Source organism: Manihot esculenta, chromosome 2, assembly GCF_001659605.2.
Source record: "Manihot esculenta cultivar AM560-2 chromosome 2, M.esculenta_v8, whole genome shotgun sequence".
Taxonomy (NCBI): domain Eukaryota; kingdom Viridiplantae; phylum Streptophyta; class Magnoliopsida; order Malpighiales; family Euphorbiaceae; genus Manihot; species Manihot esculenta.
In genome coordinates, this window is record NC_035162.2 from 17733817 (window position 1) to 17877995 (window position 144179).

The window sequence follows — 144179 nt, forward strand, 5'->3', positions numbered from 1 at the left end:
CTTCTAAATTCTGAACAACATAGGAGATATGGATACTCCTGATTCCTTTGTCTACAAGTCAAATGTTCTGAAACCAAAAATAGACAATGCAAAGTGAACATGCAAAGACATTTCAAGTTAATAAATAAATTACCAAGCATCCATGTGTACTTTCTTATGAGATTAAGGTGTGGAAAAATTATATAAGAGTTAGATATTAATTATTGGTTACACAACTTATATAATAGTATATATATAGTATCGTACCGTTAATAAATAGCGATAACTTTTAAATGTTGTTTGGTAATTTTTAGATTCTATTAGAGATGTTCATATGAAAATTATATCAAGATATACTAATTTAATATAAATAGAACTATAAATTTTGAAATAAAAATGAGTAAAATTACCTTTTTAATTATAATTATATTTTAATTGTCACGTAAATATTTTTTGGCAGTATTAGAAAATTACCTCTGTTTACTAATGGTGCGATACCACAATAACATTTCTTGACGGTTTAGAAAATTATTGTTATTTACTTATGGTATGACACTACATGTATTATTTTACTATAAATTAAACTATAAACTCTAAAATGAAAATGAGTGATTATAAAATATTTTTTTTATATTTTTTTTAAAATTTATTATAAAAAATTTAATTTTCTACTATATATAATATTTATATTTAATAAAATTATAATTTTAATCACATATTTTATTTATTATAAAAAAATAAGTAAATTATTATTTTATATTTTGTTATAAAAATAAATATAATAAATTTTAAACTATTGTTTTTTTTTTTAAAATGAAAGAAATATCATTAACTCAAAGCGATTAAAGAAATTATATGAGCAGGAGGGATATAAACCCAAACTCCTTGATCTAACTCAGAATGAGCCAATGTTGCTAGAACATGAGCGACATCATTCACATAGACCTGTGAATAAAACCACATCTTACTCCTTGACCTAACTCAGAATGAGCCAATGTTGCTAGAACATCATTCACAGAGATCTGTGAATAAAACCACACTTCTTCGTAACTGAATATAAGCGATTTATAATTTTGAACTAAAAGACCAAAAGGTGATAGATCATCTAACGAAGCATTGTTAATGGACAACAAGAATCTGAGTATCCGATTCGAAAAGAATATATGAGCGGATGATATACGATGTTTACTTTAAAACTCATTTTTGCATATAATCCATTGTTATAGTAAAATAATTTGGTAAAATTTTTAAAAAGAGACAGAAAGAAACAGAAAATACTAAGAGCCTACGTATAGCATATTCAACCGAGATGCAAACCAGACCACAAATCAATTGCAACTAGACCAGCAATATACCATTATTCTATACCAAGTTCTGACACATGAGGAAGAACATGAACACGTTCAATCGCGACTCTATAAAGACATCGAAGGATGTCTAGGATGGCTTGGGTCTTCAGGCGGTGACTGGAATTTTTGGTTTGCGTTTTCGACAATGAATAATGAAGGTGGTTGTGGCTTATTATCTAATTGCGGATAGTATGAACCGATTTGTTTTTGATGGGGAGCAGCCAGAAGTTTCAACTTTGCTTCTCCAGGTCTGTTTTCTTCTTACTGAATTTCAAGCGCTTCATCAACATGACAGTCTAGTAGCTCCTCCATCAGCTTTGCCAGCACCTGCATACTTGTCAACTCCAACTGTTGGCTCTATAAAACTTTTGATGTCAGTATGTCCTCGACCTCTGGTTGTATGAGTTATGAAGTTGTTTTTGTGATCATGTTGGTGACATCCTTGCGACTGCCATGAAGAGTATTCAATGTACTTGGGATTTGGTGGCTCTTAAGGCTCAAGCAATGTCTTTCAGTCTCCTTACTCGGTTGACCCGTCCATAAAAAAACGACGTCGTTGCAACTTCCTCCTGCTCTTAGTAAAATGACATTCTTTCTTCTCTTCCTTTTCTTTTCGCTTGCTTTTGCTCCATTTGCCAAAAACGACAGCATCCCTTTTCCTTCCTTCCTTTCATCTACCTACTACTGTAAGAGTTTATTAAAAGGCAATAGTGAGAAAAATAATTGGGAAACCTTTAATTACAGTACCTGAATACACAGTTTTAAATATATAGATAGAAAGAATAAATTATGATTAATTAATTAAATTATTTAAATCATATAGTTAAAAAAATTTAATAACTAATTAGATTATATGGTTATTTTATAATATTTTTAATAACTATTAAATAGTTAATAGAGAGAGTCATATTTAAATTATATGAATAATTTAATTTAAAAAGGCAGTTAGATAGTATTAAATATAAAAATAATTAAAGAGAGTATATACACAAATAAAAACTAAACTTTTATGAAATTTGAAATAACTCTCAAATAATCATTTTATTTATACTTTACTTATTTATAATTTTTTATTATATATTATTTAACAATTAATAAAATTTAAATTTAAATTCATTAAATACAATCTATAATTTTAATAATATAAATTATAATAAGATTATTGAAAATATATAAGATATAAAATATATTACTCAAATTATATAACATAACTATAATATCCTTAAAATTATTTGAAAAGCATATATATAATATCAGTTCGGTATGGTTCTGGTTTGATTCGGTTTTGATACGATTTTGATACGATTCTCAATAAGAAACCAAAATTAAATAGCTAAATAAATTCAGTTTGGTTCCTGTAACATCAATTTTTTTTTTAATCTAGTACGATTCGGTATAATTTTTTGATTCGGTTAGAAATCCCCAAAAACTGTGTACAGCCCTATTATGAACAGTTTTAGATTTTTTCTATTTCTAAACGGTATGCTTTTAGATATTTTGAGAGATCGGTCTACCTCTGTATTGGTCATTTCTTATTTTATATCTTTCTTTTATAGAGAATGATATACAGAACAATGAATATGAATAGATATTTTTGCCCCCTTTAATCAATATTATAATCTTATTTATATGTTAGTACTTTCTTCATTTTTCATCCAGTGTACTTTTTCCTCATGTAATTTCCTTTCTTTTTTTCTTCATTTTTCTTTAGGCCCTATTTCTCCCATTGTTATGGAGACTCTTGCTTTAATAAGTATCACATTTATTCCATGTCTCACCTATTTATTCAATTCAATGCTCTCATTATATCATTTGCTTTCTCTTGAAATTGTGTATCATTTTTCTAGAACTTTTAGCCATTTTGCAGACTTTACTTTTTTGTTTTTTTACTCTTTTTATAGTTTATTTCTATGCATTATTGTCCTAAGATAATTATTCTTCTGCTTTCCTTTTTCTTATTTTTGTTATTTCATATGTGTAACGACCCAGAAACCGGACCGTTACCGGCGCTAGGATCCAGATCGACTTAAGGTCGCCGGGACCCGAAGCAAGCCTACTATACATGTTGTACACCTGATAAAATCTCATACATGATCATACATTTTCACAAAAACTTTAAACTTTTACATATACCAAACTTGACCTGTGCATGCACCATACTGTAAACATAAAACCCCATATTAGAGCTCTCATCAAATGCTCTAGTGGGTCAACATATTATACATCAAGCTTGGTTCAACATTTCTTATCATTAAAACATTTCATATAGATCATGTACAAAAAGGGATTAACCATAAACATTAGGGCCAGGTACAATACTAATCCTCAATACATTTCTTTACATTACATTACATCATTCTTACACTTCATGTCCACTACTAGACTATTACATAGACTATACCATAATTCTGCTAACTTTCCCATAGCTACATGTGCTCCTGCAAACCTGGGGGTTAGGGGAGAGGGGTGAGCTACAAAAGCCCAGTGAGCAGAACTATAAAAATATTATAATAAACATATGCTCTCATAAATGCGTCACAGCACAAACAATTCACATCACGGATGGACTAACCCAAAAATCCCTCTACTCTGTGCCTAGCCCTCGGTGGAGCTCCTCAGGACTTCTACTACATACATAAGCTCTGTGCCCCGCCCTCGGTGGGGCTCCTCAGAACTTCTGTTACATAACATAATATCTAGAGGGCTAATGGGTCGTCTTGTTGTCCATCCACACCCACAATGAATAATGCAATGTGGCATATTCGTGGATTCTAATGCAAACAACCTATTACATATCATGATGTATGAACATGCTTAAAACATTTGATTTCTTGAAATAAAAGATTAGTTTAGTTCCACTCACCTCTGGCTGACTCTGGACTAACTCTGAAGCAGCTGTCTAACTGCTAATCATCTCGGATCCTCAGGTCCGATCCTACACAGGTGGACTCAAATGAGGGTCCAAACATACTCTATCATGACTCTAAACATCTCCTCAAAAACCCCCTAAAACATCATAAAACATGCATTGAGAACATGCAAAGGAAGGCTGGACAGGGCACTTTCGGCTGCAGGTTCGGCGGCCGAAAGTCCCTCTAGAGCCGAAAGTCAGGCACTTTAGAGGGCAGGGTTCGACGGCCGAAAGTCCTTCCGTGGCCGAAAGTCCTTCCAGAGCCGAAAGTCACCCACTTTCGGGGGCAGGTTCGGCGGTCGAAACTCCCCTCTAGAGCCGAAAGTCCAAACTTTCGGGGGCGAGTTTAGGCAGCCTAAAGTTGCCTCCAGGCAGGTTCGGCGGCAGAAACTGGCTTCGGCGGCCGAACCTGGGCTCTCCCAAAGGGCAGAACCCGAGCCTCACATGCACATCCAGCCACCCCAAAACCTTCCAACTCACATCAACATACACAAAAGCATGCATAAACATATTTTCAAGCATATAGGGGCATAAAACTAGCCTAAACCCCAACAAACATCAACATAGCATACATTTGAGCATAAAACTAACATAAACCCTAATATTTACATCTACTCTAAAGCATGCATCAAAACCCTTAACCCCTTTTTAAAACTTATTTAAAACATGAAAGAAGAGAAGGATCTACACTTACCTCTTGAAGATCAAGAGGAGATGTGATCCCAAACTTGGAGATGTGGAGGAACGAGCTCCGGGGGTCTCCAAGCTTCAAAACTTGATTTTGAGCTCAAAAATCTTCAAAACCAAGTAAAAACTCATTAAAACTTGAAGGGATTGAAGGAAAACAACAAATTGACCATAAAAGGGCGAAATCTCACCTATGTCCGAAAATAGAGAGAGAAAACTCGCCCATTTTCGGACAAGGGGCCTTTTATAGGTGGCTGGCCAGACCACCTTCGGGGGCCAAAGGTGCTTCCGCAAACTCCCCATGTTCGGCGGCCGAACCTGGGTTTTCTTCCTTGGTCTTTTCTTTCAAACTCAATTTCTTTCTTCGTAAAACCCATAAAACATGTAAAAACATTTTAGAAAACATTTATTTTACCCTTCTAGAAGGCTCCGACATCCGATGAATTTCGAATTCCAACGGAGATTTCGCCGAAAGGTAGGAATTTCCGTGCCGGGATCTAGTCGGGTATTACAATGTGGGAACAATTTTAAAGTCTTATGTGTAGTGGTTTAGTTTTACATGAGAAATATGATTGTTCAATCTATCAAAAAGTATTAAAAGGTTAAAAGGACCCCTAAAAAAATTTTGATTATATATATATATATATATATATATATACATGGGATCTTCAATAGTGAAAAATCATATTAGAAAACAGAATGGATATTGTTATTTTTAAGAAGTTAGGACTGCTAAGTTTGAATATTTGAAAAAAATTACAGAGCGGATGGTATTGGCTCATATAAAAATGAATATGATGTTGAGGAAATAAAAAAGATTATACATGAAAACACCATCATTGAGATCCTTTATTATAAGGAAAATTGAAATTTTAAAATGCACACTTTGTGTTTAAAATAAAGGTTTTCTAAAAATTGAAATTTTAAAAGATTATACACTGTGTTTTTTGGTCTGAATTTGCTCCACTTTATGTTTCCTACCTAACTTTTATATATGGACGTTTTATATCAATTATAGTTTTATGATGATATCATTTTCCTAATTTGTAGCATTGCATTTGTGGTTTTTTTGTTTATGGGAGAGTATTGTAGTTTCATTTCTTAATTTTGATGTATTTATATACTTTGGGAAAAAGAACAATAGGACATTTATCCTATAGCTATTTCTACACCATTAAGATAACAATCTGAATGAACTGTTACTTAAATATCTATTTAACTTTTGTCAATAGATACAATGCTTAAAAAAAGATTGAATATTCTATACAACAATTATGCATAAATTAAGTATTAATTTCAATAGCAAATACCGGTAGTCATGCACACATGCCGTATAATTGAGTAAACTTTTTTATAAATGACTAATTAGACTCCGTTAAGAATTTTAACCAATATCATTTGGCTAAGACGATATAAGAGAAAAAATAGGTCGAAAAATAAACAGTCTTATTGAAATTCTTCAAAGATTGAAAAAGTGAGTTTCTAATAGTAAGTGAGACTATTTATAATAGAAACAAAACCCTGATATGTAAAATTATAAAAATATCCAAAATATCCAAAAAAATAATTAAAATGCAAAATTGACCCCCTAAACGATAGAATTTTTATATCAAACTTTTGAAAGTCATGCGTCTCGAAATTTCCTTTCCATATCTATCAGACGTCGGCAGCAAAAGTTAGATCCGGTCCAAATCTGCTATAAAATCCAAGACTAATTGCTCCATGTCACTTTTTTCATTTCAATTAGTAGGAATAATTTTCTTGTATAGCTGAAATCTTTGATATGCAAGTATTAATTCAGATGGATGGTGAGTATCATTAGTAATCCATTGATTAGAAACATGTAAAAATGGGAAAGATTTAGCATCATTGAACACATGTAATAAAAGGTAGATTTCACAAGGTGTAGTAAAGCATGCAATTCATTGTGTTAGGAAAGAAATTAAAATAATACTCATCTTTTCTGAGCAAGCAAGATCAAATTTACAGATTTAGAAAAACTCAATGTGCTCTGATTTCCTGCTCATGCAATTTAACAATCCGAATAAACATAGATATGTAGGAATTTACTTTTGGCTTTACTAATTCATTAGAATTTTAAGCTAGGTTCAAGTTTAGATTTCGATGGGTGCTTTGTGGAGATAATTGTAAAAGAAGATAGTCTTTGATTTACATGCAATTGGAGAAAATATAGAGAAAATAGACACTTATCTTTTTGGTTATGAGACCTTGTGAATTGCAATCAAAGGATTCTTTTCAGCGAATCGATTGTCTAATTTAGAAATAGCCGATTGAGGAGGAAGTAAATAATCGGAAAGGTTAAATTTAAAATTATCATTGCATGTACGTTTAGGAATGAAGATGTATGCGCCGAGGGACACACCAGAGAATAGACGTACTATCACAGAGAAATCGATGTGTTTATTATGATAGAGGCATAGAAAAGGAAACGAAAGCTGAGTGTATTAGGCTAGGAGAATTGGAAGACATGTCTTCAATTAGAATTTTGAGATTAAAAAAATACAAATATATTAATTACCAGCAAAATATGAAATTGGTGGAGGAAAGGAATTACAGGATTTATAAACAATTTTTTTCAGCATTAAATCTTACACTTAAAGATATATTTATGTATATAACATTTAATTTTACTTTACATTTACAGATTACAGTGGACTTGATATTTGTTGACGTTTATAAAAATAAAGGGTTATTAATTTTTTAAATTAAATAATAATTTTATTGTATTTTAAAAATTTAAATTCTATAATTACTAACATTTTTATATTCAATTACTTAAATATACTTTTTAAATATATAATTACACTTATTTTTAATAATTTCGTTTTTTCACATGAATAAAAATTTTTAATATAAATATATTCCTTAAATATATAACTACATTTGTATATGGTAATTAAATTTTATTATTTTTTATTTCCATGAAGTAAATATTGCAAATATAGTATAATTAAATTAAATAATAATTTCATTTTAGTTAAAAAAAATTCTAGAATTACATATACTTTTATATTCAATTATTTAAATATATTTCTTAAAATATAAAGCACATTGAAAAAAAAGCTAGCTATTATAAATATTTTAATACTTACAAAACTCACTTAATTAAAAGGAAAAAATATTTTCAATAGTATTATTATAAATATTTTAATACTTTTTACAAACTTGTTTAATTAAAAAAAAAAAGATATTATTTTCTATAAAATTGTTATAGTTTTAATCGGTTAAAGCTATTTTGTGAAAGATTTTGAATTTATAATAAAAAAAATTATAAGAATTTACACAAAAAAAAATTAAGAATTTTGAAATTTACTTAAACTCTATAAATTAATTTAATTAAAAATTTTAAATTAAATTAGTTTAAATTTTTTTAAAAAATTTTGAATTATTTATCTAATAAATTATTATTTTTTATTAATTTGAATCCACATAGAATTTTAGATAAAATTATTTATTAAAACAATCTCATTAATAAAAATATAAAAATATTTAAGTAAGATGATATAATAATTACTTTAGATATTTTGTTTAATTTTTCAAATATTTAGATAATATTAAAATAAAGATAATTTTTAAAATTAAAATTTCTTTTGGATAATTTTTTATGAGAACATATTGGGTAGAACTATTTTTTAAAATTTTTTTATTTATAATAAAAATAATTATAAAATTTTAAACAGAAAAAATATTAAGAATTTGAAATTTATATAAAACCTATAATTAATTTAATTAATAAAATCTAAACTAAATTAGTTTAAGTTTTTTTTTAAAATTTGAATTATCTTATTTTTTATTAATTATAATTTATATAGAATTTTTAGCTAAAATTATCTATTGAAATAATCTCATTAATAAAAATTACAAAAATATTTAAATAAGATGATATAATAATTATTCAAGTATTTAAATAATATTAAAATTAGGATTTTTTTTAAAATTAAAATAATTCTTTTCAGATATTATTTTAAACTCACCCATGAAATTAAAATAATTCTATCAATAAAACTAAGGTATTCCTCCCTTCACACGGATTATATATATAAATAATTAATTTTTTTTCTAAAAAATGTGTTCAATTCTCTAAAATTCAAATACATTTACATTTTTTTATGAAAAGTATTTTTATTTTTTTGTTTAAAAATTTTAAAAAATTAATCATTAAAAAATATTTTTATAATAAAAAAATAAATTATTTTAAAAAAATAACTTGCTCTTTTCAAAAAATAAAATTATTTATTTTTTATATTTTAAAAATTTTATTAATAGCTCTACATATAAATTTATTAATATATTGTATTTTTTAAATTAAAATTAAATAACAAAAATAAAATAATTTTTTAAATAATATGTTATATGAAAAAAAAAGTTATTTAAATTATTTTTTACAAATAAATAAATAGAAATTTAATCAGATGATAAATATCTAATATGTGAAATTATCTAATATAATAATTGAAGGTCAACTCTACCAAAGCTATGGAGAGAGGCTTAAGGAAGCCAAATAAATTGACTCTTTCAAACCAAGGAATCCACCAAAATCTTTGTTGTGAGTAATTTACACGCCCCAGCAGATGATGCCTACCACCAGTACAATTTGAGGGTATACTATAAACACGCCTTGCTTAGCAGCAAAGCAAATGTTTTTTAATTTCAAGTAAGCCTATAAACAAGCCTAAACTTATGCGATATAATATTTATAATAATAGAAAAATTCTATTACACATTAAAAAACATAACACGTAATTAGGGGTGAGCATTCGGTCGGTTCGGTTTTGAATCAAACCGAACCGAATAAACTGAAAATCAAAATTTTAGTGTTTATGAAAACCGAACCGAACCGATTTTGGTCAGAAACCGAATCGAACCGAACCGGTTTGATTTGGTTCGATTCGGTTCGATTTGATCGATTTCGATTTTAATAATTTTTTTCTTTTTTACACTTTATTTTAAGTATTTTAAAATTTAATTAAAATATTTTAATCTTAATATAATTTAATTTCTCTATATTATTGGAAAAATATATTATTATCACTAATCGGTTCGGTTTGATTTTTTCGATTTTTTTCAGATCAAAATCGAACTGAACCAAAATTTCTGAAATTAAAAATCAAACCGAACCGAAATATATAAAAAAACTGAACTAAATTTTCAATTCGATTCGGTTCGATCGATTTTTTTTATTTGAACCGAATACTGCTCACCCATAGACGTAATTTAAAATTAAAAGAAAATTATCTAAAATATGGTAAAATTTATATACTATAAATAATAATACGATCATATTCGATCGTTAATTGATTGATTAAAAATTAATGACATTGGATTATCTTAATTTCCATGGCCGAGTCAAGTGGGGGGCAATGATCCTGAAAATTTTTAAATTATTTAAGTAATTTTATATAAAATAAAAAAATAACTATTAAGTCCTTGTATATTTAAAAAATTTATTAGTAAGTCCTTATTTCAAAATTATTTAATTAAAATATTTTGTACTTTATAAAATCAAAATCTTTAATCTTTCTAAGTGATTTTTAATAATTATACTATTTAATTCATGTAATTTTAACTATACATGTTATACTATTTAGTCCCTCCTATTTTCTTTTTTTTTAATCTAAAAAAAAATTACTTTTTATCTTTAAGATTTTAACTCTAAGTTATAAAATTTTTCTTAAGTTATACACTTATTGTTTAATTTAATTTCATATACTATTTTTCTTATCAAAAAGTGATATTTTTTTGTTTATAATTTTTTTATCTCACTTAATTGTAAATCTATTTATGTGATTGAAATTATATTTAAACTACCAAAATTTATAGAAATAAATTTTAAATTTTTTTTAAAAAAAAAGTTTTATGAGTAATGTTATATTATTTAATGGATTTCATAAACTATTTAAATTTATAAAAATAAAATTTAAATCTAGAAAATGTAAGTTAAGATAATTTAAATATAAAAATTTTAAATATAATAGATATTATTTTTATGTTAATAGATTAGTGATGCGTCCAGAGAGGGTAATAATTTTTAATAATATGAAATGCATTGAAGTTGTTATAATAAAAAAGTATTCAATCCACAAAGTTCTAAATTATAATAAATTAAGTTGCTATCAATTAATTTAAGATTTATGAAATAAGAACTGTATTTGAAAAGTATGAGATAATAAGAAAATAAGCTACGGTCTCTTGTCATAATAAGAAAGTATTCAATCCGCAAAACTCCAAATTATGATAAATTAAGTTATTATCGATTAATTTAAGACTTATGAGATGAGAACTATATTTGAAAAGTATGGAATAATAAGAAAATAAGCTACAGTCTCTTCAACACATGTGGACGTGCTACAAAATCTCAGATCACATAATGTATGTATGACCGAATTATACTTAATTTTATTTTAATATTTTAGTATTTTAGTATTTTATTGGATTTGTTTTAAATTAATTTGGCTTAATTTAGAAGTTAAATTTGTGTAGCCTTATTAAGAAAAAGATTTCTCCAACACAGTTTATAAAAAAAATCTTTAATGTAATCTAGATTTATATTAGGTACTCTTCCTTTATTATAATTAAACCTTTTTACACTAGAATTAGGATTTTGATACTATAAAAACACCCTTAAAATTATTCCCACAAATTAGATAATGATGTTATGAATAATATTTTGGTTTTTCTAATACAAATATGAGTCTTCTTTGTGTACCTTCATATTTAGCAAACTTATTAAGGGTTTCCTTATGACATTTTTAACTGATTTATCGCTCTATAATCTTCGTTTCTATCACATTGGTTGATTATGGATATAGTAGAATAATTTTTTAAAGATATCTCTGTCTCGTTATTTGTCAAAGTTGTGTCATGAGCATTTTGATCAAGAGTTGATCCCAGATTTCTCATCAATTGGTATCAGAGTTCGGTAGTAGATAAATTTATCAGAGTTCGATAGTAGATAAATTTCTATTTATCTAGGTTTCTTGTTTTATTATTTACTTTTAGTTTTGTTACTTTTATTTTAACTATTCAATTCATTGTTCAGTTGTAGTTGTTTCAGTTTTTATCTTATTTGTTTCAAAAAAGTTTCAATTTTAGTTGTGAGGTTTGTTTTAAAAAGAAAGGGGAAAAAATGGAGAAATGTCAAAGTTAATTGCATCATACAAGAAATTTTAGGTTGAATTCAATGATTTCATGGAAATCTTAAAAAAGGTCATCTATGAAAAGGATGTAAGAGCCACCAATAGTGATCCCATTCAATATGATCATCATGGGCAAGAAATTGAATTTGAATTAAGTTTAGAAGATTGTTCTATTGAAGAAATCCAAGAAGATGAGATTCTAATTGTCTTTAAAATTCTTGCACAAGACAATCTGTGTGGGGATGATCTAATGTATATCGATCATTTTCTTACCATTATGATTATTGATTCAAGGATGAATCATCTTGAGGGAGGAATTGATACGTGCATAAGGGGCTAATAATTTTCAATAATTTGAAGTACATTGGAGCTGTCATTAGTAAGAAAGTATTTAATTTGCAAAGTTTTAAATTATGACAAATCAAATTACTATCGATTAATTCAAGGTATAGAGATGAGAACTATATGTGGGAAGTATCGAATAATGAGAAAACAAGCCATAGTGTCTTCAACACATGTGGACGTACAATACAATTTCAGATCGTGTAATGCATATATAGCCGAATGGCCAATTTTATTATTTTAATAGTTTAGTATTTTATTAGACTTGTTTTAAAGTAATTTGGCCTAATTTAAAAGCCAAATATGTACAACCCCATTAGGAAGAAGATTTCTCCGATATAATTTAGAAAAAGAATATTTAATGTAATCTAAATTTGATTATTTGACTAAATACCTTTCTATATTATAATTAAACCTTCCTATACTAGAATTAGGGTTTTGAAACTATAAAAATACCTTTAAAGTGATAGCCACGAATTAGAGAATGATGTTATGAATAATATTTTGGTTTTCCTAATACAAAAATAAGTTTTCCTTGTGTGCCTTCATATCTAGCAAACTTATCGAGGTTTTCTTTGTGGCATTTCTAACTAGTTTAATACTCCATAATCTTTGTTTCTAATTATATTAGTTAGTTAGGGGTGTGGTAGAGTAATCTCTAAAAATTATCTAAGTCTCATTCGTTGTGTGTTCGGAGTTATTGATCACAAGTTGATTTTGGATTCCGTACCAATTAGACTATTCAAATTTAGGGAATAAAATGAAAATGTTGTTTTTATAAGTAATGTGTTAGAATATTTAAATTAAAAAAATTAATTTAATAGTAAGCAATATGTTAAATTATTATATTATTTCACTAATCCTTTTTTATGGATTTGGACATTGCAACCACAGGAAAGAGTTTTTCTTACAATAAATATTATTAAAAATTGACTCCATAATAGAATGGGAGAAGAGCTACTGAATGATTAATTAGTACAACTTATTTTTAAAGATATATTTATAAGCATTAATAATGAAATTATTATGAATATATTTCAATCAATGAAAAATAGATAAGAACTATTATAATTTAATTATAATATTTTATGAACTTCTTATAAAGTAAAATTCTCTTCTACATATGTATTTATTTTTATGTGTTTTATTTTCTCATATTACTTATTTAAATTGGATCCCTAAGTTAAATTTATGCATCAACCTCTAACATATATGAACCAACTGTCTCCTTCTCCAACTTTCTTCTTTTATCTTGTTAAACTCTATGTCATATAAGTTAGCAAATTTTTTACTGATTTTTCCAATAATAAGGCTTTGATGATAACATTGAAGCTCAAATACACAAATGCATCCTCTGTACTAATTTCAATAACTTTAACATTGACAATAATGAAAATAATACTCGCTCTCCCTTCTCTAAAGTTGATAAGATTCATTCGCAGAAGATTATGTCAAATTATACAAAAACATATAAATCATTCATCAATTGGGATTGATTCTAAGAGATTCTATAAATTATTCCATTAGATTTTAGATAATCCCTTAAGTTCAAACTACCTCGAAATCATTACATTATAAGAAATTATATCTTTGGATCATTTTAGCAAAGAATACATGTGTTAAGCCAACACAACTCCTAAAAAACACGAAAGGAAGTATATATGAGACCTTATATAATCCCACGACATCGTATCATACAGAATATAAAGCCTCAAAAAGAAAAAGTTTTGCTTTTTCATACCCACCAATCTCAGTTCAACCCCTAACATGCTGTTGGAGCATGTTCTCAGTATTGGTAAGATTCAGAAAAAACTTTGGTACCAATTTGTTGGTTTTTTTAGGAGAGTAGACCTGAAAGAAATGATGAAATTAGATATTTAAATAAACACTAAGCATAAATTAAATAATATATTAGATAGATATAGCTAATAGAAACTAGTAATATAGATTTGGAAACTGAACATTTTATTAAGAGATTACAAACTATCTTCAATAAAAACTTATGACTGAGCCTTTAAATAGGCACTATAAAGACTAGCAAAATATAAGTAATAGAAATGGAAAAATAAAGCTACTACATTAGATATACTTTGACTCAATAACAATCAAAGAAATAGAACCTAAAAAATCTGAACAGAAATTAACTAACTAAAACCAAATTAAACTAACATTAATCTTCAAAAATTTTAAATTTATCTTCGACATTCTCCCTTAATTCAAAATTTCCAGAAAATTCAAACTCCATGGAGCACTTCTCTCCAAATTTCAAATTTGTGAGAAATTATGTTGAGATATTAAAAGAAGTTTTGGAGATTAAGGATAGAGATTATTGAAGTATTATTTATTATTCACCGGTAGAATTAAGTCTATACTACAGTGGAGATTCGATCGAATTTTTGAATAAAAAAATACTATAAATTATATTTATAATCATTAAAAGAAAATAAAAGAAATACCATAGAATGTTGATTTTTTGCTCAATTAATTAAATAATTAGGTGGGAGGTATTACAGATGTATTCGACTATACACATCTTTTTAAATTACATAAATAATTTTCGATATGCAAGTTATTTTATAATAGTTTCTAATCGAGATTGAACCACCACAGTTTTTAATATAAAAAATAAAAATGGAATAGTTTTTAGACACAATATCTTGCAACACATGAATTGTACATGAGCTCCTAAGCCTACAACAATTCTAGCATGATGTATTAATGTCGATAAGTAGGCCTGTTCTATAGTTCCTACCTCTAGCAAAGTGGGCATTTGAGTTGACAGTATTAGTAGCATTATGAAGTCATTTCAAAGAACTCATAAATAATTCATCATTAGTATGAAATGCCGAAGTAGTTGTACCAAGTTGAAAATTATTGTTATTTATTTATTTTAAAATTATTTTTAGATTGAATTTTTATATATTATTCATTAAATATTTTTATCGTTTGTATTTATATCATTTCAAAGTTGAAACTTAAAATTATTTTTTCAAATATGAAGTTGATGCATAATTTTAATTATCTCATACGGATAACTTCATGAAGAAAATATTATATTTAAAATTAATATAATTTAATATTGGATTTAATAATATCTTAGAAAGATTTCTATTCTTAAACTTTTTATGCTTAAAATGTGTATGAATGTTTATTTATCTAGTTATATAATAGGAGAAAGTAGAAAGAATACCTTATGGTTTCATCAGTTTTCATTTCAGGGCCAATGATTCAATTTATGTTAAAATAGTATTGTGTGATATCGAGTCTTTAGCAAATAATGACAATTTTCATACACCGTCAGAAAATGATGACTACATACCTTAAATTGAAAATAAGTTGAACTACATTGTACTTTTTGTATTTTTTTCTTAAAAATATTAAAAAAATATTAATTAATAATTATATTTTACTTGTCATATCAGCATGAGCATTAGGAAATTGTCGCTATTTATTAACATTAGGAAATTTTCGCTATTTATTAACATTGCGATAGCATGAGGTACTATATTAACACAAATTGAACCATATACTCTAAAGTGAAAATGAGTAATACCATATGATACATTTTTTTTTTACTTTTTCAAAACAATAATTATATTTTTTGAAAGTATTTTAAGCGACTATCTTGGAGAGCTTTCAACTTCTATATAGTCTTCTGGACCTGATCCCTCTTTGTTGTGGAGGATGCGCCATTTCCTAATCTTGTAACAGTCTTCATGCCACCTTATAACTACATTTTACTAAATATACCTCAAAAGATGAATAATGCCATATGTAAGTGTCACTCCGAAACACGACACTAAAAAGAATAGAATGAATCATCTTAATATATATTGGAGGAAAAGAAATTGAGAAATCAAGTCTCATCTCCAAACTTAGATTCTCATTATTGATAAGTTGAGACATTGTATAAAATTATCGTTCAATATATTAATAGTCAAGATAATTGAAAAAAGCAAAAATAAATGGATCCATTTGTCATTCTCACTACATGAAAAGAAAAGTAAAATACAATAATGAAATTTATCGAGCAAATTATGAAAAAAAATTTGATAAAGTAAATTATTAACCATTTACTGATAAAATTCTATAACTATTTTTTTCTTCACTTTTCTTGTGTATCTAAATTCTCACATCACAACCATTCCTAATTTGCCATCCAAGCCGTCCAAGCTATTAATAATATGCTCTACAGCCAATTTGTTGCTGTTGACTAAGATAAAAAGGTTCATAATTAGGAGGATTCAAAATTTTGGAATCCTAATTAGTCTTGATTATAGAGATTTTATTCTTATTGTAAATACTCTTAAGTTAGATTGATTTTTTGTATATAAATACTCAAATCTTGTAAAGATCAATTCAATTGGAATAAAATAAAAAATTTCTACCAAAATTTTTCATGGTATCAGAGCCTTACCACTTTAATTGGCATAGGTTTTAAATCTGTCACAAAAAGTTATGGTTAACTAATAGGTCAAGCTTTTAGGCAACTATATTAAGAAAGTTATTCGACACCACTTGTACCGAAGGAAAGCCCATCAAATTTATAGCCGATCCTCGATGACGCGACCCTGCTCCGAGCACGCACGTGTCCTCATGCACTGCGACAACTTTTATGTCTCCTCCCATACGCCAATGCGTGAGCCTTCCTTCAGCGTCCTTTTCCATCGACGCTCCTTTCCGGCCCTCTTTTCGGCATGTCGTGCCTCTGTTCTGTGATCAGATTCTCCTTTGGATTTTTCAAGGTGTTTTAACAGTAACTTGGTCGTTTCTGCCTCTTAGTGTTATTGGCCCCTTTTTATCTTTAAAATGTCATATAAGAAAGGCACTAATGGAGGTGATGTACATATTTTTGATACTGTTACATGGACTATTGATTTTGGTGCAAATAGACACATGACATATTTCTTTAAAAGCTTTCTTAATTACCTTCTATGTCTACAAAAAGACACAATTAGAATAGCCGATGGCTTTTTTATTCCTGTCTTTAGAACCGAATCGATTGTTTGTACTTTATATATTAAGCTATCATCTATTCTCCATGTTCCTCATTTTCCTGTTAATCTTTTATTTGTCAGTGCTCTTACCAAAGTCTTTAACTGTAAAATTGAGTTTTTTTCCTAATTATTGTGTTATTTAGGACCTTCAAATTGGGAAGAGGATTAACTATGGTAGATTGCATGATAACTTATATTTATTGAAAGGGAATTTGAGTTTGAATTCATCTCAGACTCTTTTTGAAAGAAATCAGGATGTCAACTAGGAAATCATATAGTGGCATCGACTGTAATACCCGGCTAGATTTTGGCATCGGAATCCCTACCTTCCGGCGGAATCTCCGTTGGAATCTGTAATTCTGAAGATGCCAGAGGCTTCTAGAAGGGTAAAATGTATTTTCTAAAATGTTTTTACTGATTTCATGGTTTTAAACAAAAAAGAATTGAGTTTTGAAAAGAAAAGACCAAGGAGGCATTTGCCAGGTTCGACCGCCGAAAGTCAAGTTCGGCCGCCGAACATGGGAAGGTTTTGGGAGCGCTTTTGGCCTCCGAAAGCTTTGTTTAAACGAGCCAAGGTTCGGCCGCCGAACCTCAAGTTCGGCCGCCGAACATGCATGAGTTTAGGGGGCACGTTAGGCTGCCGAAGGTCTTCGACCAGGCCACCTATAAAGAGCCATCAGATCGGAAATGGGCGAGTTTTCTCCCCATTCTCGAGCTCAGGTGAGTTTTTGTCCTCCTTTGGTCATTTTCATGTTTTTCTTCATCTCCTTCATATTTTTTATGAGTTCCATGGTTGTTTTGAAGAGTTTTCAAGTTTAGATCTAAGTTTTGGAAGCTTGGAGACCCAAGGTGTAGTTTCCTGCCATCTCCAAGTTAGGGATCACACCAACCCTCGATCTTCAAGAGGTAAGTGTAGATCTTTGCTTTCCTTTATGTTTTAATGAAGTTTTAAGAGGTTTTAATGGTTAAGTATGGGTAGATATGCATGTTTAGGTTTATGTGGATTTTATGCCCAATGTATGCTTATGCTTGTTTATGTATGTTTATGTGATGGTATGTTGGAAGTTTAAGCTAGTCTATGCATGTGAGAGTGAGTATGCATGATGGGGAGAGAGTATATGAGGAGATGAGTTGTTTGGAGTGTGTTTGGCACCTCATTCGAGTCTACCTGTGTAGGATTGGACCTGAGGGACCGAGGAGGCCATCAGTGTTAGCAGTTGCAGAGTCAGTCCAGCGTCTGCCAGAGGTGAGTAGAACTAAACTTAATCTTTTATTTTACAGAATTCAAATGCCTAAAGCATGTTCATGCATCATGTTTATATGTAATAGGTTGATTGCACTAGTTACACGAATATGACGCATTGCATTATTTACTGTTGATGTGGATGGACCAAGGCGACCCCAATAGCCCTAGCTATGTTATGTTAATAAAGTCCTGAGAAGCCCCTTGAGGGCCGGGCATAATGAAGTCCTGAGGAGCCCGAAGGGCCGGGCACCATGTTATGTTACAGATAGAGGGAGTTTTGGTGGTCATGTCCAATCTGTGATGTGAATTGTTTGTGCTGTGGTGCATTTCATGAAAGCATGTAATTAATGAACTGTTTTTTTGTTTCTACTCACTGGGCTTTTTAGCTCACCCCTCTCCCCTAACCCCAGTTTTGCAGGTCAGAGGTAGGCCAGAAGTCTCAAGAGTTAAGGTTGTGCTTATGTAATAGATTAGAGTTGTGTGGACATGTAATGTAAATTGAGATAATGTATTGTAAGATAATGTGATGTAATGTAAAGTAAAGTAGAGTTATGTTTATGGATTAGTGTTGTGCTTGACCCTAAGACTTGGTTAGTCCCTTTTTAGTACATGATGTATGTTATGGTTTAGTGTTGAGTTGTACTTGAACTAAACTTATGGCATGTGTTGTTTACCACGCTAGTTTTTTATGAGAACCCTAGTGGAGGTCTTATGTTTGTGGTTTGATGCATGCACAGGTTAGGTTCTAGTTCTTTGGATGTGACTCCAGCTTGATGTATGTTATGTTGACCCAGCTAAATTTTTTGAGGACTCTAGTAGGGGGTTCTTTATGTTTCTAGTTATGTTGCATACAGGTCAAGCTCGGTATTTACATCAGATGTTTCAGTTTTTATGTTTAAGTTTTGATCATGTATGGGATTTGACCAGGTGATAGGATGTATGTTTGGCTTGCTACGGCTTCCGGCGGCCTTAAGCCGATCTGGATCCTAGCGCCGGTAGCGGTTCGGGCCGTTACAGAGGGGTATCGGTTTCCGAGTCGTTACATCGACGGTTAGGACACCTATTCTTCTTTGTTTTAGAGAAATTTTATCCTTATTTATTTTCCAAAGCTCAATGTGGTTCTTTAGTTTGTGATACTTGTGAGTATGCTAAGCATACAAGAAGCTCTTATCTCTCCAGTAATAATAAGAGTACGATCCTTTTGTGACCATCCATTCTGATGTTTAGGGGCCAACTCCAACGGTCTCATTATCTGGTAATTATTGGTTTGTTACTTTTATTGATTGTTGCACTCGTATAACTTGAGTTTATTTGATAAAGGCAAAGAGTGATGTATTTTCTTGTTTTCAATCTTTTCACAAGATATTTTGTACTCAATTTGATACTAAAATAAAAGTTTTGAGAACTGATAATTGCAAAGAGTACATAGATGGACGTTTTTTTGCTTATCTAGAGTCTAATGGGATACTACATCAAATGAGTTGTCCTTACACTAATACCCAAAATGGTGTTGATGAAAGAAAAAATAGGCACCTGTTGAAAGTAGCCCCATCTCTCCTTTTCACCGTGAACCTTCCAAAAACTTATTGGAGAAATGCAGTCTTAGCAGCAGTTTATCTCATTAATAGAATGTCTCTCAAAACTCTTGCCTTTAAAAGCCCTTTAGAGGTGCTACAAGAGAAAAATGCTTATTCTATTCCACCAAAGGTATTTGGAAGCACGTGTTTTGTTCATACTAGGATAAGTGAAAAGCTCAATTCGAGGGCTCTTAAATGTGTGTTTGTTGATACTCTCCTACACAAAAGAGTTACAAGTGTTACCACCCGCTATTTCAAAAATATTTTTTGAGTATAGATATTACGTTTAGAGAGACTGAACCTTACTTCAGTACTACTCCTTCACCTCTTCAGTAGAAGAATAATAAGAGAAGAAAGGTGATTTGTAGTCCTATAACTCTAGAGCATTTTACTTTGGAGGAGACTACTATATAGGGAGAGATTAATGGTGATCAGGAAAAGATAATAATTGGGCGTTTGGATAAATCAAATTTAAGGAGATACTCAAAAAGAGACACAATAAAAGCAGAAAAAGCCATTATGCAGCCTACTTAGTGTCATGAATCTTCCTTTTCTCCATCTAGTGAGCCATCCCTAAACCTTAAGCCCATTGATGATCTAGATAAACCTATTGCTCAAAGAAAAGGAATTAAGTCTTGCATAAAACACTCTATTTTTAACTTTCTCTTTTATGATTCTTTCTCTCGATCCTATAGAGACTTTACTTTATCTATTTCCTCTGTATCTATCCTACAATATTAGAAGAAAGCTCTCAAAGATTCTAATTGGAAGAAAGTAATGATTGAAGAAATGAAAGTCTTAATTAAAATTAAGACCTGAGAGTTGATGTCTCTTTCACCTGAAAAAAAACCAGTTGGCTGTAAATGGGAGTTCACTGTGAAACACAAAGCAGATGGATCAATTGAAAGATTCAAGACCAAACTAATTGCCAAGGGATACTCTCAAGCCTATAGACTGGATTATCAAGAGTCATTTGCTCCTGTTGCCAAAATGAACTTAATCAGAGTATTGTTGTCTTGCGCTGCTAATCTTAACTGGGACCTACAACAATTTGATGTAAAAAATATATTCTTCCATGTAGACTTAGAGGAGGAAGTGTATATGGAAATCCCTCTTGGATTTGCTAATGAAAAAACACAAGAAAATGTGTGTAGGCTAAAGAAGGCTTTGTATAGCTAGGTTGAAGTAGTCACCCAGAGTTTGATTTGATCGATTCAGCAGAGCTATGATTTTCTTTGGCTATAAACAGAGCAATGTTGACCCTACTTTATTTATCAGACATCACAAGAGTAAAATTGCTCTTCTCATAGTCTATGTTGATGACATAATAGTGACAGGAAATGATACTAAAGAGATAACTTGACTGAAAAACTTTTCGTTAGGAGTTTAAAATTAAAGATTTAGGAAAACTTCAATATTTTCTGGGAATCGAGGTTGCTAGATCAAAGAAAGTAATCTTTATTTCCTAGAGAAAATACATTCTGGATCTTTTGAAAAAAACTTGTATGTTAGGCTGTAAACCAGTAAAAACTCCCATTAAGAACAATCACAAGCTACAATTCGTTTAGGAGTTCGAAATTAAAGATTTAGGAAAACTTCAATATTTTATGGGAATCAAGGTTGCTAGATCAAAGAAGGAAACTTTATTTCTCAGAGAAAATACATTCTAGATCTTTTGAAAGAAACTTGTACATTAGGCTGTAAACCAGCAAAAACTCCCATTGAGAGCAATCACAAGCTACAAATAGGGATTGACAAATCGATGGATATTGGCAAATATCAGAGGTTGGTAGGCAAACTGATTTATCTTTCGCATACTCGACCAGACATAGTATATGCAGTTAGCTTAGTTAGTCAGTTTATGCATGATTCTCATGAATCTTACATGCAAGCTGTTTATCGCATTTTGCAATACTTGAAGTCTGCTCCTAGGAAAGGTCTCCTATTTTCTAAACATTGTTATCTCGACATACATACATTCACAAATGCAAATTGGGCTGAATGCCTTGATGATAGAAGGTCGACTAGTAGGAGAAGTTAATAAATAGTAACTTGAGATTAGATTATGTGACTTTCGATGAACAGCTAGCTAATGTATTTACCAAAGGGCTCCGCAACAAGATCTATCATACCTTGATTTGCAAGTTGGGTATGTGTGATATCTGTGCACCAATTTAAGAGGGTGTGTTGACCAATATAAAAAGTTCCTAATTAGGAGGATTCAGATATTTGGGATCCTAATTAGGCTTAATTATAAGGCTTGATTATAGGAATTTTATTTTTATTGTAAATACTGCTAATTTAGGTTGATTTTTTATGTATAAATACTCAAACCTTGTAAAGATCAATTCAATTAGAATAGAATAAAAAATTTCTCCCAAAAATCTTCAGTTGGTTGTAGTTGGATATTATTTTTCTAGTATTTTAAGTATTTAAATACCTTATATAAAGACTATTATTTATCTTTAGTGTTAATTGAACCTTGAGTAAAGATAAAGTTCGTGATACTATATTACTGTGTAAAAGAAATTATAATATGGTTATAATTGTAAAATTTCTATTGCATTTAAATAATATTTTCAAATGTTTCTCGTCGATATTATTATTATTATTGGGCAATGATTAGAGCTGTTGAGACTGATACATATATGTCCTTTCCTTTTGGAGAAAGCAACTGATCTCATAGGTTGAGATATGTGAGATATTTAGAACTAATATGTAAGTGCTTATTTTATAAATAAGTGTACTGAACTGACCCACCTGAGAAATTTATATGGAAAATCACATTTGTCTATAGATTACTCAAGTGATGGTTGTGTAAGTGATCCTTTGACTTGAATCAATATCATTTGACTTGAATCAATAAATAATCTTATATAGAGACTTTTATATTTTAATTCATCTTACACGTTATTTAGTTCATCGGTAACAAATAGAGGTGAATTTGATATATTAGAAACTGTACAAAGGTGTTTATGTAATTGAAATAAGATTTATCAGTCTAGGTTAAATTAGAAAATGTCCTATTTGTTTTTTACTAACATTAATCATGAAATTCTTGCACAAGGTGAAATGAAATTAGCAAATGAGATTTAAAATTTCATTTAATCGGTCAATAACTGATAGATGAGATCTAATATTTTAATATTGTAGATACGTTCTATGTATTAAATGTTAAATCGAGATATTTGTGATAAAGAAATATTAATTACACTGAGAAACTATGCATTGAAAGGTTAAATCAAACCACTTTTGACATTATGATATTTGGGTAGTCTTGACATATTACTAGATAATGTTTTTGACATTCAAATTAATTAACTAGTTAATTATATTTGTTGCCAATATATTTAAAATTTAATGGGTCACACACATAAAGAATTATATTAGAAAATAAAACGAGAAGTTAAATAAAATAGAACTTAATTGCATATAAATTGACATTGAGATAAAATTATAATTTGAAAGAATTAAGATTTTGATTTAATAAATTAAGTAGGGACTTAATTAAAATTATCAAATATTTTATATGGGTTGTCTATTAAAGTTCCATATCATAATTATAATTTATTTATTTAATTAGTTAAATAAATAAATAAATATTATTATACTGAAACCCTAGGGTTTTAGGTTTTAGTATAGAAGGACATCTTACGAGAGTGTGTGACTCTTTGGCAGAAATCTTTTGAAAGCCTTCAGAATTTATAGGAAAGCAAGAGAGCTCGCACTAAAAAATCTCTTAGTTCTTAAATCCTTAGAACGGTTTTAAGGTTTTTCAATTGTCATTCTCTATGGATATCATTAGAGACCAGACACTTGAACTATTTGTGATTTGCGACAACCAAACTAAGAAGAACAATTTCGTATTTTTCTGCTTATCTTCAATATTATTATTTTTTTGTTTAAACATTGATGACAAATTTTATTTTTCTATTTCTTCCACTGCGTTTAATTTAATTAAAACCCAATACAAGCACTACTCATTCAACCAATGTATCCTATCAAGTGTAATTCTGGGATGAACCAACATTAGCTTAACACAATTATCTTTGCTTTGAAAACTCTACCCAATGACGAAAAAAGTTCTTGTAAAAATCTTCAACTCTGCCTAGCTAAAAGAGTAAGGTTACAACTTTAAAATTTCCGAAACCTCAATCACCCATATCCTTTAGATAACATATCTATTCGAGATGTAGAAATGTACTTGACTATCTACACCCTTTTAGCATCACTCTAGAAAACTTTTTGATTTATTTGCAACACTTTATAAAAGTTATAGATCTAATCAATATTTTTCTTCATTCAAAGTTAAAAGATAATGATATCAACAAATTTCTTATTTCAAAAGAAAAAATAATTTTTATTTTTGTAAAATTCAATTTTTTTTTCAATTCAATTAAACACCTAAAAACAGTTTTAAGATTTTTTTAAATTATTAAAATAAAATTAAATAATATGTTTTCTTCTTTCTATCTATACTATATATAAAAGTGGAAAGAGCGAAAATATTCTTAAGCTACCCTATTATATTTTATTAATTATAAATTTATTGTTAGTTAAAATTTTTTTAATTTAATTATTTAATTATATTAATATTTTATTTAAATTCAAATTGATTAAAGAAATATGTAACATTTAAATTATAGTTAATTAAATTTTATCAGGGAAGAATTCTCTTAATATTTAAATTATTCGTATTCAAATTTTATGATTTTTGGATTTGAAGCATATAAAGTTAAACTATATTCTCTTAAAATTTTATGAGCTTTGTTATATATTAAAAAAATTATAAATTTAATTTTTATTAATATACTATTTATTAATTAATTTATAGTGCGATATTATAATCTCTATCTATTTATATTATATCTTGAATTTCATAATAATGTGTTATATTTTATTTTAATTTAATAAAAAATAATGTAAGAATAATATAGTTTTACTGAAATTAGAATTTATTGTATCTTCATATATTTATTATATCATAATATATCATATAATTATAATAAAATTTCTTTTATTAATATATATAAATTACTTTTTTATCTATTAAATTTTTTTATTTTAAATAAAGTTAGATTTATTTTTTAAAAATTATAATTTTTTTAATTAAATAAAATATAATTTAAATATTTTTACAGAAAACTAATAAATTTGTAATAATATTATAATATATAAAAATATTTTAAAAATAAATTAAATATTTTAATGGAAATAAAAACATGGAATGAACGTTAAATAAAGCTAATAATTTTAAAGTTGAGAAGAAATTTTGTGAGACATGGAATGCATTTTTAAAGTAATAAGTATATTACTTAAAGAGCTGAGCCGTATTCAGTTCAAATCAAAAAAATCGATCGAATCGAATTAATTTTAAAATTCGATTGAGTTTTTTATTCAATTCAGCTTAGTTCGATTTTTAATTTTAAAAATTTCGGTTATTTTAGTTCGGTTTGATTTTAATCATAAAAAATTGAAAAAACCGAATCGAATCGATTAGTGATAATAATATATTATTTTCAATAATATAGATATTATATTAAGATTAAAATATTTTAATTAAATTTTAAAATATTAAAAATAAAGTGTAAAAAATAAAAAATTTATTAAAAATCGAAATCGATCAAATCGAACCGAATTAGACTGGTTCGATTTGATTCGATTTCTGATTAAAATCGATCGGTTCAATTTTTATAAATACTAAAATTTCAGTTTTCGCTTTATTCAATTCGGTTCGATTTTGAACCGAACCGACCAAATGCTCACCCCTAATATTACTCACCTTCTTAAAAGTAAAATCCTAAAAGAAAACACTAATTATTTTTTAAGGCTTCACGACTTTCAAAACTCACATTTGTTTCAATATATCGTATTTGTAAATATTTTAATAGTTTATCTTATATTATCTAATTGGAATGATGGTAAAAAAAAAAAATCTCTAAACTATTCATATTCTAATAAATATATTTTTAAATTATAAAAATTAATTAATATATTCTAAATTAATTATATAAATTTATTTATATCTATTAAATTTTAAAAAAATATCACATTATCGTTCCGTTAATATTAAAAATTAATATTTTTATATATTTAATAATTTTTGAAAAAATTTTAAATTTTATTAATTTCAATAATTATATCTTAATTTTTTTAATAAAAATACTCAAATTAATATTTTAATTTTATTTAATTTTTAATTTATTTATATATTTTAAGATTCTATAACTATTTTTTAATTCTTTTTATCGATAAGTTTAATTTTTTATATAATTATAAATCATAAATATTGTAATAATATTAACTCTACTAAATTAAAAATCACGATTCTCTCATTTTAAAAAATTAATTATATTTATTATATTTACTTTAATTAAATTAAAAGTAAATAATTAGTTTAATAAATTAAAATGAATAAATTTATTATATAATATATAAAATATAGTTATAAATTAAATTTATTTTTTTATTTTCGATTAATCTTAACTTTTACTTTTATAAAAATAAAGATAATAAATTTTCAAATTACGAGAATTATGATTTTTAATTTAATAATAGTATTATTAAAACAATACTTATAACGGATAACTACATAAAAAATTATATTTATCGATATAAAAAAATTTTAAAAAATGAGTTACCAACTTTTAAAAATATATCATTTAAAATTATAAGTAATTCGAATCAAAATTAAAAATTAAACAAATTAAAAATTAATTTGGGAATATTTATTAAAAAGAATTAAGAGTATAATTATTAAAATTGATAAGTTTAAAATTATTTTTGATAATTATATATTTGAATTATATTAAAATATTAATTTTTAGTATCGATTAAAATGATAGCATAATATTTCCTATAATATTTCCTTTAAATTTAATAGTCAAACTTAATTATAGAATATAACTAAATAAATTTAGATGTTTAATTTAGAAAATATTAATTAACTTTTATAGTTTGAAATATTGTTAAAATATGAATAATTTGCTTTATTTTTATACTAATATTTCTGTTAAAATATTAGTTTAGGAATTTTTTAGCCATTATTTTTATATAATTTGCTTTATTTTTAAAAACCAATTAAATAAAGAATTAAAACATTTTTATTAATTAATAATTATATTCAAATGTTTTTATTTTAGACTACATATTTCAAGTTTTAAAATTTGTACCATTAACCATTCACAATTTAGTTTAGTGATAAGTGTATCCGAATAAAATTAAAAGTTCTTAAATTCTATTCCCTCAATTTCCATACCTATTTAAAAAAAAAATTTATATGGTGCGGAAATAAGTTTTGTTATTTGTAATAATATATGTTTTCTAAATTTTTTAACAAAAGTTCAAATGTTCTTGGTTTTGAATTTTGGTTTAATTTCTCCGAATGTGAGATCAGAATATTCAAATACAATTACAAAGTAACAAAAACATTTATTTTTCGCTTGGAATAATAGAAGCTACAATATTAATTTTAAGAAAATCTAATTTATAAATAGGAAGAGATGAATAAATAGAAAGCGATAAATCATAGTTATAAAGGGTTGAATTTCAATTGTAATAGTAAGGCTACTCTAAAAAATTTAATTTATAAAATTTATTTTTTATAATCATTGTAGCTACTAATACTAAATTTATTTTTGATATTTATTAAGAGATTTAGATTATACTCATTTTAATTATTAAACTCGAAAAGTTCGGTATTATTATTTATTTTTATTATTGTTTTGTTAAAATTAAATAATATTTATAATTAAAATTATAAAAATTAAATGATATAAATAGTTAATATGATTAATGATTTTTTAACACTAAAATATAAAATATTTTAATGCAATGATTATAAAATACAGATAAATTAATAATTTTTTAAAAACTCATGGGCTTATAATAATTCACCCATATTAAAATGAAATTGGAAAACAATTAAAATTTAAATTACAGAGCCAAAGAGAAAACTTCCCTCAGAAAACAACAGTAAAGTAAAGAGAGTGAAAAGAAAGAAGATTCAAAATAAGGGAAGAGAATTGAAAACACAATTCAAAAGACAAGACCATTTCCTCTCTAAATAGACCCACCTCATCTATCCTCCCTCTTTCTTCTCCCCCTCTGTTTTCAAATCGTTGAAATTTATATGTCCGATCTCTCTCGACTCCATCAGATCTCCTCCAATTCTAGGGTTTTTCCATTACTTGGATCTCTTTCCCTTTTGCTCAGAACATTTCTTTGCTCGTTTCCTTCTTTTAGATCTTTGGATCTTGTTATTTTTGTTAATTTCAATTGAAATGGAGGCGATCGAAGAGTTGGGGCAACTCTCAGAGTCCATGAGGCAAGCGGCGGCTTTGCTTGCTGACGAAGATGTTGACGAAAACCCGAGCTCCACTTCTAGACGGAGTTCTACTTTTCTTAATGTTGTTGCCCTTGGCAATGTTGTAAGTTCCTATCTTTCGTATTTGTGCGCGCCTCCTTGTGTCTGCTGATTGGATTTAGTGGATTGAAGTTGGATTCAACTCTTTAAGAGTTTGAATGAGGTCTAAGTTTCTGGTGTTGGTGTGTTTGAAGTGATAGATCCTTGTATCGGCTATTATTTTTTATTTTTTTATGGCTTTATATGCTTCAAGTGACAGTACTTGGATTGTTTTCTAGTGTGGAGTGGCTGGTTGATGCATCCAAGTAAATGTGTGCTTGCTTATAGTAATGGAGTTCTGGTAAATGATGCAAAAATAACTCAAAAGCAAAAGGAACTGAATTTTGTCAGTACTAATAGTTCAGTTGAATTTAACTGGCCTTATTCCCAATCTAATTAGTGTCAGCTATATGGATCACTTTTTTCACAATTCTGCCCCGTTAGTCCCACAGTGTAGGTCAGTGATATTCCGCCCCATATAATTATGCATATTTAGGGGTGACATTGTGGTGACTGCCATTGATGATCATCAGAAGATGAACTCATTAGTTTGAAATTGATTCCTAGTACTGTGGACATCATTTAGATGAAACTCTCTCTTATAGCAGTTTTTAAATCAGCCATTGTGGGATTTACATATGTGATTTTGCTTGAAATGCGCGCCCTCTGTATGTTCATTAAAGGAACTACTGGAGTTGATTAAGTTTATTCTAGTAACATTTCTGTTTTGAAGTAATTTGTCTTGTGGCTATGAGGCATGGGAAGCAGCTGAAGTGACTTAACTGCTAGTTAATAAAATCAGGCCTTTTTCATTTTATGGTTACCATTTTCTACGCTTTGCTAAGCAATTTAATGTTTTATGATCCTTTTCCCTTCCTCTCTTTTCCTGTTTGTGGACAATCTGTTTAGGGTGCTGGTAAATCTGCAGTTCTGAACAGCTTAATTGGACATCCTGTTCTGGTAAGTTAATCTAAAAAAAAAATCCTGCACATTCTTTTGCTTGGTACTTTCCTTTGTATTCAGACCTAATAAATCCTTCTCTATTCAATTTTCAGCCAACTGGTGAAAATGGTGCTACCCGTGCCCCTATAAGCATTGATTTACAGAACGATGGCTCTTTGAACAGCAAATCAATTATTTTGCAAATTGACAATAAATCCCAGCAAGTTTCTGCAAGTTAGTAGCTTCAATCGACTGGTTTCTATTAAGTTATTCATGTTTTATTGTGCTTTTGCCCTCTCTCATGTCCTCTCCGCTTTTTTTTTTTTTTTTTTTTTTTTTTTTTTTTTTCTGCTTAGTATGGGTTCAAATGAGTTTTTAAAAAATAGATCTTTTCTGTTGATATCTTTATGAGTGCCTTCATGGTGTATGGTACTCGCCTGAAAAATCTATCCTATGTACTTGATAGGCATTGTTGTTAACTTGGCTGGAATCATGAACGTGCTTAGTAATAAATATACAATTTATTTATGTGGACCTTATTTGATTATAAGACAAGAGAAAGCAGTTAATGTTGATGGTAGGACTCTTCATGTCAACTAAAGCATTGACAGTTTGACGCGTTTGTGCATGTATAGTTCCTTTCAGACAGCTTGAAGTGTACAAATTGTTACTGATACTGGTGTTCTGCAGGTGCTTTACGACATTCTTTGCAGGAAAGGCTGAGCAAGGGGTCCTCAGGCAAGAGTCGGGATGAAATATATTTGAGACTGCGAACAAGTACAGGTTGGTTCATGGGTTATAGTTGTGACTTTGTCTTAATTTATACAGTAAGATTCTATGAGGCAATATATATCTATTTGTGTATTCTGGAAGACTTACTAGTGTACAAAATTAAACATCTGCTTGACATTGTTGCTGTTGTAATGGTATCAAATGGTGTTTATCGAAGCACCAATTGGCATGATGACATGGAAAAAATGTTCATTTCAAATAATCAATAGCTAGTTATGTAAAAAATACCTATTTTCCAGAGATGTTGAGATATCAATGACGATCTAAGGGTAGGCACTTAGGTGAGTGATGTGGACATCAATGACTATCCAATCTCTAATACCAAATTGATGTAGAACAAAAAGAAAGCAAAGGATCAAGAGGAACAAATTCTCTAGAGCAGCTAATTCTCCATTTCTTTTAATTCTCAAGAATAATCATCATATAATCTCCTAATGAAATTCCTAGAAGACAATTTTTATAGTTTATCAAGTTGGTTCTAATTATAACTATTTAGGAATGCTAAACCTAAAGAAATTAGGAAATTAAATAAACTCCAGCTAGGAAAATAATAATATAACTGATGCTGTTCTGGGTGAAATCTTTGGGTCACTGGATAACCTGCAAAAGAGAATTAAAGGCCACAGATGGGTTGGTTGCCACAACTACTCCGATGCTCAAGTTAGAAAAAGCATTGAGGGTAAAAATAGCAGAGTTTTAGGGTTGCAAACCTTCAATCATTATACTTGGTACCTGTGGCAGGCCTTTTATACCTCATGAGAGTATGGATCACAATGGGACTTCTAAATAGACCATGATTAGGACTCCTCTCGAATTGTGACGCTTATCCTGTAGGAGTTGTAATTTCAGTGGGAGTCTACTACTGTTTCCTGTTCCCTAGTATGGGTTTGTTATATAGGTTGTCCACATAACCGAATCTCCGAGTTTTAGGGATGCCTTATACAATTGAGTTCTCAAGGTTTACCTCTCGGTCCATAGGTAACTCCATGCTAGGCAATTTGGATCTTCTGACCCAAAGTCCGAACCTGGGTCCAAAAACGCTTCATGTAGCATCAATAACTAATAGAACTCTTAGATAATAATAAAAATCCAAACTTCCTCATTAAATAGAATCCTAAATTGAATCTTCTTGGACTTTGTTGATTGTATCAGTTGAGGCACTTCTTAATCTGCTCTTTACCCTAGTTGCTTTAAATCTGTTTATTCATAAATACTTGAGTTTGATAATCTATTTAAAATCTTATAGAAGACGGGTTTTATAGCAAACTCTTGTCGTGATGATAAATAGAGTGTTGGGATCTTTCTGTTTTTGGACTCTAAAGCCTCTCTTGGATAAAATTTTTGAAAGAAAGAGAGTAAGGCATAACTCACTCATCTTACCGTTTTCACTACTTTCTCCCATTATGCTAATTTCTCTTTAATTTTTCTTGGAAGTTGGATGTTTACACCTCTTTTACCTGAGTAATCTCTCATGCACATGTTGCAAGAACCTGATTCTAGTTTAAGAAATATGATGGGAAAAGAAACAAAAGAGTGGAGACTCAACTCTGAAAAGTATAGCAGAAATAATAAAAGATCATCCTTACATTGGGTGGGGACTTTTATTTCCATGGGGAAATGAATGTCTATTTTTGCAACTTTGTAAGAGCATTAGTTTTGTTCTTATTATTGATAAACAAATTCTTATACAACAGAATCAAGTTTTTCATTGTTTTCTTCCTTTCAATTATTGAAAGGAAATTCATTGGTTGATCATACAATTCTTCATTTTCCTCATTATTCTCATTTCGAAATAAACCCACACATAATTTATTCAACTGATATTTTCAAAGAGTTTCCAATGTTCCTAATCAATCATATCTCAAGGTTCTGACCTATAGAAAAGCCAAAGCAACTACAAGTTTGTGACTAATTTATGGAAATGTACTAATTAGCAGCTTAGCTGCCCAAATAGGTGCAATACCACTTGGGTCTAGTAGAACATCAATAGAAAGGATATAGAAGAATGAGCACATTGTTTTACGAACTCCAAAGTCTATGTTAATTCCTCCTATGAGATTTTCCCAGCATAAGAAGTGATTAGTATGTAGCTAAGAGGTTAGAAGTTAGAAACTGCTTGATTGGATGGTACAATTTGCTGGCCTTGGCATAAAGTGAAGCTAGTGTTTTTTTAATTGTCATAATTTCTTGAAGAATTTTTGGCTGTGTGTTGTTATGAACAACCAGAATAACTTAGGCTATCACCCTTGGTAATTAGGATCAAGGTTTTATTTATCATCTGTAGTCAGGATCAAGGTTCTTATAGGATTTTTACAGTGTTACTTGACTACTTTTAACTATGGGCTTGTGCTAGATGCCCAAGTGAATAAATATTGTACATGTTTAAATAGTTAAAGGTGATCAATTCATATGTCAGTATTTTACTGAATTAACTTGTGAGTGATTTTTTTATAGCTTTAATTTGCATATTCAAGGGTGGTAGCGTGAATTCACCTGCTTTTGGATGCTACAATCTTCTATTACAACAATACCAAAGCTTGTGTGATCTGCGAATGAAAAATGAAATGTTTATTTTAACAGAAATGGATGTTCATGTTAGGACATGAAATATTCAGTTTTCTGATTCATTTTAATTTCCTGCTATTGTGCTTATCTTCAGATCAATTTAATTCTTTTCTACTGCACCTTACAATTGTTTTGAATGATTTTTTTCTCAGCACCTCCTCTGAAATTGATAGACTTACCTGGCCTAGATCAACGTGTCATGGATGAGTCTATGGTAAGAGTTATATAATGGTTCTTGAATTCATTTAATTTAAGGATTTGTATGTGCTACTGTTCATTGTCTGGTTTATCACTACTAGTTCTTGGTGTGCTAATGAAAATCAGCGTTTTGTTACTTAATCATTTATTCTGTTTATGACTGTTACTTCAGTATCGCAGTTGAAACAGTATATATGTGTTTTGAAATGGCCTTTGCTTAGGTTAGTGAATATGGTGAGCACAATGATGCCATCTTGCTAGTTATCATTCCTGCGGCCCAAGCACCCGAAATTGCTTCCTCTCGGGCCCTTAGGATTGCCAAGGAATATGATGGAGAAGGTACATGACTAATAGCATTGGCTTTCTTTTTATAAAAATATTTTTGCTGATTTTAATTGTTTGAAGATCTCCACAGGGTCTAATCTTGGTCAAGTTTGACCTATATATTATCCTATATTATGCATCTCCCTTATCATGTGTCACATCTTTCCCTTCCCTTCTTCTGGCTCCTTAGCCGTTCTTTTCATTCTTCCTTTCTTTCTTTCTTTTTCTTTTTTCATGCATAATTTTTAAGTGAACAGATAAGATGTCTTTTCGTGTTGGTGTTAGGTACCAGAACTGTTGGTGTAATTAGTAAAATAGATCAAGCTGCTTCAGATAAGAAAACTCTTGCAGCTGTTCAGGCTCTTCTGTTGAACCAGGGTCCAACAAAAACTGTTGATATTCCATGGGTTGCTTTAATTGGGCAATCAGTTTCAATAGCTTCTGCACAGTCAGGATCTGAGAGCTCATTGGAAACTGCATGGAGGGCAGAGAGTGAAAGTCTTAAATCTATACTTAGTGGAGCCCCTCAAAGCAAGCTAGGCAGAATAGCTTTGGTGGATGCTCTGGCACATCAGATTCGCAAGCGTATGAAAGTTCGGCTACCGAACCTCATTTCTGGGTAATTGTTTTCTATCTGCTGCATGGCCTTTTATGCGCCTTATTGAATGATAACGTGTCTTCAAATGTTGCTTCTGCTACACATGGCTTCTAATTGCATTGAGAGCGATAAATGCACAAATGAGACTATCACACAGACCCATGCTTGTCAGTATACATATACTAGCCATTTTGTTATGTGTATTGCATGTGGTGCTTAATCATTTATAATGCTTGAATAGTTGTGTTAGTTCTAAAATACATTCCATGAAGCTAAACAATGAGCTAATTGAATTGTTGATTGAGCCTTCTCTTTAATTCTAGTTAAGAAAGTTTATGTTTTCTTGTTGGGAGTTAAGCTTAGAGTAGCGTCCAATTAAATATTTTGACAAAATAAATCAGAATTTCTTAGAAGTTTAAATTGGAAAACAATGTATCATAAAGATTAAAGAAAATAGACAAAATTGCAGTAATAAAAAACTTGATTCTTTTGTGTGTTTTATCTTCTTTTTGTTGAATGTGCTAGGGGGCCAAATGAAAGAGAAGAGTGAATGTAATGTTTGTACCAACCGACTGCCCAAAAACGAAAAAGAAAGAAACCAAATACACATTACAAAAGAGGTTGCAACCAAAACAAAATAGCTTTCTCTCTCTCTCTCTCTCTCTTTTCTTTTCACGAGAACATTTGAAATTGCAACATGAAGAACAAGTTTTAAGGAAAAAGGCATGCAATTCAACCATAACAGAGAGAATAAGGGCTATAAAAAGAGCCCCTTTTTTATAACTTTTTTCCCGGATTTCATTCATTGATAGAGTTTCACTATGTGTTGAGGAATATATAGGTCAATTAGTAATATAAAACATTTATCCTCATCTGTTTGTACTGGAAATTTGACTTACACGTTTTATCCATTTAAGACCTGTTTGTCATCATTCCATTTTTGCACTTTTTGTTTTCATTGTCCAATTAGCAAAGAAAATTATATTGCTACAGATGCATTTTTTAATACTTTTAAATAGAAAAACAGGTTTTTTGAACTCAGGAAATCCATAAATTTCCTAGTTTCATCAACTTTTTTATTTCAGTTTTTGAAGAAGTAATTTGGAAGTTGGATCCAAAAAGGAAAAAGGAAAATGCAATTGATACCAAACAACCCCGTAAAACTTCCTCTCATCTGTGTATTTATTTAGTAGCCCTCTTGTCCATAGTACTGTAAACTTGTACTTTATTTGTCCATTCTAGGGTTATACACCACCATCAAAGAGAGACTTATGATCCCTAACCTTTTCTTTTAACAAGCTTATGATTTGTGGCTTAACTGCTTAATTGTGTTCTTCAGTTTTTTTGCTGAAACTTTTGCATTTATGCAGGCTACAAGGGAAATCTCAAATAGTTCAGGATGAATTAGTAAGGCTTGGAGAGCAGATGGTTGAAAGTTCTGAGGGCACAAGAGCTATTGCATTGGAACTTTGCCGTGAGTTTGAGGATAAATTTCTCCAACACATTACAACTGGTGAGGTGGGTGTGTTCACTTCTAGTGCATGTTCTTTTTCGTGCAAATATATATGTTGGGCATATTGTTTTGGTCATTCCTTCTGATGTTAATTTTCTTTTGGGTCAAAATGAAAGCTATATGTGTAGAAATGATTTTTGAATAATTGGAGAAATTAGTCGTTAGCATAGTGACCTAACTTATAGATTTTTTCAGCTTTTGCTTTTGCTTTTGCTGTGCAGAGCTTGATGATGTGTTTCCATCAGTTCTGCACTGCAACTTTGCGAGCCCATTTATAGCCTGTTTTGTAGGTTAAATTGTTAGTTCTTAAATCTGGAGGCTTATTATGCACAGATGTTATTTTTGTGAAGCAAGTGGTCCTAAAAGATATTTGACACTTTGACTTAATGCTTATTGTTTTCTTGGTTGTCTTTGCTTCTTCCCTTTTTTTCTATAAGTGTTCACGGGATAACTATGGTTTCTTGCTCTCTCTTTTATTATATTATTTTTTCCTATCTGGTGTCTGCACATTTTTTTTAGTATTCTGCTTATATGTTCAATACGATATATTATTGTTCTTGGAGTAGTTCAAACAGCCAAGTGATGTGCTAAATTAATTTCCTCTAATATGCGTAATAACTGCTGAGGTCCTGGTGAAGTTTATTGATCAAATACTTAACCTGCTCAATAAAATTTTAACTGCAGGGTGCTGGTTGGAAAATTGTTGCAAGTTTTGAGGGAAATTTCCCTAATAGGATCAAGCAGCTTCCTTTGGACAGACATTTTGATATCAACAATGTCAAGAGGGTAATTTGCTGCCTTTTGCCAGTTCTCTTCTTTGGTATTTATCATGTATTGCTTTCAGGAGTTGTATTCTGTAACTTTTTTCTATACATGCTCTATTAGATTGTATTAGAAGCGGATGGTTATCAACCTTATCTCATATCTCCAGAAAAGGGTTTGAGATCCTTAATAAAAGGAGTTCTTGAGCTTGCTAAAGAGCCATCACGTCTTTGTGTTGATGAGGTACATTTTTCCCCAATCCTTCCCTTTTAATATCGAAAATTTTGTTGTACGTTTTAGTTAAGAGTTTCAACTTTTGATCTGTTTACTAGTGCTTTGTTGTCTTGGGTCAATGGCATGCTTTGTACTGAAAGCATGGTGGAGAAGTGAAATATGTTTTTATTTTTCATTAGATCTTTTGTGCTAGCAAGTCTTACCATGTTATTAATGCTAATAGAAGTTTTTTAACAATTAAAATATTGTATCTAACCTGAAAAATGGACATAGGATTGTTTCTTCATTTATTTTTCCTTTACCCCCCACGCGTGCGTGTGCATGCCTATGCCTCTTTTAAAGAGAGTATTATTACAACAACAAGTATTTCACCTCATTGAACTTTGAAGTCTGATTACTGCCCCACTCTGTTATGTGCTTTAATGGAGTTTATGCCTTTATGTGAGCAGGTACATCGTGTTCTGGTAGAAATAGTTTCTGCTTCCGCTAATGCTACATCAGGACTAGGAAGATACCCTCCTTTCAAGAGAGAGGTATAGCATGATGATTTATTTTACCTACTGTACGCTTATGCCAGCATTTGCCATAGTTTAAGTACTCATTTTTATTTTTTTGATGTTAATTATATTGCTACTTGCTGGTATTTCCCATAGTTTAAGTCCTCATTTTTACTTTTGGTAATGTTAATTGTATTCAATCTTGTAAAGGTCATTGCTATTGCTACTACTGCTCTTGAGGGGTTCAAGAATGAAGCAAAAAAGATGGTTGTTGCACTAGTGGATATGGAGCGGGCATTTGTGCCTCCCCAGCACTTCATCCGTTTGGTGCAAAGGAGGTATTTGGACACGTTTGGCTAGTATTTTACTTATTCATTATAGTCTTCCAGTAAATTTCCAAAATCTGGTGGCAATACAAGGAAGCAAAAGGTTTTTGTCATAGCATTTTCATGTTGTTTATGACACTAAGGACAATACTGGGAAAAACATTGTTATCCTATGCATCTTTCTAGACTTTTAAGTTGTCTTGGTGTTTTCTCCCTCCGTCAATATTATTTTTCTGTGGCTACGTGGGTTGTGTTCATAGCATTTCACCTCCGAGGATTTTCATAGTGTTCCAGTAGATGTTTATTCTTTGATATTTCCAAATATGTACAGTTCAGTTGATATCTATTCAATTTGATCTACTTAGGATGGAAAGACAGCGCCGAGAGGAGGAGCTTAAGAACCGATCTTCTAAAAAAGGGCATGATGCTGAGCAAGCAATTCTAAATAGGGTAGCTTGTTTATTTCTCTGAACTTATGTACACTCTGAGTACATAAATGCTGTAACTTTTTATTTCTATACTATTCATTGCTCAATTGTTTTACATTCTCTTTTAGGCAACTAGTCCTCAAACAGGTGGTCAGCAAACAGGGGGAAGTTTGAAATCAATGAAAGAGAAAACCAATCAGACAGAAAAAGAAGTGCAGGAGGCTTCTGGTTTAAAGACTGCCGGTCCTGAAGGAGAAATAACTGCAGGTTTAACTAATCACTTGCAGTCTCTTGTCTTGACATTTTCATATCAGTGTTGTGCCCTTGTATTATAGTTCAGTTCATTTTGCTGTTTTGATGTTGATGACTTTTGAAATATATGCCATGTTTCTTGCCTTTTGAAAGTTAACGGTTTCTTCCGTTTATTCTGTTTTACTCTTGTACATAGGAACTGAGTCTCAATTTTTTTTACTGCAAATTAAGAAGTTGTTTTCTTTCACTCATATAACTATCCAATTTGACCACCTAGGTCCTGGAGATTTGGAATTGCATTGAAGTTGAATAGTAGGGAGTAGGGAAACATTCAGTGATTTCTTTGTACACTAGTTCCTTTCTGTATGGCATATCCATCAACTTAACATTAAGAACTTAATTTCCCCTATATTGGCATTGGATTCCATGTTACAGAATACAGAATTATTAATGGGATGAACAGTCTCTAAATTGTGAGAAACTTATTGCATAAGGGCAAATGAGTTTTCTTTTCTAAGATTCCTTTCAGCCATAAAATCTCTAGTGCTTAAAATTCGGATTGTGGATTGGCATATGAAGTACTGATTTGCGAACAGAACGTAACAAAGTCAGCAGACAGAATTAAACTATCTGGTTACACATTTTTGGAAAGGAAATCTAAATTATTTTAATTTTGCCGCAGACAAGGCTCTGATGAACAATCTGTGGACAAAACAATGAATGATTACTGAATTTGGTGTATGTTTTTAAAATTTAGTAGATACTGTTGAATCTTGCATTTACTATCCATTGTGTGTGGACAATTTCTTGATGATGAAATTTGTAGTTCTTCCATCTTTGCGCCTAGTATAGGAATGAGTATTCGGTCGGTTTGGTTCTGAACAGAACTGAATTTGGAAAACCAAATCACTGAAATTTCTGAACTGAACCAAACTGATACAATGAAATAACTGAATCAAACCAAACCGATATTCATTGGTTTCGTTCAATGGAAACCAAAAATAACAGAGGCCAAAAAGTCCATGTTACAGTCTCAGACTCTCGGTCTCAAACCTGTTCAAATCACAAACCCCATATTTCAATGAATACTTCTCCCAAATACAGCCCAAATGCTGAAAATTAATAAAGAAATACATTAAATTTCATTTCACAAACCCTAAATGCATCAGTTTCATCAAACACAACCCTCCAAACACAAAATGTTAATCAAGGATCGAACAGCTGCACAGATCAAACATCATTCATAAATGTCTTTCAAAAAAAAGATTTAAACCAAAAACAGATCTCAAACACAAATTGAAAAAATACAAAAAGATACACCAAAGAAATTACATAAAATTTCCCACATTTGTATATCCAGACATGCATTTAATCTTATATAAAATCAACCCAACATACAAATACCCACAACTGTATACTCATTATAAGAACCCATCCATGGGTGAATGTATGTGAGCGAAGGGTGAGCTCTATCAAGTGAATGTCCTGAGCGTCTCGGTTCTGCATGCTTTGGGGTCCTAGGATTTTCCATCTGGATCTTTGTGAAGATGTGGGTCTTTTTGCAGCAAAACTCTTCTATTCTAGGCCTTCCATGGAGGGTTCAATGAGCGGATCCATAAATCATGGAATAAGAAGAAGGAGGTGGGTGTTTTGGGTATGGTTTGAATGGTATGTGAACTGCAAAGGATTGAATATGAGATAGTAAGAAGAAAATAGTGCTGTCTAAGTTTTGGATATGCTCTCACCAACAATGAAGAAGAAGGGACAAAAGCTATTGAAGGATAGAGAGGGAGAATGACTGAATGAAAGGACAGTGAGGGAGAAGAAGAGGTGGGCGGACAAAAGCTATTAAAGGATAGAGAGGGAGAATGACTGAATGAAAGGACAGTGAGGGAGAAGAAGAGGTGGGGCGGCTGGAAGGTGTAGGGTTCTTTTAAGAATATATATATATATATATATATATATATGGTCGGTTGGTTCAGTTTCTTTCTCTGATTTCGGTTAATAAACTGAACCAAAAACTGAAATATTCTAAAAGTACAACTGAACTAAACCTAATAGACCAAATGACTGAACTGAAAATTTCGGTTTGGTTGTTCGGTTTAAACCGAAAACTGCTCTCCTCTAACTATATATGTTAAATTTCAACTTTGTGCCCACCATATTTGTAGTTCTTCCAACTTTGTGCCTACCATATATGTTATAGTTCCTAACTTTGAATCCTTGCAGGTTTTTTGTCAAAGAAAAGTGCAAAAAATGATGGATGGAGCAAGCGATGGTTTGTTTTGAATGAGAAGACGGGGAAGGTTTATAACACATTGCTCTAATATGTGCCTTTGTCACTTTTCTTGAATCAGGCTACATTTGTGCTCATTGTGCATTTTTCTTATTATTTTGTTTAATGGTTGTAGGGAGGAATAATTCTATTTGTTGTTTGTGCATTGGTTAGGAGATTTAGCTTAGGATTTATTCTATCCCTAATGGCTACAAAATTCCAAACTTTTGCATGTTTTTGCTATTTTATCTTAAAATTTTAATTTTTGAAATTTGTCCAATTTGGTCAAAATGCCAAAATTAAAAGATCTGGACTTATTGCAAAGATTTTTTGGCCATTAAACATTTATTTTATGATATCCATATAGATATTCTCATTGCTCTTCCTCTTTTACATTAAGGTGCTTTTAGATGATTGACTTTTTATTTTAAATTGCAGAATGCCATTTCTTTCTTTCCTTTTGTATTTTTATTATTTTTGTAATGATACTACATTGTAAGGTATTGGAAGCAAGTCTTTTTTCACCCTTTTACATTGAATAAATGCAATATAAGAATTGAAAATCCAGTAGGCAAAGTGCAATTAATTTTACTGTACACATGATTGTTTGATTGCAATCTTATTTGTGATGGATTCTGTAATATATGTGATTGATAGGATTCATAGGGTTGAATCTTACATATGTCTTCTTTCACAGCTTGGGTACACAAAAAAGCAAGAGGAGAGACATTTTCGTGGGGTCATCACATTGGAGGTATGGGAACCATCGCTTCGTAATTTGAGATATCTCACAATTATGCTGTTGGATATTCAGGAACCTTTCCAATATATTTAGATTTTATTACCTTCACACTGTATAGGATGCACAAGTCCAGAAGATAAGATTTTGTGTGCCTCGACGAGAGGGAAGACACAACCCACTCCTTAAATTCAATTTCATTCTGTTTTGATAGTTGAGATATTATTATATAGAGTTGGAGCTTTCTAAAGTTTTGGGTCATTTAAGATTAAGTAGAGGTAATAGGTGAGGCTGCAAATGAATCAAGTATTAGCAAACTCCGGCTTAGCTCATTTATAGAAGAAATATTAAATTTATGCTTAGGCTCAGCATAGTTATTAATGACTCAAGGTAAGCTTGTCTTGTACTTGTTTGTTAAATGAGCCAAACTCATGCCGAAGTTTTCATTATTAGGATTAAGTTGTAAATAAATCATAGGGAATAAAATGTTCTTTATGGTAAAAAGTTGGCGGCGAAGTGTTCATTATTGTAAAACTAAGGGATGAAATAAGAATTTATCTTGTGGGAATTAAAGTATTTTTCACTCCTCATTAATAACAAGAATAAAATGTCCGGAGGGACAATCATATGACCTGATCAAAATTTAGGGATGTTTTTCATCTATTTTCTAAAATATAGGGATCCCATTGTTAATTATTGCATAAGATAGGGATGGAAAAGTAATTTACCAATAGATAATTCACAATATTTATTAAAAAAAGTGATATAATTTTACTCTTTAAGTATTATAATGTAATTATATGAACTTCTTAAAATATATGTTATATATGATTTTCTTCATGACGAACCTTTAAAGTAACTTTTAACCAGCTCAAATTTGATTAGTTTATTTGATGAATCTTAAAACAAGGCCTGATCTTAACACATTAACCTTAAGAAATGAATCTAATGGAAATTTTGTCAAGCTAAGCATTTAGTAGCTCAACCCAGTTTGGTTCATTTTTAGGCCTGAATCCTATCCTTTCCTTGGTTCAGTTTTTATTTTTGTAGTGTTATCAACCTAATTATCACAGCTTCAGGCATTATAGCATATTGATGTTGTATGTTTCTCTAACCATGTGAGATGTCAGATGTCAATTGTTTGGGCATAGTTGTGACACGATGAATATATCTAAACTCTAGAAGTCCTTTGCCATTAACAAAAGAAAAAAGAATTTGAGTCCGGACTCCAGAGACTTGCAATATTCTGTAATTTTAATACAAATCTTGCTTTGCTTGAAGTACAGCTTCTGTGGAGAACCTCTCTCATCTTTTTCTCCCATTATTTTAAAAAATAGAAATGCCATTTTCTCAATGCAGGAGACATGTAAGATGTTTCACAATTTAAGCCTCATTTTAGGAAAATGGCGATTTAAAGGAATACCACACTTGCAACTTTTGATCAGTCCTTAATTAAGAGATAGTGAGCCCTTTGCTGAATGCCTTGAATGTGTATCAAATTTTAATTGTGCTATCAACATAAATGCAAAATCTTGATTTTGGCTGAAGCCCTAATTTCATTGGTTCAAGAAAAGTGGTGATATGTCATCTTTTTGATGGCACCCTTCTCTTTTACATACGGTGTTAAAGTTTCACCATCTTTGCTAATGCATTCCTTGTCCCGTTGACTGCTGAAACAAATTTCGGAAAATCTGATTATTTGTTAATGGGTATGCATTTCCTGATCTGTTTCTAAATCTAATAGGAAGAATCTCTTTCTTGTATGTAGCTTGTCTCCTTTTATTTGTAAAAATCTACCTTTATCGCGATTTAGCCATCTATTATATATTGTCAATGCAGTTGAATTTTTCAAATGTTGAAGTGCAAATCTCTTTCATCCTTTTCAATGACATAGCTAGATGCTGGAATTGGTTCAAACTCTGAGGTTCTTTCTGAAATTTTAGACATTGTGGACCCCATATTTCTGTTGGTTACTTAACAATTCAGCGATACAGATTTTCAGCAAGGATACTTCTAAAGAATTATGATTTTGATGTAATGTTAATCATAATTTTGTAGCCACGTTGACATTTTGGCTTTCATCTTCAAGCTTTAGAATCTAGTGAGATGAGATGCTAGGGATATTGTTAGCATGGTTTCACCCAGGAACTATCGTTTTTTTTTATTTTTTTTTTTTTTTGGGGGGGGGGGGGGGGGTAAGGGAATGCTATTGCTAAGAGCTGTTTTGTTTTTGTTGTATTTGCTGTCTCTAGTGCACCTCATTTCCACAAGTTTCAATTGTGTCCATTACCTGCTTAAGCTTGTTAGTACAATACAAAACTTTCTTAACCTCTGATTTGTTGATCGCTTATAAAATGACCAACTATGCTGCATCCCCCCTGTGATGGCATCTCCATAGATGTATGTGTGCAGTGTGCTAGTGGAATCCTTTATCATTTAATATGACATTGCATATTAATAGTTTTCTCATCCCACGGGCAGGAATGCAATATTGAAGAGGTTCCAGACGAAGAACCTCCCTCAAAGAGTTCAAAGGATAAGAAGGCCAATGGACCAGATTCTAAAACACCCAGCCTTTTGTTTAAAATAACTAGCAAAGTCCCCTATAAAACCGTATTGAAAGGTACTGGGCTTCTTTTTGGTCATCAAACTTCACTTGGGTTAGAGCACCAACTCTTGACTTAACTTGCTTTTCTCTTGCAGCCCACAGTGCTGTTGTTTTAAAGGCTGAGACTTTGGCTGATAAGGTTGAATGGATAAACAAGATAACAAAAATTGCAGAACCTTCTAGAGGACAAATGAGGAATGCTTCTCCTGAAGGTGGTTCTACCTTGCGACAGAGTCGTTCTGATGGTTCTCTAGTATGTTACTGACTTAACTATCTGCTCCGTTTTATTTTCTAAGAATCTGTTTATTAGCTTTGCTGAGATCAGTCCTTAGATTGAATTCCGTGATGCTTACAATAATGAGTTGTTGTACTTTGTGGTTTGTGTACTTGTTCACTTCTCCATTATTTAGTAGCACTTTAATTGTAATTGGCAAATTGTCAGTGGCAATTTTTTACAACCTGCTAAGCTTTATGTTCTGAGAAAATATCCACTAATTTTTGGACACTTGTGGATAGTGTTTCAAAATTCTTAAAAAAAAAGGTAAAATTGGTTTATGGTCTGTGCAGGATACAATGGCTCGAAGGCCTGCAGACCCTGAAGAAGAGCTTCGGTGGATGTCTCAGGAAGTGCGTGGTTATGTTGAAGCAGTCTTGAATAGCTTGGCTGCTAATGTTCCCAAAGTAGGCTGGCTTCTTTAATTTGTCTTTCTTATTTGTTATATTTTGGACTTATGAAAACCTAAATTAACGCAGTCATTTATTATTCAGGCCGTTGTTCTTTGCCAAGTTGAGAAGGCGAAGGAAGATATGCTAAATCAGTTGTATAGCTCCATCAGGTTTGATGAATTATCATTTTGCTGCTATCTATTTTTGCACTACCACAAGTTCGTTTCATGGCTACGTACATGTTTCTCCTTGTTGGCTCCCTTCATGCAAATTTTTCTTTATTATGTTTGCGGTTCTCATAGATTTCTTGTCATGTTCTTCATGATTATTATACATGTTCAGAGATGGTTCTTATTCAAACTCCTTCTATTTGATTGTGGCTAGTGCTCAAAGCAATGTGAGGATTGAAGAGTTGCTTCAAGAGGATCAGAATGTAAAGCGCAGGAGAGAGCGTTATGTAAAGCAGTCCTCTCTTCTTTCCAAGTTGACACGCCAACTCAGCATTCATGACAACCGGGCAGCTGCTGCTTCCAGTTGGTCTAATGGTAGTGCAGGTTAGTTGTTGACATTGTGTTTGTTTCTGAAGTATGAAAAGCTCAAATAATGTTAAAAGTCCACATACTTCCTCTTTTTGTTGTCTTATCTAATCCATTAAGTTTAAACTTCAAACTAAATGGGAGCATAATCTTCTTTCTGCAGAGTTTCTGTAATTACTTTTCAGAAATCTTGGGTGGTTACTTTACCTGACCCATTAAATTTGCTTGATTTTGACCTCTCAACTCTTTGAACTATTGGTTCAATATGGTGGTTTGGCCTTGAACCAAATTCCTTCCGTCGTTGCCAAAAGATCACATATAGAAGGTCTTTTCATTACAAGATTTCCCTTGTGATAACTGATATTTTGGGTGGTTATCTTGTTAAATAATCTCAATCTTTTATGTTTCTCTTCTGGCTGTACATTTTCAATTTTGGAAACAAAATATGCATCATATATGGATGGAATGGAAATTCTATGGTTTTGAATTTTGAAAGTAGCTCTTGCTGTTCGTCTTCAAGATGGTTTGATGTGGATCTGCACATTTTTTGATTTGGATAATAATTTGACGATGATGTTTTTATAAACTTCTTGCATTATCTAATTTCAGAAAGCAGCCCCAAGACGAATGGACCATCAGGTGATGACTGGAGATCTGCATTTGATGCAGCCGCCAATGGTTCCGTGGACTATGGTTCATCTAGATCTTCATCTAACGGTCACAGTCGACATTACAATGACTCGGCTCAGAATGGTGATCTAAGCAACAGTTCAAACTCGGGCAGCCGTCGTACTCCTAATCGGTTGCCGCCTGCACCCCCCCAGTCTGGATCCTCGGGTTACAAATATTAGCAGCAGATGGCAGGTCGACAGTTCATATTTTCACAGCATTTTTGGTGGGTGGGATTTAATAAAAGCTCACATCATGTTGATATTATCAACGGGTCATTCCATATTCTATTTGAGAATCGGTCGCAGAGAAGAGAGGGTGGTTTTGCTTTGTGTACATAAGACTACAGTTCCTCCGTCAGGTTTTTACCTCATGCCCTAATTAGATCAATGGATTCAAGGTGTTCTTGAAATCCATTTCTTATATTTTATATACGCTATATTCTTTTTCTTTTTTCGTTCGAGTTTTCATTTGTTTTTCGTTTTCTTTATTCTTGCCTCATTTTTTGGACACTTAGAGATATATTCTGCTTTGTAATTTCTGAGCATTATATATAGTCTGGGGTGCATTGTAAGGGATCAATACTCTTGAAGTTGGGTGTTATAGTAAAACTTTCCATTGAAATTTGTTTCTGCTTCATTCTGAATATGTCTACCTGATGGTTTTTATTCTGAGTTGCCAAATGTGATTAGTTGATTCTAGTTTAATATGTTTCTTCATATCTATTTTTCTCTACTTTAAATTTTACCTAAAGTATGGTTAAATTGTCATATGCCAAGGTCCATTCAGAAAGCTAAGCATAGAAGTGTATTTTTAACTACTGTTATGTTTAGGGATGGCAACGGATCGGGTATTTTCGGATACCCGATCCGATCGAACTCTAATAAAACGGATTTGGGTAGTTATAATCAGGTTTGGAACGGGTTCGGATTTTAAAAATAATACCCGTTGCAGGTTCGGATCGGATTCGGGTTTTATATACAGGGTATCCACTATTCGAACCCGTTTATATAAATAATTAATTTAATATAAAAAATATATTTTACAATAATATTTATAAATTTTTTATATATATTTTTATTTAAAAATTTAAATTTAAATATTTTTTAAAAATATTAGATTTTTTATATAAATTATTAATTAAAATATATGAGATTAAACGGGTTCGGATTTTATTCGGATAATAATAATTAGGTTTGGGATGGATTCAGATAATTTAAATTAATTTTTAATCGGGTTCGGAACAGGTTCGGATATTACTAATATAAATCGGGTTCGGATTTGGGTAGTTTAATTTTTGCGGGTACCCTACTCGTTTACATCCCTAGTTATGTTCAAGTAGGTATAACAGTATTTAGTTTAAATTGAAAAAATTAATTAAATTAATATAAAAATTCGGTTCGATTTTTTATTTATTTTAATTCGATTTAATTTTTAATTTCAAAAATTTTGATTATTTTAATTTGATTTTTATTTGAAAAAATTGAATTAAACTGTGATAATAGTATATTATTTTTAATAATATAGAGATTAAATTATATTTAAAATATTCTAATTAAATTTTAAAAGTGTAGAAAATAAAAAATTTATTAAAAATTCAAATAGGTTAAATCGAATGAAATCAAATTGAATTAAATTGGTTTAATTCGATTTGATTTTTGATCAAAATTGGTTTGATTTAATTTTTATAAATATTAAAATTTTATTTTTTGGTTTATCCAATTCAGTTTCAATTTTAAATCGAATTAATCGAATGGTCACGCTATCTTCTAAGGATATTAATATCGTTTTTGTTTAGGAAGTGTATTTAGAATGAAAAATTTACTATTTTATTTGTATGTTATAAAAAAATTTATTAATTGATTTTTTAATTTTAAAAAATATATTAAAATATTTTTAATATTTTAAAAAAAAATTATTAATTAATTAATTTTGATCATTAAATATTATAAAATAAATTTAAAATATTTTTAATATAAAGAAATTAATTAACAGAAATATTTTTAAAAATATAAAAATATTTAACGTCTAAAATTCTTGAATGGTCAATTAATAAAATTTTTTAAAAAATATATTTATGTATTTTTTAAATATATTTTTTTTAAATTAAAAGAGCAAGCAATAAGTTTTCTTATAATATAATAATTGCATAATAAATTTCCCATTTTAGAAGGGTTGCCACTCGTGTTTTTCGGAGCTTTTCATTTTATGTATACGTGCATTGAGACTTTATGCCTTTTTAAGGTATGGCTATGTAGTTTTGATTTTTGACAATTTTCTCAACCTCTCAATTTTGCAATTATTTTAGGCTGTGTTCGGATGTACGGATATGGATTTTTGAATTTAGATTTTAAATATTAAATTCAAAACTTAAAGTTTGAAATCTGTATATGTATAAATCTCTATTTGGTTAGTTAAAAAATTCAGATCTTTATTTTCAAATTTGTTGTTTGACTGTTTATTAATAATATATTTAATTTATTACATTTTAAAATTAATTATTTTGAAGAAATTATATTTTTAAAATTACATGTAATTTTAATTAATTAAACTTTTTATCCTAAAACTTCGCTTTTGTATGGTTTTTGATAACTTGCATTTCAATTAATAATAATAATAATAAATATATGCTGTATTAAAATTTTTATATTAGATACACTCCTAAGCAGGGGCGGAGGGAATATACGGTAAGGAGCAAGTGCCGTACCGGCTATCAAAAAATGCTTTCAAGGGGATGAAGGTGCGGCAGCGGCGCAGCCGGTGTCCTACCAAAGGAAGGCTCCTGGCTCCGCCGCCACTGCTGGTAAGGATCAACTTATCAAGCTACAAAGAATAAGAAAGATAAAATAAAAGTTAATAGTTCGTCAGTTAGTTGATTATTCTGTAACAGATAGTAAATTAAGGTAATTAGCTAAATGGATGAGCGGGAAATGCAAGCTCGTGAACTTTCTTATATAAATTTCTGGTAATTCTTTAATGAGAAATATCCTTTCTCTCTTTTATTTTTATTCTGTAACATGGTATCAGAACTAAAAAAATTAACAAACAACCTTCTCCCATGACTTCATCTGGAACCACAGCTGTGATAGAACCAAATGCTCCCGAGAGCAATTCCGATCCCTTGGAAGATGCCTCTTCACCATTTTTTCTTTATCATAGTTTGGTTCTTATTATTCCGGAACTTATTCTTGACAATTTTCCTTTCTGGAGGAGATGGTTCATGCTTGCCATTTCCATAAGAAACAAGCAAGGGTTTCTTGATGGTTCCATTCCCAAACCTTCACCAGAGAATCCTCTCTATCTTCCATGGATCAGATGCAACAATCTCATTGTGGTTTGGTTATTGAGATCAATTTCTTCTTCAATTGCTTCCACAGTCTTTTATTTGGAGGATGCCATACAGATTTGGGACAAGCTGCACCAAAGATTCTCTCAACCAGATGATTATAGGATTTGTCACCTTCAACACCTTCTTTGCAATACCACACAAGGTACTAAGTTTGTTGATGCATATTTCACCAAATTGAATGGGATTTGGGAACAATTAAGAGTTTATCATCCGTTGCCTCATTGCTCCTATGGCAAATGTAATTCAGATTGCTTTCAAAAATTCACTGAGATCATTCAGAAAGATCATGTATTCCAATTCCTTAATGGTCTTAATGAGTCATATTAAGGTGTAAGATCACAGATCATAGTGATGAAACCTTTTTTTTTCTCTAGATCAAGATTAAAATATGATTCTCAGAGAAGAAACATAGAAATCTTTAATGTTGCAAGCACAATCACTCATAGAAAGTGCTACCATGGCTGTCAAAAGATCAAAAAAATGATATTGTGTGTTATCATGGTGGAAAAGCTTGTCATGTCAAGGATCAGTGTTACGGGATCATTGGCTTTCTCCTAGACTTCAAGTTTACTGAGTCTAAGACTGTTGGATTTAAGCAATCTTTTGTTCAACAAGTGTCTGGTTCTATTTCACCAACACAGGCTCCTCCAATTGATAGTCTTTCTCAACTGAATCTTTCCAAGAAGCAAGTGACCAAACTCATGTCTCTTCTTAATGAATCAAAGAACTCATCTATCAATACCTTTAATACTGCCTTTCCATCACAAATCAATACATGTATAAGTATTATAACTGCTTCCTAAATTATTGATACAGGTGCTACTGATCACATTATTTGTGATTCCTCTTTATTCATTGTTTCAAAGCCTGTGAACAAGGCTTCTGTTTCTCTACCAAATGGTCAAAAGTCCTGAGTCTATGCCATTGGATATGTGCAGCTCAATGATTCTCTCATGCTCCATGATGTTCTATGCATTCCTAAGTTCAATTTCAATCTGCTCTCTGTTAGTAGGTTGACTCATAATCATTAAGCATGCTTTGTTTTTTTATTTGATATTTTTTTCATTGAGGACCTTTTCTCTTGGAAGACGATTAGGTAGGCTAAGTAGACAAGTGGATTGTTTTACTTACAACAACAATCTTAGGCTTTCTCAATAGTATGTTCTACTGCATCTTCCTCAAATATTTCCTTTGATTTATAGCATCATCGTTTGGGTCATCCTTCTGATGATAGGTTAGAAGTTTTACAATCTCAACTAAGTTTCCTTTAAATAATAAGACTTACCTCTGCTACACTTGTCCTAGAGTTAAGCAAAGAAGAGGATCTTTTCCTCAGCATATTTCTAGCATCTCTATTGCTTTTGAACTTGTGCACATGGATGTATGGGCCCCTATTCACAATAAGACATTAATAAGAATCACTATTTCCGTACTATAGTAGATGATTTTACCAAGTGTGCATGGACTTTCCTTATGAAATCCAAGATAAAAGTCTACTTTCTAGTCCTTTAATTTTTGCATTATGTTCAAACTCAATTCAAGACTACTATATAGCATATTATAACTGACAATGGATCTGAATTCTTCATGAATTCATTCTTTGAATCACATGGCATCATTCATCAGACTAGTTGTGCCTACACACCTCAACAAAATAGGTTGGTTGAAAGAAAGCATCAACACCTTCTAAATATTTCTAGAGCCTTATTGTTTCATGTTGGAATGCCTGTTCAATTATGGGGAAGTGAAGTCTTAGTTGTCACTTATGTTATCAATAGAATTTCAATAGCTAAATGTGGTAATAAAACCCCTTTTGAAATGTTGTTTCACAAGGCTCCTTCATATCAACACATGAGATCTTTTGGCTACCTTTGTTTTGCATCAAATTTGGTTGCCCATAGAACTAAATTTGAGTCAAGATCAAGGAGGTGTCTTTTTTAGATATCCTGTTGGAGTTAAAGTATACAAACCATATGATCTTGATACTAGATCTTGTTTCATTTCCAGGGATGTCATTTTTCATGAAAGTATTTTCCCTTTTCACACTCTTTCTTCTATATCTATTGATGTCACATATGTCCTACAATTGGTTTTGCCAACTGTTCCAAGTTTTGATTCTACTAACAAGTTCCATAGCTATCACAATCCAATACACGGACTTCAAATGTATCTAGTCCTGTAGCTCAAAATTCTCCAAACAATACTGATTCTTTTAAGATTAATGAATCTAGTTTTCTTGACTCTATTGATTCTGCATCTCCTTCATAATATAGAACACTTGTTCCAGGCATACTGCAAATAATATGATTATTCCTGAGTTAAGGAGAGGTTCTAGGCCTTCCAAATTGGCTGCATATTTACAAGAATATCATCTTCAGCTTACAAAACGATCTGTTTAGCCTTCCTCTTCTTCTTGTGTATTTTCCTATTCAAGATTATCTCTTGTATGGCAGTATATCTCCCTCTTATAGATCCTATATTCTCAACATAAGTTCCATCTATGAGCCTTCCATATTTTAGTAAGCAATTCATTTTGATCACTAGAATCAAGCTATGCAAGAAGAATTGAATGCTCTAGAAGCAAATCACACTTGGCAAATTACTAATCTTCTTACAGGTGCCAAACCAGTAGGTTGTAAGTGGGTTTAGAAAGTTAAATTCAAGGCTGATGGCACCATTGAGGGATACAAGGCCAGACTTGTAGCTAAAGGCTATACACAAAGAGAAGGTTTTGATTTCACTGAAGCTTTTAGTCCTCTAGCCAAGCACACCACTGTGAGAACTCTTTGAGCACTTGCAACAATCAAATAATAGTTTATTTTTCAATTGGACATTAATAATGCATTTCTTATTAGAGACGTGAATGAAGAAATATATATGGACATCCCTCAAGGCTACCAATTGAAGGGGGAGTATGCTACTAGACCTAAATCTAAATCCAAATTGGTATGTAAACTTCAAAATTCATTGTATGATTTAAAACAAGCTTCAAGGCAATTGAATGCTAAATTCACAGAATGTTTAATCAAGGAAGGATTTGTTTAATCAAAGTCAGATTACTCATTGTTTACAAGGCACAATAATGAGAGTTTCATTGCATTTCTTATATATGTGGATGACATTATTACTGGCAGTAATGATAGAGCTTTTGTTGAGAAATTCAAAGGCTGCTTAAGTTCTCATTTTCGATTGAAAGATTTAGGTGACTTAAAGTTCTTTCTTGGTCTTGAAATTGCCAGATCTAAGGAAGGCATTATGGTAACTCAAAGGAAGTTCATTCTTGAGCTGCTAGAAGAATATGGCATGCTTGGAGCAAAACCAAGTGCGATTCCCATTGATGTTAATACAAAGCTAGTTCATGTACAAGAAGGCTTATTAATGATCCTACTGTTTACAGACAAATTATAGGAAAACTCATGTATGTTACATTGATAAGGCCTGACTTATCATATGTTGTACACATTCTATCTCAATTGGTGGATAAACCTGCACAAATACATCTAGATGCAACCTTTAAAGTACTTAGATACCTTAAAGGTGCCCTTGGTCTAGGATAGTTTCTGTCTGATCAATCAGAACTCAAGTTAACAGCTTATTCAAACAGTGATTGGGCCAACTGTTCTGAGACAAGAAGATTTTTTATAGGTTCTTGTATATTTCAGAGAAATTTTCTAATCACCTAGAAGTTTAAGAAATAATCAACTGTGTCCAAAAGCTCTACAGAGGAAAAATACAGATCCATGGCTGCTACTGTGTCTAAAGTTCTTTAGCTGGTTTCACTTTTGAAGGATTTGAATATCATTATCCCTCAACATGTACAATTGTTGTGTGGTAGTATGTCAGCTATTGATATTGCTAAAAGTCCATTCATGCATGAAAGAACAAAATATATAGAAATTAATTGCCATTTTGTCAGAGAAAATGTGTTACTTGGGATAATTAAGCCTGAATACCGAAGAACAGCCTGCAGACATATTCACCAAAGTCTTCATCCTGCATAATTCAAGCACCTCTCAAGCAAGTTGAACATTGAAAGTATGTATGTTCAACTTGAGGGAGGATTATCAAGCTATAAAGAATAAGAAAGATAAAGTAAAAGTTATTAGTTTTGTTAGTTAGTTGGTTATTCTGTAACAGATAGTAAGTTAAGGTAGTTAGCTAAAAGGATGAGCTAGAAATGCATGTGAAGCTCGTGAACCTTCATGTATAAATATCCTATAATTCTTCAATGAGAAATATCTTTTTTCTCACCCATTTTCATTATGTAACACAACTCACTCTGACATATAGCATCTATTAATACTATTCCATTAGTCTTTTTTAGAAAAAGAAAAAAATACTACCATCTAGAGAAATGCTACGGTCAGTCGCTTTTCAAGTGACTATCCAACACCCTTTATTCTATTGGTTGAAAAAACATATAATTAATGATGAATTAAAAATTAAATAATAATTAATATGATAAATACTTTTCAACCAATAGGTTGTTGATATCATTTCTCTTACCATCTATAACTTGTCATGGATACAAATAGATAATTTGAACTTGTTATGGATACAAAGTAGATAATTTTAATTTGAAATAAGAACTTAACAATATTTATTTTAAATTCTTAGTTTTAAGCTATAATAAATACATAGGATTTGTGCTGAATCTAAATCTATTTTCCTTTAAAACTTTCAGACAAGGGCTTTGACTCAAATGTCAATCCATGCGGTTAAATTCTTCCATCCAAAGATAAAATTGGAATAATTTATATAAATATATATACCACCCAACTAATTTGGATGTGAATTCACATCGGATAAATCCATTAAGGAGGTAATATGCTCCATCCCCAGTTTTAAAGTTGCATAGTTAGGAGAGTTCAAACTCGAAACATTTGGTTAATGGAGAAATGACTCATGTTATTTCATCTCACGTTTTGGATAGGGGAGAGCATTTCTCGGTCTAAACCGAAAAATCGAATCGAACCGGTTGATTTCGGTTTATCGGTTCAGTTAGTCGGGAAGGTCGGTTTGGTTCGGTTAATATATTTAAAATTATTCGGTTTTCGGTTCGGTTCGGTTCAAACATGTTAAATAACCGATCAAACCGAAATAACCGATTTAGTGGCTAGGTCCAACCCAAGTCCAAGCCCAAGCCCTCCCCCTCTCTTACTTAACCCAGCACCCAAGCTCTCCATCCCTTTCGACCCCAGGCATTCTCCTTCCCATTCTCCTCCCCATTCCTGATTCCCCCAGCCCGAAACCCTATTCACGCACAGTCTAAATTAAAATTAAATTCCCTAACGATGAATCATGGAATCCCATTCCCATTAATCTCTCTCTCTTTCCCGTCGAACGTCAACCTCTTCCCGTCGATCTGCTGAACGAGGTCACGAACCGGTCGCTCTCTATCGATCTCTTTCCCTCCCTCCCTATTGATTTGCTGAGTGTCGCCGCCCGTCGATCTGCTGAACGAAGTCACGAACCGCTCGCTCCCCATCGATCTCTTTCCCTCCCTCCCTATTGATTTACTGAGTGTCGCCGCCCGTCGATCTGCTGAATAAAGTCACGAACTGCGCGCTCCCCATCTATCTCTTTTCCTCTCTCCCTATTGATTTGCCGATCGTCGACTGTCTGTCCTCTTTTATTGAGGTATAATTTTTATTTTATTGCTAAACAATGAATCTGCTTATTGGGTTCTTGCATTGTATTTTGTATAGCATTTACTGTGGAGCTTTTCTCTAGTTAGGTTTTGTTTGTTGTATGAGATCAATTGTCTATGGATTTTGAATCTTGTTGAAGAATTGGATTTATTTATTGATTTTGAATCTTGTTGAAGAATTGAGTTTATTTATTGATAAATTTATGTGAACTATGTATTGAATTATTTGTTGAAATTAGAAATAGAAAATTAAAAAAAATTGCAGATTTCGATTTGAACCGAACCAAACCGATTTTTATCGGTTCAGTTATATATTCATAATCGGTTTTTTCGATTTTTAAAATTTTAACACTTCGATTTTCGGTTTTTTCGGTTCGGTTTGGTTCGGAACCGAACCGACCGATTGCACAGCCCTAGTTTTGGATATAAGATAATTTATATGAAACAGTCCGGCCCAAACTGACTCAAATAATTTTTGGATTCACTTTCCACTTGACCCAAAATGATTAACTCAAATTATTTAGTAGTTTCGTGCTACCTATTATATACAATTTGAAATACGGCATTTGAAATTGCCGTATTCCGCAGACAGTAGTTTCGTACTAGTTAGTATATACAATTCCGATTTTCTATAATTTCCTGATGTGGGACGGCTTCCGCAGCGGAAGCAGGCAGCTGACCGTTACACTCGATCCCGCTAAATTTTGCGACGTTCTCGTCGCAACTGAATCGAATACAATTGCTAAACCAGGACCGGACCCTCGGGTAGCTAGTACCTCGGGCGGCTCCATCTTGTCTCTCACGGGTAGCCCTTTCTTTGCAGGCCTACTAGCTCTGCACAATTTGTCTGACTCAGAGTGGCTCTGATACCAATTGAAACAGCCCGGGCCCAAATAACTTTTGGACCCACTTTCCACCTGATCCAAAATAATTAACCCAAGTTATTTAGTAGTTTCATGCTAGCTATTATATAAATTTGGAATTACTGTATTCTGCAGGAAGTAGTTTCGTACTAGCTATTAAATATAATTCTGATTTTCTATAATCTTTCGATGTGGGACGGCTTCCGCAGCGGAAGCAGATAGCTGATCATTACATTATAGTTAAGTTCCTAAGATTTAGCAAAATTCATATATTAGTCTTTATTTTAAGTTGGGATAACAATTTTGTATTCAAATTTAAATTTTGTTAACAATTTGATCATTCTCTTGAAATTAGAGCTAACAATAAAGTGGAATTATACCAAACTCAAGATTGAACGCTTTAGATTTAAGATTTATACATCACCTGCTACATGTATAATACACCAAATCATACTCTTACTGAAATAATTCGGCCCAAATTGACCCAAATAACTTTTGGATTCACTTTTCACTCGGTCTAAAATGGTTAACTCAAATTATTTAATAGTTTCGTGCTAATTATTATATACAATTAAATTTTTTTTAAATTTACCGATGTGGGACGGAACAGCTACTGCTCTTATTTGCTTTTTTATGTTTGTAATTAAAACACATTTTTATAGGATTTAAGAATAATTTCTCATGTTTTTTATTTAAAACTTGTATTTCATCAATAATAAGTTGTTTATGTTTTTACTTATTTTGATATTCCTTGGGGCTTTTTGCAAAATTAGGGGTGGGATAAAACTTATTTGTGAATTTAGGGTTGGAGATAAATTATTTGCGGATTTGGGGTTGGACTGCCACGTGGCAGTCAAAAAGAAAACTTGCCGCCTGTTTAACAGGCGCCAGGGCCTGGCGCCATTTAAAATGGCGCCAGGCATTATTTTTTTTTTTTTTAAGAATGGCCTGGCGCCACTTAGAGTGGCGCCAGGCCATTCTTTTCTTTTTTTTTTATTTTTTTTTTATAAAATTATAAAATAATATTATTATATAATTAAAAATTACTCATATTATTTAAAAATAATATTATATATTATTTAAAATATTATAATTATATTAATTAATTAATATATGAGTGTATAAATATTTAAAATTATAAAAATTAAATTTATTTTTATTAGACTGCTATTATGCAGTCGTACAGAATAATATTAATATCCTAATATTTTAGAGAATTATGAAATATACCATTCTAAGTGGCGCCAGGCCATTATTTATTTTATTTATTTTTTATTTATTAAAATATTATAATTATATTAATTAATTAATATATGAGTGTATAAATATTTAAAATTATAAAAATTAAATTTATTTTTATTGAATTGCTATTATCCAGTCGTACATAATAATATTAATGTCCTAATATTTTAGAGAGTTATGAAATATATTATTATATAATTTGATAACTGCCGGACTTTTCTCACTCTAAGGGAAATTAAACCCGAAAAAGTGAAATAGGTCTAAGGTCTCAGAAACCCACTTTATTTAGCCGGTCCAGCATATTCGGTCCTGATCCAGACACGGGACAGATCGAGTTGCCTGCGAGTCTGGATCCAGCACGAGGAGTCTAGCCTTGTGATGTGACTTGAAGAAGGACAGCAAACCCAGTCAATTCGCAGCTCTGCTCGCATGCTCGCTGAAGAAATTAAATAACCGTCTGACGTGAAAAGAGTGTTGATATTTCCGTACTAACGATCTAAGTAGTTTCGGATGTAATTAAATAATATTAGATATTTTTATAATAATAATTTTTTTTATAATTTTAATATATTAATATTGAATAAATTTTATTATTAATTTTTAAATAAAAAATTACTGTAATTTATAAATTCATAATTATAAAATTAATATTATACTGCGATTAGATATATAAAAACAATTCGATTGTGATTAGATATATAAAAATAATTTAATAATGTTATATATATTTATTTAATGATAAAATTTTTTATTATTTTAATAAATTAATACAATAATATTATTATTAAATAATATCAGTAATTTTTTAATTATATAATAATATTATTTTATAATTTTATAAAAAATAAAAAAAAAATAAAAAAATAAAGAATGGCCTGGCGCCACTCTAAGTGGCGCCAGGCCATTCTTAAAAAAAAAAACATAATGCCTGGCGCCATTTAAAATGGCGCCAGGTCCTGGCGCCGGTTAAATAAGCGGCAAGTTTTATTTTCGGCTGCCATCTGGCAGTCCAACCCCAAATCCGCAAATAATTTATCTTCAACCCTAAATCCACAAATAAATTTTCTCCCGCCCCTAATTTTGCAAAAAGCCCTATTCCTTGGTTCTTTTCACCTTGATGACTACCATGCATGGATTCGAGATGCTTGCGGTCTCAGCAGTCGGCCTCACCCTCAACTTTCCTCAATGATACTTCGTTTTTTTTAGTATTTCAACTCATGCTTGCAAAGGATGGGTGAACTTAGACAGGGAATGCATATATTAATTGCTCTATTCTTCCAAGATGGGTATTTTGTTAATTTGTATATCTGCACTCATAAATTTTATTAAAAACATCCCACGATATGCATGAACTATTTAAAAATGGAATTGAGATAACCTCGAAATTCCAATAAGTTAGTGTGGATCTTCTACAACATTTGATGTGGAATTGAGATAACCTCGAAATTCCATAAATAAAATGCATGAAAAATTTTTGGATTTTTAAATCAAAGACCGGCCTCCACTATGCAAGCCATATGAGCAACTATTTTGCGAGATTTTCCATTTTGTTTTTTGAAAAAAACAATACTTGCAAGAAAATAATTTTCATCCAATTATTTTATTTTTTATATAATTTTTATTTACTTTAAAATGAATCGTTTTTAGATAAAATAATTTTTTAAATTATTAAATTTTTAAACACAAACATTAATTAAAAAGAAAGTAAATTGAATTAAATTATTGTAAAAAAAAATTCAAATAAGTAGTAAATAAATTAGGAAAGTAATTTGATTTAATAATGTGAAAAAGGCTATAATTTCATAAGCAAAAATAGGAGGTTCATTAATGTATTTCTAATTTCATATTAATATATAAAAATGAAAAATACAATTTTATGAAAATAAAATAATATCACAAAGTAAGTTAATTAAACAATTTATTATTAAAAAGTGAAAATTTTAAATAATTATGTCTTGATTAAAATATTTATAAATAATTGATAACCGATTCATATATTTATTAATAAATAATTATATATATAAATTTTATACGTACTGTGTTTACATTTAAACCAGTGAGAATTCGATAGTTTTAATATATTTAAAATTAATTTTAAAAATTAAGAAAGCTTTCCTCTTCAAGCATTCAAGTCACTAACCCTAAATGTCTCTTTCTTTTTTTTTTATTCATTTTAAGATAATATACTGAAATAAATTATTTTATAATATTAATTTTCTGTTTTCAGATCTTAGAGGTCAAGTTGTCCTTAATTTTCTGTTTTTAACCTTTGACACAGAGATCAAGTTGCAATTTAAATTTCTGTTTTATACGTTTTTGAATCTCAAAATTTATGTCTTTTAAAATTCTGCAATTTAAATTTTGGACTCTGAAATTCATGCTTTTAAATTCTTGCATTTACTTTTGGCCCTGCAATTTACTTCTCCAATCCAAAAGTGCATGTCTTTTAAAATTCTTGCAAAATACTTTTGAACTTCAAAATCTTTGCTATTTATTTTTCGGACCTCAAAGTTAATTTCTTTTAAATTTCTACATTTTATTTTTCTCGGATTTTTTTAATCCTAATTTCCATTTTATTTTTAATTGCATATTCAAACAAAAAAAAAAGAAAAAAAAAAGAAGAGAAAAAGAAAATACAAAAAGCTTGTAGTTTACAAATTCAGCAATTTATTTAAATTTTGTTTCCTCCTTCTGTCTTAATTTTTAGATTTTTTCAAATTTATTTTATCTTTTCGCCTGTTTAAAATATAAGTATATGTTTTTACATATTTTCTATTAATAGAAAGTTGAAAAACTTCCTTTGTCATCTCCTTTAATAGAAAACATATAAAAAAGGCAGCTGTGTAAATATTATATTTTGTTCGAATAATTTAATAAAATTAAAAAAATTAAAAATTAAAATTTGTGATTTTAAAATTTACATTCAAATCAATTTTTAATTAATTAGTTAATTTTTTTTTTGCAAAATATTAATTTTCATTAAATTTCAATTCAGTCTAAATTTCATTCACTTTTATTTTTAATGGTTTTTTTATTTTAATTAAATTAACATTTCAATTTCAATTTAAGAAAAAAGTGGAGAAGACAAAAAATTAAAATTAAAATTTTTATTTATTTAATTTTTTAGCACTTCAATTCCTAACCTTTAATTTATTTTTACACTTTTAATTTTCTAGCTCTTAGATAAAAATTTGTTCAAAATGTACATCTAAATCCTCAGCCTTCTTTTCTCTCTTTAATTTTTTAGCTAATTAGATTTAGGGTTTGTTGATCGAATATATACATTTCATTACTAGTATTAATTAATGAGAGGCCATTAGAAATTGGTCTATTGGATAAAAAAATTTCAAAAATTTACGTCTTTCCATAATTATATAAAGTCAATTCTTTTAAAATTTGTCTCAATTGTAGCCAATTGCCTAAATTAATTTTGACCAATTTTTGTTTTAATACACATGGAATCCTAGGTGGATTAATCTTAATATCTCTTAGGAAAAATTACTTTTTAGCTCCTGAGATATAGCATAATTAATGAATTTGTCCCTATAGAATCCAACACTTTCGTCCTTGAGGTTTAATTCCGTCAAAATTTAATATTCTTCCGTCAAAATTTAATATCTTTTCGTCAAAAATTTTTGTTAAGTCAATGATTTTCACTTGATCAAAGGAAAGAGAATAAATATAATTTCAAAAATACCTTTATCAATAATAGAATAAAAAATTACTATTTAGTCTCTATAATATGAAAAAACCCACTACTTAGTCCCTCAATTTTGAAAAATAAATTAAAATGTCCCTGAAATTTTAAAAAGTCTACTAGTTAGTTTCTCTATTAATTTTATCACTAAATATTTTACTATTTAGTTCCTATAGTTTAGAAAAAAAATTATTAGTTGGTCCCTCAAATTATTAAAAAATTTACTAATTAGTCTCTCCATATCAGGAGTATTTTAGATTTTTTATAATATTTATCGACTAAAATTAACGGAAAGACTAATTAGTAGACTTTTTAAAATATCAAAGACGTTTTAATGAATTTTTTAAATGGCGAGCAGTGATCGACAGCAAACGGCATTACAAAAGCAATTTCTATTGAATTTTAACTTTTTATTTTCAATAATTTAAATTTTATATATTCTGATTTTTATTATCTTTGCTGAATTTGAATATCAAATTTATTGAAATTTTTATTTGTTTATAGAGATTGAGTTTGAGATTTTCTTTCTTTAATTTTGACGAAATTAAATTTCAGGGACTAAAATGTTGAATTCGAAAAATAGATGGACAAATTTGTTAATTATGTACTATCTTAGGGACGAAAACATATTTTTTCCTTCAATTCTTTGAGTGAAGGACCTATAAATTTGTAGAAATTAAATTTCAGAGACTAAAGTATTCAGTTCTAGAAAGGGTAGTTCGGTCATTTTTCCTATCACTAACGACATTTTTGATGGAGAGACCTCTAATTTTGACGGAATTAAATCTCAGAGACAAAAGTGTTGGGTTTTAAAAATAGAGGGATGAATCTGTTAATTATGCTATACCTCAGGGACTTAAAAGTAATTTTTCCTATCTCTTAATATACACCTAAGTAAATTGTAAACCAAATTTAACCCATAGCTAATCTCATTAAAATCCCTAGATTGAAGCTCTATCCCAATTGAAATAAATCTCTAATTCTATAAATCTCAAACACGACAGTAACTGAAATGGGGCATCTAAAAGAAAATTAAATTCTTTCCAAGCGCAATCAATTTGCGGTGTCCTTCTTCACATCCAGGACTTTTTCTTTCCAGCGCATCAAAGATGGCATCTAATGCAGACCTTCTTCATTAAGTACAACAGATGGTAGTTGTGTAATCTGTTTGTACACAATGTTCATGTCCATTTCCTTACTTCATATACAAGGAGAAATTCAGGGAGAAGATATTACTCTTGCCTTTTAATGAAGGTAATACGTTCTAACTTAGTGTATTTTGCTACTAAAATTTTTTGCCACATAGGTAAAATCAATATTATTGATTCAAATGCTATTTGATATGCAGGTAAGCACTTTAAGTTTTTTGTTTGATTTGATGATGAAATGCAATAAGAATCTAGGGAGAGGGTTGTATTTAATGTGATATTTGATAAAATGGAAGCCTTGGAAGATAGCATTGCATTCAAAGAAGATAACAAGGGCTCAATGGAGACTAAATTGAAGTTTGTAGAAGAGAAGTTGCTAGAAAGAGAAAGGAAATTTATGTATTAAATGGAGAAAAAAGACAAGCTAATTCAAAGAATTCAACATATACAAGTTGAGTTATATAAGAAAAAATTGGTTAAGAAATTGATATTAATGAGTGTACTAGTTTGCTAGTATATATAGTTTTGTACAGTGAAGGGAAATAGTTACCCAACTTTATATCTAAATTGATTTGTAAATAAAAGGAAATGAATTAGTTGTTAGTTTATTTTCTAGTGAATTTAGTGTGAGTTAATTCAAAGTTATTATGCTATGGATGATTGACTTGTATGAGAATATGAAGTTTGAGCTATCGGTCTTTGTGAATGTGTTGAATGGAGCAATTTGTTATAATGAATTCTGTTGTGTGGTTTTTGATTTGGGGGAAGCCTTTGCCTTGTTATTGCATAAAGGACGTAATGGCTATGAAATCATAATTATTGCAATTGGTTAGCTACAAAATACCCATATAAGCATCACAATTTTACAATGCTGTAGAATTTGAAAATTTGAGTTGATTTTTATTATTTTGCTTGTGTAATTAGTTGATTGGTTCTTGGGATACTTGCTGTATAAGGAATGTGTACTCTTCGCAAAGCACTGATCTTATAAAGTGAAGATGATACATTATCAATTGGCAATAAAGTCTTTTATTGATAAAAAAAAGCTGTATATTTATTTTCTTTGTTAATTGACCATAAGCAAAATGAACATATTCTTTCTTAATTGTAATTGAAACTATGATTGTAGTCAAGTTATTTTGAATTAACATTCAAGCATGCAACATCTAGAATTAAAACTATAACAAACCTTAATTATAAGTAATCATAACAAAACTTAATCATGGCAGATATAATATCGTCCAAAACCATGTCCTTCATTGACCATCAAATTGAATAACTGTAAAAAGTCATTTATCCAAATCTATAATAGCTACTTGAGAACCTGTCCATAACCATAGGGTGCAAACCAATGTCCATAATCATAACATGTGCAATATTATCCAAAATCTAAATAAAATTACTATACTATCCAAAATCATTGCAACTGCAATATTGAATTCACAACTAACCATCATAGCTGCAATAAAGAAAAATACTCTCTAAGACTACATATATAAGGCCCAGGCCCAGGCCTATTAATTTTAATAAAAAAAAAAAAAAAAGGGAAAATTGAGCATTAAAGCACTGGTTTCGGGAATGTCCCGAAACATTCCCGAAACCAGAAACCCGTCTTCCTCCTCCAGCAAAAGAGCAAAAGCTCTGCAAAAATATAAAAAAAAAAAAAAAAATTCCTCTTTTAAATCCAAATCTCCTCATTCTCAACCCAATCAACCCAGATCCTGTTTTAAACCTATATTCTGCTTAAAAATTCAATAATTTCTGCCAGAGGCTCCAAAATTTGGGTAGGTGAGTTTTATCCCTTTTATTCAATTTTACGATATAAGTTATTTTCTTTACCTTTTAATAGTGATTTTTGTGATTTGAGAATAAAAATGGGTTATGTTTTAGTTAGATCCAATCAATGGGGTTTTATATTTATTTGTGGACTTAATGATTTTTATAGGTTGATTTAAATAATATTTACAGCTTATTGAGTATTTTTGTTGAGTTTGGGTATTTTTGGGAGGACTAACTATGCCGAAATACTGCCGAAATTGTTTTAAAATATATTTAAAATTCGTATTTTACGTTTTATATTATTGTTCTAGAGCATTTTTTTTTATTATTTGATATATTATTTTATGTTCTTTTTAATTCTAGGAGAGGATCCAGCTTCCAGGATAGATACTAGGGGTCCTCCTGCGGGGCTTTTTGCAAAATTAGGGGCGGGAGAAAATTTATTTGTGGATTTAGGGTTGAAGATAAATTATTTGCGGATTTGGGGTTGGACTGCCAGATGGCAGCCGAAAATAAAACTTGCCGCTTATTTAACCGGCGCCAGGACCTGGCGCCATTTTAAATGGCGCCAGGCATTATGTTTTTTTTTTTAAGAATGGCCTGGCGCCACTTAGAGTGGCGCCAGGCCATTCTTTATTTTTTTATTTTTTTTTTATTTTTTATAAAATTATAAAATAATATTATTATATAATTAAAAAATTACTGATATTATTTAATAATAATATTATTGTATTAATTTATTAAAATAATAAAAAATTTTATCATTAAATAAATATATATAACATTATTAAATTATTTTTATATATCTAATCACAATCGAATTGTTTTTATATATCTAATCGCAGTATAATATTAATTTTATAATTATGAATTTATAAATTACAGTAATTTTTTATTTAAAAATTAATAATAAAATTTATTCAATATTAATATATTAAAATTATAAAAAAAATTATTATTATAAAAATATCTAATATTATTTAATTACATCCGAAACTACTTAGATCGTTAGTACGGAAATATCAACACTCTTTTCACGTCAGACGGTTATTTAATTTCTTCAGCGAGCATGCGAGCAGAGCTGCGAATTGACTGGGTTTGCTGTCCTTCTTCAAGTCACATCACAAGGCTAGACTCCTCGTGCTGGATCCAGACTCGCAGGCAACTCGATCTGTCCCGTGTCTGGATCAGGACCGAATATGCTGGACCGGCTAAATAAAGTGGGTTTCTGAGACCTTAGACCTATTTCACTTTTTCGGGTTTAATTTCCCTTAGAGTGAGAAAAGTCCGGCAGTTATCAAATTATATAATAATATATTTCATAACTCTCTAAAATATTAGGACATTAATATTATTATGTACGACTGGATAATAGCAATTCAATAAAAATAAATTTAATTTTTATAATTTTAAATATTTATACACTCATATATTAATTAATTAATATAATTATAATATTTTAATAAATAAAAAATAAATAAAATAAATAATGGCCTGGCGCCACTTAGAATGGTATATTTCATAATTCTCTAAAATATTAGGATATTAATATTATTCTGTACGACTGCATAATAGCAGTCTAATAAAAATAAATTTAATTTTTATAATTTTAAATATTTATACACTCATATATTAATTAATTAATATAATTATAATATTTTAAATAATATATAATATTATTTTTAAATAATATGAGTAATTTTTAATTATATAATAATATTATTTTATAATTTTATAAAAAAAAATAAAAAAAAAAGAAAAGAATGGCCTGGCGCCACTCTAAGTGGCGCCAGGCCATTCTTAAAAAAAAAAAAAATAATGCCTGGCGCCATTTTAAATGGCGCCAGGCCCTGGCGCCTGTTAAACAGGCGGCAAGTTTTCTTTTTGACTGCCACGTGGCAGTCCAACCCCAAATCCGCAAATAATTTATCTCCAACCCTAAATTCACAAATAAGTTTTATCCCACCCCTAATTTTGCAAAAAGCCCCCTCCTGCGACCTAAGTCTTTTGTCCTAAGTATTCTGGTGAGTGGATCAATAATATAACATTGATATTTTTCTTAAATGTATTTATATGTGTATAGGTTATTTTGTTTATTTAAAATGGGAAAGGATAAAGTTATTTTATATTTCTTGAATCAATGACAATTTAATTTAAAGCACAGCTGAATAAATAGCCGATTACACTCTGTATATGCACCGAACAGATAACACCTTGATGATAGGTGATTTATTTCCAGCATGATATATATTTATACTGTCTTTGGGACAGCGCTTGATATACAAATAGCCTTTGGGGCGTATGTCAGGTGGTCACCCTTTGGGGGTAGCTCTGCACATGTGTATGACCAGTATTTTATTTGCTCTTAGGCCAAACTTGTCATTATAGAGCCTAAGATGCCAGCATTGCTCTCAGGCTGTTATTATGTTATTACACCTGAGATGCCAGCATTATCTGCAGGGCACATATTATGAGTGTATGCGGATTCTATTTTTCACAGTTTATTTTATGTTGATGGAATTAAATTGTATTTATTCAGCTGACTTATTTTAGCTAAATATTTGGTACTCTTAAGTACCTAAACTTATCTTTTCTCCTTTGTTATTTATTTATCCGCTCACTGAGTATGTTGTACAGTTCGATAGGGGTTGTTTTGAATGTGGTTCTTCGGGCCATTTTAAGAGAGATTGTCCATTGCTGATAGCCAGAGACAGTGGTTCTCAGCAAGGATCAGTGGCGCCTCAGAATCTAAGGTATGGTGTGACACCAACACAGGGTGTACCTACAGCACAAGTTGGGCCTAACACAAGCAGAGCCAGTGGAGCTACTTCATCTTCTCAGTCTAGACCAATGATGCAGCCTGGTAGACCTCGCACTCAAGCCAGAGTTTTTGCTATGACACAGCAGGAGGCACGAGCATCTCCAGAGGTGGTGACTGGTATGTTAACTATTTTCGATAAAGATGCACACATTCTTATAGATCCTGGTTCCACTCACTCTTTCGTATCTCAATCCTTCTCTAAGCATGCTGATAGAGAATTAAAACCTTTAGATTGTGGATTAGCTGTGAGTACTCCAGTTGGGGATTCTGTAGTATGTGAACATGTGTATAGGGATTGTGTTGTTAAGTTGGGCGACCATGAGTTGTTAGTGGATCTGATTCCTTTGTGTTTACAAGATTTGGATGTCATCCTAGGTATGGACTGGTTATCTCGTCATCATGCCACAATAGATTGCTTTGAGAAATCAGTGGTATTTAATAGTCCAGAAGGGTCCAAGTTTACTTTCCTTGGGGAGAGGCGTTTACTTCCTTCCTATGTGATTTCTGCCATGACTACTAGGAAGTTGCTTCGGAAGGGTTGTCAAGCATACTTAGCCTATGTAATGGACAGTAGTCGGGAAGGACCTAAATTGGAAGATATACCAGTAGTAAGCGAGTTTCCTGATGTATTCCCTGAAGAGCTTCCTGGGTTGCCTCCGGATAGAGAGATTAAATTCTCTATTGATTTAAATCCAGGTACAGCTCCTATTTCTATGGCACCATACAGAATGGCCCCAGCAGAATTGAAGGAGTTAAAAGCACAATTGCAGGAGCTACTTGATAAAGGTTTTATAAGACCCAGTGTTTCACCTTGGGGAGCCCCTGTGCTATTTGTGAAGAAGAAGGATGGTTCCTTAAGGTTGTGTATTGACTACAGACAATTGAATCGAGTCACAGTGCGAAATAAGTACCCTTTACCCCGCATTGATGATCTTTTTGATCAGCTTCAAGGTGCTAAAGTATTCTCTAAGATTGATTTGCGGTCTGGGTATCACCAATTGAAGATCAAGGAGTCTGAAATACCTAAGACAGCCTTCAGAACTCGTTATGGGCATTATGAGTTCCTCGTTATGCCTTTCGGGTTAACTAATGCACCCGCTGCTTTTATGGATCTCATGAATAGGGTGTTCAAGCCCTACTTGGATAGCTTTGTTATTGTGTTTATTGATGACATCTTAGTATATTCCCGTAGCAAGGAAGAGCATGAGAAGCATTTACGGATAGTACTGCAGATTTTGAGAGATAAACAACTATATGCTAAATTGAGCAAATGTGAGTTTTGGCTTGATCGGGTGGTTTTCTTGGGACATGTTATCTCAGCAGATGGAGTTTTGGTTGATCCTAAAAAGATTGAAGCAGTAGTCAATTGGGATCCTCCGACTAATGTTACAGAGGTTAGAAGTTTTCTGGGTTTAGCAGGGTATTATCGTCGCTTTGTTCAGGATTTCTCCATCATTGCAGCACCATTGACTAAACTCCTTCGAAAGAATGCAAAGTTTGAATGGACAGATGAATGTCAAGAGAGTTTTGAGAAGCTTAAAACATGTCTCACATCAGCTCCAGTTCTTACCTTACCCTCAGGTACAGATGGATTTGTGGTGTATAGTGATGCTTCTCACAAGGGTTTAGGCTGTGTACTCATGCAACATGGGAAGGTGATAGCTTATGCTTCTAGACAGCTTAGACCACATGAAGTAAATTATCCCACCCATGATCTGGAATTAGCTGCAGTTGTGTTTGCATTAAAGACATGGAGGCATTATCTTTATGGCGTGACTTGCCAGATTTTTACAGATCACAAGAGTTTGAAGTATCTTCTCACACAGAAGGAGTTGAATTTAAGGCAGAGACGGTGGATTGAGTTACTTAAGGACTACGACTGTACCATTGAATATCATCCAGGTAAAGCTAATGTGGTAGCTGATGCCCTTAGTCGCAAGTCCTTTAGTAATTTGGCTTATCTCAAAACAGTTTGGCTTCCTTTGTTACTAGAGATCAGATCCTTAAGGGTAGAACTAGCAGTGGATGATGCAGGAGCATTGTTAGCAACTCTCAAAGTTCGACCAGTTTTGATAGAAAGAGTCAGAGAAGCCCAAAATCAGGATGAGCAGTTGAGTAAGATCCGGAATGAAGTAAGAGATGGCACTCGTACCGACTTTTCTCTAAGGGAGGATGGAACTTTAGTGTTTGGTGATAGACTATGTGTACCCAGAGTGGAAAGCTTGAAGAGAGAAATTATGGAGGAAGCCCATTGTTCTGCTTACTCTATGCATCCAGGCAGTACAAAAATGTATAGAGATCTTAAGGAAAATTACTGGTGGCCAGGTATGAAGAAAGAAATAGCTGACTTTGTGTACACATGCTTAGTTTGCCAACAGATTAAAGCAGAACATCAACATCCAATAGGAAAGCTGCAACCGCTCCCTATTCCGGAATGGAAGTGGGAACACATTACTATGGATTTTGTTTCTGGGCTACCTCGTACTTCGCGTGGACATAATGCAGTATGGGTGATAGTTGATAGGTTAACCAAGTCAGCACACTTTTTGCCTGTCAGGATGGATTACTCTTTAGACAAGTTAGCAGAGATCTATGTCAGTGAGATTGTAAGACTTCATGGTGCTCCAATTTCTATTGTTTCAGATAGAGATCCAAGATTCACTTCTCGTTTTTGGCCTAGCTTGCAAAATGCTTTAGGCACCAAGTTGAAGTTTAGTACTTCCTTTCACCCTCAGACTGATGGTCAATCAGAAAGAACGATTCAGACCTTGGAGGATATGCTGAGAGCTTGTGTGATGGAGTTTAAAGGAAGTTGGGATAGGTATGTGCATTTAATGGAGTTCTCTTATAACAATAGTTATCATTCGAGTATCGGCATGGCTCCTTACAAAGCTTTGTATGGGAGAAGATGCAGAACGCCATTGTGTTGGACTGAGGTAGGGGAAAGACAATTAGAAGGTCCAGAACTCGTACAACACACTACAGATAAAATTCAGCTGATCAAAAGTAGATTAAAAATAGCACAAGACAGACAGAAGAGTTATGCAGATCTGAAGAGAAGGGATATTGAATATAATGTTGGCGATAAGGTATTTCTAAAGATCTCTCCTTGGAAAGGGGTTGTACGTTTTGGCAAACGTGGAAAATTGAGTCCGCGATTCATAGGACCGTATGAGATTTTAGAGAGAATTGGACCAGTTGCTTATCGTTTAGCACTACCTCCAGAGCTATCTCAGATTCATGATGTCTTCCATGTATCTATGTTAAGGAGATACAGAAGTGATCCTTCCCACATCCTCCAGAAACAGCCTATCGAGTTGAGGGAAGATTTAACATATGAAGAAGAGCCAGTAGAGATCATTGCCAGAGAAGAGAAGGTTTTAAGGAGCAAGATAATACCCTTAGTTAAAGTTCGATGGAGTAATCATTCTGCTAAAGAAGCTACCTGGGAAAAAGAAGAGAATATGCGAATTCAATTCCCACATTTATTCCCTTCACCAGGTATGTAAAATTTCGAGGACGAAATTTCTTTTAGGAGGAGAGAATTATAAGGCCCAGGCCCAGGCCTATTAATTTTAATAAAAAAAAAAAAGGGAAAATTGAGCATTAAAGCACTGGTTTCGGGAATGTCCCGAAACATTCCCGAAACCAGAAACCCGTCTTCCTCCTCCAGCAAAAGAGCAAAAGCTCTGCAAAAATAAAAAAAAAAAAAAAATTCCTCTTTTAAATCCAAATCTCCTCATTCTCAACCCAATCAACCCAGATCCTGTTTTAAACCTATATTCTGCTTAAAAATTCAATAATTTCTGCCAGAGGCTCCAAAATTTGGGTAGGTGAGTTTTATCCCTTTTATTCAATTTTACGATATAATTTATTTTCTTTACCTTTTAATAGTGATTTTTGTGATTTGAGAATAAAAATGGGTTATGTTTTAGTTAGATCCAATCAATGGGGTTTTATATTTATTTTTGGACTTAATGATTTTTATAGGTTGATTTAAATAATATTTACAGCTTATTGAGTATTTTTGTTGAGTTTGGGTATTTTTGGGAGGACTAACTATGCCGAAATACTGCCGAAATTGTTTTAAAATATATATAAAATTTTGTATTTTACGTTTTATATTATTGTTCTAGAGCATTTTTTTTTATTATTTGATATATTATTTTATGTTCTTTTTAATTCTAGGAGAGGATCCAGCTTCCAGGATAGATACTAGGGGTCCTCCTGCGACCTAAGTCTTTTGTCCTAAGTATTCTGGTGAGTGGATCAATAATATAACATTGATATTTTTCTTAAATGTATTTATATGTGTATAGGTTATTTTGTTTATTTAAAATGGGAAAGGATAAAGTTATTTTATATTTCTTGAATCAATGACAATTTAATTTAAAGCACAGCTGAATAAATAGCCGATTACACTCTGTATATGCACCGAACAGATAACACCTTGATGACAGGTGATTTATTTCCAGCATGATATATATTTATACTGTCTTTGGGACAGCGCTTGATATACAAATAGCCTTTGGGGCGTATGTCAGGTGGTCACCCTTTGGGGGTAGCTCTGCACATGTGTATGACCAGTATTTTATTTGCTCTTGGGCCAAACTTGTCATTATAGAGCCTAAGATACCAGCATTGCTCTCAGGCTGTTATTATGTTATTACACCTGAGATGCCAGCATTATCTGCAGGGCACATATTATGAGTGTATGCGGATTCTATTTTTCACAGTTTATTTTATGTTGATGGAATTAAATTGTATTTATTCAGCTGACTTATTTTAGCTAAATATTTGGTACTCTTAAGTACCTAAACTTATCTTTTCCCCTTTGTTATTTATTTATCCGCTCACTGAGTATGTTGTACTCACTCTTATTTCTTTTAATATTTCAGTTCCTTTTTGGTGATCTACTCAGCAGTCTTCATCTCCTAGTTTATCCTTCCTTCCACATCGTCCACTCAGAGTCTAGAGGAGGTCGGACCAATCCTAGGTCTTTTGTTATTTCTGTTTGTAATTTTGTTAGATCCTGTATTGAATGTACAGCCCCAATGAAGAAGGTTTTGGGTTGTTGTAAATATTTTATGAATTGACAGGTCCAACTATCAGTTTTTCTCTTTTATGCTTAATGTTTTGGAATTATAGCAGGTTACCTGTTTTTATATTATAAATATCAGGGGAGGTTCTGTCAGTTTTCCTGGTCATATCCATCTTTACAGTTTTGGGTTTGGGTATGACAACATATCCATAGCCATATGTCATTCATTCCATAACCCAAAATAGTCTAACAAAAGTTACTAACTTGAATAGTAAATGAAACTAAAAAATTGTGTAAAATAGCATAATAAGAGTTGTTCACTGTATAGTAATCACAATGATCTATCATTCATTTTCCAAAATAGCCTAAAAAAAAGCTTAACAACTATCTGTAATTGATTGTTATCAATTGTTGTTTCTTTTAATTGGTAACTTTCTCTTATTCATGGAAGATTAAGGTGGTGGTTCTAAACTTACTAATTGCGATTCTTGAATTTATGAGTTAGGTGGCTCTGAGCCAATAGATTGTGAAGATTGACATTCTATTCTTGTTTGCATCCTTCTAGCTATTGCAGCAACAGAAGATAGGCTATATACTACATTGACATAATTCTCTCTTGACATCTGTCATTTAAACAACAAAACTTCTTAATTTTTTTAAAAAATAAATTTCTTAATTAAAATTATTAAAATATATTGAATTAAATTGATTTTTACTCTTGCATAAATATTTTCAGTGCTCTTAGAAATTAGTATCCCATAGTCTTGTCTTACCTATTATAACACAACAATTAATGGAATTTGTACTAAAATTATGTAGTTATAATTTTTATAGAAAAGAAAAGGCCATTACCATTCTCCTTTCTCTTGCAATTACACTCCTTGCTTCAACATTTATTGTTGGCTGCATAGTGACGAGTGTTGAATCCGTCAATTTAAAATTTTCTTTCTTTTTCTTGATTGATAGGAATTTGTAGATAGGATAAGTGAGTATCGATTCCACAGAGACCTTAATTCTGTTTAATTTAGATGACCAATTTAAAATAAAAGAGTAGTTTAATATAAAAAGTGAGAAGAAAATTTTTTTTTGATGAAAGTGGTTTTGCCTTGGACAAGCCAAGAAAAATAAACTTAAAAGAAAAATAATAAATAATGCAATTAAAATTTGAGAAACAAATAAGTAATTAAAACTTTCAGCTGAAGGTAATCAAATTGAGATGTTTTGCAGTTGATCATTAGTTAAAAAAATAATTCATGTTATTTTCTATTGTTTGGTTATAATGGTCAAACACACGAATCCCACCAATTATTTTTTATGAATAAATTAATCTGTTTCGTGCTTAAATTAATTTCTAGTTAACTAACAACCCCCGACACACATATAGATTTAATTAGTCAACTGCATTAAGAGAGAATAACTCAAACTTGATCAATAAAAATACGCGATTTATTTAAATCAAATCTATTAATTTTTCAACATAAATTAATATGTTAATTGCTACTTGTTATTAACCTAAATAAACAATTACAGATTTAATTAAATTAATTAGTTGTATGTTGTCTTCCCAAGAGATTCAATGGACCCCTTGAATTCTCAAGAAAATAACAATGGAGGTGGTGTTCCTCAAATTCAGAAATTAATAGAAAATAGAAATAAGATAAAAAGAATTAAAGTACGTAACCTCACAACTTGAATAAAACCTTAATTTAATTTAACCTTCAACTGAATATAATTGTTTAGCCTCTAAAAGTTATAATAAAATTGCAACAACTAAAGAAAAGAAGAAGATGGAGAAGAAGATGGGGGGCAGCAGTAAGAGAGGAAAGGAGGAAAAATATGATGCTCTAGGTTTAATTATAGGAGCATTTATATAGGCACAAAAAAATAAAATTTAATAGTCTAAAATAAACTCTACTACTCCTATCTTGAAGTTGATTTTATTCTTGCTTAGGTGGCAAAATCTATTGAGGTGGCGCTTTCTGAAGCTTCCCATTGTCTTGGGCTACAGATTTGGCCAATGTTGCAATCTTCCAGTCCAAGAATTCTTCAATTCAGCATCTTTTCATTCCTTTTTTCAACTTTCGCTCAAAAAACCTGTCCAAAATTAAATTCCAAATAAACATTAAAATTTATATCAAAATCATAGCAAAATTATGGGATTAAATAAGAAAAAAGTTGTGAGTTTTTCAACTCATCACATAACATTTCTTTTCATAGTTGACTGTACTTGAGTTATGCTTGAGGATGACATAGATTTTTTCAATCCACCTCTCTTACTCTATTGATATTAAATATCATAAGTAGAATAACAATAAAAGATTAACTATTAACAAAAAACTTTCAACATAGAAGTTTAGCATTGACATTCTCTTTTATTATGGCCAGGCTGCAGACAATGTTGACAGTTCATAATCAAGCCCTTTTTGCTCATGGTTCCTAATGTATTCTTGGGTTCTTCATTCACATCTCTCTTTTTCTTTTTTTAAGTTTTCCTGGCATTTTTTTTTTTAATTATGGAGACAATATAAGTGGACCATTTGGATTTGGCCACATGTCAAATCCATTCACAAGCTTCAAATTTCATTCTCTTTATGAATAAGACTTTCTAAGGATGCTCACACCATTTGACACTTGAAACATGTTCCCAACAACAGGCTTCACTTTCCAGAACCTAGTTTCCAACTTAGAATCTTTAATTTTTTTTTCTAATCTTTGGGCAAATAGAATCACAACAAGCCGTTATGCTTTGCAATTTTGTATACATTCTCTTCATTAGACTTGATCTGATCTCCTTCAACATTGAGATTAATAGCATTGTTCTTGCATTGCATATGTAGGAATTAAAGTCTCTACAAGGTTTAAAGTCACAATATTACACTTAGGCCAAGTATTAATAAAAGCCTTGCAAAATACATTTGGATCCTGCTTTATGAAATCATCATATATGCCTTTGGATCAATCTCCTTTACTCCATTAACATGCATCTTGAACTCAACCTCATATGTAGCATATACAACCTTCCAAAATAGACTCTTGTATTCTTCTCGCTTGTGCATTTTGTTTCGGTTAGTGTATATATATATGCACAATTGTGATATTCTACATGAGGTACTAGTTCATGAATAGCTTTAGTTAAGCCATGTCATGTAACATTAAATTATCAAATGAATATAGAATTAATATTAAGATAAAATACAAAAATATATTGTAATATATAAGTAATAAAAGTACCTTTTGGTGGTCACTAATAACTATCAAACCCAATCCATCAATGATGTTCAAATATGTAAAAAGATTCAAGTACCATTTCTAATTGTCTTTATTTTCACATTCCACAACACGCCAGGAGATAGAAAACATATCAGTCTTTAAGAAACAACTATCTAAGCAAATGCATGGTCTGCATCCCTCAACATATCCTTTTCTTAGACTAATCCAATATAAAATCTATTAAACTCTCTTTCTCTATTAGCTTCATTTGATATTTTGAGAAGTTCAAATTTACCTTCTTTGTCTACTTTCTCTAATTTTACCTTGTAAGAACCCAACTTGGCGTAGTAAGCTTCTAAACTACCTCTTATAATATTGAGTGCATTTTTCTTTGCTTTATAACACAACCATTTATTAACAATTAAGGAATATTTCTCTTGCATTAGGTTTACCATTTCATTAATTCTATAATTAGGATTCATCCTAAACTTCTATAAAAATTCCTTTACTAATCATTCAGAAGTTGCCAACCTGTTTGTTAAAGACCTATAATAAAAGTGGGATCCTTTGTTTACCTGAACTGTTCTTGTACTTTTGGTAGAAATATAGATATATCATGGACAATTTCCATGTCATTTTATTGTAATTCTAAGCTCATTAATTCTTGTCCATTTAATTTGATAACCATTACTCAAAGAATACTCTACTACACATTGTCTAAATTGTTGGCAATTCTCAAATATCGTGGCAGTTCTCAAATATCGTACTAACTTCAAACTCAAAGGTGCTATGGTTACACTTGGAATTATAAACTAGTTATCTTTTTTTTCTTATTTATTGAAGACTTAATATCATTCTCATCACTACTTTATGGTGTATGAAAACCATCATCATTTGAATTGTATTCACTTTTATTGTCTTTATTGTTCCTTGCTTTCTCTCCATTATTATCATTTTTCAGCATCTATATATAAACCATCAACACCCAATCCATTCACATTGTCCACATTTAATCCATTATCAAAATCAAATTTTTTCTGCATTACTTCTGAGGACTCTTCATCATCTGTTTCATAATTAGGAGCAAAACTCTCATTATCTATTTGTTCTTCAATATGTTGCTCATTGGGTATATGCACACCATCACTATCTTCATAGTTATCTTCATTCATTTGCACCTCAATTTCAGTTTCAGGACATTCATATTGGTCAGGAGATTCACTTATTAGTACATCAATGACATTTTCTTCTCCAACATCATTAATACTATAATCCCTTTCATCAATTCCTATAACAACATATTCATTCTTTGGACCTCTCCCTTCTATCTCAGTATCACTGCTTTTCAATTCAATAAAAAGCTTTAAAAAGCCAAACTTAGTAACCTCTTCCCACATCTGCTTTACAATTGATGTCATCATACACAAGTGATTGGCATGCCAATTACCCTTAGGTTTGTAATAGCCTATTCTAAACACTTCATCGAAGCCTAAGTCTTTGTATTTTGCCCCAATATCACTATATTTAAGTTCTTCACAATTTAACCAACGATCTAGTAAGCTTTTCCCTCAAGAATACTTTATTAATAATGGTTCACTAAAGACACCATCAATAAAAACTTCTACAAGAAAATTGTTACATATTACTGACAAAATATAATTGTTAGTTCATTTCAAACGCATGATAATAAATCAATTAGAATAGAATTATACAAATGCAACGACACATAAATTAATTTTTTACTACATCCTCAACCACAAGCTGTATAATATAAAGTTTCTAGTTCATGCAAAATACTCATATAACTTCTGCCTCTTTTTAATTAAATATACATAGACTCAACCCATTCACTTATATTTGACTCTGTTTGAATAAATAAAAAAGAGTACCTCGTTTACTTTTGTCTCAAATATTTCTCCTATGTTGTCCTCTTGCCTGTCATTGTGGACCCAATGTTACGTGACTCTTTATCAAACTCTCTATACGTAATCAAGAAGCGATTTTGTTCATGCACTCTCACTCTCTCTATGGACCACATATTCACTTTCTATCGTAGTCGAAGAAGCTTCAAACTAAGTTGCTGTTGAATTGTATTTATTTATTACGATAAGATGGGTTATTTTTGGAGTTAATAAGTAAACCTTTAGTTAGGGTTATTTAAGTTCAGATAGAAAAATTAACTATTGGTTAAACTTGATTTATAATTTACTTAGGTATAAATTAAGAGATATTAAGATTAATCCACCTAAGATGCAATGTGTATTAAAAAAAATTTGATCAAAATCTATTTAGGTAATTGGCTAGAATTGAGTTAATTTGAAAAAAAATTTAAATTTAAGATATAATCTTAAAAAGTCGTAAACCTTTTTTTTTTTTTTTTTTCCAATACAGAACGTTGGAGAAGAAATTTGGGGCATCACTCTGAAATTAACCAAACCAGCCCTCCCCAAAACACAGCCCCTCTTGCCGTTTTAGCGAAACAGAGACACACCCTTGCATTCTCCACCATCATCGCCAGTCCCTCTCGTTGGCCTCCAAGCTTCCCAAATCACAGCTGCTGCTCCTCCATAATCTGACGCAACAAGCAACCCAGGCGCCCAAATGCAAGCACAGGAAACCCAACTGCCTCGTTCTCACTCTTCAAAAAACTCCACCATATCTGCTGATTTAGAACGGGATAGCACCTGAACTTCTCAATCGGTGCCCACTAGTCTCCCTCTATTACTCATTAGCCATACTCCTCCATCACCATCTCTCTTTGCCTTCGAACAGACGTATACAGCCGTGGCGGTGAGGCGATTTCCTCTAGCGGGCGGCACCAGCAACACCACATCAATCAGCGCAGCTCCACAGTGTAGTTACAGGAGACATTGACACTTTCCTCCCGTGGGGACAGAGCAAAGAATTTGGGTATTCTTGAATTTTATTATTAGCTGCATTTGGTCATTTTCGGTTCTATTTTCATGATTCAGCGCAATAATTACTCCTTATTTTGCTCTTGAATATTCTTAAGACTTATTTTGATGTTGAAATCCCCTGTGTCCAAGATTTTTAGCCGAAATCTTATCTCTAGTTGTTGGAGTCATGAAGCTCAGAAAGTGAGATGTTGAGGCTGCCATTTCATGGGTATTGATAGAATCGGGTATTTCTGCTATGAATAGGCATGGGGAACATTTGGATGCAACTGATTTTGGTTTTATTTGTTGTATTTAGTAGCATGGTTGGGTTCTTGATTGTGGATTACTGGTGTTGTATTCGTTTTACTGGGTATGTTTTTGATTGATTAATTTTTGCTCGAGCTTTCATCCTTTACCTTGCGACATTGACCTTGTGATGTTTAAAGAACTCAAATAAATGCTTCAGATAGAATGTACACCCCTTGTTAGCCATATATTCAACAAGTACTTGGTTTTTATATGAACTGGATGGGTCTTACTGCATGTTGGATGAGTGAGGTGAGATGTTATTAGGTTTATACTGAATATACTATCATGGTCGTTGTTATTTGGTTTGTACTGAATATCTCTGTTATGGGTATCACGGAATATGTATTTGTAAAAAAAAAAAAGAAGAAAAAAAAATTGAACTGTTTTTGCTGGCTTTGTATATAATCTGTGCTTTATGCTACTAGAGAGAAAGGAATGGTTAACTTTTATAGGTCGTGCTTCCTTCTTTTGTTAGAGTTCTGTTTTTCCAAGTCTTGGTTAATAATGATAAAACATGACTTTAATATTTCAAAAGGAAATACTCTTTAGATTGTTTGGCTTATGAATGAGCAACGTTGGTATTAGAGGGAATAATAATAACAGTTATGGGTACCCCAAGTAGTTTAATAGGGTTATGCTTATAATTTTAATTTAATTTAGGTGAGTAAACAGATTCAATAGGCGATTTCCTTTGAATCTTATTGCTCCAACCTAATTTAATTTAATTTAATTTAAAGGTATAAAATTAAAACTTGTGAATTAATGATCTAATAGTCGTTTTTCTTTAGGTCATCTTATTTCAATTCAATTAAAATTTTAATATAATAATAAAGGTAAACACTCAAAAGTGAGTATGAAATCCAATAGGTGTTTTCCTTTGGACCATCGTGCTTTAATTCAATTGAAATTAAAATAATAAAAGTAAAATAAGAAATCTTATATTTTGTGTGAATTTCTGTTTTTTTCCTTTTAGTTGGGGCTATTTGTTAATTGGGTTTGGGTAGTGTCGGATAGTAAATTGGTAATGGTAAATGGATTTGGGACGAATATGGATGGTGAAATTTAATTTTTAAATCGGTTTGGTATGGGTTTGGATAGTATATTATAAACAGATTTGGATATGGGTATTTAAAATTTTGCAGGTACTCTACTTGGTACCATTCCTACCTAAGGTTTTTAGTATTTCTTCTCATCACTTGTCTTCTTCTTCTTTTTCTCTAGCTTTAGAGTGAGAGGGACAACAAAAATGGAAGAAACAGCCGAGATCGAAAGGCCGAGGCCTATTTTTAGAGATATTAGACGTTATTTCTGTGATTATTGTGGAATTTGCAGATCTAAGAAGTCTCTTATCACTTCTCACATTCAAAAGCACCACAAGGTTTTTCATCTATCTCTTATCTTTGGGTTTGTGGGTCTGTTCAATTATTATATTAAGCATCACTTTAGTAAATTGGCTTCTTGGGTCCTTAGATCATGTGACTTTTGCATTGTAGTGTCTGCTTTCGTTGTAACCAAACTGCTATTATTTGGTTTTTGATAGTTTTGTTAGTATCTTATTTGTTTCTGCATTTTTTGTGTTTCTTATTGTATAGGAAGAGATGGACAAGGAAAAAGCTCATGGAGACGAAAAAATTGAGGGGGTGAGGTCTAATACTTGCCAAGAATGTGGTGCTAGTTTCAAGAAGCCTGCATATCTGAAACAACATATGCAAAGTCATTCTCTTATGGTATTGATATGGCTCCAAAATTATTTATATTGTTTATTTGCTTGTTTTGGTGTCTATTCTTCTTGGGATGAGTATATTACTGCTGGTTTGCTTATGGCCAAATTTTTTTGGGCTTGTTGTAAACTCAAGGATAAGTGTTGAAAATTGAAATGGATGAAGACATTACCTTTTTTGTATAATCACGCACTATTTGCTCATTGTGATAGATTTGTATTTTTTTGTCAGAGTTGGAAGATTTGAAGAAGTTAGGTTCTTTTTTTAAAGATCTCAATTGATAGGGACTCAAATGATAATTATGTCTTGAGTTATTGATACTGTGTAGCTGCTCATGGAAAGTTTAGTTCTGAAATAATCACTTGTCACTTGTGTAGAAAATTAGAAATATACTTATGTATAATTTCTTCAACATATTTTAAGTTAGAATGATTTTTTCTGCTTTCACATCAACATTGCTGGAGACACCTTTTTCTTATTTGAATTGTAAATTGTATTCTGTTTATTGTTATTATATTATTAATTGCACTTTTCCAGCCTATGCATCTATTGAAAATTAATAATCTTTCAGGAGAGCTTTATTTTTTTTTTTCTAATATGAAAACACCATTTGTGGTGGCGTGAAGCATTGGATCCCACACACAGAACTCCAAAATGCAAGAGGCTGAAAGTTTTGGCTTGGTGGACCAGTATCAGGTTGGGTGACCTCCTGAGAAGCTCCATCAAGTGGGCCTCAATCACGCATTGGTTGAATGAGGTTTGAAGGCTTCCTTACTAGTGTAATCAATTATGTTTAACTATACATGTAATTGTTGCTTCTAATGTGTGTTGCATCTGATTTTGCAGAGACCATACGTGTGTTCAGCTGATGATTGCCATGCCAGCTACAGAAGGAAGGACCACTTGACTCGCCACCTTCTTACGCACGTGGGAAAGCTCTTCAGGTGTCCTATTGAGAATTGCAGCCTTGAATTTGTTTTCCAAGGCAATGTTAAAAGGCATGTTAAAGAACTCCATAATGAGAATTGCCCTTCCACTAATGTTGGTCAGAAGCAGTATGTTTGCCATGAAACTGGTTGTGGGAAGGTGTTTAAATATCCTTCAAAGTTGCAAAAGCACGAGGATTCTCATGTCAAATTAGAATCAGTGGAGGCATTCTGTGCAGAACCAGGCTGCATGAAACATTTTTCCAATGCTCAGTGCCTCAAGGCCCACATCTATTCATGTCACAGATACATGAGTTGTGAGATTTGTGGGACAAAACAGCTGAAAAAGAACTTGAAGAGACATCTCCGCACCCATGAAGCAGGAGGTCAGTCAATGGAGAAAATTGAATGCCATTTTGAGGGTTGTTGCCACGTATTTTCTAGTAAAACAAATCTTAATCTGCATATTAAGGCTGTGCACCTTGAAGGTAGACCTTTCACCTGTGGAGTTCCAGGTTGTGATATGAGATTTGCGTACAAGCATGTCAGAGATAAACATGAGAAATCTGGGTGCCATATCTATACTCCCGGTGATTTTGTGGAGTCTGACGAGCAATTCAGGTCAAGGCCACGAGGTGGGAGGAAGAGGAAATGCCCAACTGTAGAAATGCTTATTCGCAAAAGGGTTAATGCACCAATTGATTTGGATGGGTGCCATGCTTTTTTTCAGTCAATGGAATCATGAGCATTGAGTAGTCATGAGTTCCCCTTTTAGGCTGTTGAACGTAGCTATGTATGCGAAGTGGATGGTTGCTCTGGCGTCTTACTTTGTTACTCTTAAAGAAATAGAGGCTACGGATTGTTGAACTCTGTTGTGTTTTAACCTATTACATATATTGGTTCGGTTCTGAATTAAAATAAAAAATTCGAACTGAATTATTGATTACGAGAAACGTCTAAAAAGCGTCATTGAATTTTCCATCTAGCCTTTACTGCTCTAGTTCCAATTCTAAGTCTCAAGAATCTAAGATACCACAACAATAATTATCTCAAATAAATCAATAACAGTAAATAAGCTATTTTCATGAATTTGCAATAAGCTAACAGCAAATTTCAGAAAAAAAAAAAAAAATCTATAGCAGTGGTTCTTTATCTCAGAACCCAATTTTCCAACAACCTATTTACATGAATTTAATTTAAAAGAAAAAAATTTACGAGAAATTCACAATAAAAAAATTTCGGTCAACAATAATTTCCCACATCAATACTTAAATTTACAACAAGCTATTTGCATGAATAGATTCAGTAAAAAATGAATTTACAAGAAATTCACAAGTCAGAGAAGTCTCTCCTTCTCTCCTTCAATGTAAACAATTTCTTACACAATTTCTTCATACATGCAAGTTCGTGGGATGCGTTAAAGAAAAGGGAGATTTACAATTTAATCCATAGGTATTGCCATTATTAACAAGTCAGTCCCTGTATTTTTAAAAACCTATTAAAACGTCCTTATGTTTTATTTCCGTCAACGAAATAGTCCTTCCGTACTCTTTTCCGATAAAATTAGATAAAAGAGAAGAGAGAAAATTTTTAAAATCCAATTTTACCCCCAAATAAAATCATTTATTTAGTCCTTAAATATTGTTATTATTAACAAGTTAGTCCTTACATTTTCAAAAATCTATTCAAACGTTTTTATCTTTTTTCATATCTATTAAAACGTCCTTATCGTTTCTTTCCGTCAATAAAATAGTCCATATCTTTTCTTATATATATCAAAACGTCCTTATCATTTCTTTCCGTCAACGAAATAGTCATTCCTCATCGTTTCTTTCCTTCAACGAAATCCTCCCTCCCTATGTTTTTAGAAATCTATTAAAACGTCTTTATCGTTTCTTTTTGTCAACAAAATAGTCCCTATCTTTTCTCACATCTATTAAAACGTCCTTATCGTTTCTTTTTGTCAACGAAATAGTCCTTATCTTTTCTTTCCTCCTCCTCCTCCTCCTCCTAAAAAGAAGAAAAAGAAGAAGAAGAAGAATAAGAAGAATAAGAAGAAGGAGAAGAAGAAGAAGAAGAGAAAGAAGAAAAAGAAGAAACAAAAAAGAAGAAAAAGAAGAAGAAGAAGAAGAAGGAGAATAAGGAGAAGAAGAAGAAGAAGAGAAAGAAGAAAAAGAAGAAAAAAAAAAAGCAGAAAAAGAAGAAGAAGAAGAAGGAGAAGAAAAAGAAGAAGAAAAAGAAGCAAAAGAAGAAGGAGGAGAAGAAGCAGAAGAAGAAGAAGAAGTAGAAGCAGAAGAAGAAGCAGAAGCAGGAGGAAGAATTGATGAAGAAGAAAAGGAAGGAGGAGGAGGAGGAGAAAAATAATGGAGGGTAATTTAGTTTTTTACTGTATTTTTAATGGCAAAAATAGACGGAAGGACTATTTTGTTGACAGAGAGAAAAGATAAGGACGTTTTAATAGATTTCTAAAAATATAAGAACTGACTTGTTAATAATGGCAATATTCAGGGACTAAATTGTAAATCTCCCTAAAGAAAAAGAAGAAAGTTAGATTTGAGGAGGAAGAGATTCACAACAAAAGGATCATGTAGACTTTTGAAATTTGGAATTTTGAGGCTCCAATTTGAGATTAGAGGTTTGCAATTTAAAGAAGATAAAAAAGATAAAAAAGAAGCAGCATGTGGAGAAGATGAACCAGATGTAGCAGAGTCTTAGACACACTGAAAGATTTGAGAGAGAGAAGGTTAAAGGATTTTGAGATTTGAGATATGAAAGAAGAGAAAAATTAAGGCTGGCTATATCATGTTCTTTGAAAATGATACTCAACGTGGCATAAACGAAAATATATATAAGCGAGATAAAATCAGTCGGGTGTAATTTATTTTTGATTTCTTATTTAATTAATGGATTCGAATTGAAAACTAAAAATATTTTAAAAATAGTATTAAACTGCACTAATTAAATAAAAAAAATAAATCGATCAAATTGAATTGATTAATTCAATTTGATATTTTAGTTTTAACCCATCTATTCTGCCCTAATCACATGGCACAGTAAATTTTATTTTAATTCTTTTAAATGCAAGAAAAAGAGTTGATTTTTTTCATTGTACTGAAACATGTTAAAATTTATCTTAGGCCATAGAAGTAGCCATCTTTTCAATAATTAAGATATGAAAAGAGAGTTGAAAACATAAATATAATTATCATGTGTTTTTTTAAAGGGTAAAAATGTTATACATCATAAAGGCAAAAAAGGGTGGGAAATTTTGAAAAACTAAAAGGAAAAAAAAAAAAAAACCAAAGCTTGTGTGATCAGCTAATGAAAAATAAAATGTTTATTTTAACAGAAGTTAATTTATGTTAGGACATGAGATCATTCAGTCGGCTAATTCATTTTAATTTCTTGCTATTGTGCCTATCTTCAGATCAATTTAATTCTTTTTTACTGCATCTTACTATTGAGAGCTTTGATCTTGATAATATTGATAATACTGTGATGGATCAAAGTTGAAGAATAAACTCATACCAAATTGATTACAAGGATTGGATTGGATTTGGGAGAATAATTGCTATGATGAAAACAAATCAGAATATGATGGAGGCTGATATTGATATGGATATGGATATAGATATGGATTTGAGTATTCCATTGAGAATATCCTCCATATCTATCATCACTAGTAGATGTTACTTCCATTGAAGATTCACTTGTACCATAAGTACCATATCCATGATTATCTACATCCAAAAAATACTCTCAATATACAATACATTTTCCCTCATCACCACTACCACCAGAACCACATTATCTATGATATATATGTTGTAAAGATGGAGTTGGAGTAGGAGCTGGAGATACACCAAGTCTCTGATATAAAGAGGAATCATTATGTGATTGTAATCAACTAGTAGCTCCATGACTTTCACCTCTTCCATCTTGACCATTATCACTATCATTATCACCACTGGAACTAGATAATTAAAAGAATCTTCAAGTTCAATATCACCACCGCCTTCAATGTTTTGCGCATGAGTTGGAGAATTAGTTTGTTGTGATTGTGATGGAGTATTATCATCATCCTCTAGCGAAAGATTTTCTTCACCATTAAGCACAAGATTTTCCTTTCCTCTAATTAAAAATTTAGTGGATCATGTTCCTCGAAAATGTAATATAAGTTAATTGGATTACAACTCTTTTCTAGCTCATGTTGATTATTTCTGCTCAAATTCCTCAACTTCAGCTATATATTATAGTGAACAAAGATGAGCGGATATAATTTTTGATATCATATTTTGTTCTTCGTATTTATATATATGAGTGAAAAAAAAATGCTCCAATTTCTTTCACAATTAGATGCAGAAGTGGTTTGACTCAACATTCTTACCACAATTCTTTATAGGTTAGGAGCACTTTCACCATAATGTATCCACCATTCAGCTACATTAAAATATATAGTAATATTAATAGTATATTTATTTTCTAAAATATTTGATTTGTATAAGCTAGAACTATAGAAATATAATATAGTCAAAATATTCTTTCTGCTCAAATATTTGATTTGGATTTTCGTATCTCATTGAGAATGTCCTTCATATCCATAATCATCAGTAGAGATTACTTCCAATGAAGATTCACTTGTACCGTAAGTTTCATATCTATAATTATCTACATCCAAAGAACACTTTCAATATAGAACACCTTTTCCCTTATCACCACTACCACCAGAACCACATGATCTATGATATGTATGTTGCAAAGTTGGAGTTAGAGTAGGAGCTGGAGATGGACTAAGTCTCTGATATAAAGAGACTTAGTCCCATCATGTGATTGTAATGAACTAGTAGCTCCATGACCTTCACCTCTTTCATCTTGACCACTATCACCATCATCATTACCATCACTACTGGAACTAGATAATATAAAAAAATGTTTAGGTTCAACATCACCATCGCCTTCAATATTCTGCCCATGAGTTGGAGAATTAGCTTGTTGTGATTGTGATGGAGTATTATCATGATCCTCTAGCGAAAGATTTTCATCACCATCAAGCACAAGATTTTTCTTTTCCTCCAACTAAGAATTTAGTGGATCATCTTCCTCGAAAATGTAATCTAAGTCAATTGGATTACAACTCTTTTTTAGCTCGTGTTGATTTTTCTGCTCAAATTTCTCAACTTTAGCCACATATTGTAGTGAACAAAGATGAGTGTACATAATTTTTGATACCGTAATTTGTTCCTCGTCTTTGTGTATATGAGTGAAAAAAATGCTCCAATTTCTTTCACAATTAGATGCAAAAGTGGTTTAACTCAACATTCTTATCACAATTCCTTGTAGGTCAGGAGCACTTTCACCATAATGTATCCACCATTCAGCTACATTAAAATATATAATAATATTAATAGTATATTTATTTTCTAAAATATTTAATTTGTATAAGCTAGAACTCTAGAAATATAACATAATGTGTAAATCTTATAGTTTTAGCTAATATAGTGAATTTAATGTATTTTCTGCTAAAATAGATCCAAAACTCTCTATTTTATACTTATAAAGTTGTCTAAATTAGAAAATTTATTTGCTTTATTATACATACAAATGCTAAAATTGTTTATTAAAATTACTCAATTAGGTACACTACAAAAATTTATCGGAATAGTAACGGAAAATTTCTGTTACTGATTGGTAACGGATTAATAACGGATATCATATAAAGAACAACAATAGTAACAGATTAGATAATCTGTTATTAATCCGTTACTAAATTCTGTAACGGATATGGATTCGTTACAGAATTGGTTCAATTGGCTCAAAATTAGTAACGGATGAACACATCTGTTACTAAATTGTTTTCTATTCAGTTATTTAGTAACGGATATACTATCCGTTACAGAAGTTAAATTTAGTAATAGATGTGTTCGTTACTAAATTTAAAATCCCTAATATATGAAATCCTAAATTTCTCTTTCTCAATTACACGAATTGACTTCTCCTTTCCCGGAATTTGGATAAAATTTTCCAAAACCTCTCCCGCTGTCAACGTTGTTGCTGCATCCACTGGTGGTGGCTGCTTCTTCTCTTTCCGCCACTGCTCCCTCTGGTCATCATCGTTGCATCCTCCGGTCTAGTCCTTCTGCCGTTCGGTGCTGCGCCTCGTCCTCAGTCACGCCGCTGCTGCGTTCGCTGGTCGTGGTTGCTTCTTCTCTTTCCTTCGCCGCTCCCTTTGGTGATCGTTGCTGCATCATCTAATTCTCATCGCTGCATCTGCTGGTCCGTCCTTCTGCTGTCCCGTGCTGCTCCTCGTCCTCAATCACGCCTCTGCTGCTTTTCTCCTCTATAGTCAACGTCCTCAGTCACTGCAGGTTTGAATTAATTTTGAGATTGTGATTTCAAATGCTGTCTTTTTTGTGTAAATTATTGAAATGGATTGTTGAATTTTATTGATATGTTAATGTGACATTATTGAAATGGGTTGTTGAATTTTTTTGTGTGATTATAATGTGCTATTTTCTTGCTGTTTTCATTGTTCCTCGTTGTGCATTCTTGCTAAGAGGGGAGCTAATTATAATATATATTAGAAATTTTAACCATTAGGAGATCTCAGGATGATATTGAATAATTTTGCTCAGCAACTATTCGGCAACATCATTCTTAGAATCTTCCTAGCTCTACTACCTCCTTTATCTGGTTTTCTTAAAATAAATGTGAAATTCAAGAGGAGAGCTGATTGAAGGATGTACAACTCATTTCTTTTGGTCTTCTACTATAGTTGCTAAAGGAGTGGGTCTTAGAGTAGCAATTCAATTTGCTGGAAATAGGAACATGAGTTTTTGTTCTGTTGAAGCAGATTCATTGCTTTTAAAGCATAAGATGACGATTCTCAATCTATTATCCCTTAGGATTTGACAAACAGTAGTTCAAGACATTAAAGAATTGTTATCGGTTCTTCCTATGATGTCCAACCAAATTGACCTCTCAGTGACCTCTCAGAATGCACCAAGGAAAAATACTTTTGCCTGTGAACTAGTTTTCTTATCCCCTAAGAGATTTTGTATTTTGTTAGAAAAAGACATAATGGCATTGGTTGAAAATTCTATTTAGATTAAAAGAAAATATTACACCATGAAATATTAAAGGTAATTAAAATATGTAAACCTCAATGAAAAAGAAATAAAAAATTTTCATCAAGTGAAATATATCTAGAAAGAAAAATAAAAAGGCGCATATTTTCATATAGCAAAAGAAACCCAAAATTATAATTAAAAATAAAAAAAGAAACTAATGTCTAGGCTTCTAAATAACCCAATTAAATCAATCCTACAAACTTCTTGCTATATATGTGAACTTTGCTCAAAGTTCAAAATGTTCAAGCTGGATATCCTTAGCCATCAAAGGAACATATTCTCCTAGAAAATATATTATTAGTTGAACCTAAAATCATAACTAGGAATATGTTCCGGCATTTGCAGGAACCTAAAATCATAACTAGGAAAATAAATAAATAAAAAATACCGTTATATCAGGACCAGGGTCAGGCCCATAAAAAAAAATTAATTAAAGATTAAAACATTAGAAGGCTCTGGTTTCTTCCCGAAACCAGAGCATTTGTCTTCGTGAAGGAAAGCGGAAGCAGTAGCAGAGCAAAATGCTCTGTTCTTTTTTTTTTTTTTTTAAATGTCCTCTTTTAAATCCAAATCTCCTCCCTCTCAATCCAATCAACCCATAAACTTCTGAAATCCTCAGCTAGATCCTATTTTAAATCTTTATCCTGCTCAGAAATTCAATATTTTCTTCCAGAGGTTCCAAAATTGGGTAGGTGAGTTTTATCCCTTTTATTCGATTTATTGCGATATAGTTTATTTTCTCTAACTTTTAATAGTGATTTTTGTGATTTGAGGATAAAAATGGGTTATGTTTTAGTTAGCGCCAATGGGGTTTTATATTTCTTTTTGGGATTAATGATTTTCTTAGGTTGATCTAAATAATATTTATAGGTTATTGAGTATTTTTGTTGAGTTTGTGTATTTTTGGAAGGTCTAACTATGCCGAAATACTGCCGAAATTTTCTTTAAAATATATATAAAAAAATATATTTAAAATTTCGTATTTTACATTTTATATTATTATCCTAGTATATTTATTTATTATTTGATATATTATTTTCTTTTTAATTCTAGGAGAGGATCCAGCTTTTGGGATAGGTAATAGGAGTGCTCCTGCGACTTAGGTTATTCTATCCTCAGTACTGGTGAGTGGATAAATATATAACATTGATACTTGTCTTAAATATATATATATTCATATATGTTATTTTGTTTATTTAAGTTGGGAAAGGATAACGATAATTTATATTTCTTGAATGAATGAAAATTGAATTTAAAGCACAGCTGAATAAATAGCCGATTACACTCTGTATATGCACCGAATAGATAACACCTTGATGATAGGTGATTTATTTTCAGCATAATATATATTTATATTGTCTTTGGGACAGCGCTTGATATACAGATAGCCTTTGGGGCGTATGTCAGGTGGTCACCCTTTGGGGGTAGCTCTGCACATGTGTATGACCAGCATTTCTTAGCTCTTGGGCCAAATTTGTCATCATAGAGCCTAAGATGCCAGCATTGCTCTCAGGCTGTTATTATTTTATCACACCTGAGATGCCAGCATTATCTGCAGGGAATATATTATGAGTGTATGCGGATTCTATTATTCATAGTTATTTTATATTGATTGAATTAAATTGTATTTGTTCAGCTGACTTATTTTAGCTAAATATTTGGTAGTATTAAGTACCTAAACTTTATCTTTTCCCCTTTGTTATTTATTTATCCGCTCACTGAGTATTTTGTACTCACCTTTATACTTTTATTATTTCAGTTTCTTTTCGGTGATCCGCTCAGTAGACCTCATCTCCTAGTTTGTCATTCCTTCCACATCGTCCACTCAGAGTCTAGAGGAGGTCGGACCAATCCTAGGTCTTTTGTCTTTTCTTTTTGTAATTTTGGTAGATCATGTATAGATTGTACAGCCCAGTGAAGAATGTATTTTGTTTAGTGTAAATATATTATGGATTGACTAATCCAGCTATCAATCCTCTCCTATATGTTTTATAATTTGAAATTATAGCAGGTTAAATGTGTTCATATGTATAAATATTAGGGGGAACTCTGTCAGATTTTCTGGTCATATCCGTCTCTACAGATTAGAGAATGGGTGTGACAATTTTTGGTATTAGAGCTTAGGTTATAGATTCTGTAGATTTTTCTTGAGTTAGGATTCTTTGCTGATAATTCTTCTCGTATTTTCATTTGTAGGACAATGCCGCCCAGAGTAGGTAATAGAAATCGGGGCCGTGGTGTTCGTACAGCTAGATTAGCTGATATTGGTCGACCTCATAGGGATCCTACAGTTGCACCTCCACCTCTAGAAGGGGTGGCAGATCATGAGTTATCTGAGACCAGAGAAGGATATGGAGATTCTGTTTCTCATGGTGTTGAATCAAGAACATATCCGACTGCACCATCATTTCCTTCAGCACCTGCAGTTGCACCTCCTGTCGCACTTGCAGCTCCACCTTTTGTTCCACCTGTAGCACCAGCCCATCCTTTTCAAATAAATGCCGACCTGGGTGCTTTTGTGGCACAAGTAGTTACAGCAGCTGTTACAGCCAAACCTAGAGATCCGTGGGAGATAGTGGATCGTGCTAGACATTTGGGAGCTTATGATTTTGAGGGTTCTTCTGATGCTGACATTGCAGATAAATGGTTAAAGAAAGTGGTAAAAGTTTTTGAATTAATGAAGCTGACTGATGCAGATAAGGTAGATAATGTACATGGTTTGCTTCAGGGTAAGGCGGATGGTTGGTTTGATGGCCTTCGTCGCAGACATGGAGTCAGACTGACTTGGGATCAATTTGTATATGAATTTCACCAGGAGTATTTGTCAGAAAGTTACAGGAAAGGGAAACAAGATGCCTTTTTTCCGGTTGTTTCAAGGAAGCCTCTCAATAAGAGAGTATGTTGACAAGTTTGAAGATCTTTATTGCTTTGTGTCAGATATACTGCCTTCTGAGGAAGCTAAATGTGATAGATTTAGACAGGGTCTACATGTTAATATTAGATCATCTATGACCTGGTTCAGAGGTAATAATTTCAGAGAGTTGGTGGAAGCAGCTTTGAATGTTGAGAAAGTTAAGCAAGAAGAGAAAGAGTATGAGCAGAGGATGAGTAGAAAACATATGCAGGGTTCACAGGGGTTTAGAGAAAGACTAGTTAAGAGAGGGAGCAGTTCATTTCAGTCCCAAGCTGGATACAGAGGTAGTGGTAGAGGTTCTTTTGTTAACATAGAGCAGCAGGTTGCTCGACCACAATCTAGTTAGAGTTCAGTAGCACAGCCAGTGGGTAGTTCCTTTGGGGCACAGACACATGGGCAAGGATATAATTCTGGGTTTGAGCAAAGGAAGAGACATTTTCCTCAATGTGCCACCTGTGGTAAATATCATGTTGGGGAGTGCAGAAAATTTGATAGGGGTTGTTTTGAATGTGGTTCTTCGGGGCATTTTAAGATAGATTGTCCATTGCTGATAGCCAGAGACAGTGGTTCTCAGCAAGGGTCAGTGGCACCTCAGAATCTAAAGTATGGTATGACACCATCACAGGGAGTACCTACGGCACAAGTTGGACCAAGCACAAGCAGAGCCAGTGGAGCTACTTCATCTTCTCAGCCTAGACCAATGATGCAACCTGGCAGACCTCGCACTCAAGCCAGAGTTTTTGCTATGACACAGCAGGAGGCACGAGCATCTCTAGAGGTGGTGACTGGTATGTTAACTATTTTTTATAAAGATGCACACATTCTTATAGATCCTGGTTCTTGTGGATCTCATTCCTTTGTGTCTACAAGATCTGGATGTCATCCTAGGTAGGGACTGGTTATCCCGTCATCATGCCACAATAGATTGCTTTGAGAAATCAGTGATATTTAATAGTCCAAAAGGGTCCAAGTTCACTTTCTTTGGGGAGAGGCATTTACTTCCTTCTTATGTGATTTCCGCCATGACTACTAGGAAGATGCTTCGGAAGGGTTGTTGTAACGACCCGAAAATCGGACCGCTACCGGCGCTAGGATCCGGGTCGACTTAAGGCCGCCGGGACCTGTAGCAAGCCAAACATACATCCTGTAAACCTGTGTAATCCCATACATGATCAACAACATGCATAAAAATTTAAAACTTTTCCTTCAACAACCAACTCAACCTGAACATACATTACATAACCATAATCATGACCCCTCTGTGGGATCTCATCAATGCTCCAATGAGCACTATAACATGCGATGAGTTGGCTTACATAAACATTATAAAACATTTTGATCATGTACTAAAAGGGAGACCTCAAAACATAATGTCAAGCACAATATCTAATCCTCAATATACCTCATTACATAACATACTGCAATCTCTTACATTACATTAGTACAATTGTCATGTCCACAATCTAACTATTACATCAACATACTTCCATAAGCTCTGGCTAACCTTCTGGTCTACCCTGTACCTGCACATCTGGGGTTAGGGGAGAGGGGTGAGCTACAAGCCCAGTGAGCAGAATAGTAGAAAACAATATATTAAAATTTCATGCTTTCATGGAATGCAACACAACACAACAAAATCACATCTCGGATGGTATTGTCACCTATAGTCCTCTACATAGGTCCAACTGTGCCGGGACGTAGAATGGGTCAACCGGTCTTTCCCTTATCATAACATATCATATGGACCAACTGTGCCAGGGACGTAGAATGGGTACAACCTGGACTTTCTCTTACATCGTGCTAGGGACGTAGAATGGGTACAACCTGGACTTCCATACCATATCATGCCATAACATCATCACATCATATGAGGACTAAAGGATCATCCAATGACCAATCCACATCAACATCATAAATGCAATGCAACATATTCGTGAATACTAATGCAAGCAACCTACTATATCTCATGGCATTCATGATGCATGGATCATGCTCAAAATTCATATTTCATTTAATTTAAAACTTAAGGTTTATTCCACTCACCTCTGGCTAGCTCTGACAACTCTGTAGCAGTTGGCTCACTGCTGGGGTCCTCGGTTCCTCGGGTCCGAACCTACACAGGTGGACACCGATGAGGGACCAAACATAAATAAACATAACTCTAATATACTCCCCAAAAACCCCCTAAGACATCATAAAACAACTACATAAGAACATGCAAGAAATGGCTGAACAGGGCACTTTCGGCGGCAGGTTCGGCGGCCGAAAGTCCCTCCAGAGCCGAAAGTCAGGCAGGTTCGGCGGCCGAAAGTCCCAGACAGAGACGAAAGTCTCCTTTCGGGGGCAACTTCGGCAGCCGAAAGGCCTGCCTCCACAAGGGGGTTCGGCGGCCGAAGCTCCCTTCGGCGGCCGAACCTGAGTTTCTCCCGAATGGCAGAAACTCAGCTCCCCTAAGCACACTTCGCCTCCCAAGTTCAAATCATGCCTAAACTAGTTCTAAAACATGCATACATACCATACATTACACCTAGGGGTCTCAAACTAGCATATACCCCAACTACAACACTTCAAACACACAACATCAACACACATTGCTCAAAACATCAATATTAACCCATAAACCTAACTATGAGCTAAACATGCATTCTACCCAAATAACTCATAAAACTTTACTTAAAACACATAAGGAGCTTAAGATCGGCCCTTACCTCTTGAAGATCGAGAGGAAGACGACCTAAACTTGGAGATCCACGAAAATGAGCTCCTGAGTTCCCAAAGCTCCAAAACTTGTCTTAAAGCTTGAAAATCTTCAAAACCAGGTAAAGACTCATGAAAATCAAGTAAGATGGGAAGGAAAGAGCTCAAGATCGGTGAGGGGTGGCGGAAAGCTTACCTTGGCCGAAAATGGGGAAAACTCGCCCGTTTTCGGCTAAGGGACCCTTTTATAGGTGGCTGGCCAGGCCACGTTCGGGGGCCGAATGTGCCTCCGCATGCATGCCATGTTCGGCGGCCGAACTTGGGTTTCGGCGGCCGAACCTGGGCTTCCCTCACTCATGCTTTCGGGGGCCTAACGTGCCTCCAAAACGCATGCATGTTCGGCGGCCGAACTTGACTTTCGGCGGCCGAACCTGGGTTTTCCTCCAAAGACTTTTCATGCAAAAACTCATTAAATTTTCATACTTAAAACCTTGAAATACCTTAAAACATTTTATGAAAACATGTTTCTACCCTACTAGAGGCTTCCGACATCCGAGATTCCACCGGACGGTAGGAATTCCGATACCGGAGTCTAGCCGGGTATTACATTCTCCCCTCCTTAAGAACATTCGTCCCCGAATGTACCTCAACTAGCACACATAGCATGGCATAAAACATAACATATATACATAGCACATAAACATATAGAGATCTAACCTTAAAAGAGATGAGGGTATTGCTGGAGCATAGACTCCCGTGTCTCCCAAGTGCACTCTTCCAAGTTGTGGTGGTTCCATAGGACTTTCACCATCGGGATTTCCTTGTTTCTTAACTTTCTGATCTGGGTGTCTATGATCCGTACTGGCTGTTCAACATAGGTGAGATCCTCTTGGACCTCCACACCAGGCTCACTAAGAACCTTGCTCGGATCTGACACAAACTTCCTCAACATTGAAACATGGAAAACCGGATGGATTCTTTCCATTGAAGCAGGTAAATCCAGCTTGTACGACACATTCCCAATCTTTTGCAAGATTTCGAAGGGTCCGATGTATCGTGGGGCTAGTTTACCTTTCTTCCCAAAACGAACCACTCCTTTCATTGGAGACACCTTGAGCAATACCAGATCCCCCTCCTGAAACTCTAACTGCCTTCTGCGGACGTTTGCATAACTCTTCTGTCTGCTTGCAGCAGTCTTGATTCTCTCTCTGATTATGGGTACCACCCTGCTGGTGATCTCTACTAGCTCAGGCCCTGCCAAGGCCTTTTCTCCAACTTCTTCCCAGCAAACAGGTGATCTGCACTTCCTTCCGTACAAAGCGTCATATGGAGCCATCCCGATGCTAGCATGATGGCTGTTGTTGTAGGCAAACTCCACCAAAGGTAGATGCTGCCTCCAAGAACCGCCAAAGTCCAGCACACACATTTTGATCATATCCTCGATAGTCTGGATGGTCCTTTCTGACTGTCCATCAGTCTGGGGGTGGAAGGCAGTACTGAAATCCAACCTAGTACCCATGGCATTCTGCAGACTCCGCCAAAACCTGGAGGTGAACTGGGGCCCTCTATCTGACACTATCGAAACAGGAACCCCATGCAGCCTGACGATCTCATCCACATATACCTGCGCCAACTTGTCTACAGAGTAGCCACTCCTGACAGGAATGAAGTGAGCAGATTTGGTGAGTCTGTCCACAATCACCCATATGGAGTCCACTCTGTTGGACGCTGCCGGTAGCCCCACTACAAAGTCCATAGCTATATTTTCCCATTTCCACTCTGGAATAGGTAGCGGGTTAAGCATTCCAGCCGGCTTCTGATGTTCCAGCTTCACCCTCTGACACACTTCGCATGCTGACACGAACTGTGCCACTTCTTTCTTCATGGCTGGCCACCAATAAACCTTCTTTAAATCTTGATACATCTTGGTGGCTCCGGGGTGAATGCTGTATTTTGCATTATGAGCCTCTCTCATAATGTCTCCCTTTAGCCCTATGTCATCTGGTACACATAGTATGCTCCCATAGCGGAGGATCCCCTTGCTGTCGAATCTGAACTCACTATCATTGCCTGACTGAACAGTCCTGGCAATCTTCACTAACTCCGGGTCCTCATGCTGTTTCTGAGCCACCTGCTCCAGAAACACGGGTGCTACTCTCATCTGGGCCACCAAGGCACCTGTACCAGACAACTCCATCTGTAGACCTTCCTCAATGAGTTTGTAAAACTCCTTCACCACTGGCCTCCTCTCTGCCGATATGTGGGATAAGCTACCGAGTGATTTCCGGCTTAAGGCGTCTGCCACAACATTCGCCTTACCCGGATGATACTGAATCTTGCAATCATAGTCACTCAGCAGCTCTACCCATCTCCTCTGTCTCAAATTCAGATCCCTCTGACTCAAGATGTACTGCAGGCTCTTATGATCTGTGAAGATCTCACATTTTACCCCATAGAGGTAGTGCCTCCACATCTTGAGTGCAAAGATTACTGCTGCCATCTCCAGGTCATGTGTGGGATAATTCAACTCGTGCTTCTTCAGCTGCCTAGAAGCATAAGCGATCACCCTTTCTTTCTGCATCAGTACACAACCCAGTCCCACACGGGACGCATCACAAAAGACTGTAAAGTCCTCACCACTGGATGGCAGAGCTAAAACTGGTGCTGAAGTCAACCTCTTCTTAAGCTCTTCAAAACTCTCTTCGCACTGGTCGGTCCACAGAAACTTCTGATTCTTCCTGGTTAGTCTGGTCAGAGGAGCTGCTATCTTTGAGAAGTCCTGAACGAACCTCCTGTAGTAACCTGCCAAACCCAAGAAACTTCTAATCTCTGTCACTGAAGTGGGTCTAGGCCAGTCAGCCACAGTTTCTGTCTTCTTGGGGTCCACCTCAATCCCATTCTCTGACACTACATGCCCCAAGAACGAAATGCTCCTCAGCCAGAACTCACATTTAGAGAACTTGGCATACAAGCCATGTTCCCTCAAAGTCTGCAAGACCAACCGCAGATGATGGGCATGCTCCTCTGCATTCCTGGAATACACCAAGATATCATCTATGAAGACGATAACGAAGTGATCCAGGTACTGGCTAAACACTCTGTTCATGAGATCCATGAATGCTGCAGGGGCGTTTGTTAACCCGAACGGCATTACAAGGAACTCAAAATGCCCATATCTGGTCCTGAAAGCTGTCTTCGGCACGTCTTCATCCCTTATCCTTAGCTGATGGTACCCCGATCTCAGATCTATTTTGGAGAAACAACCCGCTCCCGCTAGCTGGTCGAATAGATCATCGATCCTTGGCAGAGGGTACCTATTCTTGGTAGTGACTTTGTTCAACTGTCTGTAGTCGATGCAAAGTCTAAGGGATCCATCCTTCTTTCTCACAAACAAGACCGGAGCACCCCAAGGTGAGGTACTCTGTCGGATGAAACCCTTTTCTACCAACTCTTGCAACTGCTCTTTCAACTCCTTTAACTCTGCTGGGGCCATCCTGTAGGGAGGGATAGAGATCGGTCTAATTCCAGGCATCAACTCTATCTCGAACTCTATCTCCCTAGCAGGTGGTAAACCTGGAAGCTCATCCGGAAAAACATCCTGAAACTCCCTGACAACTGGCACCGAGGCCGGCTCCCTGACCTGACTGTCTAGCTCTCTCACATGAGCTAAGTACCCCTGACATCCCTTCCTAAGCAACCTACGAGCCTGAAGTGCTGATATCAGACCTCTAGGTGTGCCCCTTTTGTCTCCTCTGAAGACGACCTCTGACCCGTTCTGATCTCTGAACCGGACTACCTTGTCCCTGCAGTCCAAGGTAGCACCATGGGTAGATAGCCAATCCATCCCTAGAATGACGTCAAAGTCTGTCAAATCTAGAACCACAAGATCGACGGAGAGGCATCTTCCCTCAACAAAAACTGGACTGTACTGACAGACCGACACTGCCACTGACGGGTCACACTTGGGTCCACTGACCTATAGGGGACACTCTAACCCAGAGACTATCAGACCCAATCTCTCAACTGCTCTCGGAGCAATAAATGAATGAGATGCACCCGGGTCCATTAATGCATACACATCAGAACACCCAATGACGAGATTACCTGACACCACGGTGTTGGATGTGTTAGCCTCCTGCTGAGTCATGGTGAAGATCCTGGCTGGAGCTGATGGACCTTCACCTCGGGAGCCAGAAGAAGAGGTTGCCCCTCTCCCTCTACCTCTGCCACTGCCCTGAGTTGTGGCTGGAACTGCTGGCTGTGCCACACTACCAGAAGCTGTCTGCTGGGGCTGGCCCATAAAAGGCGCTCTAGGACAATCCCGAGCCATGTGTCCCTCCTGTCCACATCTGAAACATGAATTAGTCCCAGCTCGACACACTCCCCTGTGCGGTCTTCCACATCTCTGGCATTCTGTACCATCTGAGCCTGAGCTCGAGCCACCGCCAAATCCCAGACCGGATTTCAACTTGTTCCAAAACTTATTCTTCTTCGACTTCCTGGTGGTGTTATCCCACCTCTTCTTTCCTGAGCTCTGAGAAGAGAAACCTGGTCCTCCTCTGCCTGGGGTCTTAACCCCTGAAGACTGGGTCACTGACTGCTTCACTGACCCCTCAACTATAGCACTTGCTTCCATTCTTCGAGCCATATCCACCACAGTGTGGAAACTTTCTCTCTCAGCTGACTGAATCAATGAGGAGTACCTGGAATGCAGTTTCATAACATACCTCTTGGCTTTCTTCGTATCTGTATCTAGAGCTTGCCCTGAAAAAGGCAATAGCTCCAAGAATTTATCCGTGAACTCCTCTACACCCATGTGCTCTGACTGCCTCAGTTGCTCAAACTCAATCATCTTCAGTTCTCTGGAACTGTCTGGAAAAGCCCATCCAGCGAACTCATTCGCAAATTCCTCCCATGTCATACCGTCTAGTCTCGGGTCTACATAACATTTGAACCATTCCCGTGCCTTCTTGCACTTTAAGGTGAACCCTGCCATCTGAATGGCCCTGCTGTCACTTGCCCCTAGCTCATCAGTTATTGTCTTTACCACTCTCAGATACTCAAAGGGGTCATCCCCTGACTTGTATTTGGGAGCATTTAGCTTGAGGTAATCTGTCATCTTTACCTTGCTCCCATCGACTGAGCTAGGTCTAGGAGGTTGAGTAACTGGGGCTGCTGGTTCTGTAGGTGGTGGAGGTAGAGGTGCAGCATTCCCCGAGGTGGGGTTTGCCGGGTTTGGATAGAAGGGTGAGGGTGGATAAGCTGGGTACTGTGTGTAAGGTGGATAGAAAGGTGGATAAGGCATGTAGGTAGGGTAGGGGTTAAAGCTGGAGTAATCCGACGTACCTCCCATCGGATACCCTGAACCCTGTGGGAAAGGTGGGTAATGGGGTGGAAAACCATACCCCGAGGCCTGAACGCCTCCCTGAGACTCCCCTGTCCCTTCTTCCTCCATGCTCACATCCAGGTTCCCATCCCTCCTCTGTTCCTCTTCTGTAACCTCCCTCACTCCTGAAGAACTTCCTCCTCTATCTGTCCCCCTTCTGCTAACATCAAAAGACCTTCTAGGGTCCCTTGACACTCTTTCTCTGTTGGCTCTACAAGACATTGCCCTAGGCAATGTAGGAGGACGGGCGCTCGTGCCCTCATCCTCAGGTGGTACTCCAGTCAATCGTGCAGATCGACGAGTTCCTCTCATCCTGTTTTCTGAAAAACAGTACACATCATACAAACATTAGCATCATATGGTTCATGTGGGCACACATGAACCCTCATCACATACATCACATAGCATAGCATATCATTAATGCACACGCATATTATCATGGCATTTCACATCATCATACAAGATAGGACTCAACATCCTATCCTAGTGGACATGACCTTCCTATTGTGCTTGACCTTCTATAACATCTATGAGCCCAACACTCTAGGTCCGATCCTATGAACCTAGGGCTTTGATACCATTCTGTAACGACCCGAAAATCGGACCGCTACCGACGCTAGGATCCGGGTCGACTTAAGGCCGCCGGGACCCGTAGCAAGCCAAACATATATCCTGTAAACCTGTGTAATCCCATACATGATCAACAACATGCATAAAAATTTAAAACTTTTCCTTCAACAACCAACTCAACCTGAACATACATTACATAACCATAATCATGACCCCTCTGTGGGATCTCATCAATGCTCCAATGAGCACTATAACATGCGATGAGTTGGCTTACATAAACATTATAAAACATTTTGATCATGTACTAAAAGGGAGACCTCAAAACATAATGTCAAGCACAATATCTAATCCTCAATATACCTCATTACATAACATACTGCAATCTCTTACATTACATTAGTACAATTGTCATGTCCACAATCTAACTATTACATCAACATACTTCCATAAGCTCTGGCTAACCTTCTGGTCTACCCTGTACCTGCACATCTGGGGTTAGGGGAGAGGGGTGAGCTACAAGCCCAGTGAGCAGAATAGTAGAAAACAATATATTAAAATTTCATGCTTTCATGGAATGCAACACAACACAACAAAATCACATCTCGGATGGTATTGTCACCTATAGTCCTCTACATAGGTCCAACTGTGCCGGGACGTAGAATGGGTCAACCGGTCTTTCCCTTATCATAACATATCATATGGACCAACTGTGCCAGGGACGTAGAATGGGTACAACCTGGACTTTCTCTTACATCGTGCTAGGGACGTAGAATGGGTACAACCTGGACTTCCATACCATATCATGCCATAACATCATCACATCATATGAGGACTAAAGGATCATCCAATGACCAATCAACATCAACATCATAAATGCAATGCAACATATTCGTGAATACTAATGCAAGCAACCTACTATATCTCATGGCATTCATGATGCATGGATCATGCTCAAAATTCATATTTCATTTAATTTAAAACTTAAGGTTTATTCCACTCACCTCTGGCTAGCTCTGACAACTCTGTAGCAGTTGGCTCACTGCTGGGGTCCTCGGTTCCTCGGGTCCGAACCTACACAGGTGGACACCGATGAGGGACCAAACATAAATAAACATAACTCTAATATACTCCCCAAAAACCCCCTAAGACATCATAAAACAACTACATAAGAACATGCAAGAAATGGCTGAACAGGGCACTTTCGGCGGCAGGTTCGGCGGCCGAAAGTCCCTCCAGAGCCGAAAGTCAGGCAGGTTCGGCGGCACCTTCGGCGGCCGAAAGTCCCAGACAGAGACGAAAGTCTCCTTTCGGGGGCAACTTCGGCAGCCGAAAGGCCTGCCTCCACAAGGGGGTTCGGCGGCCGAAGCTCCCTTCGGCGGCCGAACCTGAGTTTCTCCCGAATGGCAGAAACTCAGCTCCCCTAAGCACACTTCGCCTCCCAAGTTCAAATCATGCCTAAACTAGTTCTAAAACATGCATACATACCATACATTACACCTAGGGGTCTCAAACTAGCATATACCCCAACTACAACACTTCAAACACACAACATCAACACACATTGCTCAAAACATCAATATTAACCCATAAACCTAACTATGAGCTAAACATGCATTCTACCCAAATAACTCATAAAACTTTACTTAAAACACATAAGGAGCTTAAGATCGGCCCTTACCTCTTGAAGATCGAGAGGAAGACGACCTAAACTTGGAGATCCACGAAAATGAGCTCCTGAGTTCCCAAAGCTCCAAAACTTGTCTTAAAGCTTGAAAATCTTCAAAACCAGGTAAAGACTCATGAAAATCAAGTAAGATGGGAAGGAAAGAGCTCAAGATCGGTGAGGGGTGGCGGAAAGCTCACCTTGGCCGAAAATGGGGAAAACTCGCCCGTTTTCGGCTAAGGGACCCTTTTATAGGTGGCTGGCCAGGCCACGTTCGGGGGCCGAATGTGCCTCTGCATGCATGCCATGTTCGGCGGCCGAACTTGGGTTTCGGCGGCCGAACCTGGGCTTCCCTCACTCATGCTTTCGGGGGCCTAACGTGCCTCCAAAACGCATGCATGTTCGGCGGCCGAACTTGACTTTCGGCGGCCGAACCTGGGTTTTCCTCCAAAGACTTTTCATGCAAAAACTCATTAAATTTTCATACTTAAAACCTTGAAATACCTTAAAACATTTTATGAAAACATGTTTCTACCCTACTAGAGGCTTCCGACATCCGAGATTCCACCGGACGGTAGGAATTCCGATACCGGAGTCTAGCCGGGTATTACAGTTGTCAAGCATACTTAGCCTATGTGATGGACAGTAGTCGGGAAGGACCTAAAGTGGAAGATATACCAGTAGTAAGCGAGTTTCCTGATGTATTTCCTGCAGAGCTTCCTGGGTTGCCTCCAGATAGAGAGATTGAATTCTCTATTGATTTAAATCCAGGTACAGCTCCTATTTCTATGGCACCATACAGGATGGCTCCAGCAGAATTGAAGGAGTTAAAAGCACAATTGCAGGAGCTACTTAATAAAGGTTTCATAAGACCTAGTGTTTCACCTTGGGGAGCCCCTGTGCTATTTGTGAAGAAGAAGGATGGTTCCTTAAGGTTGTGTATTGACTACAGACAATTGAATCTAGTCACTGTGCGAAATAAGTATCCTTTACCCCGCATTGATGATCTTTTTGATCAACTCCAAGGTGCTAAAGTATTCTCTAAGATTGATTTACGGTCTGGGTATCATCAATTGAAGATCAAGGAGTCTGAAATACTTAAGACAGCCTTCAGAACTCGTTACGGGCATTATGAGTTTCTCGTTATACCTTTTGGGTTAACTAATGCACCCGCTGCTTTTATAGATCTCATGAATAGGGTGTTTAAGCCCTACTTGGATAGCTTTGTTATTGTGTTTATTGATGACATCTTAGTATATTCTCGTAGCAAGGAAGAGCATGAGATGCATCTACGGATAGTACTGCAGATTTTGAGAGATAAACAACTATATGCTAAATTGAGCAAATGTGAGTTCTGGCTTGATCGGGTGGTTTTCTTGGGACATGTTATCTCAGCAGATGGAGTTTTGGTTGATCCTAAGAAGATTGAAGCAATAGTCAATTGGGACCCTCCAACTAATGTTACAGAGGTTAGAAGTTTTCTAGGCTTAGCAGGGTATTATCGTCGCTTTGTTCAGGATTTCTCCATCATTGCAGCACCATTGACTAAACTCCTTCGAAAGAATGCAAAGTTTGAATGGACAGATCAATGTCAAGAGAGTTTCGAGAAGCTTAAAACATGTCTCACATCAGCCCCAGTTCTTACCCTACCCTCAGGTACAGATGGATTTGTAGTTTATAGTGATGCTTCTCACAAGGGTTTAGGCTGTGTACTCATGCAACATGGGAAGGTGATAGCTTATGCTTCTAGACAGCTTAGACCACATGAATTAAATTATCCCACCCATGATCTGGAATTAGCTGCAGTTGTGTTTGCATTAAAGACATGGAGGTATTATCTTTATGGCGTGACTTGCCAGATTTTTACAAATCACAAGAGTTTGAAGTATCTTCTCACACAGAAGGAGTTGAATTTAAGGCAGAGACAGTGGATTGAGTTACTTAAGGACTACGACTATACCATTGAATATCATCCAGGTAAAGCTAATGTGGTAGCCGATGCCCTTAGTCGCAAGTCCTTTAGTAATTTGGCTTATTTCAAAACAGTTCGGCTTCCTTTGTTACTAGAGATCAGATCCTTAAGGGTAGAACTAGCAGTGAGCGATGCAGGAGCATTGTTAGCAACTCTCAAGGTTCGACCAGTTTTGATAGAAAAAGTCAAGAAAGACCAAAATCAAGATAAGCAGTTGAGTAAGATCAGTAAGGAAGTAAGAGATGGCACCCGTACTGACTTTTCCCTAAGGGAGGATGGGACTTTAACGTTTGGTGATAGACTATATGTACGCAAAGTGGAAAGCTTGAAGAGAGAGATTATGGAGGAAGCCCGTTGTTCTGCTTACTCTATGCATCCATGTAGTACAAAAATGTATAGAGATCTTAAAGAAAACTATTGGTGGCCAGGCATGAAGAAAGAAATAGCTGACTTTGTGTCCACATGCTTAGTTTGCCAACAGATTAAAGCAGAACATCAACATCCAACAGGAAAGCTGCAACCGCTCCCTATTCCGGAATGGAAGTGGGAACACATTACTATGGATTTTATTTCAGGGTTACCTCGTACTTCGCATGGACATAATACAATATGGGTGATAGTTGATAGATTAACCAAGTCAGCACACTTTTTGCCTGTCAGGATGGATTACTCTTTAGACAAGTTAGCAGAGATCTCTGTCAGTGAGATTGTAAGACTTCATGGTGCTCCAGTTTCTATTGTTTCAGATAGAGATCCAAGATTCACTTCTCATTTTTGGCCTAGCTTGCAAAATGCTTTAGGCACTAAGTTGAAGTTTAGCACTTCTTTTCACCCTCAAACTGATGGTCAATTAGAAAGAACTATTCAGACATTGGAGGATATGCTGAGAGCTTGTGTGATGGAGTTTAAAGGAAGTTGGGATAGGTATGTGCATTTAATGGAGTTCTCTTATAATAATAGTTATCATTCGAGTATCGGCATGGCTCCATATGAAGCTTTGTATGGGAGAAGATACAGAACACCATTGTGTTGGAATGAGGTAGGGGAAAGACAATTAGAAGGTCCAGAATTAGTGCAACACACTACAGATAAAATTCAGATGATCAGAAGTAGGTTAAAAGCAGCACAAGACAGACAGAAGAGTTATGCAGATCTGAAGAGAAGGGATATTGAATATAATGTTGGCGACAAAGTATTTCTGAAGATCTCTCCTTGGAAAGGGGTGGTACGTTTTGGCAAACGTGGGAAATTGAGTCCGCGATTCATCGGACCATATGAGATTTTAGAGAGAATTGGCCCAGTTGCTTATCGTTTAGCACTACCTCCAGAGCTATCTCAGATTCATACTGTCTTTCATGTATCTATGTTAAGGAGATACAGAAGTGATCCTTCCCACATCCTCCAGAAACAGCCTATCGAGTTGAGAGAAGATTTAACATATGAAGAAGAGCCAGTAGAGATCATTGCCAGAGAAGAGAAGGTTCTAAGGAGCAAGATAATACCCCTGGTTAAAGTTCGATGGAGTAACCACTCTGCTAAAGAAGCTACTTGAGAAAAAGAAGAGAATATGCAAATTCAATTCCCACATTTATTCCCTTCACCAGGTATGTAAAATTTCGAGGACGAAATTTCTTTTAGGAGGAGAGAATTATCAGGCCTAGGACCAGGCCCATAAAAAAAAATTAAAGATTAAAACATTAGAAGGCTCTGGTTTCTTCCCGAAACCAGAGCATTTGTGTGAAGGAAAGCGGAAGCAGTAGCAGAGCAAAATGCTCTGTTCTTTTTTTTTTTTAAATGTCCTCTTTTAAATCCAAATCTCCTTCCTCTCAACCCAATCAACCCATAAACTTCTTAAATCCTCAACTAGATCCTATTTTAAACCTTTATCCTGCTCAGAAATTCAATATTTTCTTCCAGAGGTTCCAAAATTGGGTAGGTGAGTTTTATCCCTTTTATTCGATTTATTGCGATATAGTTTATTTTCTCTACCTTTTAATAGTGATTTTTGTGATTTGAGGATAAAAATGGGTTATGTTTTAGTTAGTGCCAATCAATGGGGTTTTATATTTCTTTTTGGGATTAATGATTTTCTTAGGTTGATCTAAATAATATTTATAGGTTATTGAGTATTTTTGTTGAGTTTGTGTATTTTTGGAAGGTCTAACTATGCCAAAATACTGCTGAAATTTTCTTTAAAAAATATATAAAAAAATATATTTAAAATTTCGTATTTTACATTTTATATTGTTATCCTAGTATATTTATTTATTATTTGATATATTATTTTCTTTTTAATTCTAGAAGAGGATCCAGCTTTTGGGATAGGTAATAGGAGTGCTCCTGCGACCTAGGTTATTCTATCCTCAGTACTGGTGAGTGGATAAATATATAACATTGATACTTTTCTTAAATATATATATTCATATATGTTATTTTGTTTATTTAAGTTGGGAAAGGATAACGATAATTTATATTTCTTGAATGAATGAAAATTGAATTTAAAGCACAGCTGAATAAATAGCCGATTACACTCTGTATATGCACCAAATAGATAACACCTTGATGACAGGTGATTTATTTTCAGCATAATATATATTTATACTGTCTTTGGGACAACGCTTGATATACAGATAGCCTTTGGGGCGTATGTCAGGTGGTCACCCTTTGGAGGTAGCTTTGTACATGTGTATGACCAGCATTTCTTAGCTCTTGGGCCAAATTTGTCATCATAAAGCCTAAGATGCCAGCATTGCTCTCAGGCTATTATTATTTTATCACACCTGAGATGCCAGCATTATCTGCAGGGAATATATTATGAGTGTATGTGGATTCTATTATTCACAGTTATTTTATATTGATTGAATTAAATTGTATTTATTCAGCTGACTTATTTTAGCTAAATATTTGGTACTATTAAGTACCTAAACTTTATCTTTTCCCTTTGTTATTTATTTATTCGCTCACTGAGTATTTTGTACTCACCTTTATACTTTTATTATTTCAGTTTCTTTTCGGTGATCCGCTCAGCAGACCTCATCTCCTAGTTTGTCATTCCTTCCACATCGTCCACTTAGAGTCTAGAGGAGGTCGGACCAATCTTAGGTATTTTGTCTTTTCTTTTTGTAATTTTGGTAGATCATGTATAGATTGTACAACCCAGTGAAGAATGTATTTTGTTTAGTGTAAATATATTATAGATTGACTAGTCCAGCTATCAATCCTCTTCTATATGTTTTATAATTTGAAATTATAGCAGGTTAAATGTGTTCATATGTATAAATATTAGGGGGAACTCTGTCAAATTTCCTGGTCATATCCGTCTCTACAGATTAGAGAATGGGTGTGACACGTTATATGATTAGTTGAACATATTAGTATAACATGCTAATTAAATGCCAAAATGACTTTTTGCTAATTGGAATTAGAGGAGACATAAATTATTTGCCCATGGCACAAAAATAAACAATATACAGCAGAACCACCACAGATCTCCCAATTAGATCAATAACTCTTAGCTTCTATTTCACCCCTTTAAAAAAGGCTTGTCCTTTCTCATTTTATTAGCAGATTTCCGGATGAAATTATTAGTTAAACACAAGTACATATCAATTTAGTTCTTTTTAGATGAGGATGTCGTTCTAACTGTTATGACCAACTCTTTTCTAGGTACAATAGGTATAATATGCATTCTGATAGAGGTTGGATGTATGAAAGACTAAAAGATGGTCTACTAAATCCTTTATTCCTTGAAGGATTAAATGAATTCATATCAGCTGCCAAACAGTTTCCAGACTGTTTGAATGGAGAACTAATTAGGTGTCCATGTAATCGATTTAAGTGCCAAAATCGCAGTTTTGAAGATGAGAATACAATTAGGTTTCATCTGATGAAATATGGGTTTTTCAGAGACTATTATGTATGGTATTTGCATAGCGAAATTTAAAAATACAATGCGGTCCGTAGAAGAAGTAATGATTCGACTGACAACACTTGCAATGTGGAATATTGATGAGTTGCAAAACTCTCAATTTTTTCCTCATTTAATTCCTTGATTATACTGTAATTTTTATATAAATATTTACTTTTAATTTTAATTTAATTTTGGACAGGTTTGTGAGCAGAAGTTGATAAAAGGAAGAAAAAAGGTTGAATTAAAGGATTTTTTTTTTTTTTTTATACTGGGAGGCTACAACCTTGATCAAACCTGTAACCCAAGGCGATGGGGAGATAAGATAGATTTTGCCACCTAAGCAAGGATAAGATCGGCTTCAAGTGGAGTCAAATTGAATCAAACTCAATAAGATGATGATAGAGATAAGATTAGGAAAGAGATAAGATAAAGATAATAAAATTTTATTCTATATTTTATATTTTTGTGCCTATATAAAGGCTCCTAGCATTCAACCTTTCACTCTCATTTCCTCTCTTATTGCCCCCACCTTCTTCTCCATTTTCTTTTCTTTAATTTTTCTTCTTCTTTTGCTTAGTTGTTATAATTTTATTATGGCCATGAGAGGCTAAACATTTATATTCAATTGAAGGTTAAATTAATTTGAGGTTTGTTCAAGTTGTGAGGTTATGCACTACAACTCTCTTCATCTTATTTTTATTTTCTATTAATTTCTGAATTCGAGGAACACCACCTCCATTGTTGTTTTCTTGAGAATTCAAGGGCCCATTGAATCTCTTGGAAAGACAATATATTGTTAATTAATCTAATTAAATCCGTAATTATTTAATTGGGTTAATAACAAGTAGCAATTAATATATTAGTTTATATTAAGAAATTAGTAGATTTGATTTAAATAAAACGTGTGTTTTTATTGATCAATTTTGGATTCTTCTACCTTAATGCAGTTGACTAATTAAATCTACACGCGTGTTGGGATTGTTAGTTAACTAGGAATTAATTTAAGCGCGAAGCGTATTAATTTATTCATAAGGAAGAATTGGTGGGATTCGCGTGTTTGACTACTATAACCAACCAATAGATAATAATATGAAATATTTTGTTTCTAACCAATGATTAACTGCAAAATACCTCAATTTGATTACCTTCAGCTGAAAGTTTTTTAACTATTTGTTTCTTCAATTTCAATTGCATTATTTATTATTTTTCTTTTAAGTTTATTTTTATTGGCTTGCCCAAGGCAAAACCCCTCTTCTCAAAAAATTCTCTTCTCCTCACTTTTTGAATTAAACTATTCTCTATTTCAAATTGGCCATCTAAATTAAACAAGATAAATGTCTCTGTGGGATCGATACTCACTTACCCTGTCTACAAGTTCTTATCAATTGAGAAAAGGGAAGTAAATTTTAAATTGACGGATTCGACACCAGTCAAATTTTGGCGCCGTTGCCGGGGACCTCTAACAATTTATTTTTGTTTTTATGACCAGATCTGAGAATAGTAAGATTCAATTTGATCCAGAAATTGAGAAGACTGCAAAAAGGTTGAGAAAAGCAACCAAGTTGCAAAAACAGGCCAATTCGGGAGCCTCTCAACTATCTGCCCGATCCCCTCTGCGCACTGAAGAGACCTCATCTTCAACACCAACCGAGCCTCCAGTTGACACAAACCAAAGAGACAATATGTGTCACACCCAAACTCAAAACTATAGAGATGGATATGACCAGGAAAACTGATAGAACTTCCCCTGAAATTTATACATATAAAACATATAACCTGCTATAATTTCAAATTATAAAACATATAGGAGAGAAAACTGATAGCTGGACTAGTCAATCCATAATATATTTACAATAAACGAAAAAAATTTTCACTGAAATGTACAATCTATACATGATCTATCCAAATTACAAAAAGAAATTACAAAAGACCTAGGATTGGTCCGACCTCCTCTAGACTCTGAGTAGACGATGTTGAAGGAAAGACTGAGCGGATCACCAAAAAGGAACTGAAATAGCAAAAGTATAAGGGTGAGTACAACATACTCAATGAGCGGATAAATAAATAACACAGGGAAAAAGATAAATTTAGGTACTTAATAGTACCAAATATTTAGCTAAAATAAGTCAGCTGAATAAATACAATTTAATTCCATCAATATAAAATAAACTGTGAAAAATAGAATCCTCATACACTCATAATATGTTCCCTGCAGATAATGCTGGCATCTCAGGTATAATAAAATAATAACAGCCTGAGAGCAATGCTGGCATCTTAGGCTCTATAATGACAAATTTGGCCCAAGAGCTAATAAAATGCTAGTCATACACATGTGCAGAGCTACCCCCAAAGGGTGACCACCTGACATACGCCCCAAAGGCTATCTGTATATCAAGCGCTGTCCCAAAGACAGTATAAATATATATCATGCTGAAAATAAATCACCTGTCATCAAGGTGTTATCTGTTCGGTGCATATACAGAGTGTAATCGACTATTTATTCAGTTGTGCTTTAAATTCAATTTTCATTCATTCAAGAAATATAAAATAACTTTATCCTTTCCCATTTTAAATAAACAAAATAACATATACACATATAAATACATTTAAGAAAAATATCAATGTTATATATTTATCCACTCACCAGAATACTTGGAACAAAAGACCTAGGTCGCAGGAGGACCCCTATTATCTACCCTGGAAGCTGGATCCTCTCCTAGAATTAAAAAGAAAATAAAATAATATATCAAATAATAAATAAATAAAAAATACTCTAGGACAATAATATAAAATGTAAAATACGAAACTTTAAATATATTTATATATATATTTTTAAGAAAATTTCGGCAGTATTTCGGCATAGCTAGACCTCCCAAAAAATACCCAAACTCAACAAAAATACTCAATAAGCTGTAAATATTATTTAAATCAACCTATGAAAATCAGTAATCCCAAAAATAAATATTAAAACTCATTAATTGGATCTAACTAAAACATATACCCTTTTTATTCTCAAATCACCAAAAATCACTATTAAAAGGTAGAAACAATAAATTATATCGTAAAAATTTGAATAAAAGGGACAAAACTCACCTACCCAATTTTGGAGCCTCTAGAAGAAATTATTAAATTTCTGAGCAGAATATTGATTTAAATCAGGATCTAGCTGAGGATTTCAGAAGTTTATGGGTTGATTGGGTTAAGGGGAGGAGATTCGGATTAAAGAGATGGAATTTTTTTTTTTTTAAAACTAACAGAGCAAGCTCTGTTTCTGGAGGAGGGAGACAATATGCTTTGGTTTCGGGAATGTTTCGGGACATTCCCGAAACCAGAGCTTTAATGCTCTATTTTTCCTTCTTTTTTTTTTTTAAAGGCCTAGGCCTGGGCCTGATAATTCTCCCCTCCAAAAAGAAATTTCGTCCTCGAAATTTTATATACCTGGTGAAGGGAATAAATGTGGAAATTGAATTCGCATATTCTCTTCTTTTTCCCAGGTAGCTTCTTTAGCAGAATGGTTACTCCATCGAACTTTAACCAGGGGTATTATCTTGCTCCTTAAAACCTTCTCTTCTCTGGCAATGATCTCTACTGGCTCTTCTTCATATGTTAAATCTTCCCTCAACTCGATAGGCTATTTCTGGAGGATGTGGGAAGGATCACTTCTGTATCTTCTTAACATAGATACATGAAAGACATTATGAATCTGAGATAGCTCTGGAGGTAGTGCTAAACGATAAGCAATTGGTCCAATTCTCTCTAAAATCTCATATGGTCCAATGAATCGCGGACTCAATTTTCCATGTTTGCCAAAATGTACAATCCCTTTCCAAGGAGAGATCTTTAGGAATACCTTGTCGCCAACATTATATTCAATATCCCTTCTCTTTAGATCTGCATAACTCTTCTGTCTGTCTTGTGCTGCTTTTAATCTACTTCTGATCATCTGAATTTTATCTGTAGCGTGTTGTACTAGTTCTGGACCTTCTAATTGTCTTTCCCCTACCTCATTCCAATACAATGGTGTTCTGCATCTCCTCCCATATAAAGCTTCATAAGGAGCCATGCCGATACTCGAATGATAACTATTATTATAAGAAAACTCCATTAAATGCACATACCTATCCCAACTTTCTTTAAACTCCATCACACAAGCTCTCAGCATATCCTCCAAGGTCTGGATAGTTCTTTCTGATTGACCATCAGTCTGAGGGTGAAAGGAAGTGCTAAACTTCAACTTCGTGCCTAAAGCATTTTGCAAACTAGGCCAAAAACGAGAAGTGAATCTTGGATCTCTATCTGAAACAATAGAAACTGGAGCACCATGAAGTCTTACAATCTCATTGACATAGATCTCTGCTAACTTGTCTAAAGAATAATCCATCCTGATAGGCAAAAAGTGTGCTGACTTGGTTAATCTATCAACTATCACCCATACTGCATTATGTCCATGCGAAGTACGAGGTAGCCCAGAAACAAAATCCATAGTAATGTGTTCCCACTTCCATTCTGGAATAGAGAGCGGTTGCAACGTTCCTGTTGGATGTTGATATTTTGCTTTAATCTGTTGGCAGACTAAGCATGTTGACACAAAGTCAGCTATTTCTTTCTTCATACCTGGCCACCAATAGTTTTCTCTAAGATCTCTGTACATTTTTGTACTTCCTGGATGCATAGAGTAAGCAGAACAATGGACTTCCTCCATAATCTCTCTCTTCAAGCTTTCCACTCTGGGTACACATAGTCTATCACCAAATATCAAAGTCTCATCCTCCCTTAGAGAAAAGTTGGTACGGGTGCCATCTCTTATTTCATTTCTGATCTTACTCAACTGCTCATCTTGATTTTGGGCTTCTCTGACTTTTTCTATCAAAACTGGTCGAACTTTGAGAGTTGCTAACAATGCTCCTGCATCATCCACTGCTAGTTCTACTCTTAAGGATCTGATCTCTAGTAACAAAGGAAGCCGAACTGTTTTGAGATAGGCCAAAGTACTAAAGGACTTACGACTAAGGGCATCAGCTACCACATTAGCTTTACCTGGATGATATTCAATAGTACAATCGTAGTCCTTAAGTAACTCAATCCACCGTCTCTGCCTTAAATTCAACTCCTTCTGTGTGAGAAGATACTTCAAACTCTTGTGATCTGTAAAAATCTGGCAAGTCACGCCATAAAGATAATGCCTTCATGTCTTTAATGCAAACACAACTGCAGCTAATTCCAGATCATGGGTGGGATAATTTAATTCATGTGGTCTAAACTGTCTAGAAGCATAAGCTATCACCTTCCCATGTTGCATGAGTACACAACCTAAACCCTTGTGAGAAGCATCACTATACACCACAAATCCATCTGTACCTGAGGGTAAGGTAAGAACTGGGACTGATGTGAGACACATTTTAAGCTTCTCAAAACTCTCTTGACATTCATCTGTCCATTCAAACTTTGCATTCTTTCGAAGGAGTTTAGTCAATGGTGCTGCAATGATGGAGAAATCCTGACCAAAGCGACGATAATACCCTGCTAAGCCCAGAAAACTTCTAACCTCTATAACATTAGTTGGAGGATACCAATTGACTACTGCTTCAATCTTCTTAGAATCAACCAAAACTCCATCTGCTGAGATAACATGTCCCAAGAAAACCACCCGATCAAGCCAGAACTCACATTTGCTCAATTTAGCATATAGTTGTTTATCTCTCAAAATCTGCAATACTATCCGTAAATGCTTCTCATGCTCTTCCTTGCTACGGGAATATACTAAGATGTCATCAATAAGCACAATAACAAAGCTATCCAAGTAGGGCTTGAACACCCTATTCATGAGATCCATAAAAGCAGCGGGTGCATTAGTTAACCCGAAAGGCATAACGAGAAACTCATAATGCCCGTAACGAGTTCTAAAGGATGTCTTGGGTATTTCAGACTCTTTGATCTTCAATTGATGATAACCAGACCGCAAATCAATCTTAGAGAATACTTTAGCACCTTGGAGTTGATAAAAAAGATCATCAATGCGGGGTAAAGGATACTTATTTCGCACTGTGACTCGATTCAATTGTCTGTAGTCAATACACAACCTTAAGGAACCATCCTTCTTCTTCACAAATAGCACAGGAGCTCCCCAAGGTGAAACACTGGGTCTTATGAAACCTTTATCAAGTAACTCCTGCAATTGTGCTTTCAACTCCTTCAATTCTGCTGGGGCCATTCTGTATGGTGCCATAGAAATAGGAGCTGTACCTGGACTTAAATCAATAGAGAATTCAATCTCTCTATCTGGAGGCAACCCAGGAAGCTCTTCAGAAAATACATCAGGAAACTCGCTTACTACTGGTATATCTTCCAATTTAGGTCCTTCCCGACTACTGTCCATCACATAGGCTAAGTATGCTTGACAACCCTTCCGAAGCAACTTCCTAGTAGTCATGGCAGAAATCACATAAGAAGGAAGTAAACGCCTCTCCCAGAAAGTGAACTTAGACCCTTCTGGACTATTAAATACCACTGATTTCTCAAAGCAATCTATTGTGGCATGATGACGAGATAACCAGTCCATACCTAGGATGACATCCATATCTTGTAGACACAAAGGAATTAGATCCACTAACAACTCATGGTCGCCCAACTTAACAACACAATCCCTATACACATGTTCACATACTACAGAATCCCCAACTGGAGTACTCACAGCTAATCCATAGTCTAAAGGTTTTAATTCTCTATCAGCATGCTTAGAGAAGGATTGAGATATGAAAGAGTGAGTAGAACCAGGATCTATGAGAATGTGTGCATCTTTACCAAAAATAGTTAACATACCAGTCACCACCTCTGGAGATGCTCGTGCCTCTTGCTGTGTCATAGCAAAGACTCTGGCTTGAGTGCGAGGTCTGCCAGGTTGCATCATTGGTCTAGGCTGAGAAGATGAAGTAGCTCCACTGGCTCTACTTGTGCCAGGCCCAACTTGTGCCGTAGGTACACCCTGTGATGGTGTCATACCATACCTTAGATTCTGAGGCGCCACTGATCCTTGCTGAGAACCACTGTCTTTGGCTATCAGCAATGGACAATCTCTCTTAAAATGTCCCGAAGAACCACATTCAAAACAACCCCTATCGAATTTTCTGCACTCCCCAGCATGATGTTTACCACAGGTGACACATTGAGGAAAATGTCTCTTACTTTGTTCAAACCCAGAATCATATCCTTGTCCTTGTCCACGTTTCTGTGCCCCAAAGGAACTACCCACTGGTTGTGCTACTGAGCTCTGACTGGACTGTGGTCGAGCAATCTGCTGCTTTGTGTTAACAAAAGGACCTCTACCACTACCACTGTATCCAGCTTGGGACTGAAATGAACTGCTCCCTCTCTTAGCTAGTCTTTCTCTGAACCCTTGTGAGCCCTGCAAATGCTTTCTACTCATCTTCTGTTCATACTCTTTCTCTTCTTGCTTAACTTTTTCAACATTCAAAGTTGTTTCCACCAACTCTCTGAAGTTATTACCTCTGAACCAGGTCATAGATGATCTGATATTAACATGTAGGCCCTGTCTGAATCTGTCACATTTTGCTTCCTCAGAAGGCAATATATCTGAAACAAAGCAATAAAGATCTTCAAACTTGTCAACATACTCTCTTATTGAGAGACTTCCCTGAAACAACCTGAAAAAGGCATCCTGTTTTCCTTTCCTGTAACTTTCTGATAAATATTCCTGGCGAAATTCATGAATAAATTGATCCCAAGTCAGTCTGACTCCATGTCTGCGACGAATGCCATCAAACCAACCATCAGCCTTACGCTGAAGCAAACCATGTACATTATCTACCTTCTCTAGATCAGTCAACTTCATTAATTCAAACATTTTTAGCACTTTCTTTAACCATTTATCTGCAATGTCAGCATCAGAGGAACCCTCAAAATCATAAGCTCCCAAACGTCTAGCACGATCCACTATCTCCCACGGATCTCTAGGTTTGGCTATAACAGTAGCTGTAACTACTTGTGCCACAAAAGCACCCAAGTCTGCATTTATCTGGAAAGAATGGGCTAGTGCTACAAGTGGAACAAAAGGGGGAACTGCAGGTGCGACAGAAGGTGCAACTGCAGGTGCAGGAGGAAATGATGGTGCAGTCGGATATGCTCCTGATTCAACACCATGAGAAACAGATTCTCCATGTCCTTCTCGGCTCTCAGATAACTCATGATCTGCCACCCCTTCAAGAGGCGGAGGTGCAACTGTAGGATCCCAAGGAGGTCGACCAATATCAGCTAATCTAGCTGTACGAACACCACGGCCCCGACTTCTATTACCTACTCTGGGCGGCATTGTCCTACAAACGGAAATATGAAAAGAATTATTAGAATATAATTAAAAATACTGACTCGAGGAAAGTCTACAGAATCTATAAACCTAGGCTCTGATACCAAAAATTGTCACACCCAAACTCAAAACTATAGAGATGGATATGACCAGGAAAACTGATAGAACTTCCCCTGAAATTTATACATATAAAACATATAACCTGCTATAATTTCAAATTATAAAACATATAGGAGAGAAAATTGATAGCTGGACTAGTCAATCCATAATATATTTACAATAAACGAAAACATTTTTCACTGGAATGTACAATCTATACATGATCTATCCAAATTACAAAAAGAAATTACAAAAGACCTAGGATTGGTCCGACCTCCTCTAGGCTCTGAGTAGATGATGTGGAAGGAAAGACTGAGCGGATCACCAAAAAGGAACTGAAATAGTAAAAGTATAAGGGTGAGTACAACATACTCACTGAGCGGATAAATAAATAACACAGGGGAAAAGATAAGTTTAGGTACTTAATAGTACCAAATATTTAGCTAAAATAAGTCAACTGAATAAATACAATTTAATTCCATCAATATAAAATAAACTGTGAAAAATAGAATCCGCATACACTCATAATATGTTCCCTGCAGATAATACTGGCATCTCAGGTATAATAAAATAATAACAGCCTGAGAGCAATGCTGGCATCTTAGGCTCTATAATGACAAATTTGGCCCAAGAGCTAATGAAATGCTGGTCATACACATGTGCAGAGCTACCCCCAAAGGGTGACCACCTGACATACGCCCCAAAGGCTATCTGTATATCAAGCGCTGTCCCAAAGGCAGTATAAATATATATCATACTGAAAATAAATCACCTGTCATCAAGGTGTTATCTGTTCGGTGCGGTGCATATACAGAGTGTAATCGGCTATTTATTCAGCTGTGCTTTAAATTCAATTTTCATTCATTCAAGAAATATAAAATAACTTTATCCTTTCCCATTTTAAATAAACAAAATAACATATACACATATAAATACATTTAAGAAAAATATCAATGTTATATATTTATCCACTCACCAGAATACTTGGAACAAAAGACCTAGGTCGCAGGAGGACCCCTATTATCTACCCTGGAAGCTGGATCCTCTCCTAGAATTAAAAAGAAAAGAAAAGAATATATCAAATAATAAATAAAAAAAATACTCTAGGACAATAATATAAAATGTAAAATACGAAATTTTAAATATATTTATATATATATTTTTAAGAAAATTTCGACAGTATTTCGGCATAGCTAGACCTCCCAAAAAATACCCAAACTCAACAAAAAATACTCAATAAGCTGTAAATATTATTTAAATCAACCTATGAAAATCAGTAATCCCAAAAATAAATATTAAAACTCATTAATTGGATCTAACTAAAACATATACCCTTTTTATTCTCAAATCACCAAAAATCACTATTAAAAGGTAGAGAAAATAAATTATATCGTAAAAATTTGAATAAAAGGGACAAAACTCACCTACCCAATTTTGGAGCCTCTAGAAGAAATTATTGAATTTCTGAGCAGAATATTGATTTAAATTAGGATCTAGCTGAGGATTTCAAAAGTTTATGGGTTGATTGGGTTAAGGGGAGGAGATTTGGATTAAAGAGAAGGAATTTTTTTTTTTTTTTAAACTAATAGAGCAAGCTCTATTTCTGCAGGAGGGAGACAGTATGCTTTGGTTTCGGGAATGTTTCGGGACATTCCCGAAACCAGAGCTTTAATGCTCTATTTTTCCTTTTTTTTTTTTTAAAGGCCTGGGCCTGGGCCTGATAATATGGCAATCTTCTGCTCTGCATCTGCAGTAACAAGAAAACTGCTTGGGATCTTGCTCTTGCCCAAGCAGAATTTGCTTACAACGGTGCTGTCCACAGCTCCACAAAGATGTCACCGTTTGCTGTTGTGTACAGGAAAGTCTCAGCGCATACAGTTTATCTTATTACACTTCCCACAGGTTCTCACAACAGTATTGCAGCAAACAATTTGGCAAAGCAGCACGTAGATGTTTTCAAACAGGTACAACAATGCTTTACAGAAGCCAATGACAAATATAAAGCTACAGCTGATACACATAGGCGTTTTAAGTCCTTCAATTTCGATGACCAAGTTATGGTGTATTTACGCAAGGAGCGTGTTGGAGGATAGAAAAAGCTTGACGCCAAGAAGATTGGTTCATTCCGGATCATTCAGAAGATTAATGACAATGCCTATATTCTTGACCTCCCACATGAGATGAAAATTTCAAGACGTTTAACGTGGCGGATCTATTTCAGTACTACCCTACTGATGACAACTCGAGGTCGAGTTCTTTATAAGTAGAAGGGAATGGTATGGAGCAACTAGTCTTGGACTTTACAGCAGACTTGGATCGGGCCTAACTTTTGCTGTCGACGTCCGATAGAGATTGTTTAGGGGTCACTTTTGCTTTTTAATTATTATTTTTGAATATTTTGAGTATTTTTATAATTTTGCATATTAGGGTTTTGTTTTCTATTATAAATAGCGTCCTTTAGCTATTAGAAGCTCACTTTTCAATTTTTGAGGAATTTCAATAAGACTTTTAGTCTTCTAACCTATCTTTTCTTTTATTTCATCTTAGCCAAACGATATTGGTTAAAACTCCTGACGGAGTCTAAATAGTCCTTTATCATAAAACCTAAACAACCAAATCAACGTTACTAATCGGACTACCATACAAAAACAGTTTCTAAGCTATATTTTTCACATTATTAAGATAATAAAAAAATTGAATGACAATCTCATTTCGAACGAAATAACTTGTTACGCAGTGATAAAATTCTTATAGCCGACTTATTTGCATAAGTAATCTGCAGCTTTTTCCACACCTCCACAGAAGTTTCAGCATTAGCAACCACATTTATAATAGAAAAAGAGAGTGAAGATCGAAGAGCAGCAAGAATTAATTGATCTTGATACTTCCAATATTTGTAATCTGGATTCAAAACCTGTTTTCCGTTTTGAGTAACAGACGCAGGAGGAATTTGGACAATACTTAGAACATACCTCATAAGACTGTGACCTTTAAGTAGAAGAGAAACTTGAACTCTCCATGTCGGGTAGTTTGTAGCTGTAAGATTTAATGGAAATTGAGTATCGTTGATAGATATAAGAGAATGACCGGAGGCATGAGCAACATTGTAACGACCCGGAAATCCGACCCGTTACCGGCGCTAGGATCCAGATCGGCTTAAGGCCGCCGGGACCCGTAGCAAGCCTACATACTTCCTGTAAACCTGTGGAATCCCATACATAACAACATATACATGATCTGTAAAAATTTTTCTTTTCTCTTATCCAAGCAAAACCTGTGCATGCACAAAATCATACATAATCCCCACACTGGAGTCCTCATCAAATACTCCAATGGGGTATCATCCTCATACATAACAGCTTGGATAATCATGGTCATTAACATCATTAATCATTAAACACTCTGTACATAATAGGGATTCACACACCTCTAGGTCAAGCACTACTATAATCCTCAATACATCATCAAATCATTCATTACATTACATGGTCATAAATACTCATTACATCATGTTCATGTCCACTACTATCTATTACAACATACATGACTTGACTTCACTCTAGCCGACTTCTTGATCTATCCTGTACCTGCAACTCTGGGGATAAAGGGAGTGGGGTGAGCTACTAGAGCCCAGTGAGCAGAAACTAAAAACATTTGTTTTAATTCCTCCATTTTTAGGTATATTATTATTATTTTATAATTATTTAACTTTTTCTTGCTTTTTCTTATTCATGCTTTCATGTATGCGCCATAACACAAACATTTCACAACAAGGATGAATTTGTCACCATTTAGCCCCCTATCTTTCTTACTTATACATGCCGGGGGCGTAGAGCCGTAGCAGGCACACCCGGACTTCCATAATCAGTCATAGTGCCAGGGGCGTAGAGCCGTAGCAGGCACACCTGGACTCACATAGGCTATCATGACATACAAGGGCTAATGGATCATTCAACATTCATCCACATCAACAACAAAGTATGCAATGCAACATATTCGTGAATTCTAATGCAAACAACCTAATATTGCATGGCATAATGATGCATGGGCAATGCTTTATGATTCATTCATTTATTCATTTACTTTAAAACTTAAGGGGTTGTTCCACTCACATGGTAACAGAAGCTTTAACAACGAACTCTGAACGACTATCTCACAACCGGGGGTCTCGGTTCCTCGGGTCCGAACCTACACAGGTGGACTCAAATGAGGCACCAAACATACATGAACATGACTCTAAAATACTCCCCAAAAACCCCCTAAAACATCCTGAAAACATCACATGAAAACATGCAAGAAATGGCTGAACAGGGCACTTTCGGCGGCACCTTCGGCGGCCGAAAGTCCTGGACAGAGACGAAACTCAGGTAGGTTCGGCGGCACCTTCGGCGGCCGAAAGTGCCAGACAGAGACGAAAGTCTCTTTTCGGGGGCAACTTCGGCAGCCGAAAGGCCTGCCTCCCCAGCCATGTTCGGCGGCCGAAAGTACCTTCGGCTGCCGAACCTGGTTTCTGCCAAAGGGCAGAAACTTGGCTCCCTTAGCACATTTCGCCTCCAAACCTTCCAAACATGCATATTGTTCAACCAAAGCATGCATACAAGTTCCTAGGGGCCTCAAACATGCATATACCCCATCTACAACACTTCAATCTCACACAATCAAGCTACATTGTTCAAAAAGTCATCAAAGAACCCATAGGTTTAACATATACCCTAACATGCATTCTACCCTTTAAAACTTCATAAAACTTGTTTAAATCATACATTGAGCTTAAGATCGGCCCTTACCTCGTGAAGATCAAGGGTTGAGGAGATCTAAACTTGGAGATGGGGGAAGCTCCAACTTTTGGTCTCCAAGCTCCAAAACTCGTTCTAAGCTCCAAGATCTTCAAAAACAAAGTTATAAACTTGTGAAGATCAGGGAAAAAGGAAGGAAAACTCAAGATTAGGGAAGGATGGCGGAATGCTCACCTTGGCCGAAATGGGGAGAAAAAGCTCGCCCATTTTCGGCTAAGGGACCCTTTTATAGTGGCTGGCCAGACCACGTTCGGGGGCCGAATGTGCCTCCGCATCCATGCAAATGTTCGGCGGCCGAACATGAGGTTCGGCGGCCGAACCTTGACTTCCCTCACTCATGCTTTCGGGGGCCTAACGTGCCTCCAAAACGCATGCATGTTCGGCGGCCGAACTTCAGAGTTCGGCGGCCGAACCTGGGTTTTCCTCCAAGGACTTTTCATGCAAAAAAATTCATTTAATTTCTTTACTTAAAAACATGAAACACATGAAAACATTTCATAAAATCATAGTTTTACCCTTCTAGAGGTTTCCGACATCCGAGGTCCCACCGGACTGTAGGGGTTCCGATACCGGAGTCTAGCCGGGTATTACAAACATATATTGTACTTGAGATGGAAGAATTTGAATTTTTTGAGTGTATAAAATATAAAGTGAGTCCCAATTTCAAAATTTATATATTGTGTATTATTATTGTTATTAACCGTTAATATTGAATTTGAACAGTAATTTAGGATTTATAGATATACGCATTTATAGTTATTTTTAATTAAATTTTTAAATAATTTAAGTGTGTTATGCGATATTTAAAAAAAATAAATAAATTTCATGAGATTTCTTTAAATAAAATTTGGAGATTAAAATATATATTTGAGGTAGAGAAAATAAAATAAAGATATCCATTAAATATCAGTAATTGTAGGTCTAGTCCTTTTTTTTTGTCAATGGATTTATTTTACATTATAATGCTATTTTTATTTGTAAAAAATAATTTATATATAAAAAATATATTTTTTAAACAAATTAAAAGGCTAATATTTTTATTATAAATTTAAAAATAAAAATATTAATAAATTTATATATAATAATGTTAATAAAATTATTAAAGTTTAAAAAATAATTTTCTTTTCTAAAAATAAAAAATCATATTTTATTTTCTTTAACATAAAAATAACTTTTTAGTTAATCAATTTTTCCGAATGTTTCAATTCTTATAAAATAAGGAGAATATTTTTTGGCAAATAAACAAAAGGTTAAATTATGTAATATTAATTAAAATTATTTTTACTACTTAGTGTACACACATTGATATATATAAAGAAAAATAATACAGAAATTCCATTAATCTATTTATTTATAAGAAGTTTAGATAGATCGTAGTATAAATACATAAAATTTTATGTAGGTCTCATACTTATTTTACCCTGCGAATCGTCTAAACAAAGTTTTACTTTGTTAAGTAGACTGACTAGCTTTGAAAAGAAGAAGATAACACATTCTTCATGTTATTACGAGCCTTGCATAATGCCTCCAGTGGCTCAGCCTTTGGCATGGTGAGCCCTCTTCCTTCTGACATCTCAATTTCTTGGTCACTTACCCTTTTCCATTCAAAACATTGAATCATAGACCCCAAAGCAAACCCTACAACACGATTTGCAAGACCCATCCCAGGACACGACCTCCTTCCCAACCCAAATGGCAAATACTTGTAAGCCTCAGAACCTTGACCTGCATTACTCTCGAACCTCTCAGGTTTAAACTCACTTGCATCTTCCCAAAACTCAGGGTCCCTGTGTATAGCCCATACATTAACAAGCAGCATCGTATCGGCTTCTACATGGTATCCTCCAACACTGCACTCTTGAGACGATAAATGTGGAATAAGCAATGGACCTGCTGGATGCAATCTCATGGTCTCTGTGATTATGTTTTGAAGATATGGCAGCTTGGAAATATCAGATTCATCCATCAAACTTTCTTCACCGATATGTGAGTCCAATTCATCTTTTCCTTTCTCCAAGACTTGTGGATGATTAAGGAGATTGGACATTGCCCATTCTAATGTCACAGCTGAGGATTCGGTACCACCAAATACAATATCCTATTCATTTGTGGAAGAATGGTTGCTTTTAGTTGATGACTTTTCAAACGGAAATTAATATAATGAATTCAAAGTGGAGGATATTGACAAGATATTAACATAAAACATTGAAAGTGATGGGTAAAGACTGTGAAGTTAAATTAGGATGATGTTTTAATATATTTTTACAAAGTGAGAGACTGATTAATAGTAAAATTAAAGGATTAAATTATAAATTTCACAATAATTAAAATAGTACTAATTAATTATTTTGTGTCATCCATCATTGACCCAGCTACCCAACCGAAGGAAAGAAAAATGCATTTGGCCTTATATAGCCTGCCCTGTATATAATAACTTATCAGATACAACTGTGCAATCCAATCTACTTTAGAATTTGTTTCACACGTTTGTCTGAATCTATTGTCACTATTATTTTTATTATTTTTTTAATCAAAGACGCAGAATTTTTCTCCTTTGAGCTTAATTTAGTAAGAAGGAAGACCCAAACCAGCAGCCAGAACATATGCATACAAGGGCAAACGACGGACTTTTACCTCTTTAATGATAATTAATGATGGATTTTTGACTTATAGCGAAAAGTTTTTCTCTCAGACCAGTGGTATGTGTAAATTCAAAGATGAAAAGCATAGAAATTTAGAGGCGTATCATCAGTACTAACCAGAACCAGGCCCTTGATAACTTCATCTGTATAGTATTCTGGCTGTGATTCTTGCATAGAAATAAGATGGCCGATCATGGTATCCTTCCTTCTCTCCGGTCTTGTCTTGTCATCTCTCCGATGCTCGTCAATAAGATTTTGCAGAAACCTATCAGTTCTTTTGGCAAGCCTCATCATTCTCTTCACAAAACCCTGGTAGTCAATCCACTTCAAGAAGGGCAAGAAATCTCCAAGATATGAGGCTCCAGCATATGCAAAAACCTCCGCTATCATCTCCCTGAATTGCTCTGCCTCTGCCTTGTCCTTTCCAGCCACTTCCTCGCCGTAGTACCGCTTCCCGGCAACCATGCGCATGATTATGTTAAAGGTTAGCTCTGTGAGCATTGGTTTCAATTCTACCTTAGCAAAATCATGGCTCGAAACACTATAGAGTTTCTTCAAGAAAATCTTGATCTCATCTCTCCTGATGTCTTTGAACGCATTTAGACGACTCGATGAGAAAACTTCAAGACTGCTTATCCGACGGAGATTGCGCCAGTGGTCGCCGTACGAGGCCGTTGCAAGGGTGGTGTTGTTGTAACCAACATATTTCTGAATGGTTAAGGGGGGACGATTGGCGAAAACAATATCATTTGTTGTTAAGCATTCCTCCACTGCGGACGGCGATGATATGACCATAACTCGGCGAGAACCGAATCGGAGAGAAATGATTGGACCATATTTCAGTGAAAGAGCATCGAGAGATCGATGGAGGGGAAGATTGACTAAATGGAGATGACCTATAATTGGAAGAGCAGGTGGACTTGGTGGGAGGTTTCTATATTGCATGCATTTTCGTAAGCAGAAGTTTAAGGCAAGAAGAAGAAAGAGAAGAGCCAAAACTACGCAGAGAAACATATCATCCATGCCTGTGGCTTCTATTCTCATCAAATATTATATAGGGAGAACTGAAAAATTACTGTACATAGTGGGGGTAAGTGTACTTCTGGGACCTCCTTAATTCTATATTGATTTTAATAATATTATTAAATTGAGGAGTATAAAAGAATACCTATGCTTTTTTATTTCAAAATTTATATTTTAATTTATATTAAAATAATATTATGTGTTATGAATTATTAGTAAATAATGATAATTTATTGATGCTTATTAAAAAATATTTAAAAAAATTATGTAATTGACTCACTATTAAACTATTATATTTCTACTGAATAAACTCATTAATGGATAAAGTATTCTTAGCATATTGTTTACCTACACAAATATTAAACACTCAATATAGCAACTATTATAATTAGCAACAATAATTTATTAAACGATAAAAATAATAAAAATTATAAATATTAGTAAAATATATTTTTATATTAAAATATAATTTCAATTTAAATACTATACAATAATTTGCCTCTGAAACTACAATTTTTTTAAAAAAATACAAATTTCAATTATATTTATCTCACAGATTATCACTATAACATTTATTCAGATTATAATAGATTTTTTCAATCAGTAATCTAATAAAAATTTGTTAGCAAATAAATTATCAATAAATAATAATTCGTTATTAAAAAAGCTCGTTAATAAATTTTTAATATTATATACTAACAAACTTACTAACATATTTTTCATTATTATTATTAATAGATTTTAAATATATTAATAAATTAAAAACAATAATTTAAACAAAAAATATATTATTACTCGTTAGTAAATTTACTAATGGATATAAAATTCATTTATAAATATGTTACTAAATTCATTGATAATTTAATAAATTTAAAAAATTATTATTATTTCAATTAAAAAACTAAATTTTGTTAGTATTAATATTATTTTTATTGATTCAGTAAGATCTAAAATTATTATTATTATTATCAATAAATTTTTACTTTATGTCTAATATTTATTATAAATGTAAATATATTTAAAAAAGTCTACTCAAAATAGAGTAGCTGAAAGGAAGAATTGATATCTCTTTGAAACTGCTCGAGCTTTGTTGTTCCAAAAGCAAGTTCTTAAGCAATTGTAGATCGATGTTGTCTCTACTGTATACTTCCTCATTAACCGCATGTCTTCCGTATTACTAAATGGTAATATTTCCTATGATGTTCTCCTTGCTAAGAAGTCATTATTTTCTTTGAAATCATGACTTTTTGGTAGCACTTGCTATGTTCGAGATGTTAGATCTCATGTGACTAAATTTTATCCTAAAACTTTAAAATGTGTCTTTTTGGGATATTTTCGCCTTTAGGAGTATTAGTATTACTCTTTATAACTCAACAAATATATTGTCTCAATAGATGTAGCCTTTTCCGAGCAAATTCTTTTTTATCCCATTGCATAAACCTCTACTGGTCAGGAGGAGGACAATGAACGGCTCATCTATAGAATCACATATGACGTTGAAAACTCATCAAATGTGTCTTCTACTACACCATCTGATGGTGGCATTCCTCCTAATACTCAGTGATGACCACTGGATTTCATTACCCCGGACCAAGGCCAGGCCCACGATGGCAGCCCATGACCTGAAGCCTTCTAAGTCTCCCGCGTGAGCCAGGTCCAGCCCGCTCAGTCTTAAGACCGGGCCCCATTCAGATTTCTCAATCAGGCCGACCCTGCCTTTCCCGGCCCAAAGATCAGACCTCCTCTAATCTCAGCCTTAATCTCCTCTTCCAGCCCAGCCTAGAAGAAGGAAGGTGGCCAGTCCCTCCCGCCTGGTGGGTCCCCCAGCATGCGTGCCAGAGGAGAATTAAATCACCGTTACGCATGGGACAGAGATCTGATACTCTCGTACGTCCATATCAGTATGGCAGAGACAGGTGGCCCAATAAAAGCAAGGCCGTTACACGTCACTGATAGACGGAGGAAAGGAATAAAAGGGGAAGAACACCTTCCTCTAAGACTAAGCTTACAGAATGCATTGTAAACCCTATTTTCTGAATCTCAGATTATCAATTGGCGCCGTCTGTGGGAAATGAAGGAGATCTTTTCATCGCCGGAGTTCCACTCTTACAAAATCCACTGAGATCCACGATGGCTAACCATAATGAAAACAACCTTGTAAACACTCCCAATGACCTGAGCTCTATCCAAGAGGGGCAGCAGTTCTCTTTCTCTAGCCCCACAACCCCAAACAACCAACAATCCCCTTCAACCCCTCGCCGAGTTTGGCAGGGAATGCACCCAGAGCTGCCTTATCCAACCAGGACCTCCAAGCCATGGCCCTTCAACTACAAAACACCGTCCACTGGCTAGGGCAGATGATGCAACAGAGGGGCCTTAGCACCCCAATGAATGTGACGCCGGTAGTAGAAGAACCCCGAACCAACGAACCCCAGCCCACCTTCAACCACCCGCAAGCTATCAGTCGAGAAACCGGAGAAAGGGGGCGAAGATCAGGAGTAGAAGATGACCAGAAGCTAGAGTTCATGGAAGAAGGATGAGGGAGCTGATAGAAAATGATGAGGCAGACAATTATTCTGCCAGAACAACCAGGAGGACGGAGAGTGGAGCGCAGGAAGAGGAGTATCGTCTGGAGAAGAGGCCCAGACAAGAAGAAGAAAATGTAGATCAAAAACTGCAAAAGCTGAGGGAACAGCTCCTGGCTGAGTTAGGAGCTAAAGACCATAGCCAGACTCTCTTGCCCACCTCTTCACCCTTCTCAAAGTGGGTGTAGCAGGAGACCGTCCCTAAAAAGTTTATGATGCCACCTATGGCAACGTACGATGGAGCCAGGAACCCCAGGGAGCATGTCTTGAATTATAAGACTTTCATAGAGTTGCAGACTTTATCAGATGCCTTGATGTGCAAGGTTTTCCCAACGACGCTTACGGGGCCGGCACGGGCGTGGTTTAATAGCTTGGAGGCTGGGAGTATCAGGAGCTTCGGGGATCTGGCCAACGCCTTCATCAGCCGGTTCATAGCCGGAGTACCAGCGGATAGAAAGACCAGCTATCTAGAGACAGTCAGGCAGAAAAGGGACGAGTCGCTGAGGTAGTATGTTGCCCGTTTTAATACAGAGGCCCTACAGATTCCCGAGCTGGATGAGGGGAGAGCGGTGGAGGCCATGCAGAAGGGGATGACCTCCGCCAAATTTTTTGGCTCATTAAGCAGAAAGCCCCCCAACACGCTGGCAGAGCTGATGAAGAGGGCCAAGAAATATATAAGGCAAGATGACGCCTTAATGACGAGTAGATTCACCAAGGGGGCGGAAGACAGAGGAAAAGCCCCCGAAGAAAGGAGATCGGAGAGGCATGAGAAGAAGCAAGGCAAGAAACCTGAGCCCTACAGGCAGCCCTGGGACCGGAGAGACCAGAGACCTTTCCCTCCTCGGGTTCTAAAACAAAAGCCATTCCCTCCGCGTATCCCGGAGAACCTCACCCCGCTCAATATGTCCAGAGCCGAGATGCTCATGGCAGTTCAGGATAAGGAGTTCCTACAATGGCCCAGGCCTATGAGGGCAGAAGCAGATCAACGAAATCCTGACAAGTATTATCAATATCATCGCACCCATGGCCATGACACCAACAACTGCTACCAGCTGATCAGTGAGATTGAAAGGCTGATAAAGAGGGGACACCTTAGGAACTTCGTGAAGAAGCCGGAGGGACAAAGGCCTCAGCCAAACCCAACAGCACAAGCACCCAGGAGAACGGGAGCAGGGCCGGTGAATGATGGCTCTTAGGGCTGTGCAATCGGTCGATTCGGTTCCGAACCGATAAAACCAAAAACCGATTTGTTAAAATTTATAAAACCGAAAAAACCGATTATGAAGGTATAACCGAATCGAATCGAACCGATAAAAATTGGTTCGATTCGGTTCGGTTCGGTTCAAACCGAAATCTGTATTTTTTTTTAATTTTTTATTTCTAATTTCAACAAAATAATTTAATAAATATTATATTAAAAACCATGGCCACCCCCACCCAGAAGTCGCAGATGAAAACTCGCAAACTCGCAAACTCGCAGCCCAGATGAGACTTCTTCACCGTCTTCATCCTCGTCATCGTCATCGTCATCGTCGTCTCCGCCTTCACCATCGTCATCGTCGTCTCCGCCTTCACCATCATCATCGTCGTCTCCGCCTTCACCATCGTCATCGTCGTTTCCGCCTTCACCATCGTCATCGTCGTCTCCGCCTTCACCATCGTCGTCCTCGTCGTCATCCGCCGACTGAACCGGTGGCCCTCTGGAGGATTGTAAGACCTGAACCTTGTCGTCTTCGTTGTCCTCGCCCCCCTCATCATCGTCTTCGTAGTCTTCGTCGTCCTCATCTTCGTCACCGTCGTCGTCCTCGTCGCCATCTTTCCGATTCGACTATGAGAGTGTGGAGAGCCCAGGGGAGGAATCGAGATTCGGGAGAATAAGGGTGGGGGGAATCGGGAGATTGGAGAATGTGGAAAATGGGATGGAGGGGTTCGGCGAAAGGTATGGAGGGGGTTGGGCGTTGGGGTGCTGGCCTGCTGGGTTGGGTTGGGTTCGGTTCGGTTTTTCAGTTTGATCGGTTATTTAACATATTTAAACCGAACCGAACCGAAAACCGAATAATTTTAAATTTACTAACCGAACCAAACCGATCTTTTCGACTAACCGAACCGATAAACTGAATTTAATCGGTTCGGTTCAGTTTTTCGGTTTAGACCGAGAATTGCTCAGCCCTAATGGCTCTAGCGGAACCATCAACATGATCGTGGGAGGAACCGGAGGTCGGATGAGCTGAAGGGGAAAGAGGAGAGGCCGAGATGGGGAGAGCAGCAGCGCCGAAGTCATGTAGGTAGTTGAGCACTCTCCAGTAACTATCACCTTCTCTCCGGAGGATGCCCAGGGTGTTCAGATGCCTCATGACGATGCCCTTGTTATTGAAGCCGTCATCCACAACTACCGGGTTAAGAAGATCTTGGTGGATGACGGAAGTAAAGTGAACTTGCTGCCGTACAGAGTCTTTCAGCAGATGGGAATCCCAGAGGAGCAATTGGTTTGGGATCAAGCCCCAGTCAAAGGGATTAGGGGAGTCCCAGTACCTATGGAAGGGAAAGTAAAATTGGCCCTCACTTTAGGAGAAGCACCAAGGACTCGCACTCATTATGCGGTGTTCTTAGTAGTCAAACTCCCCCTGAGCTACAACGCAATACTGGGACGACCTGCACTGTTCGACTTTGAGGCCGTAACCAGCATCAGGTATCTGGCTATGAAATTCCCGACTGAAGCGGGAGTGGGGGTAGTCAAAGGAAGCCAGGAGGAAGCAAGAGCAGTGTACCTGGCCACGGTATCAGAGCCGAGCTCGGCAAGGGAGAAGCTCGACTCGGAAGTTCTAGAGGTTCGAGATAAGAAAAAAGAGGCCAGAACAGAGCCGGTTGGAGAGCTAGAGACCTTTCCCTTATCAGAAGCAGAGACAGATAAGGTCTTCAGTCTTAATGCCGGCCTCACTGAAGAACAGAAAATGGAAGTCATGGCCCTGATCCGAGGTCACGCTTCAAGCTTCGCCTGGAAGCCTTCTGACATGCCCGGGATTGACCCCAGAGTGATGGCACACAAGCTGAATGTCCTCCCAGAGGCCAGGCCGATAAATCAGAAGAAGAGGGTAGTAGGAAGGGAGAAGCAGCAAGCCACCAGGGAGGAGGTGCAGAAGTTAGAAGAGGCAGGGTTTATTAGAGAGGTCATGTACCCACAATGGCTAGCAAATCTTGTATTAGTCAAAAAAGCCAATGGCAAATATAGGATGTGTATAGATTTTACAGACCTCAACCAAGCGTGTCCCAAAGATTGTTACCCCCTCCCTGATATTAATAAAATGGTCAATTCTACGGCCAAATTTGATTACATGTCATCTTTGGATGCTATGTCTGGTTATCATCAAATTCCAATGGACAGGTCGGATGAAGAAAAAACCTCGTTCATAATGGAAGATGGGACCTACTGCTATAAAACCATGCCTTTCGGGCTGAAGAATGCCAAGGCAACATACCAAAGATTGATGAATAAAATCTTCAAGGATCAGATCGGCAGGAATGTCGAAGTATATGTGGATGATATGGTGGTGAAGAGTCTGACTTTTCAGCAGCACTTGGAGGATCTGAGGGAGGTGTTCGAGGTGCTAGAGCAGTACAGAATGAGGCTGAACCCAGCGAAGTGCGCCTTCTTTATCAGGTGAAGAAAATTTCTGGGATACATGGTGAGTGGGAAAGGCATTGAGCCCAATCCGGAGAAAGTGGAAGTTATCCTGAATATGCCCGAGCCTACCTGCGTGAGGGATATCCAAAGACTTATGGGAAGAGTGGTTGTAATACCCGGCTAGACTCCGGTATCGGAATTCCTACCGTACGATGGAATCTCGAATGTTAGAAACCTCTAGAAGGGTAAAAACATGCTTTTACAAAATGTTTTCATGTATTTTATGGTTTTAAGTAAGAAAGAAATTGAGTTTTGAATAAAAAGGCCATGGAGGCATTTCCAGGTTCGGTCGTCGAACATGGGATGGTTTAGGGGGGCACGTTAGGCTTCCGAAAGTGGCTTTCTTTCGACCGCTGAACCTCATGTTCAGCCGCCAAACATGCATGAGTTTTAGAGTCGCCTTCAGCTTCCGAAGGTGGCATGGCCAGCCACCTATAAAAGGCTCCATGGCCGAAAATGGGCAAGCTTTCTCCCCTATTTTTGGCCAACGGTGAGTCCATGCCCTCCAATGGTTGGTTTTGATGATTTTCCTCAAATCTTTCAAGTTTTAACAAGTTTTAACTTGGTTTTGAAGATCTTTGAAGCTAAGATCAAGTTTTGGAGCTTGGAGACCCAAGGAGCTAGATTTCTCCTATCTCCAAGTTAGGATCGTCTCTCCTCTCGATTTTCAAGAGGTAAGCTTAGATCCTACCCTTCTTGTATGTTTTAAGCAAGTTTTGAGGGGTTATGGGGTAGAAATGCATGTTTAGGTTAATGTTGAGTTTTTGGTTAATGTGTATTGTATGAGTTGCTATATGTGTTTGTGTTGGGGTTTAGGTTAGTTTAAGACCCCTATATGCTTATTTGCTTGTGTATGCATGTTGTAGAATAGCTAAATGCATGTTTGAATGGTTTGGGAGGCAAAATGTGCATGAGGAGGCTGAGTTCTGCCCTTTGGAAGAACTCATGTTCGGCAGCCGAAGGACTTTCGGCCGCCGAACCTGCCTGTGGAGGCAATCTTTTGGCTGCCGAACCCTGCCCCCGAAAGCTAGACTTTTGGCTCTGGAAGGGAGTTTCGGCCGCCGAAGGTGCCGCCGAACATGCATGGGTTTCGGCTCTGGAACCACTTTCGGCCGCCGAAGGTGCCACCGAAAGTGGCTGAGTTTCGGCTCTGAAGAGACTTTCGGCCGCCGAACCTGCCGCCGAAAGTGCCCTGTTCAGCCTTCCTTTGCGTGTTTTCTATGATTGTTTTAAGGTGTTTTAGGGGGTTTTTGGGGAGTAGTTTAGAGTCATGTTCATGTATGTTTGGTCCCTCATTTGAGTCCACCTGTGTAGGTTCGGACCCGAGGAACCGAGGACCCCAGCAGTGAGATAGCTGCTTCAGTGTCTTTTCAGAGCTAGCCTGAGGTGAGTAGAATGACTCTTTATGTTTCAAAGCAAATAATAAAAGTTTTAGCATGATTCACGCATCATGAATGCCATGAGATATATTAGGTTGTTTGCATTAGAATTCACGAATATGTTGCATTGCATATTATATTGTTGATGTGGATGAACATTGAATGATCTATTAGCCCTCGTATGGTATGATATGTTATGATGATGACACGGTACGGAAGTCTAGGAAGACCCATTCTACGTCCCTAGCACTATGTAAGAGAAAGTCCAGGAAGACCCATTCTACGTCCCTGGCACATTGGAATGTTATGATATGTTGTGTAAGAGAAAGACCAGGACCCATTCTACGTTCTGGCACTATTAGGTATGTAGAGGGCTATTGGTGACAAGTTCATCCTTAAGGTGATTTGTCTGTGATGTGATGCATTTCATGAAAGCATGAATTTTAATATAATGTTTTTACTATTCTGCTCACTGGGCTCTAGTAGCTCACCCCATTCCCTTAATCCCCCAGGTTTGCAGGTACGGGATAGATCAGGAAGTCAACAAGAGTAAAGGAGTCATGTTCTATGTAATAGTTAGATGTGGACATGTATTGTAAAATGTTATAATGCAATGTAATGTAAAGAATTTTATTGAGGATAGAATTGTACTTGGCCCTAGTGTATGTTAATCCCTTTTTGATACATGATCTTTTTAATGAAAATTTTTAATGATGTTTATGTAAACCAAGCTTAATGTTATGTTACCCCATTGGAGCATTTGATGAGGGCTCCAGTGTGGGGTTTTATGGTTATGAGTTGTGCATGCATAGGTTGAGCTTGGTAAATGAAAGAATAAGTTTAAAGTTTTATGTATATGTATGATCATGTATGGGATTTAACAGGTATACAGAATGTATGTTAGGCTTACTACGGGTCCCGGCGGCCTTATGCCGATCTGGATCCTAGCGCCGGTAGCGGTTCGGTTTCCGGGTCGTTACAGTGGTGGCGCTCAATCGCTTCATGTCGAGGTCGGCAGAAAGATGCTTGCCGTTCTTTAAGAAGTTGAGGAAAGTGCCGAACTTTAAATGGACCAAAGATTGTCGAGAAGCTTTCAAAGAGCTCAAAAGCTATCTCAGCTCGCCCCATGTACTTAGCAGTCCACTGGAAGGAGAAGAGCTCCTGATTTATTTGGTAGCCTCTAAGCAAGCAGTCAGTGCAGTGTTGGTAAGAGTAGAAGAGGGAGAACAAAAACCAGTGTTTTATGTCAGCAAGGTGCTTAAAGACTCCGAGATCAGATACTTGAACATCGAGAAGATAGCCTATGCTCTGTTGCTGGCAGTCAGGAAATTCAGAGTCTATCTAGAAAGCCACCAGGGGGTAGTGATGACAGACCAACCGCTGAAGAAGATTCTCCACAGGCCGGAAACATCAGGTCGGATGCTTGCCTAGTCCATCGAGATTAGTCCCTACTGTTTAAAGTACCGACCTTGGACCACCATAAAATCTCAAGCCTTGGCTGATTTCATAGCAGAATGCTCGTTCAATGAAGAACGAAGGGAATCGGGTCAGTCATCTTTGGAAGCATTGGGAAATGAGAGAGATGGGCAATTCTCTCAAGAATTCAGTTGGAAGCTGTATGTGGACGGAGCATCAGGCGCTGGGGGCAGTGGTGCTGGAATAATGTTGAAGGGACTTGAAGAATTTAAGGTTTGCTACGCCTTATGCCTGGAATTCAAGGCCTCTAATAATGTAGCGGAATATGAAGCCCTAATAAACGGAATGCTGGTAGCAATGGAAGTAGGGGCAACCAACCTTGAAGTGAATAGTGACTCCCAGTTGGTGATCAATCAGATAACAGGGGCATATCAGGCCAGAGACCCTACCATGCAGAACTACCTGGCGAAGACGAAGGCTATAGAAGCCGAGCTCAAAAGTCGAGGAATCACAGTTAGGTATCAGAGAATACCTTAGAAAGAGAATGAAGAGGCAGACCTGCTCAACCGATTATCTAAAGAGGAGCTAGAACAACTCCCTGACGAGGTATACATACAACACATTAGCACACCTGCCTTTGACAAAACGGCCACTGTATTGCAAGTGGAGCAAAGCCAGAGCTGGATGACCCCATACCTGGAATACCTAGAGAAGGGAAAGCTTCCTGAAGACAAGGATGAAGCAAAGAAGATAGCAGCTCGCGCCGCTAATTACCAAGCAGTAAGGGGGACTTTATATAGAAGGGGGAAATCCAGCCCGTGGCTCCGATGTGTGAGCCCAGAGGAGGCAATAAAGGTGATGGAAGAAATACACAGGGGAATGTGTGGAGCTCACGAAGGAGCAGGAACGCTGGCTAATAAAATATTCAGGCAGGGATACTATTGGCCTACTGTTAAAAAAGAGGCAGAGGAATTTGTCCGAAGATGCGATGTATGCTAGAGGTTTGCTAATGCCATCAATGTTCCAGCCACTCCTCAGTCCAGTATATCCAGCCCGTGGCCTTTCTCACAGTGGGGAATAGACATCCTGGGACCCTTTTCCAAGACCACGGGGCAGAATAAATTTGTAGTGGTGGCTATGGAGTACTTCTTGAAATGGCCAGAAGCAGAGGCGATCCCCACAATCACAGCCCGTAAAATGATAGACTTTGTATGGGGCAACATCATCTGCAGGTTCGGAATACCAAGGTTACTCATCTCAAATAATGGCAGACAATTCGACTGTAGTGCCTTCAGAACGTTTACAGCAAACATGGGCATATGGCACAAATTCTCCTCGGTGGCCCATCCTCAGACCAACGGTCAAACAGAGGTCACTAACAGAGCCATCCTCCAGGGATTGAAGAAGCGGCTGGATGGGGCAAAGGCGAATTGGGCAGAAGAGCTCAATAGCATCCTATGGGCACTCCAAACTACCCCCAGAACGTCCAATAAAGAAATGCCTTTTGCACTCGCGTTTGGCACTGAAGCTGTGGTTCCAATCGAGCTGCAAGTCCCTACCCATCGGGTCCAATTCAATGATGAAAACGCTAATAGTGATAAACTAAGAAGTAACCTGGATGCCTTAGAGGAAATTAGGGAGGAAGCTCAAGTTCGTACAGCCGCTTATCAACAAAGAGCAGCTCGTTATTACAATCAAAAGGTCAGAGAAAGAAGCCTGAGGGTAGGAGATCTGGCCCTGAGAAATCTGGAAGCTACAGGAAAAAGAGCCGCTGTAGGAAAGCTAGCACCGACCTGGGAGGGCCCGTTCAAAATAGTCAAAGTGGTCAAACCAGGGGTATATCGGATCGAAGACTTACAGGGAAACCCTGAGCCTCATGCTTGGAATATCCAGCATTTGAAAAGGTACTTCCCCTAAGATGTTATCAAATGTAAAAAGACTGATTGTATTTCAAAAAGCATGATAATAAAATAGACGTTGTTATCGTCCAATTCTTTATTTGCCATATCTGACATTGTTCTCATGAAAGAAATAAAAGAGAAAAATAAAACAGGCAATAAGGCCCAAGACCTCAGGGAGGTAGGTCACCGGGATCTCCAAGATCTCCCGGGACTACAAGATCGGGATCCCCAAGATCTCCCGGGACTTCAAGACCGGGATCCCCAAGATCTCCTGAAACTTCAAGACCGGGATCCCCAAGATCTCTCTGGACTATAAGACCGGGATCCCCAAGATCTCCCGGCACTACAAGACCAGGATCCCCAAGATCTTCCGGCACTATATGACCGGGATCCCCAAGATCTCTCGGCACTACAAGATTAGGATCCCCAAGATCTCCCGGCACTACAAGGCCGGGATCCCCAAGATCTCCCGACTCCAAAAAAAAAAACCGGGCTAAAAAGACAAAAGTAACGTGAAGACAAAAGCGCCGACCTGAAACACGTAAACATAAGCCCAGAAAGGCAATCAAGAAAAAGGCCGAGCTCAGTAAGCTATAAACCTCCCAAGATCTAGAAAGAAGCCTAAAGCATGAGCAGACAAGCCCCAGTCTCGATTCCTATCGGAGTAGAACTAAGAACAAAAGGGCTAGCCCTGCTCATCACCTTAAAAGGTACATGATCCATTTCACTTTGGTTATATGAATGTTGTACAATTGAACTCGCATTGTGGACGAGTCAACAGAACAGAAAATAATAAGAACTCCTGTATAAAGTTATAGAAACTCATGAATTGGAAGTATAGTCAATTGTTAAAAATCAAACTCATAGGTGACGACCTGATACGGTTGAATCCTGCGAAAGACTAGATAAACATGTAGCTTAAAGGTTTTTTATCTTTAAGGTAAATCCAGCTCTGAAAGGCTTGCAGATAGGAATGCCTTAGTGAAAATGGAAAAATTTATAAGTTAAAAGTTTAGTCAATTGACAAAATTTCAGCTCTAAGTGGCTTGAGGGCAAAAGAGGAAAAACGGTATAGTTGATTCCTTAGAAAAATTATGAAGCACATGGTTTAAGTGTTTCATTCTTAATATATATGGCTTAAATATTTTATCCTCGACATTTTGGGCTTTTTTACAGCATAAGCAGTTCGGTAAAGCCTGAACAACAAACAAAAATAGAAACAATTCAAATATAGATACAAGTAAAAGTCAAATTTCATTGAATAAAGTTACAATTACAACCTACTCTACTAAAGGGAAAACTGTCCTTAAGGGACTTACATGCCTAGGTATATCTACATTGTTATCTTCTACACTACTATGTACAAAGGGTACAATTTCCCCCCCTTGGGGCCCTGCTTCCTCCTGCTCCCGAGGCCCAGCATCTTCATCTTCCTTCCCCAGCCCGGCATCTGCCTCAGAAGGCCCAGCTGCAGTGCGAGAAGCTCCTTTAGGCAAGGGTCTGTCATCCTCCCCGTAAAGCACGTCCTCGCCATCGGAGTCTTCTTCAGCGGCTCGGAGTTTGGCCAATGGGGTGGAAGGGTTATATTTGGCATCCCTTAGGCCTCGGTTGTATCCAGAGACGAACATGCGGAAGCTCTTATTCCATACAGCAGTCTTCATTTCGCCAGAAGCTTTAAACTCCGCAAGTCGCTCTTCACAGGCCTCAGCTATCTTGGTCTTCAGCTCCGAAGAGTCCTTATAGCTCTAAAGATGAGCTTCACAGGCCTGCTAGATCTCCTTCTTTAGCTCAGCCGACTCCTTGTACTCCCTTAAGCGCTCCTCGCACTCCAGTTGGACTCTGTCCTCAGCATGCTTGGCGTCCTCGAGCAAGGCCGCACACATTTTCTTAAGAACCTCGACCTCCTGGCAGAGATGCTGGTTTTGAAGTTTAGACGTCTCTACTGCCAGGGCTAGGTCTCTCTCATTATCAGCCCGCTTAGCCAGCTCTTCCTCAAGGACCACCAGGGCTAGGGCTTCTTCTTTCTGCGCCAGCACGGCATCAAAATCTGCCTTCACTAGCTCGTACTGGTGCCGGGCCTTGTCCTTCTGGCTCAGGGCCTCATCCCTCTCTCGCCGAATCTCCTCCAAGGAGGACAGTTGCTTTAAAGCTTTGTCACGCTGATCCTCCGCCTCAGTTGTCCTCCCATCAGCCCTTTTGAGGGCCTCCAGCGCAGTGTGTAGCTCTATCTGGAAGGACCTGTAATGCTCTCGGGCAGCCACGAGATTGCCCCGGGCATTGCTGGTCGCTGACAAGTTCTCTTCGAGACGCGCCTCCTCAATACGGCGATCTACTGAGTCCCTGAGGGCACGATCCCGGGCATCAATCTCCATAAAAACGCCCATCGCCTGGCAAAAAGGGGAAAACAAATGAAGTTAGAAAGTCAAGAGAGGTAAAAATAAACTAAACAAAAAGAAAAGAAACAAACGCGAGTTACCATCAAGAGCATCTCCCTGGCAGTGTCTCCGAGCCGCTCTCGGGTCTGAGCACAGAAGGCCACCTGTTCTCGAGTAGAGCTGGCCAGTAGGCCAATAAGAGTCAGCAGGCGAGGGTCTGAAGCTTCTGTGGTCCCGCCAAACATCCGCCCCCGTAAGATTTCCACCACGGCGCTCGCCGGAGACTGGTGGGTGATGTCCTCCGCGTTCAAGATATCATTGTCTAGTGCAGACAGCAGGGGCACCACAGAAGTCTTCTCCTTCTTAAGAGAAGGCAAAGGTGGAGCCGGTTTTCTAGAGGCCCTAGCCTTCTTGGAAGTGGGAGCTGGGGCAGGAACTTTGGAGGGAGGGGGATGCTTACTCCCAGCCCCTCCTGCAAGGCCCTCAGAGGCAGCGGACGACTTCTCTGTAGGAGGAACGACCTCAACCGGACTGGGCTCAGCTCTCTCTGCAAGGATGCCCTCAGTTGCAGGGGTGCCTTCAGTAGCGACTCCCTGAACACCCTCACTTACGGGGATAACCTCCAGCCCGTCCTCGGGAACCCTACGTCCAGCGGTAATAGCTCCAGACCTTTCTTTAGGAACAACCATCGAGGACACGACGGTATCCGTCTTCACTTGCTCGGTGCTCCCCACCGGGCTAATAGTAATCTTCGGAGCCTTCTTTGCCCCCTCAGTAGGAGCCCGTTGGGACTTGGGGGCATGAGAAGATTGAGGGGCGGAGTCCGACCTGTTGCGGCTGGAGGGCCTCCCCGACCTGACACCTTGAGAACTTGGCCTGGGAGCCTGAGAAGTAACTGGAGCTGGAGGAGGAGGTCGGCTAGCCGACCTGGAAGATATAACTTCGGCCACCCTCTGAGTAGCCTCTCCCACCGATTGCCCAGCTAGAAGGGCATCCAATGCGGCATTCATGCTCTCCCGGGACAATGCAAGGTTCTTGGGAGGCTTGATCTGGTCCATTTTCACCTCAGAAGCTGCAAAAATCCAAAATCAGGGCAAGTCAGAACAGTACTCAATAAAAATCACTAAAACCAGATTAAAACAAGCAAATGAAATAAAGTACCCGCGTCTTTGATATCCCAAAGGTTGGACGCATATAAGCACTTCTCGACATCATACTTCTTTTCGACAGAAGTCAGTCGAACGAACCCTACCTGCTCGGTAAGGCTCAATTGAGGCAGGTCGTTGCAACCCAACAAGACATCCTCCCAGTCGAGTCCTAACTCCCAAGCCAATCCAGTCTCCTTCTTCAATTCCACCACAACAAAACCCTCTACCCAGCCCTTGATGGAGTCCTTATACCCCATAAAAATTGACAGCCCTCCGCGGGGGGCAAAATAGGAAAAATTTTGACTCGCCTTGACTAGCCTGAAGAAGGTAACGAACAGACGCACCGTGGGTGTAAACCCCCAGCTCAGACACACAGATTCAAAGGAAGACATGAAAAGAATGGAATTGGGGGTCAACATCCGAGGGGTAATCTCGAAATATCGGAAGACCTCGATGAAGAAGGGAGAGAAAGGAAAGGACAAACCATATTCCCTCTACTTAACGAAGAATATTAAGCTCATGTCCTTCTGAGGGTCGATCAGACCAGAGGGAGAAGGATCGGGAAGAACGATCCTCTCATTTCGGTACGGAGCCCAGATGTAATACCCGGCTAGACTCTGGCATCGGAATTCCTACCGTCCGGTGGAATCTCGGATGTCGAAAACCTCTAGAAGGGTAAAATCATGTTTTTTATAAAATGTTTTAATGTATTTCATGGGTTTAAACAAGAAAAAAATTAAGTTTTGAATGAAAATAGTCTTGAGAAGAAGACTCAGGTTCGGCCGCCGAACCTCAAGTTCGACCGCCGAACATGCATGCACTTCGGGAGTGCTTTAGGCCCCCGAAGGCATAAGTGAGGGAAGTCCAGGTTCGGCCGCCGAACCTTATGTTCGGCTGCCGAACATGGCATGCACGCGGAGGCACGTTAGGCTCCCGAAAGTGGCCTGGCCAGCCACCTATAAAAGGGTCCCCTTATCCGAATGGGCGAGCTTTTCTCCCCATTTTCGGCCAAGGTGAGTTCTCCGCCGTCCCTCGCCGATTTTGAGTCCTCTTCTTCAAATCCTTCATGATTTTCATGAGTTTTTACTTTGTTTTGAAGATTTTTAAGCAAAGAGTAAGTTTTGAGGCTTGGAAGACTCAGGAGCTCTTTTCCCTTGGTTTCCAAGTTTAGGTCGTCTCTCTCTCGATCTTCAAGAGGTAAGAGCCGATCTTGAGCTCATTGTATGTTTTAAACAAGTTTTAAGTTGATCTATGGGGTAGAAATGCATGTTTAGGTTAGTTGAACTTTGTTAGGTTTTATGTGATTATATGGACAATGTGTGTTGGATATGCATGTTTGATGTGTTTGAGTTGGGGTTTAGGATAGTTTGAGACCCCTATATGTTGATGCAAGTGTCTATGCATGATTTGAGAGAGTTGGATGCTTGATTGGAGGGTTTGGGAGGAAATTGTGCATTGAAAAGCTGAGTTTCTGCCCTTTTGGGAGAAACCAGGTTCGGCAGCCGAAAGAACTTTTGGCCGCCAAACCTGTCTGTGAGGCAAGCCTTTCAGCTGCCGAAGCCTGCCCCCGAAAATGGACTTTCGTCTCTGGAGGGCACTTTTGGCCGCCGAAAGTGCCACCGAACCTGCATGACTTTCGGCTCTGGAGGGACTTTCGGCCGCCGAACCTGCCGCCGAAAGTGCCCTGTGCAGCCCTCCTTTGCATGTTTTCTATGATTGTTTTAAGGTGTTTTAGAGGATTTTTGGGGAGTATTTTAGAGTCATGTTTATGTATGTTAGGTCCCTCATTTGGGTCCACCTGTGTAGGTTCGGACCCGAGGAACCGAGGATCCCAGCAGTGAGTTCAGCTGCTTCTGAGTCTGTTAGAGCTTCAGCCAGAGGTGAGTGGAATACCTTATGTTATTTCAAAGTAAATAAATAAATCCTGAGCATGATACACGCATCATGAATGCCATGAGATATACTAGGGTGCTTGCATTAGAACTCATGAATATGTTGCATTGCATATTATGTTGTTGATGTGGATGAATGTTGAATGATCCATTGGCCCTCACACGTTATAACATGAGGTTATGATATGGAAGTCCAGGCGTGCCTACACTACGCCCCTGGCACTATGTAAGAGAAAGATCGGGTGAGCCTGCACTGTGTGTTATGCTATGGAAGTCCAGGCGTGCCTGCACTACGCCCCTGGCATGATTAGACTGTATGGAGGGCTAAATGGTGACAAGTTCATCCTTGATGTGAATTGTTTGTGATATGTTGCATTTCATGAAAGCATGAAATTTAAATTGAATGATTAATTATTCTGCTCACTGGGCTTTATAGCTCACCCCTCTCCCTTAACCCCCAGGATTGCAGGTACAGGGTAGACTAGGAGGTCAGCAGGAGTAGAGTTTTTGTACGATGTAACAGCTAGCTGCGGACATGAATATATTGTAATGTAAAAGTAAAGTATTGTAATGTTATGTAATGATGCTTATGGGAGTTTAGAGTTGTGCTTGACCGTAGTATTACGTTAATCCCTTTCTAGTACATGATCTTAATGTTTAAGGATGATTATTGTAAACCAAACTTAATTCATGTTATGTCACCCCATTGGAGCATTGATGAGGACTCCACGGTGGGGTTAATGTTTATGTTTATGAATAGTGCTTGCAAAGGTTGAGATTGGTGATGAATGGAAAGAAAAGTTCAAAATTTTTATGTATGTTGTTGATCATGTATGGGATTAAACAGGTTTACAGGATGAATGTTTGGCTTGCTACGGGTCCCGGCGGCCTTAAGCCGATTTGGATTCTAGTGCCGGTAGCGGTCCGATTTTCGGGTCGTTACACCAGATGTGAAAAAGGGGGGTATCTAGGTACTCCCTAGGGATGAAGTTCCTAATGTTGGATGGAGTGATGCTAGATTCTAGATTCTAGGTTGACGACATCGGGGAGACTAGAGCTATCCATGGTGGAAGAAGAGGCGTACCTGGAAAGCAGTTAGTGCAGATGAGCAGAGGAAAGCGAAGCTAACAAGAGCGCACAGAGAGCTAAAGAGAGCAAAAGTTTTGAGAAGACAGAGGGAATTCGAAATTTGAAACAGTTGAGAGATGAAAAGATGTTTTGAGGCAGACTGTACTTAGACGGCGCGGTTATAATGACTCTCGGTATTTACCCCCTCATCAGTCGGGCAATAACTGATGAGAAGGTAAAGGGGCAATTGATGACCGCTGGATTTCACTACCCCGGACCAAGGCCAGGCCCACGATGGCAGCCCATGACCTGAAGGCTTCTAAGTCTCCCGCGTGAGCCAGGTCCAGCCCGCTCAGTCTTAAGACCGGGCCCAATTCAGATTTCTCAATCAGGTCGGCCCTGCCTTTCCCAGCCCAAAGATCAGACCTCCTCTAATCTCAGACTTAATCTCCTCTTCCAGCCCAGTCCAGAAGAACGAAGGTGGCCAGTCCCTCCGCCTGGTGGGTCCCCCAGCATGCGTGCCAGAGGAGAATTAAATGGCTGTTACGCATGGGACAGAGATCTGATACTCTCGTACGCCCGTATCAGTATGGCAGAGACAGGTGGCCTAATAAAAGCAAGGCCGTTACACGTCACTGACAGATGGAGGAAAGGAATAAAAGGGGAAGAACACCATCCTTTAAGACTAAGCTTACAGAACGCATTGTAAACCCTATTTTCTGGATCTCAGATTATCACTCAGTCTCCTGTTAAACCGTCAGTTTTTCAAGTTTACTATCGGAGACTAGTACCTAATGTCTTGCACCAGAATCTTCTTCGCCATCAGATCCACCACCGAGTGACCTTGACCTCCGCATTAGTCTTCATAAAGGTAAACAACAGTGTAAGTCTGCCTATTCTGTTGCTAATTTTCTTTCTTATAATCACCTGTCTCCTTCTTCTACCTCTTTAATTGTCTCTCTATATTTTATTTCCTTACCTAAGATAGTTAAAGAGGCCCCGATCTATTCTGGATGGCGTGGTGCAATGTTTGAGGAGATCAAGACTCTAAATAAAAATCATATTTGGTTACTAGTTTATTTACCCTCTGGCAAGAAAGTTGTGGGCTGTAAATGAGTATTTGCCATCAAAGTCAATTAAGATAGTCCTGTAGCAAGACTTAAGGTCCATTTTGTCACTAAAGGTTATGCACAATCCTATGGCTTTGACTTCTGACACTTTTTCTCCAGTAGCCAAAATGATTTCAGTTCGCTTCTTCATCTCCCTAACTGCTTCTTAGCATTGGCCTTTACACCAGTTAGATAGATGTCAAGAATGCATTTTTACATGGTGACCTCAAGAGGAGGTGTACATGGAGCAACCACCTGGATTTGTTGCTCAAGGGGAGTATGGAAAAGTCTGCTGTTTGAAGAAATCTTTATATTGCAATGTAGAGTCTCAATGCATAGTTTGGCAAGTTCAGTGAAGTTGTTTAAGAATTTGGGTTGAAATAAAGCAAGTGTGATCACTCAGTCTTCCATAGAAATTCAGATATTGGTATTACTCTCCTTATTGTGTATGTTGATGACATTGTCACTACAGAGAATGATAGTGTAGGGATCTCTTCTCTCAAATCCTTCTTGCATGCGAGTTTTCATACCAAAGACTTAGGTCAGCTTAAATATTTCTTGGGAGTCAAAGTCTTAAGGAGTAAAAAGGAAATTTTCTTGTCTCAAAGGAAGTATATCTTTGACTTAGTTGCAGAAACTGAAAAGTTGGAAGCTAAACCTTGTAGCACACCAATAATTCCTAATTTATATCTCACAAAGGATGACGGAAATCCTTATGATGATTTAGAGAGGTACATAAGATTGGTTGGAAAAGCTGAACTACCTTATGGTGATAACTCGGTCAGATATTGCATTTGCAGTAAGCGTTGTAAGCTAGTTCATGTCTGCTCCTACGATGAAATATTAGGCCACTTTAGAACAAATTGTATGTTATCTAAAAGGGACTCCTGGATTCGGTATACTCTACAGTGATCATGGGCATACTATAGTTGAGTGTTTTTCAGATGTTGATTGGGTGAGATCCAAAAATGGTAGAAGGTCGACTATAGGCTACTGTGTATTTGTTGGAGGAAACCTAGTGTCTTGAAAAAGTAAGAAGCAAAATGTAATATTCAAATCCAGTGCCGAGTTAGAATATAGAGCCATGACTCGATCCACTTATGAGATTCTGTGGATAAATCATCTGCTGAAAGGAGCTGGTTTAGATGTTGCATCACCCGCGAAACTTTGATGTGATAATCAGGCTACACTTTATATTGCTTCTAACCTAGTATATGATAAATGAGCTAAGTATATTGAAGTTGATTGTCATTTCATCTGCGAGAAAATTTAAGAAAATTTAATTTCCGCCAGTTATGTGAAGACATGAGAGTAATTGAGTGATCTACTCACCAAAGCATTAAATGGGCATCGAATAGAATATCTTTCTAACAAGTTGAGAATGATAAAAATCTATTATCTAACTTGAGGGGGAGTGTTAAAGTGTGAACATAATATGTACATAATTAAAGGAGATTACATAATTATAAGCTAATTGATACTAATTGATTGATAGAGGATTCTTAGGAGTTGTCTTAACAAGATCTTGTAATATGTATATAAATACACTTACTTCAATAGAGAAGATATACATAAATTATCCAATTGTTTATAGTCTTGTTATAAAAATAATAGAAAAAAGAAGAAAAGAGAGAAAAAGAAAGAAAATGAAAGAGAGGAAAATGATAAAATGAATGAATGATAAAAGGAAATAATCAATCCATTGCTAAAAATTTTGAAAAAATGCAAGTATTTTTCTTCTAAAGTTATCAATGGATTTGAAATTTGTTAGTAAATCCATTGATGAGTGAAAAATGATGGATTTTATCTTAAATTTTTATCAGTAGATTTAAAAATGGATTTGGTCTATTGATAAATTACAATACATTTTATACTTAAAATTTTGATGATGTAATTTAATAATGGATTTTCAAAATTGTTGATAAATTACTAATAAATTTAGAATTTATTAATAATTATTTTTTTAAATTTATCAACAGATTAAAATTTATAAATTATTAACGAATTTATTAACGGATTTTATATCGATAAGTGAATTTCACAGCGAATTGTTTTTTCAACTTATCAACTATGAACATAATTTGGAATTTAGTTAATAATACTAATGACTTTTAAAAATCGTCGGTGAATGTTTACACAAAATTTTTGTTATTAAAAATCAATAACGATTATTAAAAGATCAAAATTAATTCATTGTTAATTTGATAAATTTTTATAGTAAATGCAAGATCAAAATTTAATCCGTTGATAATTTGATAATTTTTTTAAGTAAACACAAA

General features: G+C 35.1%; 5 protein-coding genes across 9 annotated transcripts; 3 read left to right on the forward strand and 2 right to left on the reverse strand.

Annotated features, from left to right (window-relative positions):
• The first annotated feature begins 28258 nt into the window (after window positions 1-28258).
• LOC110609017 (dynamin-2A) lies at window positions 28259-46212 on the forward strand. Its single transcript, XM_021748321.2, has 22 exons — window positions 28259-28674; window positions 29559-29609; window positions 29705-29825; window positions 30282-30374; window positions 33101-33162; window positions 33368-33485; window positions 33756-34089; window positions 35439-35586; window positions 36266-36367; window positions 36467-36586; window positions 37027-37110; window positions 37285-37412; window positions 37766-37850; window positions 37957-38095; window positions 40310-40386; window positions 41053-41109; window positions 43576-43717; window positions 43798-43955; window positions 44270-44383; window positions 44471-44538; window positions 44753-44922; window positions 45514-46212. The coding sequence occupies exons 1-22, from the start codon at window positions 28528-28530 to the stop codon at window positions 45753-45755; spliced, it is 2760 nt and encodes a 919-aa protein (XP_021604013.1). The 5' UTR covers window positions 28259-28527; the 3' UTR covers window positions 45756-46212.
• A 2343-nt stretch (window positions 46213-48555) lies between these two features.
• On the forward strand, window positions 48556-53276 carry LOC110608737. 2 transcript variants are annotated; one of them, XM_021748019.2, is made up of 2 exons: window positions 48556-49064; window positions 52162-53276. In XM_021748019.2, the coding sequence occupies exons 1-2, from the start codon at window positions 48632-48634 to the stop codon at window positions 52182-52184; spliced, it is 456 nt and encodes a 151-aa protein (XP_021603711.1). In that variant the 5' UTR covers window positions 48556-48631; the 3' UTR covers window positions 52185-53276. The 2 variants fall into 2 exon arrangements, with proteins under 2 accessions (XP_021603711.1, XP_021603712.1); XM_021748020.2 differs by lacking the exon at window positions 52162-53276 and adding an exon at window positions 49297-50351 and having other exon boundaries at window positions 48557-49064.
• Window positions 53277-76797: 23521 nt separating this feature from the next.
• On the forward strand, window positions 76798-81093 carry LOC110605157 (transcription factor IIIA). Of its 4 annotated transcripts, none has more exons than XM_043954410.1 (4): window positions 76799-77515; window positions 78801-78957; window positions 79172-79306; window positions 80147-81093. In XM_043954410.1, exons 1-4 carry the CDS (start codon window positions 77496-77498, stop codon window positions 80969-80971), a joined length of 1137 nt encoding a protein of 378 aa, XP_043810345.1. In that variant the 5' UTR covers window positions 76799-77495; the 3' UTR covers window positions 80972-81093. The 4 variants fall into 4 exon arrangements, with proteins under 4 accessions (XP_021599220.1, XP_043810345.1, XP_043810344.1 ...); XM_043954409.1 differs by having other exon boundaries at window positions 76799-77499; XM_021743519.2 differs by having other exon boundaries at window positions 76799-77283.
• A 39896-nt stretch (window positions 81094-120989) lies between these two features.
• Window positions 120990-123351, reverse strand: LOC110608771 (cytochrome P450 81Q32). The gene is made up of 2 exons (XM_021748061.2): window positions 122440-123351; window positions 120990-121778 (listed from the first exon to the last, which is right to left on the reverse strand). Exons 1-2 carry the CDS (start codon window positions 123343-123345, stop codon window positions 121146-121148), a joined length of 1539 nt encoding a protein of 512 aa, XP_021603753.2. The 5' UTR covers window positions 123346-123351; the 3' UTR covers window positions 120990-121145.
• Window positions 123352-127344: 3993 nt separating this feature from the next.
• On the reverse strand, window positions 127345-128127 carry LOC110608880 (prostatic spermine-binding protein-like). The gene is made up of 2 exons (XM_043953808.1): window positions 128119-128127; window positions 127345-127758 (listed from the first exon to the last, which is right to left on the reverse strand). Exons 1-2 carry the CDS (start codon window positions 128125-128127, stop codon window positions 127345-127347), a joined length of 423 nt encoding a protein of 140 aa, XP_043809743.1.
• Window positions 128128-144179: the final 16052 nt, after the last annotated feature.

What these genes read in the sequence shown, in the direction of transcription:
- LOC110609017 (XM_021748321.2), top strand. Translation starts at nt 28,528, where the DNA reads ATGGAGGCGATCGAAGAGTTGGGGCAACTCTCAGAGTCCATGAGGCAA. An exon ending in GAGACTGCGAACAAGTACAG is followed by an intron (nt 30,375 to 33,100) that starts GTTGGTTCATGG and finishes TTTTTTTCTCAG; the next exon opens with CACCTCCTCTGAAATTGATA. An exon ending in ACCCTCCTTTCAAGAGAGAG is followed by an intron (nt 37,111 to 37,284) that starts GTATAGCATGAT and finishes AATCTTGTAAAG; the next exon opens with GTCATTGCTATTGCTACTAC.
- LOC110605157 (XM_043954409.1), top strand. Translation starts at nt 77,477, where the DNA reads ATGTTGAGGCTGCCATTTCATGG. An exon ending in TTGAGGCTGCCATTTCATGG is followed by an intron (nt 77,500 to 78,800) that starts GTATTGATAGAA and finishes CTTTTTCTCTAG; the next exon opens with CTTTAGAGTGAGAGGGACAA. An exon ending in TGCAAAGTCATTCTCTTATG is followed by an intron (nt 79,307 to 80,146) that starts GTATTGATATGG and finishes CTGATTTTGCAG; the next exon opens with AGACCATACGTGTGTTCAGC.
- LOC110608771 (XM_021748061.2), bottom strand. Translation starts at nt 123,345, where the DNA reads ATGGATGATATGTTTCTCTGCGTAGTTTTGGCTCTTCTCTTTCTTCTT. An exon ending in TTATCAAGGGCCTGGTTCTG is followed by an intron (nt 121,779 to 122,439) that starts GTTAGTACTGAT and finishes ACAAATGAATAG; the next exon opens with GATATTGTATTTGGTGGTAC.
- LOC110608737 (XM_021748019.2), top strand. Translation starts at nt 48,632, where the DNA reads ATGACTTCATCTGGAACCACAGCTGTGATAGAACCAAATGCTCCCGAG. An exon ending in TCTTTGCAATACCACACAAG is followed by an intron (nt 49,065 to 52,161) that starts GTACTAAGTTTG and finishes TGAAATTGCCAG; the next exon opens with ATCTAAGGAAGGCATTATGG.